This window comes from Gordionus sp. m RMFG-2023, chromosome 4 (assembly GCF_954871325.1).
Source record: "Gordionus sp. m RMFG-2023 chromosome 4, tfGorSpeb1-WG-v2, whole genome shotgun sequence".
Lineage (NCBI taxonomy): Eukaryota > Metazoa > Nematomorpha > Gordioida > Chordodea > Parachordodidae > Gordionus > Gordionus sp. m RMFG-2023.
Genome location: NC_088778.1, coordinates 32,631,324 through 32,775,502, shown reverse-complemented (window position 1 = coordinate 32,775,502; position 144,179 = coordinate 32,631,324). Strand labels below are relative to the sequence as shown.

The window sequence follows — 144,179 nt, the reverse complement described above, 5'->3', positions numbered from 1 at the left end:
CTCAATATTTTATCCTGAAAAATATTATGCAAGTCTAAACATTTTGCTCATAGATGGCACATAGGATTGAACATCTAGCGGCGAAATCTCGACGATTAGGCAATATTTTCCTGGCTATAATGTTAAGTTAGCCGTTTTAAAAAATCGGCTTAAATCGAGCCGTTTAACAACACTACTTCTCCCTGTCCAAAATCACAATTATACGTTTTGTACTCTTCCCCTGTCCTTCCCACATGTGCATTTAGATCACGGCCTATTATTTGGGGTTTTACAGAGCTTCATCCAGAATATCTCTAAAATTTCTTCGTCTTTGAAGCTACTTTTAGGAGCAACTTCTACCAATATCTAGGTTGGATCTGGCTGAGGATGATGATACCATTTGATTTGTTCACATTGTAGTAAAGTTTTCAGCCATCTTCATCTCCTTAAAACATATAATATTAATCTTTCTTTTAACTAACATAGCTGCTAATTCTCTTGTCTTACCCTTTAGAGTACCAATATTTAGATTTGTGACCTTTTTTGTTCTGAGATTTGTTTTACTTTCACATGATGGAGGACCATCATCTGTCATTTGGAGGGAGCACCCTAGCATTCATATTCATCCAAAATATTGTATATTATTTTTATTGATCTGAAAAATATTCTAGCACCCAGCTGAAAAAAATTCTTAATTCATTTGAATGAAAAAATTAGGGATCCAAAGCATTGAACCGATATTATTTACAAAATCTGAAAAAAAATTTCGTCTCTTTTATAATATTATATACATTCAAATATAATTTCTTTTCTCAAACATATATAAAATACTTGAATATATAACAAATAATATCATATAATATTCATTGAATTTATTATATTATCTTATAAATTTACTTATATCCAAATTGTATTTTTTAAATTCTTATATATTTATTTATAATCGTGGTGTGTGATCTCTATTCTTATAAGACAGCTCTGTAATATAGGTAAAAAATAAAAAAATCATAAAAATAAGATATTTGCAAGCAATATTTATACACTCTAAATATAAACTTTATATATATAATTTGGAAGAAAAAAAAATATATAAAAATATGTTAGCATAGATTACCTCATAAAAATATATGGTTAGGGTACCTTTTCAGGGGCAATAATTTTTGTTATTTTTTAATGTTATTTTTTGTTATTTTTTTATGTAATTTTTTTATGAAAACTATTGTTTTTATGTTGTTAGGGTACCTTTTCAGGGGCAATTATTTTTGTTATTTTTTGTTATTTTTTTATGCGATTTTTTTTATGTAATTTTTTTATGAAAACTATTGTTTTTATGTTATTTTTTTATGATTGGTTCATTTTCTTATTGGTTAATTTTTTATTTAAGATATTTTTAAATTAATATATCTTTTTTTATTTAAGATATTTTAAAATAATTTTTTCTAAAATTTAAAATTCGTACATTTATTTAAAGGAAGTGATGGGAGCAAATAAGGGGGAAGGCTAGGGGTAAGGGGTAAAATTATTAGATTATGTACAATGCGGGTAGGTTTGGAGTTAAATTTTTGATAGATGAAACTTCGCTATTTAAAATTTATTTGGTTGATTCTTTCTATACAAACTTAATATGATTTCTTCTAAACAAACTTAATACGATTCCTTCTATACAAACTTAATATGATTCCCTCTATACAAACTTAATATGATTCCTTCTATACAAACTTAATATGATTCCTTCTATAAAAACTTAATATGATTCCTTCTATTTTTCTAAAATTTGTATAAAGAATTTAATTTTTTTTAGTGATAACACTATAATTAAAGGAAGATTCCAAAAATAAATAAAATTTAAGCATAACAATCGAAATAATTTATTCATTAAATTGAAATATACTATTAAAATTTATAAAATCATTAATAAAATGAATAAAAACATCAAAACGATTTAATAATCTATATTTTCGAAAATATCTATATTCAAGAAGATATTCATGAATATTATCCCGATCCCCATGTCTAATTAAAAATGGAAAGTTTCGTCTACCAAAAATCTTACCCCTAGCCTTCCCCCTTATTTGCCCCCATCACTTCCTTAAAATAATTGTACGAATTTTAAATTTTAGAAAAAATTATTTTAAAATATCTTAAATAAAAAAAGATATATTAATTTAAAAATGTCTTAAATAAAAAATTAACCAATAAGAAAATGAACCAATCATAAAAAAATAACATAAAAACAATAGATTTCATAAAAAAATTACATAAAAAAAAATCGCATAAAAAAATAACAAAAAATCGCATAAAAAAATAACATTAAAAAATAACAAAAATAATTGCCCCTGAAAAGGTACCCTAACCAAATATATTATATAAATAAATAAAAATGATGAAATCAGGATTCATCTATCTGTTTTAGGAGAGTTGTAATTATTATGATTAGAGCTTGAGTTATTTCATCAACTGAATATTTTTTATTTATAACTGGAATATGTATGAAGAGTACTCTTGCTGGATTTATCGATAGTGAGCAAAAATATGAATACCCACACAAGTATCTAGTTAAATTAAATACTATTTTTTTAAAATATATTACTTTCCAGGATTATTTGAAATGGAAATTTGATTTAGGATATTTGAATCGTTTTCTAGCTTAATGGTCTCACATAATAAATTTAAATTTATCTCCGTTTCAAATTGTGCATCCAGACTATAATCAGTTAGACAGCAATATGACTTTGGAGTTTTACCATTAATATCACATTTAGTGTATGGCCCATTAAAGGCACATTTTTCCAAGGTAATTTCATCAACTAACCCTGACATGCCTAAATGAGCTATAAGCTATCTTCACAAAATTAATATGAGATTATAACTTTATAATACTTTTGGCTTATACTTGTTCCATAACTGCTCTATTATTTCATTAGTACCTTCATATATAACAGGGATCTCATAGGTTATCAGAATAACGCCAAAGGTATTTACATTCCAAATCGATTTTATTTCATTTAAACATACTGTACTCAATGATATTGACTGTACTGCTATTGATTTTGTGTTCGCCAAATGGACCAAATGCTTAAAAATAATATCTAATGTAAACATATTTTTTGAGTTACCTGTTATTATTAAATTATCCATATTAAAGTTTAATAAGAGGGCTTATAAAAGTACCATATTTTTTGTTTTAATATATTATTCAATTATCAGATCACATTTATTAATTAAATTAGAATGTACCATTCTTTTTGATAAATATATAATAAATAAAAATTTATTACATTTATATAATAAATTCAAATTTATCAAGTGATTGAACAAAAAATTTATATGACAATCATTCATTTATTTTTATTTATTGCTAATACTAATCCACAATGTCATATTAAATTTTCATATTTTAATTATTTTCGTTATATTATTTTGTATTATATTCTCTTAAATTTTTATTTTTTCCCATATAACCAATATAAATTATTTTATTAGTCACTATTATAACCACTTTTCTAATAATAATTGAATTAATATAGGGGAGACTGGGGCTAGTCGAACCAATTTTTACAAAATTGGCTATAGCTCTTGTTGTTTTATAGATAATATAAAAAATAATATATGATTGGATACCTAAAACTATACTCTATAAAAATGCCGTATTAAAAATCTTAAGAATATAATCATTTTTTTTAAATTTTATTTTTTGTAAAAGTGAAAATTTTGTTCAACAAGCCCCAATAGCGGGGTGAGGCAAACCACTTCAAAGGGCTTCTTAAACCATTGGTTTTTTAGGCCATAATAAATTGAAATACATTTTTAATTATTAATAATGATATGTATAGAATAATTTTATTGTTTTATTGTTCAAAATATCATAATACTTATAAATTTGAAGCTAATTATATATAAAAATTGAAACTTAATTTTGGCTAATTTAATAAACATTTTGGACATAAAAAAAATATGAATTTTAAGGAGAGATTAAGATTTCTTAGCATAAATCCTAAATACCAATCATAAACAGCCATGAAATTGCCTTTTCAAGATTTTAAAATTTTTTTCTATATTAATTGACCTAATTGACGTGTATGGTTTACCAAACCCCGCTAGCTCTAAATTGACAAATCATGATTAAAATAATTCTAGATTTGATAAATGCTCATAAAACTTACCCAAATTATAGAAGAATGTTTAAACTTTGTAATAAAATTTAATTTACATATAAATGATTATATATTTTAATAAAAATTAAAATTCTGTCATGTAAAAATATTTTGAAAATTTCATCAAAATTTTATTTCTTAAATAAAATTTTTAGTAATTAATTATTTCAAAATATAATTTATCCATAGATGTATACTAATGAAAACTATATTAGGATAAAATTTTAACCTTTTTGTGTATTTAATTTTAAAATGAAATTAAATGGTTTGCCTAACTCCAGGGTTTACCTAAACCCAGTCTCCCCTATGAGTAGTTTAATTAATTTATTTTAAAATCCAAGAAAAATAATAATGAACATATTTCATTTGGTCGTGATTGGGTCATGAAGAATGTTTAGAAGAGATTTTTACACAATTATATTCTTGATGCACTATATTAAAACCATGAAATTTAATAAGACACACTATGAAGAATATTCTTGAACACCATAAGTTTATTGGTCAAACAAAAATATAAATTGAAATGATCAAAATGATAAAATAATACAGAAAAAGTTTACTACAAAATAAAAATAATTTAATTAGAATAAAATATTTAGATTTAGATTGCTTTTTGAAGGTAAAATAAAAAAAAACAAACTTCAATTTAGAATAATCTTATAAAATAAAATGAAACATGAATACTTTAACAATTGTTTTTTGATAATTTTTAACAGTTTGAACTAATAGTTACCCCGAATTCATAGTGGCGCGATTACGATTTACCCGCGATAAATACAAAATACAGTAATAATATCTCATTCATAGTTATCGATCGAGCTCGGATCGCCGCGATTTTTTAAAAATACAAATCATTTTGTTTTTATCTCGTGATTTTGAAATATTGCTTCGTTAAATACGGATTTTGGTGAATTTAGCTCAAAATTTTAGATTTAGCGTTAATTTTAAATTATTTGAAATGAATTCAATGGCTACATTTTTTGATGATATTATACCAAAGAATCAAGTTAAAATTATGATTTAAGTTAAAAAAAATTTTTAAAAAAATAGATAAAATTGCTTTTATTCTATCAGGATATGCTATTCCAGGTAGATACTGTAACACCAAGGTTACAGAAGTCCTCTTTAGATAAAGAGGAATGTACTCTACAGATGTTAATGAGATATTAAATGAAATAACGGGCCAATTGAATTGGTAATATATTTATTATTTAGCTAATCTCATAGATAAAAACTATATTGGATAATGTAATGGTTCTTAAAGGTCCTAAATTTATTAAGCCTATTACTGAGTCTGGTAATTAATAATATCTAAATAAAAATATTATTTATATTGAAGAAACTATGTATAAAAATTGCTGCGATCGATCCAGCTGATCGGTCGCTGCGATATCACGGCTAAATCGCAATCGCTCTTCACTATAAATTCACCGTTAAAGAGATAACTATTTTGAACTTTTAAAATCAAAACTACACATTTAGAATAAAAATTTGAAAACTAAATTTATAAATAGCTGACAAAATTTTGACTTATTAGCAATCACAATTTCTATATTTACATTTTATATAAAAAAATGTTTTTGATTGACAAGTTAATAAAATATGAAATTATATCAACAATCTGCAATATAACCACCATTAACGGGCCAAGGACATGCGCCGTCGAACTATATGCTATTATTTTAATAAAATTTTAAATGATTACTTATATTCTAATTGAAATTTATTATCAACATTAATTACATATGTTAACCTCTATACTTTTAGAAAATTAACAAATAAAATAAATATTAATATTTACGTGTGAAATTGTAAAATATTATGATAGAAAAATTAATAAGAAGGCTTAAAATTTAAAAAGAAAAAATCGATAGTTTTTTTATTATTTGTTAATAGACAGATGAATCGTATCAATTATTGAATTTAAAAAGTATATAATTCAAGTCAAAAACTGCCTTTAAAAAATCAATACCTACCCCCAAATATTAATGCCTAATCTACCTTAAAAAATCTATACCTACGCCCAAAAATGTCAATATATTTTGGAAACATTTGCCTACTATCTACCTTGGCCATATAGACACTGGATCAGATTGACACATATGATTAGCTTGGTTCATTTTTTCTATCAAAAAACAGGGTGGTAGTCTTGTAAAACCAGCCATCCACACTTACAAGTAGATAATATTTTAATTAGCTATTATTTGATACTCATATTGAATTTTAATGTTAAAAAAATAATAATTTCTGACCAGAGAAAATCTAGATCCACTTTCCTGGACTGATGAATAACATTTTAGACATAAAATCCTTTACCTACTTTTATCTGATACTCTAAACAATTGTTTATATTTAAACTTCGCCCAAATACTACCTGATCAAAAAAACTCTTATTACAGTCATAAGATATTTTAATTAGCCTTCATTAGACACCTCAATTTATTTTTTATATCATAACCACAAGATCTAGATTCACTCACTTAATGTAATAATTGGCATTGCTAAAAAAGATTCTTATTATATTTCAAAGGATCAACAAGGTGAGATCCGATAAGAATTCACCTCTTCTAATTGAGTTAACTGGACAACCCGTTAAATTTTGCTCGATTGTTAGAATTTACCAAAATGTTTGAAATGCTTATACAAAGTCTAATAGTAATAGCTATTCCAAATTGTCTTAACAATCTTCAGCAACTGAACGCCAGATTTAGACGCTATTCAATTAAATACCTTTTGATTTTTGTTTGATTGGCTATATAAACTATACTATGTCAAAAGCTTTATAGCAATTAACGCTGAAGCACTTTTTACTCATCTGATCCTGCTAATAAACGGTGATTTAATTAATTCCAGGGTATGATCGTTGAATATTCGTTTTTAAGAAACAATTAAAATAGGATAGGGTCAGTTTTTGAAAAATACCAATTTGTATAATAATTTATCATGCTTATTTTGTGAAAAAATATTAATAATAGGCTAAATGCTATTATAAAATACAATTCAAATAAGATGATCGCCGTGCCCCCCCCCCTGTTTTTTGTTGAAAATTTCTGGCGTCGACTTGCTAAATTTTTCGGTAATAGCTTTACGTGCCTTACCCCCCCCCCCCCCACCCCCTTCAACTATGGCTGATAAGACAATTAATATTTTTATTGTATATAATATCTTATCTTCTGATAACTTGTAGATATTAAATTCATCTAAAAATGAAGATTAGTACTCTTAATTTTCTCGTTTTCAATTAGCATCTACATGACGAAATATTTTCTAGAAGCAAATTTTTTCTTTTAAAACCAATACACACCCCCAAAATCTTTGTTCGATTTATTTGTTTATAGTATTATTAAAAAAATATTTAATAAAAGATAAAATTAAACAATCATTGTATCAACATCAGGTTTTAAGAATTTTATTTGGTAGGATTTGCTAACTTGATTATTTTAAATAAGACAATTATTTATTAATTAAAAACTTTACACAAAATAGTCTAGTATTTACAGACATTTTTTTTGTGATGATTTCTAAAGGAGCTATATGCATTTATCACATTTTTCAAATTTTCAATTTTTGCTACAAAAGTAAAAATTATCCTTCTTTCGTAAAATAGAGGTATATTAATTATGTTATCTATATTTTAGATATTTTTAAAAGTATTTAAGATAATAAGAAATATCTTGATAAATTTATTTTAACATTTCTTTAAAGATATTACAAATAATATAGATTAAAATTATATTAATTCTTATATAAACTATTATGATAATAATACTAACCTTATTTGTTTTGTCAAATTTAATATCTTCCTATAAAATCCTAGGAGACTGATGAAATTTTTTAGAATTATTTTTTTATTGACATCTTATCTATTAATTTATTAAATGTGTCATTTGCTATTTTTTTCTAAAAAAAAACAAATAATTCTATCTTCACATCAAAACTACCTATCAATGATTTTATTAATTTTAATATGTTCAATTTTTATGATTTATGATTCTTATATTTATTTTATAATTATTATAATTGTTATATATAAATAATTATAGTATTTATCATTAGCCCATCCATGTTTTTTGTATGGAGGGGAAGGCTTTTGGATGACTTCAGGGTTGCCAGATTCCCCCCCCCCCATCAGCAGAAGACTCAATTTTTTAGTCAACACGAGATCTTCCTTCCATAATTGGAAATCCCCACAATTTTAAACCCATATTAAAATGTTAACGTTTTTTTCATTCATAAATAATTTTGAGAAACACTTAGAAAATAAAGAGAATTTGTTTTTATAAAAAAAATTTACTATATAGAGATGTTATTTTATATAATTTTATCTTGTTTATACAAAGTATTTACTTTAATATAATAAATCAAGTTAATCCAATACAAAGAAATAGAAATTAAATCTAAATATTACATCCAAAATTTTTTTTTAACTTTATCATGTAATTTGGAAATTTTGATCGTTACTATCCCCTTTATAAATTTTATTGGAAAGGATTATTTTTAAAAGTAATACTTATCTTTTCAAAAAATTATTTTGTTTATTTTGGGGGAAGTTGATGATAAGGGGACTGTCTGAGTTAATTTTTGGGTGCTCTAGGATGCCAATTTTTAATGATGGAATTTTTCACCCCCACCTATTCCCATTTTATTATCCATTCTAGTGATCTGCATTGGGCCTAATTTTTCAAGCCCAGCATGGCCCTTTTTTTTAAAAAAGTTTTGCCAGCTTGTCCCGAACGAAATTTTTTTAAAAAGTTTTGCCGGCCTGGTCCTAATTTGAAATTTATTTTAAAAAATTTACGGGCCCGGCCAGGCCCAAATTTATTTAAATATAGAAATAAATTTTTATAATTACTTAAAATAAAAGACATGTTATATAGCGTTTAGTTTCAATAAATTTAATCAAAAATTTTTTAATTTACATAAAAAATTCAATATAAAATTTATTCAATAAATTTCCAAGACCCGACCTGAAATTTTTTTAAAAATATTAGGCCTGGCCCTTCCCGAACCCGATTATTTTAAATAGAATTAGGCCCGAGCCCAGCCCAAAGCCTGTTCGGGCCTGGCCAGACTTGGGCTGGGTATGGGCCGGGCCTAACTTTGCAGATCTCTAATCCATTCTTTAGTCTTGTTAAATACCATTAATATATTTAAAATACATTGACAATTTATTAATGAAAATTTAAAGATATGGCTTAATTTATAAAACATGTTTATTTTAAGAGCCCTGAACTATTGCATAGTGATGTTCTGGTCTCATTTTAAGTTTAGGAATGTTGCAGAAGGTGTGTTCATCAGAAAAAAAAATCAAATTTATATTTTATTATACAAATTTTATTCTATTTTATAAAAATATTTTACATGATGCTTTTATTATAAATTTGTGTGGCAAGAACCCATTTTAACTCTAATTGTAATGGTAACAGAATGGTTCATTGAAATTTAAAACTTTTATAATTATAGGGTTTGCCATTGTTTTCAAACAAAAACTATGATGTGAGCACTGAATATGTAAACCTGTTTATATTTTGTTCCCATTCAATTTGAACATTATAGAAAAAAATATTACGAAAAATAAACAAATTCCCAATTAAAACAAACATTTTATTAAAAAATATATAATTTTTTATACTTTAAATTTGTAAGTTATTTAAATAAAAAATTGGGTGAATATGAAATTATTTTAAAAATGCATCAATGGTATTATTGCCATAAAAAAATATATATAAAATAATCAAAATATGGTATGTTTTTTGAGTATCTTATAAATTTATTTTTGAAATGTTGTGATTTTTATATAGAAAAAAAAAACTTAGATATCCTTATTTATTTTTTTTCATGAGGATAAATTTGCTTTATCGATTTGAAAAAGTGATATGGAATGGAAGCATTCTTTTAATGAATTGAGTTTAAAAGAAATGGCATCAAGTAATTTTTTTCTAAAAAGACCATCATCGTATTATCCCTGAAGATACTTAAAAAAAATTTGTTCGTTGATATAAAAAAATATTAATTAAAAAAATGCAGATTTCATTTGCATAATTAGTTGGATCTTTGAAGGAACATATTTTATTTGATGAATATTTATAAAAAAAATTAAATTGAAGGAATATATAAATCCTTGCTTAGCCAAAACATCCATTAATTATTAAAACAATAAAAAAAAAATTTCTTTTATATTGTATTAAATATTTAACCATTTAGTTTTAAATTAATTTTTTTTAAAGATTATTTGATTATTTTATATTAAATTTTTTATGGCAATACAAATTGATGCAAAAAAATTATTTAAATCAAATGAATTTATTATTCTATTCGAATGATTCTTTATCTAAATTAATGTGGATCGTTTGTTTAGTGCAGGGAAAGCTAATATCTAGATTAGTGTTGTTAAACAATTATCTTTATAACAATGATTTCCCAAATGTATACTTTATTAAATATAAAGTCTAGCACATACATAAAGCGTTCCTGTGGAACGTTTGTTTAGTGCAGGGATAATATCTAGATTAGTGTTGTTAAACGGCTCGTTTTGAGCCGATTTTTCAAAAAAAGGCTTACTCAATATTTCATCTAGAATAATAATACGCAGCAAGCCTGAAGATTTTGTTTGTAGAAGGAACAAAAATTTGGACATCTATTAACGAAATCTCGAGGATTAGGCAATATTTTTCTGGCTAAAATGTTGAGTTAGCCATTTTTAAAAATCGGCTCAAAACGGGCCGTTTAACAACACTAATCTAGATATTAGCTATCCCTGCACTAAACAAACGTTCCACAGGAACGCTTTATGTATGTGCTAGACTTTATATTAAATAAAGTATGCATTTGGGAAATCATCGTTATAAAGATAATAAGATGAAAATATCTATTATGTGACATATTTAAAAAAAAGTAACTTGTTATTTTTACAGTTTCATTTAAAAAAATATTGCTCGTTGCCAAGTAACTAGTTTTTTTTTTATACAATGCTACTAAATAATTATTTTTTGATGCTTATATAAATTTAAACTTATGGTACATGTTATTTTTTGAAATTTGCAAAGAGGCGGCAAATAAATTCTTGCCTAGATTGCTTATGGAATCACGTGGGAAAAGCGGGTGAACCCCAGGAATTTAAAATATTTTGGTTGGGCATTTTGAAACCGCAGACCAAGCAGAGACCGATTTAAGGACAACTCATTAAATCCGGGGTAATATGGACCTGGGTGGGGAGTTGGTCCCCTCATAGGAAATCGGTTTCGAATAAGTTCATGCTATCGTAATTTCCACTAAATGAAATTTAAAATTCTTGAACCCATGTTCGGGTTTAACACTCCCTGGGAAAAAATACCGAATGCCCAAAAAAAGATAAAAAATTAACGAAAAAATGCTACAATATTTTTATATTTTTTTTTTTAAAAAAAAGCTGAAAATTTTATAAACGCTCTAGGAAAATACGATTTTTTCTTCTTCTTTCTTTCTCGGGAAGGTTCTAGCATATTTTTCTCTTTTTTTTAAACCCCCGCCCTAACTCATACAATGCTAAAATAATTAGAAATTTTAATTTGAAGAATAAAATTTTTTTTACTATAACTTTGGATAATGCAAACTAATAATAAAGAATTAATGTCATTTAATCTAATTTGGTTACTAATTTTAACAAATTTGATAACATTTAATTCCCTAAATTCGGAAAATTCCCAGTTAATTTTTGAATGGCTAAAACGTGGTACACGCAAAAACCGATTTTTTTTGAAATAGCTTAGAGATTTTTCACCTTTCTTTTTTTTGTTAAGAAAAAAAGATACGACACATGGATGACAAACACTTAAAAATCTTTTTTTATATGTAAAAATGTAGTAATTTTTAAATTGTAACTATAATATTTATTGTTTAGCCCTTTTGTTGTTAGAATAAATATATATCGTAACGTTTCGCATATGTTTGATAACAGATATCCGGCGCCAATTTTAATGTGGAGGACATAGGGAGTACATTTTATATATATAAAATTATTTTATAATCGTTGTTAATTTATTGTAGTATTACAATGTGTAATTTACCATTTTTTTTAAAATAATATTATGTATATTAAAAAAATAATAATATAAATTATAATCATTAATCGCTTCATAATTTACATTTATATATTAAGATAAAATAAAATATTTTCACTTATATTTATTCGCTCATACTGATTGAAAGTAAGAATTATTTACCTTTTTTTCCATTCCTTCATCTCTTCTTCTTCTCCATTCCTTCTTTTTTCTCTTCATTTTTTTCTTCTCCCCAATATATGTTTTCCTAGTGTTGTTAAACGGCTCGATTTATGCCGATTTTTTTAAAAAACGGCTGACTCGATGTTTTATTCAGAAAAGAATATTACGCGAGCCCTAAAAGATATTTTCGCTCATAGATGACATTACACGAAGGTTTGGACATCTATTAGCCAAATCTTGTTAGGTTTAGGCAATTATTTTTTTCTGGCTTTAAATATTGAGTCAGCCGTTCCGTTTAGTAATAACACTATGCTCCTTTGCGCATTCTCCGAATTCGTAAGACGGTCTTAAAACAAAAAATTATTTTTTATTATTTAACAGAGTTGTTAAAAGATAGTTTTTAAATGGATCTAGATACAGATACAACGTCTAAAATAATATCTAGATACAGATTATTTAATCAAAAATCTATCTAGATACAGATACAGATACCACATTTTTATATCGATCCTTTAACAACTCTGTTATTTAATAAGCATTTAAGAAAAATTAAATCGAACTCTTAGATTTTAATGAACCTAATTTCAAACATAATTAACCCGAAAATATAAATGGGGTTAAAGATAAAACATTTATGCATATAATTTAATTGTTGTATGTGCCATAAATAAAATTTTAAGTTAAAATGAATATATGATATATCATTTTATCAGCCGGTTATAACCCGGGTTCGAATTTAGAATCCGGAGCCCTCTTCTAAAATTTTATCAGGGACCGGAAGCAAAGCGCATTTTGGAATAATCAGGAAACCGGCTTCAACAAAAGTGCAGTCGGAATATATAGTACAAAGGTTAAGCAAATTCTTGGATCTCCCGCATGTTTTTTTTAGCAAATTTTATTTATCTTAAGGCAATGACGCAAAGCTCCCTCCCCCTATTACTAAAAATATAAAATGAATGCCTGATATGTATGTTAACAAAAAGGATGTCCGTCACCTGATTTGTATGACCCAATTGTTCCCCCCCCCCCGACCTTCCCATTCTTTGCTAAACACGTGATTCCTTATATTATTTATAGAATTTGCTAATTTTTATTTTAGTAGGATGCTATTAAGATACACTTGCTATAATCCCAAATTTGTGTGATTTTAAAACGATATCCTAATTAGTCCTTCAAATGTGCGAATATCAAATAATTCGATTTTTGGTATTATTGTTATTCGAAGTCGTACGAGTCGAATAATTCTTTTACGTTTACGAATAATAAAATCATTATTCGATTCGAAAATTTATTTGTTCCATTATGTAACTTTTAGGGGGAACAAAATGGATTATTTTGTAAAGAAATGAAATATTATTTCTAGATAAACAAATTTTTACTTAGGTAGATATTTATATATATATACAGAAGCAAAACGGTATTTTACAAAAATGTATATAGAAAAATTAATATGCTGATTTAGATAAAATCAACTTTAAAAATATTAATTATGCGTTACTTATATTTAGAAAAAAAAATCAATTAAAAAAAAACATTACCCAAATTTTGTTTCCCCATATCTCCACTCCGATCCAATCAAAACACAGTTATATGAGGCTAATCACTTTTTCCCTCAATAAAGGTTGAAGAGATGGAACGTATAAATAAAAATAAAGTAGTTCCTCCCTCCACTAAGGATCATTATTTAAATAGGATAGTGCTGCTCGATTTTGAGCCGATTTTAAAAACGGCTAACTCAATATTTTATCCAGAAAAATATAACTCAAGCCTGAAGATTTTGCTCGTAGAAGGCACGAAGGTCCAGACACCTAATAGCTAAATCTGGAGCTTTAGGCAATATCGCTTTGGCTAAAATATTGAGTTAGCCGTTTTTAAAAACCGGCTCAACATCACCAAAATAGGAACAGTTTCGGATATTCCATAAATATCGATTACATCTTATTTTATATAAGGATATCATGAAATGATTCAAATACGAATAATTTCGAACAACTCGACCCGATAATTTTAGCGAGTTGGACGGCGGGTAATTTGTTTAGGGTAGTATGTTCCTAATATACGAATAGCGCATCGACACCGACACTAAAGATCGACCTTTTTTTGCATCTATCCCCTATTGTCTTAATTTTTTAAAACCCGGCGGTTTATTTAATAATTTTTTTTTGTGAGTTTCGTTGATTGCCGGCTCCGAATAAATATTTTAACAGTTACCCGACTCAGCCCGAAAAGATCGGGGCGGTGCGCACCTCCGAATCGAAAAGCTCATCCGCCCAATCGCTTCCGGAAATCGGAAAATGATTAATTAATTTTATGATTTTTTTTTTTTTAAAAAAAATCGATTTAAAAATTTTGCCTTTCAAAAAATACTTTTTTTTAAAAAAAAATATGCAAATTTTTTTTAAGAAGCTGTCACAAATCCTTGCCCATTTTTTTTTAAAAAAAAAAAAATTATTTTGATTTATCAGTAAATCAGAGAAAAAAAGGATAAGATAAAAAAATCTCTGAAAAAATGTCCGGCATATTTGTTATCGTAATTTAAGATGTGCCTCCAATTCCTACCTATCTCTGAGAGGGGAAGACGCGGGGTGGAAGTTGAAGGCGACCCGACCCGTACCTGCCCGCCGAAATCTATAAAAAGATTTTTCGGTCCGGATAATGTAGTCGCGCCGAACCTCTATGCGGAGTTTGGCATAGCCGTAAACCGAAGAAATGGAATGCAAGAGACAAGAACAGACGAGAACGAAAGTGTCCTTCGAGTCATATACGATATTTTCTGACATTCATTTTTTTTATAATGAACTACAGAAGAATCTGAGAATCGGATTCAAAAAAGACATGTAATATTTAAAAAAAACAAATATTCTTTTACCCCCCCCCCCCCCCCCCTTAACGAAAAATGGCGCTAAATTGATATAAATAAGCGCGGCAAATTTTTCCTTAAACATAAATGTATTTGATTATGTGACAATGACATAAGGCATGTTCATACCTAGTATTTAACACCTCCTTACCTCTTTCTACAATTTCTTTATATAATTTTATCTATAAGATTTTTTTTGAAAGTTCTTTTTTAAAAAAAAAATAAAGAGTAGTTTATTAATTGTATATTATATTACATATAATATAAATAAATCATTATTATATCATCACCATCATCTTCATTATCCTTATCTTATATTTATTATCATTTTACATTACATACATGATATAAATATTTTATTATTAAAAATATAAAATCTTCTATATAACAAACAAACCCTTGATTTTAGAGAAGTGTTACATGTGGAGTTTAAAGTTTATTATTATATAAGTGAAAATATGATTTTAAAGCGTAACTATAAAATAAAATAAAAATAATTTTACATAAATTAAAAGAAATTTTATTTTTCTATCATTTTTTTAATATTTTTTACCGTTAAAAAAAATCATTTAACAAAGATAAATTAAATGTTTTTATAAAAATATACTCTCCAAGTGGCGTTATTTATTTACAATTCATTTACAATTCATTTATGATAATTTTTTTTTGTTTTGTAATTTACTAATTTTTTTTGTGTTTTTTTAAAAAAAATGTTTATTTTTTTAATGCATTAATAACATCTCTAATAATTATTGATTGTCTGTAAATTACAAAATCAAATATAGTAATGTGATGGAAAATTATAATAAATTTCCCCCCTCTCTCCCCCCTATTAAGTCGCGTCTCAATGTCGCCAAACATCCCCATGTTGTACACTACTTCTATATTTTTTGTGTAAATAAATATAACATTTTTTTTTAAACTTACGTTTTGGATTGCACTTATATTGGATTTCGTGTCAATTTTTTTTTAAAAAAAAGTTCTTATTTTGATTTGTATGAGGGTGATAAAAAAAAATAATAATTGGGGGATTATATGATTGAATTAGATTAGTGAAAATAGTTGATTTTATTGATCTACCTTTTAAATTAATTTTGATTGGTGGAGAGGAACTGTGCTCTGTTAAATTGTATATAATTCAGCAAAATGGATATCTTCCTTTTTAAAATTAATTTTGTTTTTGATTAGAGGGGAAGAATTGTTTTGTTAAATTGTGTATAATCAGCAAAATGGATACCTTCCTTTTAAAATTAATTTGATTGGTGGAGAGGAACTGTGCTCTGTTAAATTCTATATAATTCAGCAAAATGATACTTTCCTTTTAAAATTAATTTGATTGGTGGAGAGGAACTGTGCTCTGTTAAATTCTATATAATTCAGCAAAATGATACCTTCCTTTTAAAATTAATTTGATTGGTGGAGAGGAACTGTGCTCTGTTAAATTCTATATAATTCAGCAAAATGATACTTTCCTTTTAAAATTAATTTGATTGGTGGAGAGGAACTGTGCTCTGTTAAAATGTATATAATTCAGCAAAATGATACCTCCCTTTTTAAAATTAATTTTGATTGGAGGAGAAAAACTGCTCTTGTTAAATTGTAATAATTCAGCAAAATGAAAGAATTTAACATGGTGCTTTTTTATCTTTTAAAATTTTTAATTTTGATAAGAAATCAAAAGTTTAAGACATCTAAGTGGTAATTAGAAAATTTTGCTATTATCTATATCGAGTTGCTTTCCAGTTAAAACAGAGAGGAGGTAATATTCAGGACTAGTAGTTTTCAATTAGTTAACTTCTCGACTAAAAACTTTAGCGACTTAATTTGGTAGACTAATTTCGGGGATTTGCTAAGAATTTTATTTCTTTCATATACTTTAATTTGTTTTTATTTATAGCTTCCCTGGCTGCTGACACCAAATTCTAATATTTTGTAATATTTTTATTAAAATTATTATTAATAGAAAAAAATATAAGGTAGAAGATTTTTTTTTGTTAAACTTTAATAAAATTAATTTATTCGATTAACAACCACTAATGCGGGACTAATATATAAAGTAACGCTATTCCTGTTAAGTATCACGTTACTAATTATTTTAAGGTAAGATAAAATTTTAAAAAATATTTGAACTAATTTTTTTTTAAAAAATAAATATATTTTACAAAATTTAAGTGATAAAAAAATAATATAATAATTGTTTTCTTTATCTTTAAAACAAACACAGTTTAAAAAGAAAATTAATTTACCAAATTAAATCTTTGACACACCTGAATTAAATTATATTTTTTTTTATAAAATCAGGGTAGGGGGGGGGGTGAAAGAGCTTAAATTACTATTTTTATTTATTTTATTAGTTATTATTATATTTAAATATATTTTTACACATTCCGTGGAGAGGAAAATGGAATGCTCAAACGATGGGCCGCGGTTTTTTTTAAAAATAATTTGGCGGGACAAATTTTTATCGCGGATTGAATAATTTTTATAAATTAGCCGGGAAATCGTTATTCGGGTAAAAGTCGGGTTGGAATGGAGTGATTAAACCCTGATAGTTTACGATAGATCGAATAAAATATATAACCGATTATTTACGATTCAAGAATTTGAAGAAAACCGGATTCTCCCAATTTTAATGAGGGGCCCCGCTGGTAGTATGGAAGCCAAAGATGAAAAATACAGGAAGCTTACTAGGAAGGCTACCCTCAACCTCTTAAAATTGTCAGATACCCTTAAGTCCGATCATGTGGATTAGTTTTGAGGGTTGAGGTTATAATGAAAGTAAAAGGCAAGCATTATTGCCATTTTAACCTTTAATAAAAATTTTGGAGAATTTTTTTTTCCCTAGCCGATTCCTTCAAAAAAAAAGATAATATTCCTATTCTCAGATTCGTTTATTCACCACCTCCCATTGGGGGGGGGGAATCGCTTGGGCAGTTCGTTATCGATAATATCTTTATTTTTAATATGATTATTATGCAAAAAAAACAAAAAAAAAAATATTTTTGAACAATTTCCATAAATATTGATGTAATTTTTTTTTAAAAACTTTTACTTTTTAATCCTAATTTTATATATATATATATTTTTTAAAAGATTTTCATGAATAATTCATGTTATCATCTCCCCCCTTATAATACATAAAATTTTATACTCGCGATAATTTTTCCTCTAAAAGATTATAATCATGTTTAGATTTTGGGAAGAATTTTTCGAATATATTTTTTTTTTCTATTTTATAAAATTATATATATATTTTAGGCAAAAATTAATTTTTAACATGGAAACTTAAGTAATGCAAAATCTTTAAAAACAGCTATCTAAGCAGAGTTGTTAAAAGATACTTTTTAAATGGACCTAGATACAGATACATCGTCTAAAATAATATCTAGATACAGATATTTTAATCAAAAATCTATCTAGATACAGATAGGATACCACATTTTTTATATCTAGATAAAGTATCTAGATACTTGTATTTAGATCCTTTAACAACTCTTTATCTAAGTATTCAATCAAGAAAAAAAAAACGTAAGTCTGTGTAGAGATGGCACAAAGATTTGGACATCTTATCAGTTAAATCTCCTAAAATATTAAGTTATATACCCGTTTTTAATCGTGCTCAAAATGGGAACTATTTTGGCATCACTTACATGGAACCATCATCGTTAAAAATAACATATACAGTTGATATCAGATACCCGCTGAGGTACCTTTTGTACGGCCCGGCCAGGATTTTTATAAAATATTTTTTTTTTATAGCTAATAATGACGATTTTAAATATTTGGTTTTAGCCCGTGTACCCCGACCAGGTCTCTGTTATTTATAAAATATTATTTAATTTTCTTCAGCTTAAAAAAAATAAATGAAATCATATAAACTTTCCTTTTTTTCTTTTATAGAAATTTTTTTTTTTTATCAAACTTTTCGTGATAAGATAGGATGAGGATTTTTTTTTTTTATTACGTTTTTTTCTTTCTTTCTTTTGTCGGTACAATTTAAACCAATCAAATTAAATCTCCCAAAAAAATTTTTTTATCCCATCATAAACTCTTTTTTTGAGTTTTTTTGGGGAAATAAAAGACCAAAATTACTTGGTGAATTACAACTTTTTAATATGGTAGGAAAAAAAACCTTAAAATTAAATCAACACGAAAAGTAAAACCGAAATGATATTTTTTTGATATTTTTTAAATAATTGGATTAACTATTATAAAAATGTACTATATTTATTATATAATTAAATTTTTTTTTTTAAAAAAAAAGATAAAACCATATTTTATTTTTTCTTAATTTATATATAATATTTATATAATTTATAAATTTTTTAAACAAACAAACTGAGGTAGAAAATAAAGAGAAAATTTAGTTATTACATATAATATAATCAAATTATCGTGAAAATGTTAAAAAAAAACAACTAAAATAAATTTTTATATAAGAAGAAAGGGATATTTTTTTTTAGCTTTGTCATAAATTTTTTATCAGAGACCTTACCTTGGCCGGGTCGAAACTTTTTAAAAAAAATATCCGACCGGTCTCTGCAATTGGTATTTCTGCTGGTCTCCGATTTTTATATTTACAAAAAGGAAGAAGGGATAATCCTCCTATATATTTTTTAGTTTAATCAAAGCAGGAATGTCGAACTCGATGGGAGTTACGGTTCGGTTCCCTTCCGGTTATTTTTAATCGAATTTATTTCGGGTTTTCCTGTATATGAATCCGTATCGGTGTTTTGGATATCGAAAAATGGATTATCGATTATGTATGTTTTGTTTGGCTCCCTTTTAATATTCTAATTTACCCTCAAAAAAAACTAACAAAAATTAATGAAAATAAAGTTGAATATTTAAACTAAATAACAAATTAAAGTTACATTCGACCGACATATTAATATATAGATAAATAAATATAATTTCAAAAAACCGTTATGGACCGGGTTAAACCCGGTCCGAAAAATTATTAACAATTTATTTCGACTTCGTAGGGTTCGGTTCGACTAATTTAAAAATATTCGATTATTTGAATTAAATTTGTCATTTCATCTGACAAATCTAAATGGGCAAATCTCGAAGATAATAACAAGCGTTATAGAAGATTGTGATTGATAGAATTTCTTATAATACGCACCTCATGGAGATGATGAGAAGAATGGCAGGTGTTGGATATAAAAATTTTTTTTAATTATCTTTAATGGGTCTAAGATTTAATACGTTTTAATGGGCCTAAGAACTTGTTGTGATTCCTAACTAATGCCGAAAGATAATAATGATTGATGGCTATTATATACAAAAAGATTTAAGAAGAAACCGATTCAGGTGATAAACAAAGGTGGGGTAGGGGGGGCGGGTAGTGTTATTAAAAAGCCGGTTTCGGATCGATTTTTCAAAACGGCTCGATTAAGATTTTAGCTATAATAATATAATGTAAGCAACCAGATTTGACGAAACAGATGTTCAAGCTTTTCAGCCAGCTATGCGCAAAATCTCTAGGCCTACATAATTGGTAATCGGGCGTTTTAACAACACTAGATGGGGGGGGGAGGAGGGTTATTTAAATATCGGAAATCGAAGGCGAGTATGAAATTGCCCATATTCATAACAACCCAAAAAGGTCACAAATAAAATAAAATCAAATTTAAAAATTAAAATTCGCGATTTAACCCCGGCATCCCATTTTTATTGCCCTCGTGGATCAATTCACATCCTCTGGGGAAATTCCCTTATTTCCAAAAATAAAATAGGAAAATCGTAAGTAATAAATATTAGTATATATATTTATACTCTTCTTCTCATACGAATGATGATTTTGGTTATAAATTATAAAATAATAATATATTCTGTTTTTTTCACCCCGCAATTTTTGTAATGTGTCCATAATTTTTGATGATTTTGGATTGTCTTCTTTACCATTTCAAAATAATAAATTTTATATAATTATCAGTTATTAATAATTATAAAAAATATAATATTTATAAGACACTCAAAAAAAAAAATAATTTACAAATTTTTAATGAATTATTAATTTAGTTTACGTGTAAATATCGTCGGCCGAGAATTGGAGTGCTTCACTCGACATTTTCAAAAATTTTTTGAAGTTAGAAGTGGATAAATAAACCTATATTCCCAATGTGTATAAAAATTAAAAACTAGATTTTAAAAAAAAATATTAATTTTTGCCAAAGTTATACCTCTGTCAAAAATTTTATCAATAAGCATTTCTCCTATATTTGATTTTAAAACTTTAATGTTGATTTTTTCTTATTTTTATAAACATTCGCGCCAGTGGAAGATTCCAATTTTAGGCCGACGAGATATATATATATAAATATTAAAATAATTTTATTTCCCCCCCCCCCCCTCCGCAATTTTGTAATATGTCCAGAAACTTTTGATGATTTTTAGATTGGCTCCTTCTCATCTCTTTTACGATTTCAAAATAATACATTTTATATAATTATTAATAATTAAATTATAAAAATATAATATAATATTTATAATACGTAATAATAACAAAGCGACACTCAAAATTTTTTTTTTTACAAATTTAATGAATTATTAATTTAGTTTACACACACATATATATATATATGTAATTAAATTTAATATAATAATTACATATATATATAAATTATTAAAATATAAATCTATATTTATTAGTTCGTTAAAGTTAGTTAAGTTAGTGACATAATAATTATAAAAAAAAATGTGATCAAAGAGACACAAAATGGAAGAAACCTTATCATATGTGGTATATAGATACATAATTAAAAAGACGAGAAATTTTTACAAATTAAAAAAAAGAAAAATTACTTTCCTTTTTTTTTCCTGTCCATTTTTCAAAACAACGAAAACGGACATAAAATTTTTTACAAATTTTTGACAATTTTTTTTGTGACAAAAAATTTGAGAAATCAATTATTATTGGTTTGGTAAAAAATAAAAAAAAAATATTTATATTAAGAGGGGGATTTTTTATTTTTATCGAATTTATTCATTTCATATAAAAAAAAAAATTTGCGAAAAAAAGAAAAAAAAATTGCGAATTGGAACGATTCCCTAGCCCGATAAAACTTAACTTATTTTTTAACCCACATCTTAAAATTTTGACAAAAGGTCGATTTTTTACCATTTAGAGATAGGAAATTATGTTGAGGGATATATAACCGAATATAGATTTGCCAGAATAATTTGAATACATTTATAAATAGCAAAATGCCTGTGATATGGAATCCATCATGGTTATTCAGAATCTCGATTTTAAATAATTTTTACCGAGGGCTATTTTATGACCTTTAAAGTCTGATTTTACGGGGAAAATGTATCTTAGCTTGTGTAGAATAATACTTATCTTACATTTCAATCAATTTATGGAAAATTTAATATTGCTAAATTAACTAGCTGGATTTGATAAATACTACTTAAAATTTTTGCAATGTAACTGTGCTAAAAGTAACAAGTTACTTTGGAAAAATAAATAAATAGTATATACATATTATTATAAATATATATTCAAATAATTTTATTCCTCGCTTTATGATTTGGGAAATTAATTTCGAATCGAATTTATCCATCCAAGATGCTTAATTTAGAATTAGTATAAAACTTATGTGCGCTTAAATAACATATAAATTCGGCGAGAAATTCATACTAGGACTTTATTTGGTCCTTTTCGAATTCCAAGGATCCTTCGCTCTAATAGGGTATAAAAAGACATTCCTACTAATAAAGATCATTGGGTCAGCACAAATTCGAATTTCATAGATCTAAGACGGGGAATTAGGAACCAGGGTCACTTTAACTATTTTTTTTTATAGAATTGGAACCAGACACTATTTTAGTCGCAAGAATCTAGACACGTGTTGGCTAAACTAAATATTATATTTATTTGGAAAAGCATCAATATAAAATATATTTTGTAAATACACATGAAAGAAGAAAAAAAAAGAAAGAACAATTACAAATGTAAAATAAAATAAGAAAAATATAAATAATAAAATTGTAATATTAAAAAAAAATGAACTGAAATATTGTGAAGAAAGAAAATAAAATTGGAATAATTAATTTTTTAGGAGGGGGGGGTGGTAGGAATTATTTAAAAAAATAATAAATTACTGATGTGATAAATATTCGGATTATTAATAAATTGTCACTGTAAAGAATTTTTTTCCCCCTTTCTATTTAATGTCTTAGTTTTGTATATCGATCCATATGGATTTATGTCCATATTCATAATACATTACGAGAAAACACAAAACCGAACTGAAAAGTAAACAATTTGGAGGAACGAATGAGAAACTTTAAAAAAGATTTTGTCCGATTCAGCCCGCCAAAAAAATAATTTTTAAAAATTAAAATCCGAATTGACCCAATCAAAACAATTTTAAAACATTGGGCAAGAGCATGGGTTAGACAAATTTTTTTGGTAAGGGGGTACTGGCGGGCAAGTGGAAGTTCGGGTTAAACCCCCGCTTGTAGCGTAGTCGCCACTTTGTTTATCATTATTTTGATATATTCGTTTCTCCCGAAAAATATTCGAAATAAACCAAGCCAGCCTTTCCCACTGTTTTAAAAATATGTTTAAACCGCACAATATTTAAGATCTTAAAGGAATTCAACTTATTCCTTTAAGGAATTTTTTTAAAATATTTATTTTCACAATTTCATTTTTTTTTGTTAAAGAAAAAAAATATTAAGAATTCTTTGCATTATCGGATACTTATATTCGAAAATTCGGGTTGAAAACGATTATTGCAATTATTAGATTTGTATTTTTTGTAGGGGAGTCTTTTAAACCGTTTCCTAATGATAATTTTTTTTAAAAAAATGTTCATCGCAAATTACTCAATTATAGTGCGCAAGCGTTTCAAACGTTGCGTTTAAATTGCGTATACATTTACGTTTTCCAATTTGCGCCAATTTAAAAAAATACGCAATTTGGTTTGCTTTTTTTTTGAAACCTTTTTTTCTATAAAATAGAGATTTTGATACTCTCAAAAATGTTAGAAATATTTAAAAAATATGATATATTTTTAAATATTTATATATATTTATATTTTTAGGGCATGGGATGACGCTATATTTACCAAAAAAATTTCTAAGCTATTTAGAAATGGAGGAGATGATCTGGTATCAAGGACATCCACATCACAAAAAGACCATGATTTTAATGGAACATTTGACTAATATAGGATCTAAGTATAAATGTAAATGAGTAAGCTTACATTTATTTAAGGTTAGAAGAAGAATTCCCGGGGTATGATTACATAATGCCTATGTTTAAAAAAAAAAATCAAGAATTTTAATAAAATTAAGTTGGGGAAAAAAAGTGGATCCGAAGCATCAAAAACATCATACAAATGGCTGGAGTATATTAAATTTATAGAGCCTATCATTGCTGATAGGCCCACCACAAGCAATTTTGATACTAGTGAGAGTATTAAGAAAGTTATTTCATCCCTAATCCAAAAATTGGATGAAAGATTATTGGATCTTAAAATAAGAAACCATTTGCTAACAAGTAAAATTTATAATTATCTTTAAAAGCTTATATTTTATCAAGGTTGTTTCTACAATCATTGGAAGGAGGGCTTGATGATCTTAGTATACATGGCCAGTATATTTTTAAATCTGAGGTAATGAAACTCATGTATTTCCTAAGCATAATTTAATACCAATGGAACAAACAGTAGAAAATGGTAAAACTGCCCTTGAAATATTTAATAGCATTATTGAATTAATTATTTATATATATATATATATATTATTTGTAAATATTATGATTTTATTGTATTTTTATTCTTAAAAAATTTTCTAATGTCCAAATTTGTTATTAGATATCTTTTAGTAAATTTTTGAATTTTAAATTTTAAGGTGATCAGGATAAAGATTTAAAAATTTAATCACAATTCTATTTTATTATATTTATTTATTAGATAATATTCTAAATAATAACAACAATCATTTACATATTTGATACAATTTATTATTTATAACAATGATATATAAAAAAATAAAAGACTTTAAAAATTTTTTAAATTTGTCTCTTAAAATTTTAGATTCGATTGTTGAAGAATTGTTTTGTCTGTCTTTGCTGATTAGGAATGGTCTTGTGGTCAGATTAGGCATTGTATCTTTTAAATATAAAGAAAATATAATACTATAATATTTGTTGTACCTATGTCATCAACTTCAGCACCTATTCCTTCATTGCTTATTATTATATTATGCACAAGGCATATAGTCTTGACAATGATTTATATATGCTCTAAACTAACTTCTATAGGTTTGCTGAGAATTTCAAATTTTTTTACAATGCCTCCAAAGCTTCGATCAACACTTACACGAGCATGTGATAATCTCATATTATATTCTCTTTCCTCTATACATAGACCTTTTTTAGGATAGGGTTTCATTAAATAAGGTGACAGTAAAAAAGCATCATCAGCCACCATTACATTAGGCATAAAAAATTTTAAAGTCTTTTATTTTTTTATATATCATTGTTATAAATAATGAATTGTATCAAATATGTAATTGATTATTGTTAATATTTAGAATATTACTCTATAAAATAAATTTATTAATAAAATAGAATTGTGATTGAATTTTTAAATTTTATTCTGATCACCTTATAATTAAAATCCCAAAATTTATTTGACATAAAATTTAATAAAAAAAACTGAAGTTTTATTTATTAATGATATTATAATTTCTATATTATTAGAAGCACTTAAATATTATTTTTATTAGAATTAAGTATTTATATTTTAATAAATCTAATTTTTCAATCTTTATTAATAAATTTGGACACTATTTTAATAAATAAAAATTTTATGAATATTTATTTTAAATACTAAAAGATATCTAATAACAAATTTGGACATTAGAATTAATTTTATTTAGGAATAATAATACAATAATATCATATTATTTATAAATAATATATATACACAAATAATTCAATCTATGATGCTATAAAAATATAAAGGGCAGTTTCATTATTGTCCACCATTGGTTCCAATGGTTTTAAATAATTTGTATGTAAGGAATACATGAATTTCATAACCTCAGATTTAAAAAGATACTGCCTATGTATATCTAGAGCATCAAGATCTGCTTCCAATGGTTGTAGATACAACCTAGATAAAATATAAGCTTTTAAAGATAATAATAAATTTTACCTATTTGAAGAAGGTTTCTTATCTAATAGCTCCAACAACCTATCTTCCAATTTTTGACTAGGAAATGATATCTTTTTGATACTCTCACTAGTATCAAAATTACGGGTTGTTGGCCTGTCAGCAATGGTTGGCTCCAATTTAATATGCTCCAACCATTTATATAAAGACTTGGAAGCTTCTGACCCACTTTTTTTTGCCAGCTTAATTTTATTAAGCTGATCTTTATAATTCTTTATCTTCTTCTTTAAACAGAGACATGACGTATCATATTCAGGAAAATCTTCTTCTAACCTTAAATAAATGTAGGCATACATATTGATATTTATTATTTATACCTAGACCCGACTATAGTTAAATTCTCCATCACCAGCATGGTCTTTTTATGATCTGGATGTTGTTGGTTCCAGATAATCTATTCCATTTCTAAATAGCTAAGAAATTTTTTGGTTATATTGTCATCCCATGCTCTATATTTATATTATTAATTAAGATTATATTGAATTTCATTTTTAAAATATAAATTTATATATTAATATTTAAAAATATATCATATTTTTTACATTTTAGAAGGAATATCCATATTTTATCGAATCAAAATGTTTGTTTTATAAAAAAAAGTTATAAAAAAAGCAAACCAGATTGCGTTTTTTAAAATTGGCGCGATTGAAAAAAGTAAAAGTGCTCAATTTAAACGAATGCATTCGAAATGCATTAGTTACGTTTGCAACGCAGCGTTTGAAACGCTCAATTTGTGCGCACTGTATGGCCCGGAAATGGTTTGGAGTCTGGTTAACAATTTCTGCAATTTATTTTTAAATATAATTGATTTTATGAGTTTAAAATAATTTTAATCTGACCTCTATCCAAGGAGCTATTGAGATCCACTATTGGGAGGACATTTTATATGGATATGTTTTTTATCCAAGGTACCTAAACAATTGGGGAACCCCGAATGAAGCAGGGACTCTTGTGAAATCTAAATAATTATATATTAAATTATTAGAATATATAAATTTAGTGTACTCTTTCCCGATTCTTTCTTGAAGGTTTTGGCATGTAAATATCTTGTTGCATTCTTGCCCTGCATACTGATTTAACTATATACGCAACACATGATTTTGATAGCCTTGAATTGTATGATAGTTATGAAAAACGACATACCAGTTATTAAATATTTTTTATGAATAAATATAGGATAAATCAAATAATTATTACCTTAAGCTCTGTATCTACTTGCTTATTGCAGTTAGTAGCTTTAGGATTGATGTCATTATATATCAAGCTAAGAATATGATTGAATGTTGTTCTCTTCATTCTTGTGTAATTAAAGAACTGAGATGTTGTTAGGTCACCTTTCAGTGTAACATACTCAGAGAATAATTGTCTTTTAAATAAATATTTGCGATGCTTTTCCTCCTTTTTTTAAAAAATGTTTTAACAATAAATATAATGCTACCATCTTTTCCTGATCCTTGTCAATAAATTCCATTTTTTTAAAATGAATAATTTTTAAAACGCTGCCTCAATTTAAACAGAGCAAGCGTTACGTTTTTTTTATTAAAAAATAAGTACGGCAAAACGCAAACGCTCAATTTGTGCGCTTTATTATACACTTATACATTTGAGTATCGTTAAAAAAAATCCGATTTGGATCGATTTTTTAAAAACCGGTCCGATTAAGATTTTTAACCGGAAATAACATTATGCGAAGCGTCGAGATTTGGCTAAATAGATTCCCAAACTTTTCTGCCCATCTATCTCAATCATTCGTTACATTAACCCTTCACGTAGTTTTGCCATCGAAATTCTTAATGTACATTGTACATTATATTAGTGATCTGCTTCGAGCCTATTTTTTCAAACCCGACCCGACCCGGCTTGATCCGACCCGGCCCGATCCGAATTTATTTAAATGTAGAAATTAATCTTTTATAATTACTCAAAATAAACGATATACGTTATATATGGCGTCTACTTTCTATAAATAAAATCACATATTTTTTATTTTACATAAAAAAAATTCAACATAAAATTGATAAATTTAAGATATATTTTAAAAAAATTTCGAAGGCCCGACTCGACCCGAATTTTCTTAAAAACTATTAGGCCACCGACCCTTGCAGATCTCTACGTTACGTGGCCGGATTATAGACTGAGCTTATTTAATTGTCACATATACTATTACATTATATTATTGATTATAATTGTCACATCGATACACATTACAAATACCATCATTATTTTACTCGCGTAATTAATTCTTATCTCGTTTCCGGCAAAAAAAAAAATTAAATAAATTTAAAACAAACCTCTCTTTATTTTTACACATTTTTTGCTTTTGACGCGACAATTAATTTTAATTAATCAAAAAAATAAAATAAATATCACATAATGATTAAAAGAAAAAAAATCCGAACCCGAACCGAACCTGAACCCCATTTATAAAATTTTCAAAATCGCGAATCAAACCCGGCAATTTTATTTGAACCCGGGTTCAACCTAGTGTATTGTACAGAATCACACATTGATTTAAATCAAAATGTATTTAAATCACGATTTAAATAATATTTTTTTAAAAAATTTTGTTTAAATTTTAGTACTTGTCAAAAAATTTAAAACGTTTTATTAATTAGTGCGATCATAATAGACCGTTTTTTGCAAAATAAAAACAAACAAACCAGTTTACGTTTTTTTGTTAATGTCTTATAAATTGTAATTGCATTTGCACTATATACCTTTTGAAATGTATTGTTTGCGTTTTGCATTGACAAAACGAAAACGTTCAATTAGATCGCACTATTTTACTATTTTACAATATTTTGAGTTTAAGTTCTACTAAAAATGATTTTTGACATAATTTTATTTAAAAAAAAATCTTTAAAATCAAATCATTTCGATTGCTCCTTTTATTTAAAATGAAAATTGATATATTCAATATTTTGATGCTTAAAAAAATAATTCTTGCATATATGCCAGAGATCTCCATTTGCCGGCCCTCGGCCCGGGTCTAATATAATATCTTCTAGTAGACCTGTGCCGGGGGGGGGGCTTAGATCTAAAAACAAATTTAAATTTAGCGCATTTTTTTAAAAACAAGTCGCTAACTTTTAAAAATATTATGTAATTTTTTTTCTCTTCTTTCTAAATAATAAATAACTTTCAATTATCGCAAAAACAAAACGAATACTTAAATACACCCGAAAGATTGTATTATTTCCATTTGCGTGCATTATTTTAAATTTTTTGATATTGGGGTTTTGTTGTAGATGGAATCAGAATAATTAATTATGTATAGTGCATGTGAGTTTTAGAGGGTAATATTAAATATGAACCAGGAGCTATAAAATTTTTTTTACTGTGTGTCTGGGTCGGGACCTGATCAAAAAATCCAAGCCCATGAAGTTCTCTGATACAAAGTTAGATGTCTACAAAACTTGGCCCGATTCGGCCCGTTAACTGCACAAAAAATTCAAGCCCACGAAGGTCTCTGATATAAAGTTAGATGTCTGCAAAACTCGGGCTCACTTCGGCCCGCTAAAAATTTTTGAAAAGTTGTCCGGCCCGGACCGGGATTTTCCAAGCCCGGCCCTTTATAATGTTTTTAGTTAAATATTTTTATAAAAAAATTTTCTGGCCATATCTAATTTTTTTTTCCCCTCCAATGATCAATTAAGTCTCTTATAAAGCTAATATTTTTCACAACTTGCCATTTTATAAAATCAATTGTATTTTATATACTGTAATCGTATACCTGTAATTATATCAAATCATATCATAAATAAAATCGTTTAATTTTTTTTTTTTTTTTGCGAATTAGTATTTTATTTACGGAAAACTCTTAAAATAACAAAGAAATAAATTTATTGTAATTTGTTATCAAATTTTTCAAATCTCAAAATTATTAATATTTCATAATGCTAGTTTATATAAAAATATTTGTTAAATGATCAAACATTTCTTAACACTAAAGATTGTGTATGGATGGACAAAATATAAATAATTGATAGTTTTTACAATAGTAGTCAATTCAATATTGTTTTTACAAATATAGTTTATTCATAGATTTCGTAGGAAAAACTAGTGTTGTTAAACGGCTCGGTTTGAGCCGATTTTTAAAAACGGTTAACTCAATATTTTAGCCCGAAAAATATTGCCTAAACCTCAAGATTTCGATAATATTATGTCTAGAACCTTGTTCCTTCTATGAGCAAAATCTCCAGGCTTGCTCAATATTTTTCTGGATGAAGTATAGAGTTAGCCGTTTTTAAAAATCGGCTCAAAACGAGCCGTTTAACAACACCAGGAAAAACTAAATGTAATAAAAATGAACGCATTTAATTGATAAAAATTTTCCTGCGGTTATTTTACTATAGGGCTCATATTTAAAAAATGATTAGATTATAAAATCGTTAAAATCGATTTTTTTGATTTTTATAATTATTTTAAAAAAATCCATGATTTTTTTTTTACCCACCCCTAATCTTAAAAAAATTAAATTAAATTATCATATATTTATAATTAAATTTTTTGTATAAATTATCTTTTTTTATTAATGAAACGTTCAAAATATACTGATTTTAAAAATTATTTTATCATTTCATTATTATTATTATGATGATGATTACAAATAAATAGCCTAATAAAAAAAATAAAAGAAATAAAAGAAAACGAAAAAGTTTTATTAGTGTTGTCGTTAAAAAACTAACCTAACTTTAGCCAACTATAAAACAGCGTAACTATACGTTTTTATCCAAAAATATTCGAATCAATCTTCAAGTTGAGATTCAACTTAGAGTCTTAATTCAATTTTTTTTTAGGCTAAAAAGCTTGACTAAAGTCACAATAGAGATGGTCAAAGTGAGGTAATTTTAACAACATAAGTTTTTATTATGATAATTTATTTATAAATTTGGTACAAAAATACTTTTGTATTTAATGTATTATTATTGTTATGTCAATAACCCTCCTTTCATTTCTTCCCTTTCTATATTTATTTAACATTAAATAATAATCTAAACTATCCTATTAAAAAAAAATGCTTGTAATCCCCTCATCCTTAAAAATATTATATATTCCTTCATATAATTTATATCGTTGTTCCCTTTCCTTCATGCTTATATGCCATAATATTCATAAATTACACATTTATTAAATATAAACATTTTTATATATATATAAAATATCCATTATTATAAAATGGTTTTTTTGTGGTTGTGTGAAAAGAAAGGTTATCAATAAGTAAATCAGCTGGAGATTCGTTATTTTATCATTTTTTTTTATTCCTCGAAAAATACCGGAATTTAATTTAAAAAAATAATATATATATTAATTTTAAAATATTTACTCTACTAATGTAAATTAAAAAAATAAAATAATTATACTTTTAATTAATTTTGAGTTCGTTAATTTTAATTTAGCGAATATAGTCAATTTTCCTTTTATTATGATTAATTATTTTATTTGCTTTTACCTTCTTTAATGAACCAAAAAATCTGATTAATTGACCCCAGCCTACTATCATTATAATAATTATAAGTGTACCTCCTCCACTACGCATACTTTCATTATATTGTTATAGAAAAAACCGGTATTTGAGTAACGACTAGGTCTACTCAAATACGAATTGAATAACGAATTATTCGTATCCGATTTATTTAACGGATGAATCATATTTACTATTCGTAATTTTTCTAATCGAATACGAATAGTAAACTATTTGATCCGTACAGAACCTTTTTTTAAAATTAATTGTTTTTAGTTCCTCGCTACCCACACATAACCGAAAAAAAACTTTGACCGAATATGCGAAAGTTTTGCGAACACAAAAAAGATAATATCTCTGACATTTTGGTAAACTCGAATCGAACACATGATTTATCCATAAATAGGTTTAGTAAATCGAGTTTAAAACAAATTTTAACTTATTTTGATATTTTGCTGGGGTAAATTTAAAAAAAAAAATTAAATGATCACGTAACATTTATTTTATATATTCCACATGATTTTAAAATGTTTTGATTGACATGTCTCAACCCGAACCAAAAATTATCTCCTAAGAGAATCCCTCATCTACAAGAGTTTAAAATGATATTAATTATCTAATCATTTGACATCTAAATCAATGGCAAAACTAAGGATTTTTTTTCTTTTATATGACATTACTTATAGGAATTTAATTACAATCACTGATTACTTTCTATTTTTTTATTTGTGAAGCCTTATATGGTTTGTAGACATTTTTGAAATTATCAAATTTATGATGTTCCACTAGGGAAAACGAAATTAATTGATTCACGAATCGCAAGATAAAAAAAAAAGATTTCAATTAATATTATCATTTATAAAATCATCTATCCAAAAATCATTTTAAAACGATTTCGGCATTTAAAATTCTTCTTTATTTGCCAAAAGACAATAATAATTGTCATATAAAATTTTATGAAAAATATTAATTGAATTCACTATCGCCTCACGTCACGGCAATTGCTATTGCATTTCATTTTCATTTGTCAAGTGATATGTCTTTTAGAAATGGAACTATAATTTTTTGACCGAACTTGGATCTGTCGCACTCTGGCAGACATTTTCTCTGACACGGTTCGGATTGAAAAACCCTTATTTTAAATTTTTCGGATTAGAACTTTGAGAATATTTTCACATTATCTCGTTTTCGTGCAAGAAAATTTTTTTATTTTCCTCTGGCACTATCTTCTTTTTTTTTCCTTCTAGAAATTTCTTTTCCAGAGCGGATCTCAGATCTCAATCCTGGGATTATTTTTTAAAGATAATAAATCCGATATTATGATTTTAAAAATAAACTAATCGGTTGATTCCTTAAAAAACAGGTATACAGGGCTTTCGTATATCCACAAACGTAACGCAAAACTCTTGGGAACCCCCCCCCCCTCCCCACTGCCTTCCCCCGCTTAAAAAACAGGGAATCTTATTGGACTTGGGACTCTCCTCATAAATTGAGGCTTTTGTATCTGTAAAAATTTTACTTTGGACCTTCCCCGCCCTACGAGGGTTTCTGTTTCGCCTTTGAGTATGATACTATAATTAATAAATTACTCATTTCTTTTACTGAACTGATTAATTAATATATTTTTCTTAGGTAAATGTAAGGATGGGAGGAGTGGGAGAAGGATACAAAATTGGACTAAATATTTAAACGTTAAATGGGATTATTTTTGCAATTCAAAAGATTTTTAAGTACTATTTAAAAGTCTTTTTTTTTTGAATCGATATATTAAGTTAAATATTTTATATATAATTAAATATAGACGCCCATAAAATTCATGAATGATTATATTGAACACGAATTACATGATTTATATTTTGAAATATTTGAAGGAAAAAAAAAAAAATTAAAGCATTTTTATATTATCGATTTCATCCACCTTATAGACACATGCCTTTAATAATAGGGGTGTCCGAAAAAAATGACCCCCCCCCTCCTCTTCATCCCCTTTTATCCATTAATTTGATTATAATATGCAAATATTAATTTATTATATTATATTATTTCCGGCCTGATGGGCCAGTATTTTTAATGTTAATGACCCCCCCCCCCCCGTTAAGAGGCAGAATAAAATATAATCATCCTAATTTACTGTTCCATTATTTAGGATCGCGCTTTGGAGTTCTGTATGCTAGTTGTCATTATAGCATTGCTAGGAAATCTTGGCTTACCTAATAATGCATTGATTAAAGGATAAATTTAGTTCGAGAAGAATCTAGATTTTTAAAAGGGACAATTTTTCCACGATGGAATTAACTTTTTTTAGAATGAATTAGCAATTAAAATAGTAAATTTAAAAAGAGGGTTCTCCTAAACCATCATGCGGTTTTCTCATTTTTAAAAGTATTAGTTTTATCCGGATCGAATAAAACCGGGGCGGATCGGGCAAAAACTACGGTCCGGTTCTTACTTAATAATTATATTTCGATTTCTGTAAAAAAATATACTCTATTAAATGTTTTGGGTTATATTCAAATATAATTTATGCAAAAATAATTATTTTTAAAGCATGACAACTTCCTTCTTTAAAGTTAAAAAACTTATATTTAATTTTGATATGTATTTTAAAAAAGTTTTACCTTATTATCCAAAAATATATTATATATATTTTTTTGTAATTACGAAAATCGAAGTGGTTTTTCCAAACCATACGATACTTATAACAGAGAATCAGACGATAAAATAAAAATTAAGTGGTTTTTTTGTTGTAAGAAAAAAAAATATATTAATAAAAGTTGATCTTTTACTTCACAAAGGAAAATAAACCGAATTATATATATTACTACATTTATCACTCAAAAATTATATAAATATCAATCTTACTGTATATTATATGTATATATAAACTAAACTATAAAGATAAGAGTCTAATGCCACATATTGAATCCATTAAATATGCTTTTTCCTTCTAACTACCAAAAATTTTTTTTTAAAGTTATTTAATATAATTTTTTATGAATAATAAAAAAAATTTTAAAGGATAAAAAGTTTCTGTACCAAAAAAAAATAACCGAACGTGTTAAACATTAACTATATTATATAGTATTTTATTGTTTTTCTTTTAACATACATTCATTATAACATATCAATTAAATTTTTTTATTTTTTACTTAGGTTTATTATTTTTAATAATTTCTTCCTTCTTTTTTTATCCAAAAAATATTTATAGAATATTAATTTTTGGCCATTCCAATAATCCGAAAAAGTAAAAAAAAATTGGCGCGAAAATAACTCTATTCGCGGAATTCTTTATTCAATATGCCGAAATCAATGGATGACACATTATCTTTGACCACAAATAACTTTAAACGATTTACTTTTTGATACTATTGGTTTAATGATTAATTTTATCTTAGCTTATACACAAATGTTACATAATAACTCCTCGAAAAAAAATATAAATTTGTTTTTTTTACATAAAATATAACAATTTAATTTTATCTCTCAAAAATAAAAAGTTTTTCTTTTTTTTCTCGTCCCATTTTAAGATACGTACAAACAAAAAAAAATATCGATTCACATAATTTGTTATAAACTTTCTATTAAAAGAAAACTGTGTTAAACTTAAAAAAACAAATGTAATGTAAGAATATTAGTAAGAAATATCATGTACCTAATTAGGACTTCTATAAACCTCTGTGCGCGGATATTATAGTTAGTAAACTGAACCTTTAATTAACCCCCCTCTAACCATTTACTCGGACAACTATGACAGGCAGGATTAACGACATTTTAGATTCTTCTATGTGAAGTGGTGAGGAAATCGCATAATTAATGGAATATTTCTTAGCCTTGTATTACACTACGTATTACGCGTTACTATTACAAACGTTAATCGGTTTAGGGCAGTTATCTTCGATCCGCACGCTAAACGCTTCGACGACGCCTTCTCTAAGTATAAAATCAAAATTTAATTACCATTATTTTTTTTAAATTCCTTCCCGTTTTTGTTTACCTCATCAAATATTGTGAATAAAATGCATTTTGAGTTTGATTGATAAACTTATTTATTGTTTTATTAAAATTAAATCCATTTTCACTTCTAAGAAGATGATCTGTGATTGATTGATTGATTAATTCCGCTAATTTTAAAATGCTAAAATAAAATTTTTATTTATCGTGTCAATCGAATTCAATTTGTCATTTAAATATTAGTCTCTGGAAATCCATTAAAAAAATTTTTTTTTTAAATAAGTGATATTTATTCTTCCCAATTCTTCGCATCTTCCATCCACTAGACGACTATTGGAAAAAAAATGATAATTCACTATTAGAAATCAATCACAAATGATTATCCTGAATATTGATTTGAAGGTTTGATCATCGATAGATAATTGTTCTGGCTTATATAATATATTTCGTCTGCTAAGCATCTGGGTTTTTTTAAATATTGTTTTTGATATAATAATATTTAACTTTTTGAGAGATATGTTGAAGTTGATTGATCGATATGAGGATTATTGATCCCGTAAGGTAAACGCAAAACATTGGCCGCGATTATAATCATATTTTTCTTCCACTTATAACGGTGTTGCAATGAAAATATTATGGTCCAAATAAAAAAAAAGAAAACCATTGTCACATGTCACATCATCCTCTTTTATAATTGCCCTTACCCTCCTTTTCAAATCCCACTATATTGTCATAGGCATTCGTTAGGGATTATTATAGAATGTTTTAGTTGTTTGGTGCCGAGTCGAGGCCAATGACATATAATAATGCGTAGACTGACGATGCATTCATAAAAATGCACTTGAAAGCGTCGCTGAACGCAAATCAGCTGGATCCGCCATTTTGGTAAACCATACAGTAATTATTCTCTTTGTTAAAAAACTACTATTAAATTTGATAATTTGCTTCCTTATTATCTCGATGATCAGGCAATTCTTTAATAAAGTTTGCGTCAGACTTAGGAATAAATTGGCCTCTCGTTTAAAATTAATAATAATGATATGGGTAATCAAAATGGCGTCCTCAGCTGTTTTCATTTATGTACACTTTTAATGGATGCATCGTTAGTCTAGGTATTATTATATGTCATTGGTCGATACCCAATTTTTAATTTCCTTCTAGGGTGAAAAGGGGGGTGGAGGTTATCATATAATTAGATTATAAGATCACGTGCTAAGTTTTTTCGTTCTCGACTTAAATCGAAAGTAAGGAAGGAGACCATATCGATACGTGTAGCCAACGTATTTACGCGATTCTGTATTCTCTCGTCGCTACGTATAATTATAACGCTTTACGATAAATTGCTATTACGCCCCTTACTCTATACCCCTTCCTTTGCTCACTATTCCCCCCCCCCTCCCCATCCTCGTTAATTTATTAATTAGAAAGATATTTAATATAAATGGAAACTACTATCATTTTATTAATAATCATGTTGTCTAATATTTTAATTTATATAATTATTATAATAACCATTTAACAGTTGCCTACATATGGTAGTTTTATTTTTTATCATGCTTATATTTACACCGAGATATAATTTACCCACCCACTATCTACTTACTATTTCTAATTAAAAATAATGATTCTAATTAAATTAAAACCACGATTTGTATCTTATAAAATTAAGATAAACAACCTAAATATTTAGGGATAAAAAAAAAACGCGAACTAAATTTTATTAATGAGTATGGTAAAAATCAATGACATTATAATAATAATAATTAGAGATCTGCAAAGATAGGCCCGGCCCGGTCCTAACGGGTTCGGGCCGGGATCGGACCTATTTCTATTTAAAATAATCGGGTTCGGGCCGGGATCGGACCTAATTCTATTTAAACTAATCGGGCCGGGCCAGGCCTAATATTTTTAAAAAAATTTCGGGCCGGGTCGGGTCGGATCTTGTAAATTTTATTAAATATATCTAAATTTATCAATTTTATATTGAATTTTTTTTATGTAAAATAAAAAATTTTTGATTTAATTTATTGAAACTAAACGCTATCTGGGGACGCCATTTTGGTTGCCCGTATCGTTATTAAAAATTTTAAACGAGAGGCCAATTCATTCCCACGTCTGACGCAAACTTTATTAAAGAATCGCCTGATCACCGAGTATTATTTTAATAGTAGTTTTTAACGTGAGAATAATTACTTTCATGGGTTACCAAAATGGCGGGTCCAGCTGATTTGCATTCAACGACGCTTTTCGAATGCATTATTATGAATGCATCGCCAGTCTAGGTGTTATTGTATATCATCGGGTAAAATATAATAGTAATAGAATCTTTAACTGTGCCTGTCACTCCAAAAATCTTTTCGCTCATATTTTATTTTTTGAGTATTGATAGACTGGAGATGTTTTTTTTAGCCCTCTTGAAAAAAAGAGGGTATATTTTTTTATTATTCCCTAACTAATATAGACGAGTCTAATTTATGAAAATCGGTTCATTTGGGTCAGAAAATCCGCTGAGCAATGAGGTCTCGAGTTAATTTATTTACGTTTTCTAACAAAAGTTTAAGATCTATTTTCAACAACCATAAACCGAACGCGGGTGATTAAAACTAGGTCTAGCCATTTTTGTTTAGCTTGCTATAAACGGTCAAAAAAGTTATCGAACTATATACATTTATGACTTGTCTAATTTAGGCTCCTTAAATAATTCGGGCAACTCCCTAATTTGACCAAATTTTTGAATCCCACAATAAAATTCCTGCTAATCAATTATGTATTTGGTCGGAAATTTTGGTCCCAATGGTACCCAAATTAGACAAGTTCTATTTGGTGGTTTGGGAATTGTATCAATAAAATGGCGTCGCAACGATGTAAATATTATTCTTCCCCCATTTTTTTTTATCGTTCGAAATTGAATTACAAAAATTAAAACCATTCCAGAAATTATTTCCGGTCAATTTAACTTTTTCATTAAAAAAAAAATAATTTTAAAAAAAAAGAAAAAATTATTTGTAAAAAAATGAATTTAATTTTTATATCGCAATTTACTAATTAGATTATTCAACCAAAAAGGATAAGAGAAATGCCGCCATTTTAATTTTAAGTAATGGGCACTTCCTATAAAAAAAAACTTGATTCACTCTAACCTCCATCTCCGATGATCCTGTTATTCTATTTTAACTCAGGCACTCGGGAAAACTTTATATCGTCTCGTTTCTTTCTCCGCCATCACGTCTCTCTTGTTCTAAGGTGGCCAAATATTCGGTCGCGTGGTTCTTCACTAATAGGATTGCCATTTAAACATATTTTTTTGTTTGAGTTCCAATTCCCCCCCCCCCCTTGAAAATAAGAATTTTTTACAGTCATCGTTAACCAACCATTTTATTAAGTGTGGGAACACGGTGCAATCTGGAATATAGAAGATTAGAAAATCTCCCCTAAGATGATACGGTTATATCTTCTCCCCTATCTTCGGTTCTTCACAGCCACTGATTTCTCACCACGTAATCGTGTTCTTTATAAGAGTGTAAAAAAAAAGAAGGGAAATTTACTATAAACACCACCATAACACAAAATTAGTTAAATTGAGCGGAAAAGGGGAATAAATTTTAAAAATTAAATTTACGCATATATAACTTGATATTTTGGTTCATTTGAGAAACGAAAAATTTTCCCACAAAAATTTGTATTTTAAATGACAATAAATTATATTAATAGCAATTACATTACGTTTACGTCTTACAATAATTAATAGTACATAGTTGGCTAAAAATATTTTTTCGTAATTAAATTTAAAAAAAATAATTCCCGATAAATAACTCAAGAAAGTGTTTTCAAAACTCCGGTCCAGTCTTCCCCGGCCCGAAGATCTTATTTTTTACCCGCGAGCCTGGTTACGCCGACCTTTAACCGTAAATATTGGTATTGGATCATCTCTAATCTTCGCCAGGGCTGAATCATATTTTTCATAAGCAATAATGCAATAAAATATAACTGTCCATGTCCTGTCCAACTAAAAAGCTTGGCACCACTCGAGTCCTTCCTAATGCTTATCGCTTACGAAAAATTTTCGGAAATAGCGAATTACGTGAAAATTATATCTATGACCTAAAATCGACACTGCCCGGACCGGTTTTACCCCGGCCAGTGAAATATTAAGTTGCCTAGGTCTTTTTCGGTCCGCTGTGCGACAATTTATGACCGAACATGAATACAAATGATCAGAAAATTCAAATTTATACTTATAAGATTTGAAAATTACAGATACCTACAAGCTACAAAAGGTTTTATTGATGTTTTAAGATATTGGTATGCATTTAAATAAAAGTATATTATCAATTTCTCAATAAATCATATGTTTATAAAGTTAGGACATTTTTCATTTGGTGTTTTAAATATAAAAAAATATATTTAATGCGATGAAAATAAATCAATTACAAATAATTTTATTTTTTACAAATCTAAAATGGCCGCCAATATATTTGAAGTGATAAATATTAAAACGAATTTTATTTTTACAAATTTAATGCCATCAATATATTTTGAAGCGTCGAATTTTTTTTAATACAAATTATATTTATCGGGTCTAATTTTTCAAGCCCGACCCGGCCCGAAATATTTTGAAAAAGTTTTACCGGCCCGGCTCGAACCCGAAATTCTTTTAATAACCGGGCCTACTTTTACAGATTTCTAATATGTGTATTGTACTAAGAATTTCATTAAAATGTAACATGAAATAGAAGAAGAAAAAAAACGATTGTAAGAATTATATTTAAAAAAAAAATTACAAAATTAAAATATCGCTCCAAGGAGTCATTCTACAATGGGTAGTTATTTCCCAGTCCAACCCCGCCACGCGCCGATCTCCGATCTATACTCACTAACCTTAAACATCACAATTATTAACAAAGCCATACCTCTTTGATAACCAGCTCGTTATTCTGTTTTATATTATATTAGCAGAGCACATAGCATATAAAAATAAAAATACCATTTTTGTTTTTTGATTTTTTTTAATTATGAGAATTTATTTTATTATTTTTTATCTTTATCTTTTTTTTCCTAATAAATTTTAAAATAATTTTTTTATTTTGTCTAATTACAAAAACGATTTATAATATAATTTAATATTTTTTAAGAAATTATAATTTTTTTTTTTTAAAAAATAAAAAACATATGTTTAATGTTAAATTTAGTAATTGTTTATTTTAAAAAAAAAAAATTTTTGCATTTATTCTTTAATCTCTATATTGCTTTTTTCCCCATTTTCTAGCCACCAAACCCAAGCAGGAGCATTAACTCTCTCATGGCGCATGCGTTGCTCTGAGAATAATCGTTATTGTTAGAGAATTGAACTCGCTTTTTTTATTTCTCCTTCCTCGCGCAACTATAAAGTAGAGGTCTTCCTCCCACGTCCGCCAATCTAAGTGGGCGGTCGGGCGGGTTAAGAAAAATATTTAAACTATGGACGGGGTTAAAAAAATTTACAACTTGTTATTTGTTATTTTAAAAATCATTTATTGGCTCCATTGAAATTTCGAAATTTTTATTAACCAATCGATATCTGAGGGATATGTTGATATAAGAAAACATGTGTTTGCATAGCAGAATATAACATCGAACGTGGGTGAAAATCTGATTTTACCCGTTTTCTCCAAAGGCAAAGAGAATTAATTCAATTAAAAGAATTTATAAATGCCATGTTTTGAAATAGATAGTATCCGGCGGGAAAATGTGGTTGTTACGGATAGTGTTGTTAAAACGGCTCGTTTTGTGCCGATTCTTCAAAACGGCTAACTCAACATTTTAGGCGGAAAAATATTGTCTAAGCCTCGAGATTTCGCCAATATATGTCTAGACCTTTGTTCCTTCTATGAGCAAAATCATCAGGCTCGCGCAACATTTTTCTGGATGAAGTATTGAGTTAGGCGTTTCTAGAAATCGGCTCAAAACGAGAAGGTTTAACAACACTAGGTCGTTACAGAGGAGCGCACCTTACCTAATAACATAACAAAATATTTAGGATCTTTAAAATAGCCAGTTTTTGTATAATTCGGCAACATTTTTCTTTCTTAGCGTCTATTCTATAGTCATCTCTTCGTCTTCTATCTATACGTTCTTCTCTTCTTCTCTTCTACTTAATCGTATCTAATCTTCAATTCTCTTCTTCTCTTCTCTTCTTCTTCTCTTATCTTCTCTTCTTCTCTTCTTCTTCTTATATTTCTTTCAAAAAAAATTATTATTAATGGTTTCACTTTCCAGAAAATGTGGATTCATTAAATTATTTTTGCATTATAATTATTAGTAATAAATATCAAATAAATATTTAATTTTTAATATTTATCAATATATTTTTTTTAATCATAATCAAATCAATTTTATTATGTAAATCAAGTAAATTTAAATTAGATTATTTTTTATTTTGCTTAATATTATAGCAATTTACTTGAAAAGAATGATAAACATAGGATGGAATATCCTATGAGGTTGGGAAATAGGGATTTCAGGATTTCTATCTGCAATATTTGTCGAGGGAGTATAGAATTTTTTTTTCTAGAAGTGTAGCGCTGAAACTGAATCATTTTTTTTTATAAAAAATTAGATTATTTAAAAATTATGGGCAGCATAGCTCTCCCCCATATTCGATGCCTCGCTTAAGCCTTCAACTCTCCGTACCCTTATAATGTTGTCAGCATTCTCGGCTGCAAAATATCCGGTCGGGTCGAGTCGTAAATATCGAATTCACTAACTCGGGATTCACTCTTTTAAAATTATATTATTCGGTTTTCTTTATCCTAAATGCGATAAGTAATATCCCATTTTGTCCAAATTCTCCAACGTTTTAATAAACACTAATATCAAAAAATAAGAAATTTGAATAAATAATTATGTATTATTATTTTTTTTAAAAAAAGTGTAAAATAAATGAATGAATTAATTTACCGGGTATATTAAAAGAAAATAAAGTCGAAGATATTAATTTTTTTTTTGTATTAAAAGGGGAGATTTTAAATATTGATTTTCAATATCTCTTTCTGGCCACGTTTTTCCTTTTCTTTCGAAATTGATTTATTTGTTTCCCCGAGGAAATGGACCGGGGCACGATGGTGTCGTCAGTGAGCGAGGGGGGGGGCTAAACGATTTTTTTGGAATTCGAGGTTGTAGGTTTTCTCCTTTTTTTTGGTGGAAAGAAAGGATTACGATTCGTAGTAATTCTCTAATTAAGAATCGCGAAAGTGGGCCACAAAGTAACGGCGTTACTTTGTGGAGAGGGGGGGGAGATTTCCTTTTCCGACCATCTATCCCACATACCATTCCATTAAATTGTCTAAAATATCTGTTAATTTTTATTTTTGTCCGGCTAGCGCCCAATATATCCTTCGATTTGACCGAGAAGGACGTCATCTTATTCGATCGCGATAACCCGATTACGGAAAATACCGTTATAACCTTTAACGGCCAGTCGGTTATTTTAAACTGTTCGGTTCACAAGAACGATTCCGTCAAGATCAGGTATGATTGGCTCAAGGACGGACATCTGCTGCCTCCATTTACGTCGCCTTATAGAAGGTGGTAATTAATAATTCCATAGTCTTAATAACTAGGTTTTTAAGAACAAACCCCTTGAAAAATAGCTTTGGCGGGAAAATTTTGCGGGATGTACAATAAAAACTTTCTAAAAAATAATAATAGAAAGTTCTAGTTCCAATTTTTATATTAGGCCCGGTTCTATGGGTTTTGCTTCTTGTTCCGATCCTTAAACACAACCCGGTTCGTTTCTTTGCGGTTTTTAAATTTGACTCGGTTCTGCGGTTTCTTATACCGGTTCTTAAATATGACCCGGTTCGTTTCTTTGCGGTTTTTAAATTTGACTCGGTTCCGCGGTTTCTTGTTCCGGCTCTTAAATATGACCCGGTTCGTTTATTTGCGGTTTTTAAATTTGACTCGGTTCTGCAGTTTTCTTTTTCCGGTTCCAAAATCCAGTAAAGCACAAACTTTGTCTAGGTTAGAATAATTGCTAATATTAGACCAAACCCATCATACTTTATTATATTTATCGTTTAAAATAAATTGGAAAAAAAAAATATATATAACGCTCTCGCGACTCAGGTCGATAAACGTTCGAACGGGGCAATTGACGATTAAAGATGTGCGGGCGGATAATAAGGATTCCGCCTACTACGATTCCGGGACTTATCAATGCATGGTAACCGTAGATCGACCCGGCGCCCATCTATGTCTGCTGAGTTCTCATATCAAGCTAGTCGTTGCCAGTAAAATATGATGAATAAATTATTTTTTTTTCTCCCGTTTTCCCTAGTGGATTCGTTAAAAATTTTGTTACCTCCTTAACTATTATAAAAACACTTTTTTTTGCGTTACATCGGGGAGGGGGCGGGCTAGGGGGGTGGGACAGAACATTAATATTTTATTTTTTTTAGAAAAACATAAATTAAAATTATTAATTCAAGGAGCATACATTTTAGTTTTATGATCATATTTTTTTATTAATATTTTTTTTTTCAATTATTAATTTTCACGTCGCCTTGTCCAAAACATTATTAAAGAAATTTCTATTTTCAAAAGTTATTTATTACCAAAATTAATATTTTTTTTTTAATTAAAAAAAAAACACAACAAAATTATGTCCATTTTTAAACTTTGCGACCAAGCATTGACCCTATATAGCAGAGACCTGCAAAGGCACCATTTTGTATGACCCGACCCAGATTTTAAAAAAAATTTCGGCCCGAGTTTTATATTTTTTAGGTCCGGACCGGATTTATTTTTATAGCTAATAATGTCGTTTTAAAAAAGAGGAACCCGACCCGGTTTTTTTAAAAAATTTTATTTAGCCCCGGCCAGGCCCGGGGTATATTTAAAAACATTAGAATAAGGCCAGGCCCATGTACCTGGGTTTAGGGCCGGGCCTGCAGGTCTCTGTTATATAGGATTAAAAATTAACATCTGTCATTTGACTCCTTTTGACCAATTTCCATTTTAGCTACGGCGAATGACCACTCTAACTTAAAATGAGCAATTACAGGAGATTTCCTTTTGTCCTGTTAATAATCACGTGATAATTATTGCTTCGTAGCAAGGGCGTTGCTAAGGGGGTAGGTGACAAAATCGTGATCAACACGCTTAAGTGATAAATATCCCACCAATGCCGCTCTTGTTTTAGGGCATCTTAAAAACGAGTCCGCCATTTATTATTATGTCCCTACATTTAATAAATTTTTTCCGTTGGCTTACAGATAAATTATATATAAAAAAATTCTCCTCTTTCGCCAGGCTTAGGCCCTCTCATTCCATCTCCTAGCCCTTTCTCGCTCTTCTCCCCTTCTCCGTCGTCCAAATTTTCAACGCCCATCCACCCGTTAATCATTCCAATTTTCTGCCGAACGAAACAAATCCAGGGCCCGACGATAGCCCCACTTCAAGTCACGTGGTTAAAGGATGGTGCCGTCTTGAAGATAACGCCAAATGTTTACGGTGTTATTCCTTTAGCCGGGAACGAGGAAGGCTACGCCGGAGAAATATTGCTAGTTATTCATGACGGAAAAACGCGTAAAGAGGGAAATAACCCGAATGGGAAATATAGGTATTATCGAATATCGACTTTAGTTAACCCCCTCTGAGTGTTGTTAAACGGTTTTGAACCGTGGTTAACTCAATATTTTAGCGCATACACCTCGAGATTCGTCTAATAGATGTCCAAACCATCGTGACATTATTTTTCGGGACAAACCGTTGAGTTAGCCGGTTTTAAAAATCGGCTCAAATCCAGCTGTTTAACAACTATACCCCATTCCCTAGAAGTTTAAGCTGGTTTATAGTAATATAGTTAGAATGATAACGTAAAAAGGAAGGAGAGGGGTGAAGCTGCACACGAATATTGCTAAAATGAATTGCATACCATGGTGAATACAATGACGTATAATAATACCTAGACCGACGATGCATTCACTGAAAGTGTACATCAATAAAAACAGCTGGGGACGCCATTTTGGTTGCCCATATCGTTATTAAAAAATTTTGAACGAGTGGCCATTTATTTCTATGTCTGACGCAAACTCTATTCAAGAATATGCCTGATCATCGAGATAATAAGGAAGCAAGTTATCAATTTAATACCAGTTTTTAACATGAGAATAATTACTATATGGATTACCAAAATGGCGGATCCATCTGATTTGCATTCAATGGTGCTTTCAAATGCATTATTATGAATGCATCGTCAGTCTAGGTATTATTATATGTCATTGGGATGGGTATACTATAATTTTGTTCCTCTACCAATCTATCAATCAATTAATTCTAAGGTTTTACAAAAAAAAATTTTTTTAAATGGATTTAGACCAATCACTGGGAATGAACGCGGTTAATATTTTATACCTAATCCAGATACCACTCACTCACCGGTGGGGAGACGAATACCGCGGCCAAATAAATACGGTATTCATCTCATCGCGGTGCGTTGGTCTCGCTTTTATCTTTTGCCAACGGCATGAGTGAGAAGAGTTAGGTTCTAATCCCTAAAACAAAAATTTCTAAAAATTCGTAATCTCGTTTATACTCCTAGAAAGATTTTGAAATTAATTTTAATATGGTAGAGAAGTAAACACTTATATTTACGTCGAGTTTTTATAAAAATAATTACTAAAAAAATGGATGGTTGCTTCTAATTTGATTACCAACTTGGGAATCGAATTGGGAATATGGATGACATTTCCTCCATTTTTAGTAATTAGTGTGTTTACTTCTCCATCAATATTAATGTTAGAGTAGCAAAAACGCCCCCGCTTTTACCTTTATTGTCCCTCAACCTCAAAGTATTATCACGATCGGAATTAATGATATCTGATAACTTGAGAGGTTGAAATGCAGGAACAATATTTCTCATTATCTTAGCCTTTCTAGTAAAATTTCCTATCTATATTAAGGATCCCTATTAAAATTAGTAGTATAATTTTTATTTTAGCTATTAAGAACGGGAACCGAGTGAGAATAGTAATCGGGTTAAAGATCATTTTTTTTTAAAAAAAACACCAATTTATTTATCACTTTAAAAAAAATTAATAGGTGCAAGATTGAAATTCCGCTCGAGGCAGAGTACAGTCCCGAAGTCGTAGTGGATTTCAAAAAAAACGTTATGGACACGAGTAAGCGTTTTTGTTTTTTTATTGATAATTATTTAAATGGGTAATAATTTAACCAACCAGTATTTTTTTTTATTATTAGGACTCAGTGGCGTAGCTAGAAATTTTTCTTAGAGGGAGTCTATACATATAAAATCCTGGGGGTTTCGCCCCCAGACCCCCTTTAAGGGGCCTTCTGCCGGGTGTTTATCTTAAAAATCATAACCACATCTTCGACAATATATAATAAATATTTTTTTTTAAATGCATGAATAATATGTTATTATAATTTAGTAGATTATTCTCAATGATTTTATAATAATACTACCCAGAATAATTTCAATAGTAATATAATATCTTTCCACAAACATCAAAACCAGAAAAATATAAATATTATTGGTAAAGTCACTTCTAAGTCTTTTGAACGTATAATCTAAAAAAAAAATTCAGGGAGGGGTCCAAACCCGAAAACCACCCCAGTAGCTACGCCACTGTTAGGACTTACAAGTTGAGCAGAAGCGGTTTAGAATTTTGCATTTTTTTTTCTCAGGCGAGTTTTTTTTTTTAAAAATGTGAAAAACGCAAATAATTTTGCTTTTTTTTTTAAACGCAAATACAAACGATTTCCGATTTGCATATTGCCATTTAAAAGAGCTTAATTTGAATAACGCGAATCGAAAAAGGGCTTTAAATTTGTGAGGACTTATTATACTAAAATGGCCAGTTTTTTTTTTGCATTTTTTATAAAATATTCATTTTTATATAGCCCTGGCAGAACCCTTCTTTTTGGTCAAGCCTTGGGACATCACTTACACTCTTTCTCGGTCGTCTAGCCAACCTTTGTCAGATTTCATGGATAATTCCCAAAACATACCGATTCCAAATGAGGATTTACATCCTCCCCATGGGATACGAATTCCCTGCGTCGTTTCCGGCTTTCCCGTACCCGACATAGTTTGGCTTAAAAACGGGTTGGAATTGTCGCGGAACCATTCTAACAAGTTATTTAAAAAAATAATTGTTTTGACATTTTTGATAGAAATTAGCAGAGTTGTTAAAGGATCTAGATACAAGTATCTAGATATAAAAATGTGGTATCTGTATCTGTATCTAATAGATTTTTGATTAAAATATCTGTATCTAGATATTATTTTAGACGATGTATCTGTATCTAGATCCATTTAAAAAGTATCTTTTAACAACTCTGGAAATTAGGATTAAGGGATTTTACTAGAGGAATCAAAAAATAAAATCGATACGCTAATGGCACGTTATTTTATTTTGATTTAAAATTAGCTAAATAAATTCTCTCCCCCCCCCCACCCCCACTTTCTTACTAATAACAGAGTAACCATTATGTTTTAAAATTAGTCGCAAGACGTAAATATTTATATATGTATATAATATTAAAAAAATATTTTTCTCATTTTTTTAAAAATTTATTAAATAAAATTTAAAAAATATATAAATAAATAAGATATATTTTTAATAAATGTGAGAAAAGAAAAATACCAGAATTGTAATTTTTTTTTAAAAAAAAAACGTTCGAAATTAGCTCTTCAAAATATCGAATCGTAAAAGCTTACGCCTCCGCTTCCTTTCTCCACATAATGGAACCCACGGTTCACGACGCGGGTATCTACACCTGTAGAACTTTTAATACCGAAGACTCTGTCGACGCATCTATCCATGTCAAAATTTTAGGTTTTTTTTTTATTATTTGCTTGATATAACTAACCATTTTAATATATATTATATAATAAACCTACTCGGATTTTAAGAACAATTTTTTAATGTTCAAACCTGCCCCGGCATTTTTGAATTTATGTTATTTTAATGGCCTTAGCCTGTTTGAATAATTTCGCAAATTACTTTAAAGAAGAATTGAAAAATATGAGCAGTTAAAATGAATATTAACCGTTTCATTTATAAGATTTTCCGATTGATCGAATAATATAATTTATTTTTTTACTAATCGGGTCTGGGCTGATTTTAAAATTATATTCGACCCGTTCTAAGTTGGGAATGCAATTTTATAATAAGTCAATAATAATATTCTTTCACCCTTCCCCCACCCCCTGTATGTTTACAATCCTCTCTCTCTCTCTTCCCCAATACAGTGCCACCCTCTTTACTCCTAACACCGGTCCATTTCAAACACCTGAAAGCTGACAGCGATCTTTCCCTGACTTGCTTAGCCCTCGGTCACCCCAAACCCGTTATAACTTGGTTCAAAGACGGGGTTTTGATCGACTCGGACTCCGATTACATCCGCATAGACTCGAGGAACAATCAACCATTCTTGTCCCGTTTTTTCCGTTTCTCCCAACTGAACTGGGAAAATTTGAGGGAATATCTAACCGTGAGTCGCCTTCACATCTTGGGCACCGTGGCCTCCGATTCGGGCTTTTACCAATGTTTCGCGGGTCACCAAAATTTGGACAAAAAGCCTTTTTACACTGTCACGAGCGAAGTTTTGTTGTCCTGCGATGGTACAGCCGACAGGGAAACCGTGGCAGAAGAGCTCACAAGAACGACGAACAGCAACGCCCTTCTAGAAAGTTCGGCCACTGAGATAAACAATAAATTGGTGGAGAATAAATGTGAGTTGATTCCACTTTTTTTATTTACTTTCTATTATTTTTGAGTTATAAAACCTAACGTATTGAAAGAATGCCAAAAATGGCTAACTTGAACCATTTAAGATCTATGAATCATTCAAAGAAGCCCAAAATGCTGCGTGCCTGGGATCAGATCCCATTCCTTGGACGCCAAAGGCGCCATATCTGCGATCGGAAATTGTCTCTGTCAGTCTCGCTCTAAATTTTTAAAATTAATATTGCACTGTATAATAAAATACCTATTTAACCCTTTTAAAATACGGTCATATCTTCTTAGAATTTCTAAATAGCTTCCCAAAACCTGAATAAAATGCGATCAGTGTGTCCTAGTTATTTTCCAGAATGCCCTATTTAGAAATAAGCAACAAAAAAATAATAATATGGACTAAGTTAGGAGATACATTTTTTCTAAAAAAAAATATAAATAATTTAGTCGCGTCCCCGTCGCTCAAATTGATTCGCAAGACTAACCAAACCGTAATGCTGGAATGGTCGTTGCCCGCCAACGCGCTTTACGGGGAGTATCACATTCAATACGGACCTGTCAATTCTAAAAGGTTTTTTTTCTAGGAAATTTTCTCATTTTCATTTCTTTTATATAAATACAATCTCTTTTATACTTCTCGAAGGAGGCGAAAAATAGAGATAAATTATCCGTCGACCACCGAGTCCCCTTCCTCGCCCGTTCTTGGAGGACAAATATCGATGACCGGGCTTACCCCAGATACCGAATACCGGTTCGAGTTGCTTAATCGCCGTTCGGATAAGGCGAACTTTAACGTGTTATTGGTTCGAACTCTGGGCACACCTAAGTTAGCGGGTAAACGCAAATATACATTTTTTCAAAAAAATCGATGATTCAGTCCGTCCTATTTTTTTCTATGGGGCTCTGCCGGTCTGAAAAAGTTTTCAATCTTTCGAGATTTGTCCGATCCCAAAAATTAAATCCTAGCCCTCCTACCCTCGAGTTTGATTAGATATATATCAGGGACATGGAACGGAATGTTTCGGGAATGGAACTTGGGGAAAACTAGGGAAGTCTAAAGGAAACGGGAACAGTGATCCTGGGAGCATTTCCTGAACATTTTATGCATATATAAAATTTTATATTTTACTAATTTATTACTGAATCATAAATGCGATATTTATTTAATTCCTGTTCACTTCCACGTAACAATATTATTTAATGGTAAAATTTAAAGAATTAAATAAACTTGTTTATACAAAATTAACGTTATAATAATAATAGTAAAAAGTTTTAAATTTCAGTATACATAATTTCAGGCCCGTAGTCTGGAATTTACTGTTAAGGGGGGAATAGTTAAATTTTTTTTTAGAATTATTCTAGGTAGTCTTGTTAACGGCGAACTCAATATATGCCAGAAAAATATCGCCCTAAGCCTCGAGATTTCTAGAATATGTGGTGCATTAGACCTTTGTTCCTTCTATGAGCAAAATCTTCAGGCTTGCGTAATATTTTTTTCTGGATGAAGTATTGAGTTAGCTGTTCTTAAAAAATCAGCCGTTTAACAATATTACTCGTGGCATGATTCTACCCCACGCCCTTCCACCCTTCCCCCATCCTCGAAATGCAATTATTTAGTTTTAGAGTTGATTTCCCATATGGGCTAAATAGGATATTTAGCACACAAACGAATTCTCGGGCAACATTAAATTCCAGAGATCTGCGGAGGTAACATTTGCGCGGCCCGGCCTGAATTTTTTCTTCAACACGGACCGGGCTTAGGGCCGGGCCTGCACATCTCTGTTAAATCCAAAATAACGAGATAAATTTTTTAATATTCTTTTTGTTTGTTGGAATGGAATAGGAGTTATATTGTGACTTATAAAATCCATTCTGAAGATTGTTCACCTTGTCCTTTTAAATAAAAAAAAACAAAGTGAATCACGTGACTTCGGAGCCTGGACCTCCCACCAATTTAAAGGCTTGGCCAACTTCGTCCACCTCCATCAAGATCACGTGGGAGCCTCCCGTTTTCCCCGATAAAAGGACGTTCGTTTTTACGGTTCACATCAAGAGGCTGGGTAGCGCTCTGGCCTATTTTTATTACCTTTCATCCCGACGGTACGCCGAAAGGCCTAAAGCATGGCGGACCGGTGAATCTAGATTCTCGGATCCCTTCGATTACGATTCCGATAATAATAATAGGAGACGTATCTTCGAGACGTTGGAGAGTACTAGGCGGAAAAGAGGTATATTATACATTCATTCATCTTTTTTTAAAAAAAACGCATTTTTTAAAAAATAAAATGATTAGATTACTTAGATGACTTCCACCTAAATGAACAATACCTCAGCGATGTTCTAGTACTACACGATTATGCCGTTACTAATGCGTCACTTAAGACCCCTATCAAGCGAAGCCCCGTCTCACCACAATGGCCCCTGTACGAACAAAGTTACGACTTCCGGCCGGAAAGCGATCTCCATATGCCAGAAGCTGAAAACGGGGAAACTGAGGGCAGCGAAGAGGCGGTGAATGTGCGTGGACTATGGTACCACGCGTCCCATCTGATTCCATTTTCTTACTATTCCGTGCGTGTATCGGCACTGCTCGTAACGGACGATGATAAACCTGGTGCGGAAAAAAGTTTTATCACTTCCCCCACGCCCCGCCTTATTGTCCGCACGCTCTCTGACGTGCCCTCCGCTCCACCACTTAACGTTACTTTGGCTCCACTTTCTTCATCCGCCATTATTGCTCGATGGCAGCCACCACTTATTGCCACCTTGAACGGTATTTTGACTGGTTACAAGGTCCGTTTTCGCGGTCCAACGCCCGACGACCGGGGAGTCATAACTGTGGATGCTCGAGAAACTCGCGCAGCTATAAGCGGCTTAAAAGAAGGTAAATGATGATATAATTTTTTTTTTGACAATTAAAATGATTGTGTGAATATTTTGATCATTTGTTACATTTAACGATTAAGACGTACGCGTTCATAGCTCAAGCTATACGACACGCGTCGTAGGATATTTTCCAAAAACAAGCAAATAATAAAAATTTATTATAATGACTGCGCGATGCGATGAAATGAATTAAATACATCGTTATAGCTTATATATTTTACCTATTATTTGCTTGCTTGAAAAAAATAGCCTAGATTTCGCTAATGGTTGTCCGAACCTCTGTGAAATCTATGACCAAAATCTTCAGGTTTGAGTAATATTGTTCTGGATAAAATAATGAGTTAGCCCTTTTTTAAAGTCGGCATTTAACAACATTACTTGTATTGTCCTCTAGATTATACAAGGTTCATCCATTATGTGTAGCTAGTTTCGATCTGTCAACATGTCCGACAGACATTTTGATAGTCATTTAAAATCTGTTTTTCAAAATAAGGCATTTGAAAATAATATATTTTTCCAATTATAAGACGCATTCATTTTTTTTAAAAACAAATGTTCGGAATCTCTAGGAGTCCGATACGCCGTCCGCGTGTCCGCTATAACTGTCAATGGATCGGGTGTACCTTCAGAGTGGGTCAGTTTTACTCTTCCTCCCGTGTATTTCGCCCGACACCTAGACGAGTCCCGTGTACCAGACTCTCCTGGTTCCTTGAAGTAAGCGAAATATGCTTGCATCGAATTATTGTTTTACCGATATTCTTATCACCAACCGCATTGCTCTCTCTATTACCATAGTATTTTTATACATTCTGAAATTGTAGTGACGATTCTGAAGCCCCATTACTTTAAAACGACCAGGGGAGACCGGGGCGAAGTGTTTGTGTAACCATACCAACCCCACTCCATGTACCATTTGCAAGGCTCGACCCGGATTTAAAAAAAAATTGGACCGAACCCATCCTTGGTTTAAAACCCGGCCCGCTCCCGTTGTGGACCTCTGCTACTTAATACATACATGCTAACTTACATTTTCGATCAATTAATGTATTTTCCCCAAATTTAAAAATGGCTATCGTTAAATTCGATTCCTAGTCCCCATGGATTCCATATCCCAATACGACATATACATATGTAACTTAAACCGGCGGAAGTCGAATTTATTTTAAAAATTTTGATCATTTCCGGTTCCGGTCAGGAATATGAAAATGGATGTTAAATTGATCCACTATACATATTTCCATTGCTTTTTTTTGATTTTTAATCGGCCCTCCCTCAGGTTTTACAAAAATTTTTTTTTTAGGCCAGGCTGTATTACTGTAATCTTTTTTATATATTATAAGCATCGCCCTCTACATGAAACGAGAGTTAGAAGCAAATTCCTTCCATATATTTTTTAAGGGGAATAAATTTTTATATATTGGCCTTTATTTTTTCTAACGAAGACGCTGTATGAATGCTATATTTCATTGGCGAGTTATTAAGATTCTTATTTATTTTTTTCGCGTTATAAAGAGTATTACCTTTGCGAGGCGGGGCGAAAATATTCGTCCGTTGGACTGCTCCCGCCAATCACAATGACATCCTGGTACGCGGGTATACCTTAGGTTACGGCATAGGCGTTCCCGACATTTTTTCGCGCGTGCTCTCTCCGGCGGTCACTTCTTACACCCTAGTGGACCTAGTTCCGGGGTCGGAGTACGTTATAAGCCTTCGAGCCTTTAACAATAGGGGAAATGGGAGGGAAAGGCTGGAGACCGTGAAGACATTGCCTAAATACGGTTCGTTGAGGGATAACGACGAAGGCGACGGGAGGGAGGAAGGTATATCTCCATGATACGCTTTATATGCATACCATGTTATTTTGTTTACGCGCTTAGTTAGCGATATTAGGGAAGTAATAAGCTTAAAAAAATATATATAATCAATCATTTGATTGGTCCGTGGTTGCCCAATATATTAGCGGGCTTTGTTGTAGTAGTGCCACGAGATAATTCGAACAAGAAAAAAAAAGAAGTTTAAATACCATCATTTTATTTTTAATATCATTTGTCCACCCCCCCCCCCCCTCAAAAAAAAGAATCCGTTTTGCTACCTCCCATAGGTCTGGAAGCATTGACCATGTCGGAAAGCGTCATCTCACTCTCGTGGTCCGACACCGCCGATCTTTCTATGTTGACCTTCTCTGATTTGCGTAGTCTGAACAGGCTCGAAACTCGCCTCTACACCGTCAGGTAATCCTAATGGCACAGTGTTCATTCATTTCTTTTAAATCAACGTTTAGTTTTTTTTAATACCGATTAACTCAAAACGAAAAGCTTATCCAAGCTGTTACACTATTATAATTATAAAAGGTACAATCCTTCTTCCGCGTCTCTTCCCTTCATGTCTTCCGACGACTTACATTCTACGAGTAGCAGCATATACAAGTACATCAACGTGACGCGACAGACGAAATCCGTCATTCAAGGGTTAAAGCCCAACACTCAATACGAATTCGTCGTTAAAGTAGCAGTGATTCAATCTCTCCCCAATATTCCGTCCGTTCAAAATAGGTGACTAATAATACAATTATCATTATTACAAAGCTGAGAAATCTTAGGATTAACATTTTTCCCCACCCTCATTTTGTAATTGTATGAGCAAATCGGATCCTTTCCCTTTGATCACATGATAAGAATGAGAGATTTTTAATTACTTGATCAAAATAAAATTTGTTCACATATATTTGCGGGAACAACACGTACCCTCAAATAGCGATAAGAATACCGACGCGTTGGGAATAATTATCACTGTCAAAAGTAGCACATGGAGCCTTTCGGCCTTCAACACCACGGGCGAGGCCCCTCCCGGCTCGCCTCCGAGGGATTTGACCGTATTCGGGCTCGAACCCGAGCCACCGCTCCTGTCCAAGTCATCGACGTTGACATCTCCGCCGAGGAGGACGAGCGACAAAGGGGGAGATGGCCGTAGCTGTTGCTCGGTCTTCGTTAACTGGCAGCCCCCAAAGCAAGCCAACGGCAAAATAATGGGTTACCTCGTTTTCTACACCACCCAAGCCCAGAGACCGGATAGGGAATGGATCGTGGAGACCGTTAAGGGTCATCAGCTGACTACACTAGTCAGGGAATTAACGCCCGATACCTCTTACCATTTCAAGATACAAGCCCGCAACTCTAAAGGGTTTAGAAAAAATAAAAAAATAGTTTTTTTAAAATTTCCTTTACCCTCAAATAATTAATTCATAGTTATGGCGGGGTCGATTGGCAAATCATTTCACCCATCTGAGCCAATATTCATTCCAAACCGATCCGACAAAATATTTTTATGGTCATGATAAGTGGAAAAAAAAAGGGAAATATTTCATTTTATTCGTTAAAAATTCCGTAACAAATAATTATTTAACAAAAATGGGGTAAAAATAAAATTATTACATTTAAAAATCTATGATATAAATTTTAATTTTGTGATATTTTGAAATGTATACGATAATAATGAAAAAAATTGGATTTTTAATACGAAATTATACTATAAATAAAAAAAATAATTAATGTATCTTTTGATCATCGGTCTTTTTTTTTCTCATCATCTATTCCTACTCATTCCACAGCAACCATTTGACCATTGCTCATTTTCGCTTACCATCTCAAACCAAATATCCTTATTTCATCATCCGGGGTTCCCTTGATCCCCTAATTTACAAAAATATATTTTTTTTTAAAAAAAATTATCATTAAATTTGAGGAATAGTATACAATATTAATTATTATGCTCTTAAAATTATTTATAAGAAGAATGAAAAATACATAACTCATAAGAACCGGCGAGGGCCCTAAGTGGTAAGCAGCTGTGGCAAATATTTAGTCACGAGTTCGATTCAACCTCGTGACAATATTTTTGTGACGCGAATTTTTTATTATTATAGTATTTATGCATTGATTATCGATCGAATGGAATTTCGTTTTATGTAGAAGTAATGGAAGGTTAAGAAAACAGTGTTTACTTTTTTTTTAAAAAAATATAAATATTAGCTACTCTTTCTCTTAAAAGAGATTCGATTTTTCTTTTTAAGTAAATTGGCCCTATCCGACTTTTAAACTGTGAACATGCCCCCCCTTCCGTTATTTCATATCGGTTTTCAGATACCTTTATTACCCGGACCGGTTTGCGGCCCATGGAATATTATATTTTAAGGTCTCTGATGGACACCCTTATAATGATAACTGTAGTTACTAATTTTATTTTATCGACTATTTTCACCTGATTAATGGTCAAAATATTAATTGCGCAACAACGAACACGTGATTCTTGCGCGACTAAAATTATCTTTGTCGACTATGGGATGAGTGGAATAAGAGGCATTATCCCCCAAAATATTGGGGCCCTAAAAAATATTCTTAATGGCAGCTCTGTCGAGGGTTAACTAAAAAAAAATAATATTTTTAAAACAACGTTTAAAGGTTCGGTCCTCTCTCCCCCGTCGTATATTTCAAGACGCCCTCCGTTCCCAACACTATGCTCGGTCAATTTAAACAGATGGATCAAGTCATGATCTCCAACGAAAATTCTGAAGCTGGACTAATATTAGAAGATCCGGAGAACCATCCCTCGAAAAGAGGTTTGATTGACAGTTTACGATGACATCTTGTATTTTAGCTTTTTTAAGAATCATGCCAAGCTATATCGTATTTTAATCATTTTTCTGTCCCGATAAATATATTTTTATATAGATGAGAATTCCGCCAGCGGCAGTTCTTCGTCCAAGCGCGTACTTTATATGGCATCAGCGGGGGCCGCCGTGTGCCTACTCTTTCTACTTTCTTTGGCAGCCTTTCTCTTGACTCTTGCCAGACGTCGCCGTCGCAATATTTATAAAGACAACGTGGCACCTCGCCGCGAATCCGCTTCTAAAAGCCCGCGCCCATGGCACAAGGATCGCTCAGAAGAGCTGGCCATCGATTACGACGAACGAGGAAAATACGACGTGGAGGCGGAATACGGAGTAGCTTCTTCGTGCGACCCTCGCGATTACGAGTTGCGAAGCGAATTTTCGGATTTTAGCAATCAACCGCGAGGTCAAACATCGAGGTTTTTATTATGACGTCATCTATTATTATTTTTTTAAATATGACTTTTTCTAAGTTTCAATAATTAAATCACATGATATATCGATTAACAGATTAAAAAAATTTTAAAAAATATTATAACACGTTTAGCAAACAGCACCAAAACTCGCTCCTCAACAAAATGTCTACGGGAGGCGTGGCCCCTTCGCCATCACCCCTCACTCCTTCCTCCCTTTTCCTTCATCTCCATTCCTGTCAATCGCATCATTCTCGTGACACTTCTTATACCGTCGTGGATTCTACCCCTTGCGGTCACCACCATAGCCAAAATCATTGTGCCAACAATCGCCTTAATAATCATTCGATGAATCATTCCCAGCGCTTCCTCAAATCTTTAAATAATGGAACTAGTAATTATTTATTGATTTAAAATGCAAGAATATTTTCCCCTAATTTTCAATATAACAAAAAAAATAATTAATACGAAAAAACAGGTAGTTTGCGCCTCCCTCACCATGAACAATCTCCGCCTTATCTCCTAGAGGATCAAGAAGAAACGCAACAACAAGAAAGAAGGGAAAGGGAAAACATGGCTACTTGTATTCTCAACCCTAACTCAAATAATTACAATTATTGTTCCACGTGCCGTCACCGCGCGCTTCAGGATGGCGCGTCGAGCGGCACCGTACAGAGTCATTCCGATTACGCGAGCGGAACCGAGTCGTGGAGCATAATGGGCGGGGGTGGAGCCGATAAGTGCTGCTGCACATGCGCTGGCGTCAATCAGTACCCCAGATCTGATCACGTCCATCACGGTGGCAATCAAGATGCATGGGTTGGACAGGTTTGAATTTTTTTTTCTCATATTGTAGTAAGTACTAACTAACTATCAAATAACCTGGTTTAGTGATTACAATATTTTAAATTTAGGCAATATCAATAACAAATTTAATTAAACTATCACTTTTGATATCTCCCCAGATACAAACTCCCAAACCATCTCATTGTGGGTTCGATACTAATACCTTAGAATTGAAATCGTTAGTTTCGGCCACTTCTTATCAAAGATGCCGTTGTGAAATTAACCTGAACCGGGGTAATATGGACTCGTGCTGTGGCAGACCTAATATTGTCGTGTCTCGTGAGTATTATTTTTTTTTTAAAGTTTATCTTAGAGCCCAGTCGGCCCCGGGCTTGTTTGAAAAAAAAGTAATGTTTTATCATCTCTCTCTCTCTTTTTTTTTTTTACAATTCCTCCTCCACAAAATCAATAAGTGATTTTTTATATTTTAAAATTAGCAAATATTTGTTAATTTTTTTTTAATTAAAAATTTCGAGCCCGACCTGAATAAGTTACTAAAAACTTTAAACCTGATTCGACCCTAATAAAAACTTTGGGTTTACCCGGGCCGAAATAAAAAATAATTTGCTGGGTTTCATTTAATACGCAATTCATTGTATTTTTAGAGGATTCATATGGTCATTAAGTTTACGGCGAAAAAGGACTATTTTCTATAAAGCCTTTTTATCGATGATATGAATATGTACAAACCATGATATAACAATATTTTCTTGACATCAAAGGCGAAGAACATCATCTCAACGATTGCTTACCCGCGTGTCATCCGCGTTCGCTGCCCACCGAGTCAATAATGGACGACGCGGAAAGCAGCGTGATGCTTTTACCCCCTTATTTGCCACCGCCGCCTTCTCTCCTCACCCCTCTCATGTTTCAAAAGGGTAATGATCATCCTTCCTTTAACATTTTAAAAATTAGTATTTACTTAATTGAACCGTTTTCGTTAAATTTTTGTGGTATATTTTAAATAACGCATTCCAAATGTCATCTATCCTTCTAAGGGCATAATTATGAAAAAAAAACAGGCCGGTTTTTTGAGCGCGTTTTTTTTTTAAATTTCAAAATCTGATTTTGGCGGGAATGTATTCCAGCAATGTTTAGAATATCTATTCCTATGAATTTGTAGATTAATTTTGTCGTTATCTTTTGAGTAATTTATAAAGATAAATCGATGGAAGATATAAATTATGTTCTTGGCAAAATTATCTGATATTCATAGGGTAGGTATTCCAAACGGGACGGAATGCGTTTCCGCTAAAATTTGAAAAGAAATTTAATATTTGAAATATTTCAAAAAAATTTTTTTTTAAAAGATCCCTATTAACAAACAGGCTTTGAATATAAATCTGTTATGATTAAGGGGGGAGATAAAGGGAAGTAAAAAGATGATAGGAGAGGAAGAAGAAGGTAATGCAAGTGGAATAGGCATGGGAGATCAGGAAGAGATAAAGGCTGGAGGGTAAGTTTAGAAGCGAAATTAAATTTATATTTTTAAACAATGTTAAAAAAAACACTAAGACGAAATTTTTTCCCGGTATTCTCCCAACACAGGAATAACGAATAACTCCTCGAGCAACATCAATCCTAATCAAGTCATTAATAGGAATTCTCCCTTAAGAAGTATTTTCTTTTTTGTTTTATTTTGATGTATTTTTTTTTCGAGAACTTTTAAAAGATTGGCATCATACGTCGTCGGTCTAGAATTGGAGTGCTCCACTCGACATTTTAAAAAAAATTTTTGAGATCTATCCCCAATATATATAAAAAAAATTAAAAACTAGATTTAAAGAACAACTAATTTTTGCCAAAAAGTTATAGCTCTGTCCAAAGTTGATCAATAAAAGCTTTTCCTATATTTGGTTTTAAACTTTAATGTTGATCTTTCTCATTTTTAAACATTTGCGGAAAGTGGAGCAATCCAATTCTAGCCCCGACATCGTTTATATTTATTTTCATTATAAAATAATTTTTCACACGAATTTTCATTTTAATTTTCAACCAATTGCGTATTATTAATCTATCGACAGATTTTATATGTTTGTTATTGAACTTAATCGGGTTTTGACGATCTGTCTCGCTCTCCTCTAATTTTCTAGATATAGCATATAAGCACTATTTTAGTATATATCATAAGAGATCGTTTAGTTTGAATTCGAATTTAAGATAGTAGCGCAAAAAAAAAAAATTGAAAATTTATCCAAAAATTTTACGTAATAGTTGAACCTCAGAGAAATATCGTGGACAACAGTAAATGCCGTCATATTTTACTATTTTTGTTATCCTCTATAAGGAAGTTTAAAATGTTCTTGTTGAAATTAGTATCGAATAAAGTGCAAGAAATTTAGAAAAAAAATAATGAACTTTGGAAACTCAAAATATTTTTTTTTTTTATTCTAAGAACCGACAACTCATTTAACAGATTCGCTAAAAATTAATTATGAGTTAAGATGATAAATAGCAATTTTTAAATGGAGTTTTATTTCCCAACACATCTATAGATAAAATCGAAATGTCAATCATTTTAGCGCAAGGTTAGATCGTTTAAACCCAGAATAGGTTAATAATTTTTTTTTGTTCTATACCTTATAACATGATAAGGCCGTGACTCCTACTAACGCCCGCGATATTTAGTGAGTGAAAAAACTAAATATCGCACCCACGTTTATTAAATATCAAGACTGATGTATCGTGCATCGCTATATTTATATGATCCATTCTTTCCTGATTTAGTGCCAATTTAGGGCAAATCTAATTCAATAAGTTTTGAGTAAACATCATTATAAATATTCCTTCTTGCTTTTTACTATATCCAATACTTATTTTAACCTCAGATGATGTGATATCTCTTTTTTATCGACCGTAATTTCTCTTTTAAATATTCTTAGAAGCACGAAAAATAGGAATGGCGCGAAGGTTAACATTCGGACCCTAAGAAATTTGAATTTGATCGAGGACTTTTGTCTAAAGAAATTCGATTAAAATTTTTTTTTATCAATTGCGTTATAAAAGTTTCTTAAATTTCTCATTTTTTGCACGCTTTTAGACAAGAACAAACAATATCATCCGCTAAAAAGCTTTCGAATACCAGCGCCTCCGAAAGAAAACCCGGCCCACAAAAGCAATCACTCGAAAGGTTACCCGCGATATTTTATTATTAGTGAACTAATTTATTATATTATATTTTGTTACTTGAGAATCAATCTAAGTACATCAATTGATCATCATACACAAAATTAACAATATATTTGACAATTAATCATCAATTTGCTTTTAAAGGTCAATCGATTCTATTACAATTACTTAACCGCTCAATTTTAAAAAAAAAAAAAATTCTGACGAAGTTATAATTGCGTCGGTTATAGCGCAAGACATATTTTACTTTATTTTTAAAAAATAAAAATTAAAAACAAACATCTCATAGCTCCCGATCTATTGTACCAAGCTTGCAAAAAGGATCAAGAAATTTTATCGCTATTGAAGGTATTAAAAAATAATGATTATAATCTATGCTTTTTCATCAGAATTGAATTCTTGAAAGGCTTTTTATGCCTTTGAAAATTTTGACGAGATTTGACATTTTTAAGTAAAATTTGATCTTTATTCTAGGAAAGATTTATTTGTTTTCTAGAATAACTTCAATCAAACATAATCTCATCTTTTTTTAGAAAAATACTAAGAGTACAGAGGACCTAAATACAGAAATGCAGAATCTAGAGGGTCTAATACAAGACATGAACACGATCACGTCCCATAATATTAATAAGGTTAACGCCGGTAAAATTAAATAGAAAGGGAAAAAAAAGAGACATCATAGCAGTTCACTCTAAAACATGATAATAACCCTTGCTCAAATATTTAAAGATGAACGAGAAGAAAAAAAAATACTTTAATTTATAATATTTTCTTAGTCAATAAAATAAAAATCGCCAAATTCCAGCGCTACCACCGTCTTTTCATATTTGCTAAAATGTACCATCATGTAACCCTACTCCCCACTATCTTATTTATTTGTCTTAAAAAAAAAGTCTTATTCTATTATATTTCGAATTATCGATCTCTTACTACTTAAAAACAAAAAAGCCAATTCTCTTTTTATCTTGTCACACACCTATAATAGAATCTTATCACATCACCCCTTTAAAAAGATGTTACACACCTATACATGTCAGAGGCGGATCCAGAAAATTTTCTAGAGGATAGTCCCTCCATTCCTTAAATCCGCCAACTGATGGTTTTTATGAACCTGTTAATTCAAAGCAGCTCTTATTTATTACCAAAGATTTACTCTGATCCTGCCAAGGAATTTACCGGGGAAAACAACACTTAAAACATTTTGTGCAATCATTTTTTATTTATTTGTAAAATACTGCCCAAAGATCATTTAAATTTTTTTTCTTAATGGCGTATAATATTTCACTTATATATATATATTAGAATTTACATTGCCCTACTCGTTTTTTTTAATGAGAAAGATAGAAAAATATTTATATTCATACCTAAAAATATTTAATCTGATTTCAAATTCATGATTTTAATATCAAAAAGTATCCTTTTTAATTCGTTCGCGAAATTTATTTTTGTTATATAAATTAAATATATTTTTTTTTATATTTACATTTATAATTTTATAAAAATAATTTATACGATTTTTTGATATGTATGTACCTTTTTTTTTTATATAAATATTAATTTGGTAATTTATTCAAATTGTTTCATCGAAATAAATTATTATTATTTTTATAATAAAAAAAAAAGAAGTTTGTTTATTTGGGATGTAGAGGGAGCTAATTTAAGAGCCATCGAATTCAACCAATCACGGGATTTCTTTGACGCCCTATCCCCTGAGAGTCAGATCAACTAATATTCCAACCCGATCCAAAATTTTATTTTTAGAAATAGGTGGTTCTCGCCTATCCGTTTTTTTATTGGTCCGTACGATTCTGATATAATGCGATAAAATACGGCCCGGATTTGTGATTATACCATTTTGCGTCCAGTTCTGGGGCGGGCCTGCAGGTCTCTGGCGGTTTTAAATTATTTTAACTATAATCACTTGAAAAGCTTTATAAAACTCACTTTTTTTCAATTATTAAAAAAAATTTTTTTTTTCTTCCCCTTTAATAATATATATATTTTTGATTTCTCTCTCATATATAAATAAAAGCTTTAAAAATAATTTTTGTTAAACGGCTCGATTTTAGCCGATTTTTAAAAACGGCCCGGTTTTAGCCGATTTTTAAAAACGGCTAACTCAATATTTTATCTAGAAAAATAATACCAAGCCTGAAGATTAAGCTCAGAGATGGTACAGATGTCTAGACATCTGTTAGAGAAATCTCAAGTCTTAGGCAATATTTTGGCGAAAATATTAGGCTAGCCGGTTTTGAAAATCGGCTCAAATCGAACCGTTTAACGACACTACTAAAATTATTAAAATTAGAAAATTATTTTCAAAATGCGTTTTTTTTCGCGTCAAAATTTTTCAACAATTGCGATTTTAAAATTTATGAAAAGTTTTGCATAAAAAAAAATCATATAAAAGGACTAATAATCCCTTTTTATTTCGTACGAATTTACTAATTTTTATATTTTATAAATCTTGTGAGGATAAGTTTCTAGTTTGGTAGAGTTGGCGGTCACAGTCTCATTCCATAATATATAGGAATATACTTCAAAAATGAAATTTACCTATATTGAAAATATTGATTCCTTCTTCCTCAAACGATAAATATAATTTTATAAAAATGATTTTTTTTTTAATGATTTCTAAAGTTTTTAAAATTTTAGGTAAAATTTGATCAAATAAATCATCATTTTGAAGCCTTACCTAAAATCTTTTGAGAGCCAAACTATTGTTAAAAATTATTTTGATAAATCTCCTTATAGAATTTTTTTTTATTATTATCAATAAGTGACAAAAACAGATGAGAAAATAGGTATAGAAATTGACACTTGTAATTCTACCTACCGAGAAAGGTTTAAAACTGTGTTAGCAATTTTATTAGAACTTTGTTCCTTCTATTAGCAAAATCTTCAAACTTGCGTAATATTTTTCTGGGTGAAATATTGAGTTAGCGGTTTGGAAAAATCGGCTCAAAACGAGCCTTTTAACAACACTATGTGGAATGATGGATTAAAATGAATTTTTTTTTAGAAAGTCGGAGATTTTGCTAATTTAACCTACAAGTATTTTGTAGTTCTAAAAATTTTGGCCTTCAAATCAACTGTACTGGTTTATAATTTTTATTCGTAGTTTAAATCGATGATTAAAGTTGTCCGTTTTTTTTTAAAAAACAAAAAAGAAGATACAATAAATAATACAAATGTAACATGATTTTGTATCGCGCGTCCCTTCGCGCGACGTCGGGAGTTATTGGAGCCTCCCGCTGAATTATCGCCATTCAAAAAAAGGGTCACATGTCTTTCAAATTCTTATAATAATAATAATAATAATAAACATTTCTAAGAAATAGAAAATTCTCATAAAAAGTGTTTAAAATATGGGTAATAGAAAAAAAAAATAATGAATCCGGAATTCCTACACTCCGAGTGATGTGATATTTAGCGCGAATTCTGGCAAATGTAACCAAAAAAATAATTATAAGAAATTATCGCGGTAATCGATATACGCGTCTCATTCCTATCAAAAGTTAAACGTGGTATCGGAGACGGGGGTGGCGTCTGTTTGAAAACTGAAGTCTTTGGTCGACAAACTCGTATCTTCTTCGTTTGACTTATAATAATAATTTATATATATAAATTGTTTAATTCACATCTTATAAATAATTGTATTTTTTTAACTCCCCTTGTGTCAGGTTTTGATGGATAATAGATCTACAATATACCCCCCCCCCATCCAGGGATCCAAACCGAACAGTTAAACCGCTAAACACCTGTATTTTTTATCGAACCTAAACCACTAAAATAATTTCTAGCCGAACCGAACCGCTAAAATGTCTCTGAACCGGTTCGAGTCTCATAATTTTATGCTTATAAAATAATGTGTAAGTTATTACTAGTAGTATATTGCAAAAATTTTAATTATATTCAAATTGTTTTAAATATTATTATCAATAACATTTGATTGATAAACGTCAGTCATAATTTTTATAAACTTTAGTATATTGATATTGCCATTTTACAACATTTTTTAAATATTTTAAGCTTATAAATTATAATGCCTAGAAAAAAATCAAATCTAATATATAAATTATTTACATATAGTATTATAAATGACACATCAAATGTGATATCATACTGGCAATGCCAGCTACCCAAGTTAGTGTGGAAAGATGTTTTTCAACAATTAAATTTATATTATTTCCTTATAGATGTAATTTGAGTGAGACGAATTTTGAAAAGTGCAGCTTAATAAAAAAAATTTAAGTAATTGTTCATATTAAAATTATTCATTGATATATTTATTTGTTATATTTATAAATTAAATATTATTTTATAATGTGCAATTAACAAAAATGAAGGTTTTTATTTTAATTATGAAATAAAAATAAAAATTTCCTTATACATAAACCTAAAGAAGGTTTGAATACAAAAGTGTTTAAACCGGTTTTTAGAGGTTCGAACCGAACCAATATTTTTATTTTTTGCGAACCGAACCTGAACCGTTATTTTTATCCGAACCTGAACCGAACCGATATTCGTTTCGGTTTGGATCCCTATTATTTTATAATCTGCAATTAATAAAAATGAAGGTTTTATATATGTTTTTTTTATTTTAATGATGAAATAAAAAAAACTATACCTCTCCTATACATAATTCGAATGTAGATTTGAATACAAAAATGTTCAAACCGGTTTTTAGAGGTTCGAACCGAACCTTGAACCGTTATTTTTATCCGAACCTGAACCTAACCGGTATTTGTTTAGGTTTAGATCCCTGCCCCCCCCCCCAGAGATTTTTAAAAAAATTTTTGATCATAGTTTTTTTTTCCACTCTCGTTTTAGAATATTTAATAAAGGTTTTTTTTTGGAGGCATTTTAAAACAGGTTTATATACCAAATATTTTAATAATATCGATTAAAATTTATGATTTAAATAGCAACGTTTTTAAAAAATAGATTTTTTTTCTTATAGAAAAAAATAATTTAATTGTAAGGGTAACATTTTTCCGTTTTATTTTTTGACACTTATATAAAAAAAATTTTTATTATATATATATTAATTTATAATCAATTAAAATCTTCAAACATTGATTTGAATATAAATATTCGAAAAATATGAAAACTTGATATGGAATAATAATGAAATGAGGATGTTACAAGTATAAAAAATTGCCAAACTATTTGAGAGCCGATATTTTTAAATACGGCTAACTCAAGATTTTAGCTAGATGCCAAACCATTGTGCTCGTTATGAGCAATCTCTTCTTCCGCGTTGCATAATATTTTTCTCGGAATAAAGTCCCTGGGGCGATTTTTCTCAACCACCCCACATACTCATTGGTCATATTTAATTTGGAGACAGAACAACCTATTTTAAAATTTATAGAAACCCGTCCCCCGTATTTTAAAAGAAGAAAATAAATTCCCAAGAACCGGTTTTATTGTTTAAAAAATATGTGGATAATTTCCTTACGAATGCTTAGCATAGGCTAGGAACTCGGAAATAAGGCCTTATTTTAGAAAGAAAAAAAAAATTTCAGAACTGCAAAATCCTTAGGTTACAAACTTTGGTTATAAATTTTTTTCCCCTCTGATTATGGGTTCGATTCAAAGAAATTGCATTGCCTTTATACCACCTGATTTATTTGATTATAGATCTGATAAGGTTATTAATATAAAACAAATTTTATTATATCTCAAACCTTTAATTAACCCTATTCTAGCCCATAACTTCCCGACCTTTAAATCCTTCTCCTCACTTCAGGTGCACTCGTTAAATTATATATATTTTATTTTAATTAAAAATTCTTCTATAGTTGAAGTTTCATTGGATTGATTTATTGTCATTTTTTAAATGTATTTAAAAAAATAAAAATAAAGTTAATAAAAAAACCTGATGGGAAAAATATATGTCAACGATGGAATTGGATACGGCGTAAATTTCGGCGTTTTCGTGTCTTTGCAGGGATTCTATTTTATCCAATCCTTTTAAATTAAACAGATGTTTTCTTTATATAATATATATAAACAATCATTTTTACAAACAATTAACATAAATTAGGGTCTTTAATCTGGAACTTGTGTTCACTATACACACCTCGAGGAATAAATGGTAAAAATACAAAAGGAGATATAATGATTAACAATGTTTTACGAACTGATAATGTTCGGAGTTGTATACAAATTATAAACCTTAACATTTCGTATAGAAACTAATCTCCGCCAACGCCAGCCAAATAATGATAACCAGTTGCCTCTATATTTAAACTAGGGCGTCAAACTGAACCACGAAAACGTTATGAAAAAAAATTTTGAAAGGAGAGAAAACAGAACAAGTTATAAAAACCTTGGAATCTAGTTATAACGGGTTTGGAGATTTATTTATTTTTAATGATTGACATAAGTATATGCACTGGTAATCACGTTACCTTCCCCATTACATCTTCTCATTGGTCAATGAATTAAAAATTAATAATGATTATGTAATGCTACATAATTTTGTTATTTTTTTATGCATTTTCTATAATACAATTAAGAAATTATATTTAATTGGTTCGATATACCGAGATAAATCCATTCTCAGAAAATTTGCTAGAAATATTCATCGCTAAATATTATATTTTAGGATGCATCACGATACGCCCAACAGAAATGACAAGAAAAATAAAATTGAAAAATTACCTCCACATTGTTCTATCTGCTGAACCAGGATGTTCAATGTAACGTTATCGCGTGATTCCAGTGATTGAGACGAGCGGGCCGCGTATTTGAGAACGCAACTGAGACTTTGCAATATTATTTTGAGTAGTTGGGGGTCTTTAATGGTGAGGCGATCGCATAGCGATGGGATAGCCTCAGTTTGGAGAACGAGCAATATCACCTATTTAATTTTTACAAAAAAAAGAAGTTGTTCATAATCGTGAATTTTGAGATCATACAATGATATATTAGTCGGTTAGTAGGGGTTAGGAGGTTAGAATCATTGGCGCGATTAAGAGTGACTAACTGTCAAGTTTAACTTTCCTGGGCCATTATAGGGTATTACGTCTATATTTATATTTATTATTTTACTATTCGTAATTATATTATATAAATCGTGAATTTTGAATACAAGGATCATACAGTGATATATTAGTCGGTTAGTAGGGGTTGGGAGGTTAGAATCATCGGCGCGATTAAGAGTGACTAACTGTCAAGTTTAACTTTCTTGGGGCATTATAGGGTATTACGTCTATATTTTATTTTATTTTTACTATTCATTTATTCGTGATCGGGTCGATAGAATCGAAGATAAAAAAAAATTATAGCAATTAAATATATTATAGGGCGGTACACGACTCGTAACAAAAAATAAAAAATAAGATTATATATACGCGGGTAAAATTTAGGGGGCAACTGTGAGCTTCTCGCAAAAAAAAAAAAATATGTATGCCTATAAGAGGAATTAGGTAGATTTTTTCTCTACCTATCTATCAGCTTATGGTTCAAAAAAGTGTGTCTTTTTTTTGGTGCAGCGCTTGAAAGTAAAGCCATGATATACATGAAAAGTTATTGGTAACTTTATCGGGGGGGGGGGCTGAGGGGATTCCTTTAATTCTTTATAGATAGTGTGACAAACACGATTGCAGCCATGAGGGCGAGAAAAAAAAATCATCATCAACTCCTTTCCCGGCCAGAGTCGGCTCTTCCGCTGTGGCAAAAGTGTCCGCTAAACTGACGATGACGGGTAAAGTAGGGACCTAACTTAATGATGCCACGAGAAAACCGAAAAACCAATTCAATGTTTTTTTTTAAAAAAAAAAAAATTTTCATTTAATATTATAATTCTGATAAAAAAAAAAAATGTATAATAAATGAAAATAAATAAACAAATGGATGCCGAAATGGCGCTCATCTCTGCTCGGATCGCGCCCCTGTAAGTAAGACGTGATTTAACAGCTGATCTAGTTTAATTTTATAAATTACCATCAGCCGTTAAATCATCTCAGCGAGTTCAGCCTTACCCAAAAACATAGGTCTCTTACGCAAGTCAGCTGGCCTGCACAAATCTTTACAACACAATTTGAAAAAAAAAAAATCCCCTTTCTTTGAAGAAGAACAATTTTCGTGCAAATTTTACCTTAAAAATGCCAAAATCTTATAAAAATTAAATTTTTTTTTGCAATTTTGCATTGTATAAAAAAAATCTTTTAAAAGTTGATATCAAAACATTCTCTAAAAAAAATTTTTCTTTCAAAACACTCCATTTTTACAAAAGCCAAGTGAAAATAGAATTCAACATAAAAATTTATAAAATTTGGGAGCTACAAAATACGATTTTTTTAAAATATTATTATAATCATTTTATCCGAATAATTAATTATTCGCTATTCGTATTCGAATAATTAAGCAAATACGAGGTGTTGTTTTAAAACTACCCAACTTTAATCAACTCTAAAACAGCGTAATCATGTTTTTAGCCAAAAAAAATTCCAATCATATCTCCAAGTTGAGACCTCTCGACTAAGAGTGCTCGATTCTATTTTACCTTTTAGGCTAAAAGCTTGACTTAGCCACAAGTCAGGTCATTTAACTAGTGTCGTTAAACGGCTCGTTTTGAGCCGATTTAAAAACGGCTAACTCAAAATTTTAACCGGGAAAATATTTGCTAAGCCTCGAGATTTCGAGAGTATATGTCTAGACCTTTGTTCCTTCTATGAACAAAATCTTCAGACTTGCTAAATCAATATTTCATCCAGAATAATCATTATGCAAGCCTGAAGATTTTGTTCATAGAAGGAACAAAGGTCTAGACATATACTCTCGAAATCTCGAGGCTTAGCAAATATTTTCTCGGTTAAAATATTGAGTTAGCCGTTTTTATAAATCGGCTCAAAACGAGCCGTTTAACAACACTACATTTAACCAAACACTAGCAAATATTATTGTGTAAAAAAAAGAATATTGTACTTGTTCGGGAGTGCCGCCTAATATAAAATTAGCCACTGTCCAAATCGATTCTTTTTGAATGTAGAATTGCGGCTTAAGTTGACCGGAACATAAATTCGCAAAATTTAATAAATATTTAAATAATAAATAATATTTTTTAAAAATAAATAAACATAAAAAATTATTGCTACAAAAAAAAATAAAAAAAAATTGTCGACTTTTTTTCCCAACACAAGAACTTTGAAAAGAAAAGGTTCGCGCGATTTTCTTTCGCAAGACAAAATATTCGAAAACGAATAATTGAATATTCGAAAACGAATAATTGAATATTCGAAAACGAATAATTGAATATTCGAAAACGAATGAAATTCTTTTTTATAGCCCGCCTTTTCTTTTATAAATAATAATTTTGTATATTCAACGCCCGAGAATAAGATTATCCTATCTCCACTTTTTTTTTTGTAATTATAAGGGAGAGCAATTTAAATATCTAACACCTGTTGTTGAAAGGCTCGATTTAAGCAGATTTTTAAAAACGGCTAACTCAACATTACGACCAGGAAGTCGAGATTTTGCCAACAGATGTTTAATCCTATGTGCCATCTAAGAGCAAAGTCTTTAGGCGTTATAATAATTTTCTGGGAAAAAAAATATCGAGTTAGCCGTTTTCAAAAATCGGCTCAAATTAAGCCGATTAGCAGCACTAGCTGTAATCTAACTTATTTTCGTTGCGATTGAAGATTGGAGTGTTGAGAGCTGTCAATCAAGCATTATTATTATTATTATATCTTTACTATATAAAATTGGGGAAAAAAATATAAGTTTTCATACATTCGTTTTCGTTTATAATTGTAATATTGTCATATTGGGTATTCTATTCTATAATATCACGATATTGTATTCATTGGTTGAAGGATTAATATACAATAAATAATCAAATAAGTACAGATTGCAACAATTATATATATCCCAAATTTTTTTTTGTGCGTAGTAAATACAATAGTATAATTATATAAAAAAAAAATTGATTTATCAAATAATCGGATATAGAACAATTTAATCCCTCAGGCGACATATTGATAAACACAAACATATATATATATGTCGAATCTGTCGATTTGTAATTGACATTTATGGACGTTTTTCGATATTTCCTAGAAATCAATAATTATAGATTTTAATTCTCCCCCCCCCCCTAATTCATTTTAAAAAGAAGGTGGATTTTAATGACATATAATAATACCTAGACTGACGATGCATTCATAATAGCGCGTGCGAACGTTTGAATGCGAATCAGCTGGACCCGCCATTTTGGTAACCCTTATAAGTAAATTATTCTCGTGTTAAAAACTACTATTTAAATTGATAATTTGTTTCATTGTCATCTCGACGATCAGGCAATCCTTTAATTAATAGTTTGCGTCAGGAGATAGGAATAAATTGGCCTCTCGTTTTAAAATTTTTTTTTTAAAAATAATGATACGGGTAACCAAAATGGCGTCTCCAGCTGTTTTCGTTGATGTACACTTTTGATGAATGTAATCGTCAGTCTAAGTATCATTATACTATATGTCATTGTAAAAGTCATGGGTCGTATGCGCATTCATTATAACGGAGTAGTGATGTTAAACGCCTCGAATTTTATAAACGGCCAATCCAATATTTAAGCCCAAAAAAAATTAAGCAAACTTCCAAATTTCGTTGATAGACGAATACAGTCATTCCTACTATATCTATGAGCAAAATCTCCAGGTTTGCGCAATATTTTTGACTAATAATATCGGTTGTTCAGCCGTTTAACAACGTTAATTTAAATAAGAGATTTATTATTTTTTATAACAAAACGCATCGTCTCCGTTATGGTCGTCGTAATCTAAGGATGGATCGATAACGGTGTCCGATCACGATTTAACGCCGGACAATTTTTATCTTTATTAAAATCGATATAATTAATAAAGAAGAATTGAATCTAGTAAATACCGATTTTTTTTTAAAAAAAAAAGAAAAATTGATCAGCTGTTAAAATCGTGTAGGATCGGATCCCACTAGGAATCCAGGATAAGAGTACAAATTATAAATTAATCGTATTGATTGGCACGTATTAGCTAGCTTTTTACAAACTTAAGGGAGCCCATTTTTTTTTTTAAAAAAAAGAAGAAGTTTACCCTTTTAGAGCATTGGATGATAGCTGGCATAAGTCCCGATTGGTACAGCGTTTGAATTTGATCCTTATTACCAGCAGCGATGTTGGAAAGAAACCAAAGAGATTCCTAAGGTGATATGTGATCATTTTCAAGTTATAAATTAGGAGAAAATCTCTCAAATTGTTGAAAGAATTGGGTTAAAAGGGGCCATCACTTGTTGTCATCTATTATGGCATTTTTAACAAAACAATTACGACTGAGAAACCCCCCCAACCTCCTCCATCAAAGTGGGTCGACTTATAGAACAATCTGGGGAAAAGAATTGTTTAAATATTATGGGAGTTTTGCTGGAAAATCGCCTGCTCATAATCTCTGGCCTCGTTTATAGCAAAGGCACAATAAACCACAATGTGGCTCCAGCGATGCTGCGTAATTCATTGCTAAGCGATAGCATAAGAATTTTGGGGCGTTTTTTTTACAATCAGATGTTGTCCCTTCCTGGCATCAGAGACTTTAGGTGACTTTTAAACCCGGTTGAGGGAAAAGGTGATAATATTTTATCCCAGAACAGCAGGGAGCCTTTCACACCTCCATTAGCCGCACGAAGACATTGCCACTCCGCTGCCACGTTGATGGAATACCGCAATATTTCGCGGGTTACTATAAACGAGGCCTTAATTCAAAAATTATTGCAGGTCTTAAAAAAAAATTAATATATATATTTCCCACTTTAATCAATTTTTCGTCATCTGTCTGTTGCAGCATATCGTGAAAGTAAGGCAATATTCCCGAATCTATCACTAGTTGAGTTTGGGTGTCAGTTCCGGTCACTATATTACCCAGGGCTCTCAGTGCAGAGGTCTTAAAATACAAAAAAAATTACGTTTACTTTATTTTTTCAGAAAAAAAATAATTTCGATTATTGAAATGTATATGTCTCATATTTAGGGGGAATTGAGGGTGTGAGTGATCTTTAAAATTTGAAAAATCCGTTTTTGACAGCAAATGTATTCCAGCTATGTATACCAGTAACCGCACTTGAGAATTTCAGACAATTAGGCCGTGAACTTTTTAAGCTACTCTTTAATATATATTTATTTATTTTTAATCACTGGAGATTCTAAAGAAAATCTTTCTTTCTTTTCTTTCTTTCTTATCTTTCTTTCTTTCTTTCTCTTTCGTTTCTTTCTTTCTTTCTACCTTAGACAAAGAATATCTATCAAGATAGGTAGATATAATTTATCTTCATCCTCGGCTCTATGCCTGACAATATATCTTTTTAAATTCCTTCCATTATTTTTTTTAATATTTTAAAGATTATATAAGTATTTAATCTATATATATATTTTTAAAATTTTTGAAATTTGATAATTTAAAATTTTTGAAATTTGATAATTTAAAATAAATTCTAAAAAATTGTTAAAACCTACTCTGATTAAACGTATCGATTTGAGCCGATTTTAAAAAACGGCCCGATTTTAGCCGATTTTTAAAAACGGCTAACTCAATATTTTATTCAGAATATAAATTACTCCAGCCTGAAGATTCTGCTCATAGATGGTACAGATGTCTAGACATCTATTAGCGAAATCTCGAGCCTTAGCCAATATTTTTTTTCTGGCGGAAATATCGAGTTAACCGTCTTTAAAAATCGGCTGAAAACGAGCCGTTTAACAACACTGGTTAAACCCTATGCGGCACCCCTAACGTTTTTTTAAATCAGAAGTTGTTTTAAAGGATCTAGATCTTGTATCTAGATAAAAAAATGTGGTATCTGTGTCTGTATCTAGATAGATTGTTGATTAAAATATCGGTATCTAGATATTATTTTTAGACGATGTATCTGTATCTAGATTCATTTAAAAAGTATCTTTAAACAACTCTGATATTAACATACGATTCTGGTATTCTTGAATAAAATTCACGATTTAAACACCTCAACAAATGTTAACAAATTTGGTACTTCCGGTAGATAACGTGATTAGATATTTTTTTTTAAAAAAAAACAAAATTTAAAAATCGTTAAATCCGATGTGGTATGTTAGTGTTGTTAAACGGCTCGTTTTAAGTTGATTTTTTAAAAAAGGGCTGACTCAATACTTCATCCAGGAAAATATGACTCAAGCCTGAAGATTTTGCTAATAGAAGGAACAAAGTTCTAGACACATATTATCGAAATCGCGAGGCTTAGGCAATATTTTTCTGGCTAAAATATTGAAAACACTAAGTGGCATGTCTAAAGTATTTTTTTTATTAACATACGAATCTGGTATTCTTGATTAAAATTCACGATTTAAACACCTCAAAAAATGTTAACAAATTTAGTTTTTTCCGATAGATAACGTGAAAACTTAACAATAAATCATTTTATTTCTTTTAAGAATAATTGCAAAAAAAAACAACCTTACTTTTTTGATAAAGCGTAAATGTGTTAAGATGGGACATGTCCTACGTTTTTTCGTGGGAGAATCTCATTATAAGTTTAATTTAAAAATGAAATGCCAAATAAATTAAAACTAATAATTTTAAGGATAAAATTTGCTTTTTTTTCCAATTACTTCAATTTACAAAATAAAAACAAGAGAAAAATAATGATAATTTTATAACATTTCTTATTCTTTTTGTATAAACTCAAAAATTTGAAATATATATTATATAAAAAATATTAACTAAACATAACCTTCGCGGAATATAAACATTAACATTTTTATCAATATTCAAAAACACTCTTTTCTTTAATTTTTTTTTCTTTTGCTTTATTCAAATCTACTACACCCCCTCTCCTTAGATCTCTTCCCCTAAGGCAAAAGTCTAGATTCATTCTCTACTCCCCTATGCGTCTCTTCCGGCATTGTTAATGCTTCGTTAATTGATAGTCACGATTTGATTATTACAATACCGCATCAAGTGATCGCCTCCACATAGCCAACACTGTCCGGTTCTTGGGTCTATTGTAAGGATGAGACGGCAAAAGGAAGGCCGCCAGCGGAAATATTTTTAGGGAAGAAAAAATAAGACCGGAATTAGATTTTTTGACGGAAAAAGAGAAAAGTAGAGAACAAATAGAGATTGAGAAATGTCCAGTAGGTAGTTTTGTATGGGTATTATTGTTCGATGGTCCTATTAAATGGGGGAAGGGTGTAATAAGGAAAAACATAGTAAAAAAAAGAAAGTGGAAATAGAAATTGAAGGACAACTAGGTATTAGGGCATAGACATATAAAGCAAATACGGCAGAGAATAGAAGTTATAATATAAAGGAAAATTTTGGGAAGGAAGCAAAATTTGTTGTAGAAAAAGAAAATTTTGGGATTGAAAACCAAAATTTTATGTAGAAAAAGAAAATTTTGGGAAGTAAACAAAATTTATGGCTAAAAAGAAGATGGAATAAAAATTGTTGGAAGAAGCAAAATTTGGTCATAGAACATAAGTTGTGGAATAGAAGAATATTTGATGCATAGTAATTTTATTTGTAGATGTCCACACATTATATTAGAGTAGGAAATCATATCCTAATAATAGAAATCAGGATGATAGACGGATAGATAATATTATGGAATTGGTTAAGAACTGGCGAGAGAAGAAGCTGCCAGAGTGTATGGGGAAATGATTAATGAAGTAAGAGAACATCCAGTTGCAAGAGCCGAAATTAGAAAACAGAAATCATCCTTACAATAGACCCAAGAACCTGACAGTGTTGACTATGTGGAGGCGATCACTTGATGCGGTATCGTAATAATCAAATCGTGACTATCAATAACGAAGCATTAACAATGCCGGAAGAGACGCATAGAGGAGTAGAGAAGGAATCGAGACTTTTGCCTTAGGGGAAGAGATCTAAGGAGAGGGGGTGTAGTAGATTTGAATAAAGCAAAAGAAAAAAAAATTAAAGAAAAGAAAAGAAAAGAGTGTTTTTGAATATTGATAAAAATGTTAATGTTTATATTCCGAGAAGGTTATGTTATATAATATATATTTCTAATTTTTTGTGTTTATATAAAAGAAGAAGAAATGTTATATTATTTTTTTCTCTCGTTTTTATTTTGTTGTACGTATATACATTTTAAAGTTTAATAAAAATTATAAATTAAAGTAATTGAATAGAACAAATATTTATCCTTAAATTTATTAGTTTTAATTTATTCGGCATTTCATTTTTAAATTATACTTATAATATCTTTTGTTTTTGAGTAAACCATTTTAAAAAAAAAAAATTCAGATTTGAACGAAGGGCATTATGGCGGCTGTGTCAAAATGTCAATAAGGGGGGGGGGGAGTGGAATATTACCTTGACTTTATAGTTCACGTGGCTTAGAAACGGCACGATGATGTTTATGAGACCGATATCTATAACGAACTATATGATACGAAATAAAAGGATTATTATTATTATTATTATTATTATTAGTTAGTTATTTCAGGGACCCGAACCGTTATTTATAACGGTTCAGTTTGGTTACGGCAAAGTATGTAAAAAATTATAATGGTTACGTTTTGAATACGGTTCTTAAGAAGAAATTTTATAAAGGTTCAGTTCGGTTCAGCTAATTGTAAAGGTTTGTAATGGTTCATTACGGTTTAAAAAAAAATTTTTTTTTTATTGAAGCAACACCATCGATGAGACCGATATCTATAACGAACTATATGATACGAAATAAAAGGATTATTATTATTATTATTATTATTATTATTATTATTAGTTAGTTAGTTATTTCAGGGACCCGAACCGTTATTTATAACGGTTCGGGTTGGTTACGGCAAAGTGTGTAAAAAATTATAATGGTTACGTTTTGAATACGGTTCTTAAGAAGAAATTTTATAAAGGTTCAGTTCGGTTCAGCTAATTGTAAAGGCTTATAATTGTTCATTACGGTTTAAAAAAAAATTTTTTTTTATTGAAGCAACACCATCGTCTAATTTATTTTTATTATATGCATCAACGAATTATATATATAAAAAAAAATATATAAGATTCAAAATAATACATCTTTAAATATATTGTTTGGACGCATAAGTAATATATTTTCTAAATATAAATGTATTCATATATGTTTTGTGAGAGGATAACGCAAATTTTAGCCCCAAAAAGGCCCTTTCTACAGAAACTTTTGTTTGCGGGAACCATCAGTACTATAAGAGCAAGTGTATATAATTCTGGATATTCAAATTATTTCCATTTTCTAAAATATAAAAACTAAACCGGTTTGAACCGGTTTAACTTTTTTTATAAAGGTTCTTTTTATTCCTTCAAAAAATTATTATATCCGTTCGGTTACGGTTATGGTTCGGATATTATAACGGTTTATAATGGTTGAGCGGTTCGTTACGGTTCAATCCGGGTCCCTGAGTTATTTATCAAATAATTATCGTAAAAATGGTATATGCAAAAAGGGGTAAATATAAAATAAAAATGGTAATGAAAAGAATGAATGGAATATAATATTGAATGCAGCGTAATAAAATAATAAAAAATTGGGATAAATAAATTCGAGAGAAATGGATATTAATGAATAAATGAAACGTAATAAATAAATGAAATATAATGAATGTAATGATTTTATACGAAAATAATCTACCTGAATATGGTCGTTACCGATGTCCGTGACATAGCATATGGCCCATAGAGAATCAATTAAAATCTTTATATAAAATAATTTAATTTTATCGTATTCATTTTTAGGGTAAGGAGAGATTTATCGATATCATATTTATGCCTGTACCATTCCATGTCAAATAGAAGTTGATTTTATTCTAATAAGAGAATAAAGGGTAGGGACTAGCATACCTTCATGGGTCGGGCGGTCTGGCCCGCAGACCCATGGGCCGAGTATCATATTTTCTAGCGGGACCGAGTTTTTTAAATTTATTTTAACGAGGTTGGGGGCCCTAAAATTATTAAATTTAAACTTAGATTGTTTATAAAACAGTTGTCAATTTAAAGAAGTATGGCCATTTTTTTTCTTTCTTTCTTTCTTATAATAATAATAAGAAATTTCAGTATTGTAAGACAAAATGATGGCCTAAATACACTTAAATATTGTTTATTATTATTTTTTATTAAATATAATACATTAAATTTTTGGGAAATGGATTTTATGCCGAGCTTGAGAAATTTTTTTGAAACTTGTTATGGGCTTGGAAATTTTTTTTTTGATATTAAATATGGGACGGGCCTGGGCTTGAGAAATTTTTTACGCGGGTCTGGGCAGGGCTTGGTCAAAAAATTAAGGCCCATGAAGGTCTCTGAGGACAAGGGGGCTACCATTGCGTTAGTGTCTAAGTTAAATGAACTTTAATTTGCATATACAAATTTTATCAAAAATCTTAGGTGGGAATGAAACACTCATAACCCTAACATTTCTGCATTTATACCATATCATTTGCAAACTAAAGACTTCAAGAAGTCGTGGATAGAAAGAAGAAGCATGTTGTTCTCTTAACATAACTCTTTTTTTTTTCCTACCTCCATTTTAAAAACGAAATAATATTTGAAATTTTATGGTCCACAAGGAAAGAGAAGGAAAAAAAAATTCATTATCGGAATTACCTGCGAGTCATTGCAGACTTGCAATATCTTGACTATCGCGATTAAGAGCAAGGCTATAGCGTCGGTACCCACGGGCGAGTTTTTATTTCTACAAAGGTTGGTTATAACCCAGGCTAGGTTTCGGACCAACGAGAGTTCCTTATTCTTATCTGTGAGTTTTATTTTTTTTAAGTTTACACAACAGCTGTTTTTTTTAAAATGTGTGTAAGAAAATAGAAATAAATTTCCTTCTTTCTTTATTTACTTTCTTTCTACCTCAAATAAAGTTCCCGGGAAAAATATTTTTTAACGATATCTCTATTTTTTACTTTTATCGTTTTCCTTGTAATCGTCCCCTTTGCTGGGCTCGGTTGTTGGGCATGAGGTTCCTTGGTCCGCCAGCGCGATTAAGGCCCGGTCTAAGAGTGTTAGGAAGGGTGGGAGCAAACCGGAAGAGAGGACGGAATCTCTAGGTCCCGGACCGTCACCTTATTGATTATTCGGTTGTAAATAAACGCGAATAAATATAACAGTAATATTTACAAATGGGTATGGGGCCATAAGGCCTGACCTTAAACTGGTCCATAAATATTTTCTAGTCTTTCTTCGATACCGCTATATTATCTCGCATTCTTGGTTAGTGCGAATTCGAGGCGTATAAAAAAATCGCGTGGGGAAGAATACCAACGCGCCAACTGTGAATGCAAGGTTAGCCAGTCATTTACTGAAGGCAAACTTTAAAATTCTGATCTAACCGAAAAATTTATTTCGGCATGTATAGAGGAATCGACAAGTGAATTTCAAAACAATTTTGTCTAAATTTGTATATCAATTTTTAAACATATTTTTCATATAAATAAATTTTTTAAAAAAAAATTTGTTTATGACAAAAAGGAGCCCCCGATAAATAATTTAAAATTTAGATCGAATGCCAATCTCAATTCCATGACCCAATCAGAGACATTCACGAATCTTAATTTCTAGATCTCGCCCGGTCCATGCCAACAGTCAAAAAAATTCCTATATCCAGGTCCGATCTGCTAGAAAATATAATAATAGGGCCATATCCGGTGAGCCTATCGGTCACGGGCGCCGCCCATGTAGGTTTCTGATCCTAACAAGAAGATACGCGTAAATAGATGTAATTGTAAATCATATATGATAAAAATTTACGAACCTATAATGTTGCCCAAAGCCCACGTGGCCTGTTCGCATACCTTGATATGTGGGGAAGACAGCAGGTTAACTAGCCAATGTAAGGCACCTAAAAACGCAATATTTTCAATTATATATATATATTATTGCGCTTAAATTTTAAGGTTTCGTTTCATTTTTTTATGCCACAAAAAAAAACTGCAACTTTTTCAAGTATATTTCAATTAATGACATATATAATAATAACTAGACTGACGATTCGTTCATTAAAAGTGTTACATCAATGCAAATCAGCTGGAGACGCCATCTTGGTTACACTAATCATTATTAAAATTTTAAAACGAGAGCCTAATTTATTCCTATATCTGAATGCAAACTTTATTGAAGAATTACGGGATCGTCGAGATAATAAGGAAGCAAGTTATCAGTTTAATAGTAGTTTTTAACATGAGAATAATTACTACATGTGTTACCAAAATGGCGGGTCCAGCTGATTTGCGTTTAACGACGCTTAAAAAATGCATTTTAATGAATGAATCGTCAGTCTAGATATTATATACGTCATTGATTTCAACATTGTTAAGACGGTTCTTCTTAACTTTATGGTTTTTTAAAGAGTAAATAAATCGATTTTTTGAATTATGATAACGTCCGATGTTAAGTCAGGTATCAATTTTCAAAATTTAAAGTATTATGCTAATGAAGTGTTTTCATTTATTTAACTATCTATTTCCTCTCTTTTCTTTTCTTTTCTTTTCTTTTCTTTCTTCTCTTTTTTTTTATTCCTTTCTTTTGGTTACGAGTCAATGGCGTCGTTAAGATCTCGCGGGTGAGAGGGGGGGGGTACCTCTTAATAATCAACACACAGCTCGTATATAGTTTATCATTTGTCTATCGTAATATGGTTGGAGAGGGGGGGTTCAGCATCATTGGCTTAGAGGAGTCTAGAGCGCATCGTGATCAATTACATATAAAAAATAATAATATGTAAAACTGACGATTCATATATTTATATTCAGTGGAAATCAGCTGGTGTCACGCCATTTTGGTTTCCCCGTAATAAACAATTTAAACATTAAATTGGAAATTAATTTTTAATGAATGAATACTCAGACAGTTTAAATATTCTGTTTCTTTAATTTTGGTTACGATATACTTCATTTACAATAATAGTGAAGTGAGTGACAGTTTTCAAAAATTGATTTCAAAGACCTTGCCAGATGGCGCCCTTTGACAAGAATTATTCATAATTTTTATGTTCGTCATATTTCGTAAACCGGTATCAAAGATGGAGTAGAAAAAAAAATTACTAAATAAACGAATGCGTGGGATTTTTTTTCAAATAGGTAAACAGACGAATGTTTTTTAAATTTAATATTTTTCAGGGAATCCTGGCCACTTTATTTTTTTTAAATAACCGGTCCGGGTTCGCTAGTTTTCGGGTTTCCGGAATTTTTTTTTATTCAGAACTTTTGAGACCCGCAAAATATCTTTCGCTTAAAATAAAAAATTTTTTAAGCAAAATAAAGGAAATGGAAATATAAATTATGTCACTCACCAGAATTTATGAGAGCCTTGGTTTGTTCGCTCGTACCAGAGGCTATGTTTGTGAGTGCCCAGCACGCTTCGAACTGTGTTTCGGGCCTAAATTTTTATTGATAGTGGAAAAAGAGATCCAATATATTCGTAAATGTATCTATTGTTTTCAATATGATATGCCAATATTTTTATAATTAGCCAAACAACAAACAGACATCGTAAATGTATCTATTGTTTTCAATATATGCCAATATTATTATAATTAGCCAAACAACAAACAGATATCGTAAATGTATCTATTGTTTTCAATATATGCCAATATTATTATAATTGGCCAAATACAAACAGATAATATCTAGGGAGGTAAAAAAACAAAAAATGAGAGAAAAAAACAGGAAAAAAAACTGCCTAGAGAGATATTAGTTTTTTTTTTATAAAAAAAAAATCATTTTTAATGAAATATTATCTTTAAAAAAATTTAAGCCACTTTTTTTTATATAAAATAAGCGCAATTTAAACAAAAATGAGTAAATTATAAAAATCAGTGTGGCAATGAAATTCGCGACAAAATATTGGCATGTAATATATTTATCGCCATATTGATTGTATGTAGTAGCAACTGGATTTGGCGTCTTTTTTTCATCTCTAGATATATCAATATGGAATGAGGGTGCATAAAATTAATTTTACTTATGGCCAGAGTTTAAAACCGGATATCAGCAGCTAATTTTTTATAAAATTTTTCAGAATTCTACTAACATAATGGTGCACACAAATTGAGCGTTTACGTTTTGCCGTAAATTTTTAATTAAAAAAAACGTAGAGCAGTTTAGTCGATTCAAAATCTTAAATAAGTTCTAAAAAAAAATAATTTGTCATTGAAAATTATATTATCGTCTGCGTTCTTATTTCTTTAATTTCAAAATATTATATGACATTTTTATATAATATTACAAAGCGAAGAATAAAAAAAAAGTAATGAGAAAGCAAAACTATTTCCGATTTTTTAAATGGTTGCTAACGCCAAACGGTAATTTTACCAATTTGCATGAGGCCATTTGAAATGCATTATTTGCGCTTGCAACTCAGCGTTTGAAACGCTCAATTTGTGTGCACCATAAATGTATGTAATACAAATTATATTGTTTAAAAAATTTTTGATTGCTTTAACAGATGTTCGGAAGTAGAGAATCTGTGCCAAATTTAGGAACTGAAATCAGAAAATTCAAGCTCAGCTCTTGCCCTTACAAACTCTGCTTATTGCTAATGCTCATATCTGATAATAGATTTTTTGTACCAAAATTTACTAATTAATTACCATTAAAACAGATCATTCAAGGGTAATTGTAATGTTAATTTTAAAAAAATATGCATTATAAGGATGATTAATATATACTTATGGGCAACCACAATATGTTTCCTATTGTTCACCATTAATATACATCAAATCTAAATATGAATGCTAATTTGTGTTTAATATTATCAATTTAAACTTAAAATAGAAAGCATTTAAGCATATATTAAACTTTAATAATTCCTTTATCTGGAACGATTATATTTATTAAATTTATATGAGTGGAGCTTTAATTTCCTTATTTTTTATTTTTCTGAGCCTTAACAGGCTCCTTTATTATCAAATATTATATCTCTGTGCACTAATCCTAATGTGTTCAATCATTTTTAACTATAATTGACTAAATAAAAATATTAATATAGTTAAATTTTGTATTTTAAGAAGTTATTTTAGCTTGCTATAAACAGGAGATAGAAGTATTGGTTATTTTTTAAAATATAGCTCAAATTTGAATAAAGTAGAAATCAATTAACTGGTACCACAATGATAAGCAGATTTTCTCCTATATGTGCCTAAATAATATAATATTTATTGATATATATGTATAATTTTAAATTTTTCAAAAAATTACTGGTCATATTTCTGCAAACATTCTATAAGCTTTGGCAATATATTCAAGTTGATAAGCTTGTCTATCGGAGGTTTGTGACTTGATGCCAAAAGTTTTCTATTTTTATTTTTAAGCATATTTATAATTATATTTATGTAACATAATTTTTTAATAAAGCATTAAGACTTAATATGGCCTTATAATATTTTTGAAAAAAGCAAATTAATTTATTTATAAACTTTCAAAAAGAAATGTGGATTACATAACATATAGAATATCTTTAAATCTTAACATTAAATAACCTATCAAGAATTTAATATATAGATTTATAAATAAATAAGAATAACAAATATCAGAAATAATATTAATATAATGTGCCAAATAAGTTCATTCAAATTATTTTTGAAAATATATGAAATGAAGTTAGGCAAAACAAGCTGGCCTGAACCAACAAGTGAAAGTTTTCTATTGGGGTATTTTGGTCTGTAATAATTTTTACCCCACTTGGCTCATAAAATATATTTTCCACAAGTTGTCTTGTCTGGCTAGCAATAATTTTTTATCAAGGAAAACAATATAAATTTTCATAAAAGTATCAAAATTGATTATAAATTCTTTAAATATATTTTTTTAATGAACACAAATAAATCTACAAAATGTTTTAATTAATTTAAAAATAAAAATATATATTATAATCAACCTAATTTTTTGAATTCCTTTAAAAGAATTTATAGAATCATTATCGTAAGCCATTTCTACATATTTTCTAATCTTCTCTGTTTGAGTTTGAGTTGAACTGGCTTCCTCATCATCTATATCTATGTCATTGTCATCTTTAAAGCTTTCAATATTCCTTCGCTTCTGAAAAATCTCTTCTTTCTTAGATTTTCTCAATTCTATACTAATTTCACTTCTCCTTCTTCTCAAATCCTTAAAATTTTAAAATAAAATATATATTTAGAAGATCATAAATAAATATAAATATTTTACTTCAACATCGCCAATTTTTTTTTTGTATAAATGAGAATGTTTACTCATATCATATCATATGATTAATATTATTTGCCCAAAAATAATATGATTGGCATATAATATTTATCTAGACAGGCAATGGTGATTTGTTCGTTATAATGCATTTTGAAGTGCCGTCGAATATAAATTAGTTCGTGACATTCCATTTTAATCCCTGTAAAATTCTCTAAAATAAAAATATAATTCAAATTTTTTATGAAATTAGGTTATAAAATTTGAATGTAAATTATATTCTTGTATAGTTGTGCATTTAAATGAATGAATTGTCAACGAGGTATTATAAAAAGAAACACGAGACACACAACAAACAAAAGCACCAAAAACACAAAAAGAATATAATATTTATTTGTTTCTTACTGGTTAAAAGCCAATATCAACAGTACAACTATTTCCAGAAGGGAAATGATTTTATTTGATTTTATATTATAAAACAACTAATTCTGTAATATTAAAAATGATAAAAATTATAATTTCCAAATTATATAATTTAAGAATATAATTTTAATTTCATAATTTTTAACAAAATATATTATTAATGTTTATATTTTTTTTTATATCTTGCACATTTTGACAAATAAATATAAATTTATTAATAATCTTCTCCAAAAAAAAATTACATGAAGAAATCATATATATGACACGCCCCCATTAATCAAAAACCAAACGTCGCACTTCAACCTCACCCTCAGCATAAATATTGTCCTTTCATGGTGTTTTCATAATAGTTACCTTGAGTATCCTCCCTTTGTTCGCCGGTAATTGCTGATCCACTTTTCATTATTATTATCTATCGCATATATGTCGAGTCAAACCCTCTCCATATCCTATCGTTGCTATAGTTGCCCCTAAATTTCGATCAATTAAATGCTCCTATTCATATTCCTGATCGTAATCTCCCAGGTTTCACACCCCTTTTTAATTCATCCAGATGCCGTATTCCCTCTCTTTCTTATAAATTTTACTCGATTTAATATGTGTCTAATGTTTTCCATCTTCACCCCGGATTCCCATTTTCTTTACCACCATATATTCTGACCCACACGGTGTGTCCCATTACGAATTCAGACGTCTTACTTATATCTTCTACCTATTGATTCAGTTTCTGCTTTAAAAACTATTATATTAGGGTTCCCCTCCCTAAATACTTCTCAGCCGTGCATTGTTCTTCTCCCTTTTCGACTGTTGTAATATACCACTGCCATCCAAAATATCCCCTCCTCCATACTTTGTATTTCATAACCATTTTTTGACAACCGCTACCATCCTCTCCGCCTGACATCGAACTCGGGTGATACGGTGGCGCCAAAATGTGTCTCGCCCCGATATCAGCACAAAATAACTTGAACTATGCACTTATGAAGGTGGGACCTTTATCCGATACCATTATCTTCGCAACACGGGACCGAGCCCAAAGATTTTTTATTGTCTTTACCACTATCTGAGTTGTCAATCCCCATTTCTTCGTACTCTACCCATTTGGAATAGACGTCCACGACGAGTATATATTTTGTTTTCAAAGTCAAAGAAATCAACATGTATGCGCTCCCATGGTGTGTAGCCTTCGGTCATATACTTTTCTTAACAAGGCATACTCGCCCATGAATTACATCAAACAATTCCGGCTCATATCTTCACTCTCTTTATTCATCCAGGCTACCACAACATATTCACGATTCACTAACTCCTTGATGTCCCACATGAATCATTGCCTTTACCGCCTACCTTAATTTGAACTACTCTCGATTTCCTCGTGCCACGCGTTCGCTATCGTTAACTCTTTCTCTAGATAATTAAATTTTTTCTCTCCATCTTTCTATTGTTTTTGACCCAGTATACTTCGCGTTAATTAGCGATCTTTTAGCGTAGCCTTTTTGAGTTCCTCCACTTTATGTCCTCCTCTGGATATTCCTGTCACTATAAGAATCAATGTCTGCTCGTTTTCTCATCAGATTCCTTTTGTCTCTCCTCTTCCAAATTATCTCCAGCTCCACATCGGGACTATTGGGTAAATAGTTTTCTCTTCCTCGTCTATATTTCAGCTGTATATCAAAACTGCTCAATTTAAAAATAAGCCCAAATCATTTTTTTCCCCATAAATAAATTACATAAGTCACGAGATTTGGTAAAGAGGGCTAAATCTTTTTTCAATTTATATGCCTCTTCTAGAGGCTTAGATGCCATTCTTTTTATAGCTAAAATCTTGATTTCGCTGTTTTTTTTAAAGGCGCGTAAATCGAGGTTTTTGACAACTCTAATAATAATTGAAATTCTAGTTTTTTTTAAAAAAAAAAATTTTTTTTTTATGATAAGACTCGAATCAGAGAAATTTGAGTGCTAAGATGGAATAAATTAATACTAACCTAGAGTGACTATTCATTCGTTATAATGCATTTAAGTCCCCAATTTAAAGGCACTTTAAAAAAATGGCGTCTGATAGTCAATGACATTGACTACAGCTGACCTCAATATATGTAAACTTTTAATAACTAAATCGTTGGTCTAGGCTAATTGTCGTTTATAAAGGGGGGGGGGCAATCAAATTCTTTTTTTGAATTCACTAAATCTGCGAATGAGTATTTTTGATAAATGTTTCGTGTTTAAAAAATATATTTATAAAATTAAATACCCCATTACCTTACCTAGGCCCACTGTTGAGTGATTATTTTAGGTTTAAATTGTACTTGGTGATGGCTGATTCACCAAAAAAAAATTTAATTACTCCCAAAAAAATCAATACTAACCACTTTCCCAGAATATATTGGAGGCATTTTTATGCTATCCCCCCCCCCCTCCGGTTAATTAGATGCTGCTTATAGGTCTCTGAGATATTTTTTCCCAAAAGCATTTTATTCTATGCTTAACTATATAGGTAGACTTAGTTGTTTTTTGTTCTAATATCTATTTCCTATTTTTGCTAATTTTGATTTGGTAGGAGTGAGTAGAGGAAACTCGAGGATATGCTGCAGATAAAGTAAAAAGTGCAAGCCTCTTAGCTCTTTTATCTTTAGGGTAATTGTTTCAAATTTGCTTATAAGACGTATTTATATGCCCAACTATCATATGTTCATTAAATAGTTCAAAAAAATAATTAATCAGAAACAATTTATTAGCTTTTTTCGTCAGCTTTTTTATTTGGATATTTTTTTTTATTTTGAGGTTAAAGCTTACTCTTTATTTTATGAGATATACAGGATATTATCACCTCCAATGTCTTGTCTAATGAAACAATCTGAGTTTCTAGTCTACTTGGAAACATTGATAGAACGATTTATCTAACTCTAACTCGAATAAAATGTCAAATTCTTCAGTAAAAAAGTCAGAAGATTTGATATAACGGCACTAATTTTACTGAATTGACAAATACCTTTTTGTTACAGGAATTATCTATTTTTTATAAGTATATCTTTATTGTGAAGAAAGACTAATTATTTTTTTCCAAAATTTTAATAATTTACTATTTATAACTATTATTAGTTCAACAAAGTTAGCCAATTGAGAAGAAGTAATTTTATATTAAATAATATATTTAAAATAAAAATATTAACACTCAGTATTTAAAAAAAGAGATAATGAGTAAGGAAAGATTAGAGAAGAATATTATATATCATATCTAATCTATTATAATAAAAACATGACAACAATATCAAAAAAAAGAAATAACTTTTTTCCAATTTCATATTTAATACGAAAACATTACCAGGCCTTATTATAATTACAAAAACTATATTCATAATTTCATCCCTGAATATATCCAAAAAATAGAATTATTTATCCAATATATGAGTCAAAACAAAAATATTTATAATCACATAATTTAAATCTCCAAAAAAATTGTCAAATCGCGACAATAACAATTAAAACAATTAAAATGAATTATCTGCATATTTATCGTTGAAATTCGAAACTTGTCACCATACCCAAGGTCGCTGGCAAAACTAATAAAAATGGGAAACTTTTACTAAAGTCTGCTAAAAAAATTTAGTCTAATGATGAGGCTATCCAATGATATAACATAAAAATAAAACATCTGTTATATAACCCAGTTCTCCATTTATTAATTTTTTGTACGTGTGAAGAGTGGGGGGAGGTGGAAGTTTAAATCTTGATTGTCTTATGAAAGTTGTAGAAGGTATCTTGTTCACCCTTAGACCTATCTCTAACAACCAATCTCTTAACACATCATCTTCGACTAACTTTATTTAATCATCCTTGATTATATGTGATACATTTAGCGTTGATGAATATAATGATGCATCTCATGACTAAAAGCTAGACTATTAAATAAAGGTACTTAAAAAAAAAGATTAGGAAGATTAGCCAAGAATTTTTTTTTCAGGATGATATCGTCACTGAAAATTGAAAACTGCCAATTATAGGAATCATTTAAAAGTAAATAATATAGGATAGAATATCTTATCTTAAATTTTCCTACCCTGTTTTATAATAGCAAAAATATATTTGTAGATATAAATTTTAATTTCAAAACAAATAATTTTCCCTTTAAATTATTCAAGCCCGTCAATGAGTTTTATATTGATAGCAGTAAAAAATTGACTCCAGTTCTTTAACATAATAATTCAAATATAAATTAAGATTCATGGACTGTGGGACAAAAAAGTAATTGTAATTTTATATTCAATAATTCTACTATGAAATGCTAAATTATCATATGTTATAAAATTTGTTAATTAGATTCTACCCTTAAAAGATTTTTGAAAAAAAGATATAAAATTTTAGATCCAATTAAATATTTTGTTTTCATTTATAAATATCAAAAATAATATAATTATAAATAAAGATTTTTTCTTTTTTTGAAATATTAAAACTTCACTCTTATCTCGATTCAATGTTCTTCCAAATGTTTTTATAAGAATAATCATCTTTAATGTGTGTTGAAAACATGTATTTCTCGGATTTTTCCTTCAATGTATAGCTATCCATATTAGAAAAATATTCCCCCATATCAATTAAGGAAATATTGAGCAATTCGGAGAGCATCCCTGTCACATAAACGTCCTCGTTAGCTATATACTTGGTAAATCGTGACGTGTTGCACATATTTTCAAGTGTCTTTAAATCGTAACTCATAAGGTACGCCGCGCCAGGACAAAATGGCATAAGTTTTTCGGGCGGGTAATCAGAGCGGGACAAAAAGTTTTTATGCTCAGGAGATCTTATGGGTGACCAATTGTGCGCGACTTTGCATATAAAAACTGGAAAAGAAACTGACGGCTGTCTAGATACAGAATTTTTATTAATCATTAGATTTTCATGATAATTTACGAGGGTTTTCATCAAATATTTAAGATTTGGCAAAGTATCATCATCAATTTTCAGCAAATATTTTTTAAAGCAAGATGATTCGAACAGAGGGGAATTTTTGTTTCGGTGGCCTTCCATTAAAGCGAACGCGATACCTGACATCGTTTTGTAAGTTAGATTGCCATAAGTGTCGATAAAATTAGCACTCACGATATCTTGAAATGACACGATTTCCGATTCCAATTTGTTTTGCGATATAAGAATTTTCTGTTTGGATAAGGTAGAGTTGTAAGAAGGGGCCTGACCCACAAGAAAAACGTGCCTAATATAATGAGTTCTGTTAGCTTCGGATATACTACCGCTGAAGGCCCAGGTTTCTCTGACACGTTGGCGAGCGTGGAAATTGGTCCACGAGGAAATTATTAATGCTAAAATATATATAGATGTCTCATCACTTCCATATGAATTTTTGATTCATTTATTAGAAATAAATCGATTGAAGGTAGAGCGATAAATTTCAAGGGTGACACCTTGAATAAAGAAAAATTGTGCCAGAATTTATTCCATGCCTTCTGTTCAGGATAATCTTCGGTAGTGTTGAATTTGGTTACTAAGGAGTTGGAATAGTTGCCAGAATAAATTATCGTATAAATAAAGGTAAAGATATAGATAACGGCGTACATAGCATTGCTCCATTTCTTAGATTTAATTAACAAAAAGTCATTCATCAAATTATTTATATATATGTACAAAATACAAATATTGCCTAAAATTTATATAAAAACAAAGTTTTATATTATTAATTATTATAAAAAACAAAGTTTTATATTAATTAATTATTATAAAAACAGATCAGCATAATTTATATTATTTCTTCTATTAATTTGTTGTTAAAAAACAAATTATTTGGTATATTCACCTCAAAAGATAAGCGATACACAATATCAATAAGTTAATTTTTAATATTTTATTTTATTACTAGATAATAACCCGTCAATATTCAATGATTTTTTTTTTGGAAAAACCCTCAGATGGCAGATTTAAGTCAAGAATTGCTGTCATAAGGGTATTTGAGGATTATTAATAAAAGATAGATTGAGCACATAAATATAATTTTTACAAATTTTTGATAGCCCGTCAAGAATGACGGTAATTCGAATTTTCCTCGTTAGTCAATGAAGGATGAATAATAAATTTTTACCTTTATTTGATGATGATGAATGAATCAAAAATTTTCCTATCTTGTGAGGTTCTAGCAAGAATATATATTTTACATTATAAATAACAAATACAAATTAATAAATAGTTTAAAAGATCTTTTTATTGTGCATATTTTAATTAAAATTACTAACCATATACTTTCAAAAACATATTTCATAAAATATAATGAAAAATTTCAGAATAACCCCTCATCTAAATAAATAAAAATTATCACACCTCATAGAATAAGAAAATTTCTGATTCATTCATCATCAAATATAGGTAAAATTTATTATTCGTCCAGAATTCAATAAAGAGGAAAATTCTTATACCCCGTCATTCTTGACGGGCTATCAGCTTGTAACTTGTATTTTGGATAACGGGTTCTTAAAAAAAATCCCTATGTAAATTTAAGGCAAGGTCATAAACAGGCATTATTTTTATTTGTTATTTATGCTAAAAAATAGATTAATTCCTCCATATATACACTTCACAATGGCTTTCTTTATTTCCTTGTGTCCAACAATTCCTTGAATCCAGCAATTATCAGAATTTTTTTTTTCTGTGGTTTGCCCATTCCATTAAGTTCAGTTAAAATTATATGGAAAATGAAATAATTCAGTTATTAAAATTAGAGGCCTTCAAGGGCTTTGATTTATTCATCAGCCTCCAGCCCAGGTCTGCAGTAAAAAGGATATGCAGGCCCATTCCAAATTTAATATAAAAAAAAAATTAAAACCCAAGTCTATCATAAGTTTTAAATATTCCCATATCCAAAATTTTAATTTAATGCTTTAAATGAAAATAAAACAATATTTAAATGTATTTAGGCAATCACTATTTTTTGTAATACTGGAATTTATTATCATTAGAAGAAGAAAAATGCAACATATTTTTAAGTTATTCACAGTTTAATAGGCTAAATTTAAATGTAAATTTTTTAGGGTTTTTCATCAAAAACTCAGTCCTGACCCAGGCAAATTAGTAAATATATTATTTAAGCTAAAAAAAAATGGATTAATTTCCTCCATATATAACTTCACAATGGCTTTCTTTATTTCCTTGTGTCCAATTATTTCTTGAATCCAGCAATTATCAGAAATTTTTCATCTATATATATAAATTTGCAATTGTTATCAGCTAAACCAAGCATTTGATTCAAAATATATATAAATTGTAAAAAGGCAGGACTTTTTATTTTTTATGTGCTTACCATCTAATGAGCCAAGGCAGTTTGGAAATCAATGTTTCTCAAAATATTATTGTGCAATCTTAAATGTTTGATTTCCTAACTCTAAAAAAATTAAAAATTATTTATTAATATTAAAAATTTACTTTGTGAAATATTAGCATAGAATCCTTTATTGTATATTATTACCATGATGTATTTAGACAGAATTTTCTTATATATATTTTGGAATAAATCATAATTTTATTATTATTTTTTTTATAAATTACATTTTATCATTCTTTTAAACCAAAAAAAAACTCCTTTTATATCTTTTTATGACAATAAAAAAAATAACCAATTATGTGAAATACCACTTGATATTTAAAAAAAATGCAACGTTAAAATGATATTAAAAAAAATGTTAATATAAAATTTTCACAGAAAGGTATAATCTCTAATAATTAACATTCCACCCTGCAAATTCGGCTTAATTTCCTTGGATAAATTGAGTGGTAACGCATTGACGTTCATGATCCCCACTCAATATGCCACCCATGTTCATGGTTCAGTCTTATTGTCAAATCGAACGATGGCTTGGTAACAGTGTCTACATGAGCGGGGGGGGGGGGTAGGAACAGTTTGCATCCTAATATCTATAAAGGGGTAGGGGGTAGGCATTTTGGGGGGTAGGCTATAATAATCTAGAAAATTTTCCCTTACATTTTTAAATTATCTATGGATAACATTTTGGTATTTTTAGGGAGGTAGATATATATTTTTGAGGGGGGTTTGCATCCAGTGAATATACTGTCATGTAGACGCTGCTTGGTAAGGTAAAGGCAGCCTATAGCTAACTTCCCAATCGGATCGCTTGCTCATGGTAGGACATCTAGATTCCTTTCGAGCAAGGCTTATGCTATCCTACAGTCAGCCATCCAATTTCTGAGTCGTTGCATCGATCTTGGCAATCAGAACTCTCCTTGAAGGTATGATCTTAGGCACGGCATCGGGCTTCAAGTGAACTTTCTCTTGTTTGACCATTTTGGGTTTGTAGGATTAAGTTTTGATTCGAGGTCTTTTTTTGTTGTCGAGATTATCTTTTCGAGATCATTCTCTACATTGCCCACTAAGAACGTTTTTAAAATGTTGTTGAAGGCGTGGAGCCACATACGCCCTATTTTTGTACTGGTTGGGCCTCGACGAATATTTCGAAAAACCATTAATATTTTGAGGGTTGTGTCTGTGCTGACCACGACGGGAATAGTTGGTTCGGTTATCACCTCTATAGCAGTCATCCCGTCGACAGAGCTTTGATGATGGTTACAATGATAGTCGTGGCGATTGCCATGGACGTTTTACCTGCTATTGTTGTATCTATCGTCGTAGTTGTTATCGTTGCGATTGTCGAAACGGTTGCGGCTATAGTGACAATTATCGTAGCTTTGATCAAAATGATTTTCGTAGAAGTTGTCGTGCCGTCCATCGAATCGTTTGTCGCGGCCGTTGTCGTAGCGTATCTTGTAACGTTCATCAAATCGTTTGTCGTGGCAATAGTCGCAGCGTACATCGTAACGTTCCTCGAAATGTTGTCCGTGGCGATTGTCATTGATGAACTGTGGTTGCTTGATAAGAAATTTACCATGTGCATGAGATTCCTGAATGGATTTTATGGTTACGTGGCTATTTTTGTCCCTGCCCATGTGATTAACCTCTTGTACTCCAGGTGATTCATTCAAATAAAACAATTTCATCACGCCCTTGATGTCACTTGGCTCCGCGGTATCTTCCTCTAGACCTAGATTGTAAATATCATATAAAGTCAGCTCCTGACCGCTCCTGACATCTTTGGAATTCGAAGCAACTCTCATTTCCTTAATAATGCGCTGAATGTCATTGAATTTGCATTATTTATTGAGTCGTGCTACGCGTGTGACCCAAGCCGAGAACTCTCATCCTTGCCTTGAGTGGCAGCATAAAATAATAAGAGTTTGGCGTTCTCAGTCTTTGACGGATGTTGTAGCTTTAATTTGCCAAGCAGAGCGATTGGGTCCTGGAAGTCTACCTCCTTGCAAATTGCTCCAATGTTATTGAATTCGTCATCTGGAAGACTTCGGAGAAACAACGCGGCCTTTTCTCTGTTGGAGATCTTGCTGGTGTCGAAGAAATTCTGCAATTTCCCTATGTAAGCGCTGTCATAGTTATTAAATTTAGGGAAACCAGATTAACAAATTCAGTCATATATGTGGAATTATTCAATCCATCGCGAAGTTCGGACGTAATTTGGCCTCCATGTAATATTACCATAGAATCCTCTATTATATATTATTACCTTGATGTATTTAGACAGTTTTCTTATATATATGTTGGAATAAATCACAATTTTCTTTCTTTTTTATATAAATTACATTTTACCATTCTTTTAAACCAAAAAAAAACTCCTTTTATATCTTTTTATGACAATAAAAAAAAATAACCAATTATGTGAAATACAAATTGATATTAAAAAAAAAAATGTAACGTTAAAATGGTATAAAAAAAATGTTAATATAAAATTTTCACCGAAAGGTAATCTCTATTATTTAACACTTTGATATAAACTTCTATTTCTGAATGTCACCATCACATTTATTTATATAAATTTGTAATTGCTATCAGCTAAACCAATCAATTGATTTAAAAGAATTGTAAAATGTCTTCTAGATTTTGCAGAACTTTTTATTTTTATGTGCTTACCATCTAATAAGCCAAGGCAGTTTGGAAATGTTTCTCAAAATATCCTTGGGCAATTTGCGATTGCCATTACCAAGGTTATATATGGTCCCCAATACAAAAATTGCAAACCTTATGTCACGGGGAAGATATGAACTCTAGCGCAAATAATGTTTCTCCTAGCAATATTCACAAGTCCATAAAAGTAGAAATAACAATTCAGGGAACTGAATGGTACTGGGATAATATTAGTCGAGAATTTACTGATGAACTACTTACAAGGTAAACCGTATGGCACCTTTTTAGATAGAGATTCAATTAACAATGACAAATGAGGAGTTAACTTTAAAGAGCTCATTTTCCAAATAGTGATTTAATTGCCTCCTGTATAATCTATTAATTAAATTTGCGAACAAATATAAATCCTCAAAGGATAAACTGATCCTAATTGCAGCTTAGATAAGTTTTATTCTGTATATCAAGAATCTTTCAATATAAAAACATGCAATCCCATATTGAATATTGTCTATGGTTTATTATGAAGTCAGCCGCTTGAAAGAACCTATTAACGAATGTAATAAAAAATGGTACTGCCAATAAAATAGTTATAAACTACAACAATAGTATCTTATAATTTAACAATATCATAATTTCATACATTCAGATAACCCAACTTCATCATAAAACTAGAACATGAGCAATAGAAAAACTTGCTAATATTGCTTTAGAATTATTAACATAAAAAAGTAACAATTTAATAACCATCCATGGACCACTCACTTCAAGATGCTTAGGTAGTAATAAACCTCCAGCCTCCCAGCTTGAACCTTCATCACTTAGCATCTCACCAAATATTCCATCACCACCTTTAATATCAACCGCAAATGACTATCAATTATTTAATCCACCAAATGAAAATCCAACACAGGAAAAGACCTTTATAAAAAATTATCAAATTCCTGATTTGGAATACCCAAAATTTTTTACAAGCTATTTTAGCCCTACCATATCACGAATCCCAAAAGCAGCCCTAAAATTAATTTATCCTTTTTATATCATTCATTAATAATATTTTACGAAACCCATTAGGATCTAAATTGGAGAAAAATGATATATTTCTCAACATTAATATTATCAAATCCACCAAAAGATAATCCAACCCCACTATGCCAAACCATCAAAGAAAGAATTGAAAACTTTGATATGACCTCCACAGACCATTTAAATAAACTACAATCGGTGAACTATTTAAACCTCTTCTAATTATTTTGAATACTCCAGCAATTTTGAAAAATTAACACCAAATAGCAACGATCCTGCTAATAAACCTTTATGTAACCCCTCACACAAACTAATATATAATAAGATTAATAATTATCAATCTAAAAGGAGCTCTCCGAGCTCTTGCTAACGCAAACACTTTGGCACCCGATAATATCAGCATAAGAAATCAACTTTTAGAAAAACATCCGACCCTTAAATACACTCCTCAAATACTGCCTATGATAAATTCATAGATAAATATCACTCCAGGAGAAGCCTTAACCGCTATTAAATCTTTTCCAAACGATTCTGCTCCAGGACTGGATTACCTTCGACCCTCATTTATTCTCGATCTCATGGGTTTAGACAGTTCCAAATTTCTACTTAATTCTTTAACCAAAATTTTTGATGTTATTATCAACAAGAAATTACAACATAAACTAGCACCAATAATCTTTGATGCTCGACTAATTGGACTTGAAAAAGCTAAAAATCAAGTGCGCCCATTAGCTATTGGAATTTTCTACCGACGAACCATTTCAAAAATTACTAATCGACTCAAATCTACAATAACCTTAGCTCCTTACCAAGTGGGATTTGGAGTAAAAGGAGGCTGTGAAACCGCAATTTATTGCAGTCGAATAGTTTTATCCAACCTCAAACCTGAAGATTATATAGCAAAACTAGATATATTCAATGCCTTTAATTCAATTAATAGGAATAAAATGATCGATACTTTCTTGGAATCCATCTTAGCTATAGCATTCCTTCCTTACTCAAATGTAATGATTATATTATTAATTCTGCAGAAGGCCTCCAACAGGGTGACCCATTAGGACCACTACTTTTTTTGCTATACCCTTAAACACCTAATAAGTAATATTGCTCTCAATCTACACGTTTGGTACCTTGACGATTGTACTATATCGGGGACCATTTCTTCAATCCAGAATTGTCTAGATATAATTAACAAACACTTTGATGAACTTAATTTATCCTTAAATATAAATAAATGCGATATTTATCCTTCTCCGCCTCCAACAGACACCATATTAGATAACTTTAGACGGACACCCTTACAAGATTTCAGTATATTAGGAGCCCCATTGGGAGGTGCAGAGGGAGTTTTTAATTTTTTAAATAATCACCTTCAATCACTATTCCCCAAACTATCCATCTTAAAAAAAATACCCATCCATAAAGCATATTTCATTCTCAAAAACGCCCTTTTATTACCACAAATCCAGTATTGTTTAAAAACTTCTGGTGCCTTCTCTTTTGAAATTCTTTTAAAAGAATATGAACAAAAGATACTACAAATGAAGAGTTAATAAACATCAAACTAGATTCTAACTCATGGCTTCAAGCAACTCTCCCTTGTAAATCTGGGGGGACTAGGCCTAAGATCGGCATTAAAGTATAGCCCTTGTTTCCTTCATCTCAACAACCTTATCAGTAAAAAATATTACCTCGCAAATTATTACCATCGATAAAGAAAATTTATTAGATGAAACCTAACGTTGTTGGAATATTAATGTCTTACCAAACACAACCCCACCAGATTCAACGAAACAAAAAGATTGGGATCAAGGATTGGTATCTCGTTCCTTAGCTTACTTCAACTTGAGAGATGATCACCAATAATAATCTCTCCTAAGATCACTTAATTTCAACAACTCTAGCTATGAAAGATTAGAATATCCCAGCATTTTAAATAAGCTAATAGATAACGACGCATTTCGTTATGCAATCAATTTACGCTTGGGCGTACCTTTCCTAAACCAATATATTTGCATTAAATGCAATCAATCGGCAGATGCGTATGGGAGACACGCTTTCCATTGTAAATTTCTATCAAAAATCAGCCAACATTGCAATAATTTAGCTTCCTTTTTTTGAATAAAGCCAATTTTCCCTGTATTTTAGAACCGACATCTTTTTTAGTTAAAAAACGCCCTGGCGGCAAAACAATCGTACCTTTTTTAACGGGAAAGCCTTTAATGTGAGATTTTACCTGCATTGATCCCATGGCTCCATCTAATAATTCGCATGATCCCCATAACAGAGCCGAATGTCTAAAAAATACAAAATACTCACACCTAATGCGTGACAACCACTTTGTTCCCATAGCAGCTACGTTAACCTGCTCTTTTGGACAAGCGGCATTAGATCTCTTCAAAATAATATCCAAATCAATAAAAAAAATTATCATTTTATAAACTCAATCAGAAAATCGCCGTATCTATAATTTAGATCTAATTATCAAATATTTAAATGATATTTTTTTAAAAAATGTTTTTATTCTTTTTATAAAAATATACACATGTATCATATCAATTTCTTCTTTTTTTTAACTTAAACTTATATATGACATATTTTATTATATTCTTTATATAAGGATTATAATATCATTTTGACCAAAATATATTTAAATTAGGATATCATTAGATACCAAAATTCAATTTTTATTTTCTGATTTTTTTTATTATTTGATTCTAAACCTCGCAAGGCTTAACCCGACCACTTAATGTGGAGAAGCCGCTAACAAAGTTTAACACTTCTCGGAAGATAGAATTACAGTGTCAATTTTCTATATGTATTTTCTCATCTGTTTTTGTCACATAATAAATAACCATGCTGATACGACAAAACAGACGAGAAAATACATATAGAAATTGACACTGTGTAGAGATCAAAAATAGGAAAATAAATTTATTATCATCTATGAGTGTTACCTTAGTTCAAATAGAAAGAAGAATCAAAATTAATATTTTGATACTCATAATGATGTTTTGGCTTTGATAGACATATACAGGACTCTCAAAGGTCTATGCTCGCTCATTAGGAGTTAGGAGGCTGATTCCCCAATTAGCTAGATAGAGCTATCGATTGATACCTTATATTTGAACACGCACACATATATATATATGCTTAAGGCCAGGAAAAAAAACAACAACTTCCGAAGAAAAAAATAATGATAAAATTCAAAATAGATAAAGGAAAAAGCGCGCCTATATTAGTATTCCCTATTATCCCGGTTAAAGTGGAGATCTTTAAATCTTGGAAAATTTCTGTCTGATATCTTTAAAAATTACGAAATTCATATCTAATAAGATAGAAAAAAAATATATATAAATATAATCGAATATAAGTCATTACTAATCAGAAGAGTAGGATCTAGATACAAGTATCTAGATCCTGTATCTAGATATAAAAATGTGGTATCTGTATCTAGATAGATATTTGATTAAAATATCTGTATCTATATATTATTTTAGACGATGTATCTGTATCTAGATCCATTTAAAAAGTATCTTTTATCAACTCTGCTAATCGGAATAATCTTAGAGACCTGCAGAGGTACCATTTATTTGATAATTAGATCTAAATTATAGATACGGCGATTTTCTGCTTGAGTTTATAAAATGGAGAAAACGATTTTTTTTTATTGATTTGAGTATTATTTTGAAGATCTAATGCCGCTTGTCCAAAAGAGCAGGTTGATGGTTGATGAAGCTGTTATGGGAACAAAGTGGGTGTCACACATTATGTGTGAATATTTTATATTTTTTTAAAAAATAATATTTTTCCCACCAGAACCCATTAATTTTATTTTCAGGCCCGGCCCGGATTTCCGGATTTCTTTTAAATATATTACATTTAGAGCTAATAATAAAACTATTAGTAATATTTGGTTTTAAAATTATAGCGGCCGGCCCGGCCCAACCCGACCCGACCCGACTCGACCAGACCCGACCCGGCCCGGCTAGGCCCGGGTACTTAAAAAAAATATTTTAGACCCGGCCCGGGTATATTAAACAAAATTAAAATATGGCCCGGCCCGCAGGTCTCTGAGAATAATTGTCCGATTATCTGGAGGGTCACATTGGCAAAAATAAAATCATTATTCACATGCTTCATAAGTCATAAAATAATAAAATAAAATTTTAAGGTGAATATATATATATTTAAAATTCAACAAATAATTGTTTTTTTTTTTTAAACAAAGATAAATTAGAAGAAATAATAGAAATTATGCTGATCTGTTTTTTATAATAATAAATAATATAAAACTTTGGTTTTTTTTAAAAAAATTTAGGCAATTATTTGTATTTTGTACATATATATAATATAATATAATTTGATGAATGGCTTTTTGTTTATTAAATCTAAGAAATGGAGCAATGCTATATACGCCGTAATCTTTATCCATACCTTTATTTATACGATAATTTATTCTGGCAACTATTCCAACTCCTTAGTAACCAAATTCAACACTACCGAAGATTATCCTGAACAGAAGGCATGGAATAAATTCTGGCACAATTTTTCTTTATTCAAGGTGTCACCCTTGAAATTTACCGCTCTACCTTCAACCGATTTATTTCTAATAAACGAATCGAAAATTCATAAAAGATATTGCCATGGTGGAAGTGATAAGGCATCTATATATATTTTAGCGTTAATAATTTCCTCGTGGACCAATTTCCACGCTCGCCAACGTGTCAGAGAAACCTGGGCCTTCAGCGGTAGTATATCCGAAGCTAACAGAACTCATTATATTAGGCACGTTTTTCTTGTGGGCCAAGCCCCTTCTTACAACTCTACCTTATCCAAACAGGAAATTCTTATATCGCAAAACAAATTGGAATCGGAAATCGAGTCATTTCAAGATATCGTGGGTGCTAATTTTATCGACAATTACGCCAATCTAACTTACAAAACGATGACAGGTATCGCGTTCGCTTTAATGGAAGGCCACCGAAACAAAAATTCCCCTCTGTTCGAATCATCTTGCTTTAAAAAATATTTGCTGAAAATTGATGATGATACTTTGCCAAATCTTAAATATTTGATGAAAACCCTAGTAAATTATCATAAAAATCCAATGATTAATAAAAATTCTGTATCTAGACAGCCGTCGGTTTCTTTTCCAGTTTTTATATGCAAAGTCGCGCACAATTGGTTGCCCATAAGATCTCCTGAGCATAAAAACTTTTTGTCCCCCTCTGATTACCCGCCAGAAAAACTTATGCCATTTTGTCCTGGCGCGGCGTACCTTGTGAGTTACGATTTAAAGACTCTTGAAAATATGTGCAACACGTCACGATTTACCAAGTATATAGCTAACGAGGACGTTTATGTGACAGGGATGCTCTCCGAATTGCTCAATATTTCCTTGATTGATATGGGGGAATATTATTCTAATATGGATAGCTATACATTGAAGGAAAAATCCGAGAAATACATGTTTTCAACACACATTAAAGATGATTATTCTTATAAAAACATTTGGAAGAACATTGAATCGAGATAAGCGGAAAGTTTCAATTTCAAAAAAATAAAATCCATTTTCGATATTTATACGTGAAAAACAAAATATTTAATTAGATCTAAAATTTGTACAATTATTTATTTTTTTAAATATCTTTTAAGGGGTAGAAACTAATAAAAACAAATTTTATAAACATATGATAATTTAGCATTTCATAGTAGAACTATCGAAAATAAAATTACAATTACTTTTTTTTCCCCACTGTTCATGAATCTTAATTTATATTTGAATCATTATGTTAAAGAACTGGAGCCAATATTTCACTGGGTATCGTGATAAGATAAGATATTCTATGCTATTTTATTTATTTTAATTTATTCCTATATATGGCATTTCTTAATTTTCGGCGAAGATTTATCCTGAAAAATAAAATCTTGGCTAATCCTCCTTTATTTTTTTAAAAATACAGTTATTTATTTAATCTAACTTTTAGTAAAAAAAAAATTTTTTTTACCCATTATTAATAAAATAATTATATATAATAATAAAGGTGAAAACAAAAATATTTTATATAACATTTTATATTAGTGTTAATAATTAAATAGATTATTTATGTTAACGTTTATTATGTTTACAATAATATTCTTTGGCGATTAGTATTTAACTTTTTAAGGCAATAATTTGTACATTGTTATATGTGAATTGCATTTTTTGTTTTATATATTCAATTATGTTAAAAAAAAGAAATTAAATCTAAACGAATATATATATATATGTTTATTTATTGGAAATAATATATATAATATAAAATTTAAATTTTCACAAATGAAGACTTTGGTTGAATCATCATAAATTCTAAACCGTTCTCACATTGATTATATCGACCAAATCTCGGTGCGAGAACCACCCCACTTGCATTATATGGGTTTAATCAATTAATTTTGCGACAGAATTTAAACTGTTTTTAATTAGATTTTTTTGTTGAGTCCATTATAATGTAAATCACGCAAACAAATATGCGGGGTTTATTACTAGATAACATATGGACAGTGGCGTAGCTACGGGGGTGGTTTTCGGGTTTGGACCCCTCCCAGAGCAAATATTTTTTTAGATTATACGTTCAAAAGACTTAAAAGTGACTTTGTATCAAATAAATACCATTAATATTTATATTTTTCTGGTTTTGATGTTTGTGGAAGGATATTATGTTACCATTAAAATTATTCTGTGTAGTATTATTATAAAGTCATTGAGAATAATTTGCTAAATTATAATAACATATTATTCATGCATTTAAAAAAAATATTTATTATATATTGTCGAAGATGTGGTTATGATTTTTAAGATAAACCCGGCTGAAGGCCGGCCAAAAGGGGGTCTAGCTGGCGAAGCCCTCAAGATTTTATATGTATGGACCCCCTCTAAGGAAAATTCCTAGCTACGCCACTGCATATGGATGCTATTGCTTTCGTTGATACATTTAAATATGCTGGGTTTATCACTAGATAACATATGGATACTATTGGCTTTAGTTGATACATTTAAATATGCGGGGTTTATTACTAGATAACATATGGATGCTATAGGCTTTCGTTGTACATTTAAGTTTTTGTATTAAGGAATAACAATAGGCTGAGATAGAAAATTAGAAAAAAAATTAAAAGGAGAAAATAAGATAAGAACAGAATTACAGATCGATTAGATGTTATAGATGTGGCCAACTAGGATACATCTCGCGACAATGCGAGTTAACAGGGGATCTTGAGTTCGCGAAATGTGGACTTGAAGGTCGCGTAGCTACGAATTGTAAAGGATTTTTTTTGACAATAGTTTGAGATGTTAAAAATGCTTAACAAGGAGGGAATTCACAAGAGAAAAATGCAATAAATGACTATATGAGAATGAGAATAATGTTATGAATAATAAAATTAATGGTATGTCTGATTTTTTTAAAATTATAATAAGAATTTAGGTATAAATGGAACAGATATAATTTATTTAAAATATGTAAATTAAAGATAATTTTTAATGGGAAAATGATTGGAAGAGAAATTGAAACAGAAAATGTGTGTAAAATTGAATTAGAAAAGTTAATAAAGAAGAAAAATAAAATGACCGAAGATTGAGATAAGAATAGGAAAAAGTGAAACATTCTTTTTTTATACTAGATACAGGAACCGAGATCAGTTTAATGAGTGTAAAAGATTTTAATAAATGTTTTCCAGAAGAAAATTTCATAGCAAGAAGAATAAGAGAGCTGACCATTAGACGGTAGTATTGTTATGATTTTAAGTTTTTATGTGATAAAAAATTGTTAGATATAAATAAGGAGGTATCTTTATCGATTGCATTATTAAAGATAGAGCTTATCTTAGGTTGGAAGGAAATTAAGTATATAGATCCTGATTATAATTTTGAAACTGTCTTTGAGAACAACAATGTTACTGAAGAAATAATACAAAGCGAGAACGAGTTTAGAAAATTAAACATGATTTAGTTCTCGGTAAATTGAGAATTGAACACCAGAATTTTTGATTAGATATAGAAGTGTAACATAGAAGAGAATAATTAAATTCAATAGAGGTAACTTCAGTTGAAGTCAAACAACAAGAAATCGAGATTAAGGTAGAATTTGATGTTGTTGAGGACAAGTCAGCAATGATATAAAGGATATATTGAATAGGTATAATGTAAAAGATTTTGAGGTTAAGATTAGAGAAAAATTACTTGCCTAAATTCTCTGGCATGAGAAAATTACGTTTTTCTTGGATGGAGGAAATAGATAAAGAATTAGACAAATGGCTGAAGGAAGGTATAATAAGACCAATAGTTCATACGGTATGGGCGACACCACTGGTCCCTATAAGAAAACAGGATAGCAGTTTAAAACTATGCATAGATTATAGGATATCTGTAAACCAGTGAATAATCACAACAGTGAAATATCTTTTATCAAGAATAGAGCAATTATGGGCTAATTTATAAAGAACTATATTTTTTTTGAAAATAGATTTTTCTAATGCTTATTTACAGATTAAGGTGAATGAGAAAACAAGTATAATATAAAATATTAACAATTACAACATATAAAGAGTTGTTTGCATTCTATCGATTGCCTTTTGGGTTGAAAGTCCAATAATTCAAAGAACTATGGTTGCTTTGTTCCAAGGATTAAGTTGAATCATGGATTATTTAGATGATGTTTTAATATCAGGTAGAACAGGAGCATAATACGAGATTAATTAAAGTGTTAGACATAATTTTAGAAAATGGGTTAAGGGCTAATATTAAAAATTTTGGAGTAAAGGAAATAACGTACTTAGAACATATAATTAAGGGAAATTAAATTTTTCCGATTTCAAAGAATATTGATAAGATTACGAGCATGTTTTTTTTGGAGGTACCAATTATTATCATCGTTTCATACAGAATTTTGCGGAGACAGCTACATCGTTGATAAGAAGTTATTGAAGAAAAATATAAAATTTGAATGGGAAATATAATGTAAGTTTAGAAAATTAAAGATAAAGATGGTAGAAAAACCTATTCTGAAAAATGTTTTAATCGAGACATTAGATATTGTATTAGCAATAGTAGATGCATCTAATGAAGGTATAGGAGGGAGCTTCGATACAAATGATTGATAATGTGGAGAAGCAGATTTTTTTATTTCCAGACAATTTAATAGTAATGAAAAAAAAAATTAGTCAACAATAGAAAAAGATTAGAATTCAAATTTGGTTTATTGGGTCGAAAGTTTTTACTATATAAGAATCACAAGCACTTTTGTAGATTTATTCAAAAAGGACAATAAAGAAAGGATGTGCACCGAGGTTACAAAAATGGTTGATTTTGGTTGGTAATTTCGATTACGAAATAAGATTCAGAGCTGGTATACAATTTTTTTTTACTAGATATGTTTGCTAAAGAAATCACAAACATTATAGAGCCCATAATTAAAATAGTTTAGAGTATATTAACAAAGAGGATGAATTTAAATATAAATATTATAAGAGCTTTGAAGGTTGATACAATAGTAAAAGCCTGTAACAATAGAGCTGGTAGCATAGGCGTAGCCAGGATTTTCCTAAGGGGGGGGGGAATTAAAAAATTTTTGGGAACTTCGCCCCCAGACCCCATTTTGGTCTGGCCTTTGGCCTGCTTTTGCCGGCCTTACCTTACTCTATATAGTCATAAAATATTTTTACAAGATAGGAGGTTAATTTTAATAAAAAAATAAGCCTGGAATAAATATGAAATATATTTTTATTAGTTTATATAAAATATAATAAATTACTTGTTACATTAATATAAAAGCATGATAATAATTAATTCCAAACAAGTATAAGAAATTTATTTATAAAAAGTAAGTAGACATATATTTGATATTCCTCTATTATATAGAATTGGTTATAAAATACTAGGTAAAATTCTACTTTTACAGACATATTTGTCAGTTACAAAATATATTACAGTTAATATTTAAACAAATTTCCTAATCAATGCTCTTGAAAATAAATATAATCATTTAACGCCATCTATTTATTTTAAATAAAATTAGATAATAATAATTCTTCATATTATTCATCCCACAATGTCTTTAAAAGATATTTTCTGATGTCCTTAACAATATTTTAGAGTTTTCTGTAAAATATATAATTCGCTATATTGTTATAAATTAGTTGATTGCCATATGATAATTGATAAAATTAGATATACTGTAAATCTACCACATATAATATTCAACTGTTTGTATTGTGCTTTAATTTTTTTTATTTAATTTATGATTTAATTTTATCAATAGTTTTATAATTATATTTTACTTTTATTAAGATAAATAAATTAAAATTACTCACTTTATAAAAATTATATTTGATATATTATATTATTTAGCAATTTTATGGATCTAATTAATAATTATATTACATTTCACTTTTGTCTTAAGACTTATATTTTATTTCTTAAAAAACATTTTTGGTTCACTTTTTTTATATAAACGCTTTTTTCGAAAAATTTATAAATTATGATGAATAGTTTTAGTTTAAAAACATATCAACAACTTTTACATTATTTCTTTCAAATTACTGTTTAAGATATATGCATACATTTTGGGGGGTCAGGGAGTGGGGAGAGGACTAAGGGGGGTATTTTTTATTAGCTTAAAATGAAATTCACAAAAAATGATAAATTTTTGAAAAGGGTGAGGGAATTTCTCCGTGCCCCCTCCCTGGCTACGCCTATGGCTGGTAGATAAAGTATCTAGGCAAAATGAAGAATCAAGGAGAATTAGACTTCTGGAGATATAGAATGGAAAAATGACGACAAAGCGTTTAGAAACATAAAAGTGAATTAATTATAGAAGACAGCTGTTTAATGAGAGGATATCGCTTAGTGATACCGAATATATTAAGAAAGAATATTTTAGCAACGGTGCATGCTGGATATCAAGGCAAGAGAGAACGAAGAATAAAGCACGAGAGTATATTTAGTGGCCCAAAATGTATTACGAGATAAAAGAAGTAGCTAATAGTTCTGATAAATGTAACATGGGGGCTAATGTACCGGCAAGAAACAAAGAAGATAAATGGCCAGAGACAAACATTCCTAGAATATGAGAAGAAAAAATATTTTATCATGATAGATGCCGGCAACGTTTCAAATGAATTCCTGTTTTAAATAAATTCTAATTTAGTGATATTGACATTTATGAATGACATGTTAAGATTTAATATTTTTTTTAGTGATATTGACATTTATGACTGGCGCGCATATAATAAATATAATATTTTTAGTGATACTGACATTAATGACTCACGTGTAAAGATTAAGTATTGTATTTTCTATTGTTATAGATATTTAAGTGAATCAACGTAAAAAAATACATCTAAGCGGTTCTGGATAGAGAATTAAATTCTGAGTTCAATGATATAATTGTATCTAAAATTACGTTTAAGATGTTAGCCTTTCCCCTCTAAAATGCTTTCGCGACAAAAAAAATATTTTTTGAACCGGAAACTTAAAAAAATACATCTAAGCGGTTTTGGATAGAGAATTAAATTCTGAGTTCAATGATATAATTATATGTAAAATTGTGTTTAAGATGTTAGCCTTCCCCTATAAAATGCTTTCGCGACAAAAAAATTATTTTTTGAACCGGAAACGTAAAAAATATATCTAAGAGGTTTTGGATAGAGAATTAAATTCTGAGTTCAATGATATAATAATATTCAAAATTACGTTTAAGATGTTAGCCTTTCCCCTCTTAAATGCTTTCTCAAATTAAAAATATCCTTAAAAAATTTATATTTCTCATTTACTTCTTTATCAAATATAAAATCATAACCTAATATTAATTTAATTAAAAATATTAAATTAATTTTTAAAAACCGTTAATTATTTTAAAGTATTTTTAAAAAAATTGAAAAGATCTTAAAATTTCCATATTTTTATTATTATAATGTAATGTTATTATTATAATATTTTTTCTCTAACAATAAATCAATCAAATATCTCATTAAACATTTTCTTTGTTATTTTTATTTTCAATATTATTTTTTAGCCTTTCGTATTACCATGCCTTTCGACTTATGGACCTACCCAAAAAATGCGATTTTATTTTTTAAAATTAATAAATATTATTTGCTAAAAAAAACATTCGATTTTGTAATAAGTTGGATGATATGATATTATTAAGCCAGTAATTTACGCAAAGGGTATTGAAATGTTATATTATATATTTTTATTCTTTTAATTTTTGATGTTTCAAACCTTTTGTATAAGACCATCAATTATTATATAAGGGAGTAATGCGGTATTTTCTTAATGCAATCTACAACTCATCATTTAAACAAAACTATTTAACTAGTCTAGGAAAAGAGTGTTTTTTCATTATTTTCGCCTTAAAATTTAAAGATAAATTATGTCTTAGATTTTTGGAAGATAAGAGCGTTGGATCTTCCTAAACTTTCAATATTAGCTTAGAAAGGTCCTATGCTTTCCAGCTACGAGCACACCCAGCAATCGTGTATTTTCCATAGCTGGGCTCCCTCTGAACTCTAAAACATCATCATTATGTCCTATAAATCTAAATAAAATAATATTTGTGCATGATAATTATAACTCGATAAAATCGTTAAATTATAGTTATAAACATAATGCAGCATAAATTTCATTTTTAAAAGGCCTATGCTTATCGCCCTGAAAATGTTCATGGTTTTGATATTAATTTGCCTACATACATACTAAGTATTTTAGGATTTTTTTTGTGAAATATATTTAACGCATATTCCTTACAGTTTTAGCCAAAAGTTAGTGGAAAATTTATAGACTAAAAAATGATGCAAATAAAGAATAATATATTATATTATCATCTTGGGATAAAACGGCTAAAAATGTTTGGTCCGATAAAATAAGTTTAAAAAAAAAACAATAATTCTGCGATACTAACGCTTGCGCCGGCATACAAAAAGAAATTTTGAGCAAAAACGGTAGATTTTTGAAAATAACCGCAAAGTGAAGAATGGTTAGAATATCCCAATTCTCGTTCCGAAAAAATGGGCGCATTCAGCATGTCTCACGTGCCTTTAATTTTACTGTTGTGGTTCAATTTTGTCTCAAACACTTTGGTTCCTATATTTTTTTTTCCGAATAAATGCTTTGCGACTGCGTGGTTTTGCTAATTTAATATTTTATTTTACAAGTTCTTGCCAATCGATAATAAAGAAAAAGATATTAAACAAATAAATTTATTTTTAATAAAAAGGTGAATAAATAGAAGAGAAATTATTTATATATATATATTTGTTTTATAACCCCCTAACCCCCTTATAACAAAATTATATTATAAATTAGAAAAAAATTATCTTTTAAAGGGCTATTAGATTATATATTATATTTCAGGAAGAATTAGATAGGAATCTGTCTAATAAAAAAAAAATATCAACAAGAATTTATAATAATATCGTATAAGGGAGAGGCATTCCCTCTTAAGAATTATTGCAATATGTTTCTTCAAATCGAGAAGCTATGGTTGATATTTTTGATTTGTCTAGCCTTGCTTTTTTATTCGTTTAGTAACTATTGCAGTCATCTATTGACATTCACGAAATTGAAAATGCCATTCGTTAAAATTGAGGATTCCGAGCTGTTATATACTTATATATTAGACTCTTCAGGTGGTCATAACTCGAATATATTGTCCAATAATATATCATCGTACGCTCATTATATCGAAAACCGATCTATGGTGCCAGTTGCAAATGATGTGAAAGACATAAATGGAACTATAATAAATTGCGCTACAAATAACAGATACATTGGATGGGAGGCATTAGGACGATTAGGTAATATGATGTTTCAATATGCCGTGATATATAGTTTGGCCAAGGACACGGGTAAAATTCCAACCTTATTAGTATCTACTGGAAAATTGTCCTATTTTTTTAAGTTAAGTTATCAAGAAATGCTCAAATTACCAAGGAATTGTGATTATAGTGATCCTGCCTCCACTGGATCGAATGAGATTAAAGTTAAAAGATTCAGCCTTTTAGCATTTGATGCCTTACTAATAGATAAAGTAAAAAATGATGGGTATAAAATATTCAGAGGACACCCTAATTCATATAAATATTTTGAAAAATATCAAAAGGACATCAAAAGAGAGTTTACTTTCAAGGAGAAAATCAAATCTAGAGCCGACAAATTTTTGAACAAAATAAAAGCGAGTTATTTTGAGTCTATTATCAAGTCTGAAGTCCAGGATCTGGTATTCGTATCCATTCACATTCGAAGAACGGACATGTTCCAACATATGAAAGTTAACCAAGGGACCGTTTCGGGATTAGCTTACATTAAAAAAGCTATGAATTGGTTCAAGGGTTATTTTGGCATTAAAAATGCATACTCGAATGACGACAGATCCAATAAATCTTTAAACCATCATTTCGCGTTTATAGCGTGCAGCGATGATTTAGAGTGGTCCCGCGAAAATTTGGGGAATATCGACAATATATATTTTTGCCCGGGAAATTCGCCGATCGACGATTTAGCCATACTCGCATCTTGTAATCATACGATTCTAACACAAGGAACTTATGGGTGGTGGGGAGCCTACTTGAGAGACTTGGGAGATGGTAGCTTAACAATTTACCCTTCAAACTTTTTAGCAAACACATCAGTTCAATTTATCCTTAGAAAATTTACATACAATCGTTATTATCCCAAAAATTGGATAGGTCTGCCGATATAAATACAATTATTTTTTGAGTAGTAACAAATAACAAAATATAAAATAAATTTATTCTTTAACGATAGATTATATTATTTATATATTCTAAGTATAACTTCATTAATTGTATATCGAAATTTTTTTTATAAATTAAAGACTTCCATATTTTCATGGTACACATAGTAAAAAAAATAATTTGGCTCTTTATCCTATTACATTTATTTTTATATATATATAAGAAGTATGTTTTTAAAGTTCAATTGGGTTTTTTAAATTTCTAATTGCGGTTATTTTGAGAAAAAAACATGTTTCCAATTATTTTGCAACCTTACAACGGACGTTGATTTAAGATCTGGCAGCTTGGAAGATATAAGTTGAGGTCCTTAACATGAATCCCACAGCACAACATGTAACAATTCATCCCCTTAGGTTATGCATATAGGAATATTTTTTTAAATCTAGATACCAGTGACGTAGCTAGGAATTCTCCTTATGGAGGTCCACACCTATAAAATCCTGGGGGCCTCGCTTTTCAGAACCACCGTTAATGGGCCTTAGGTCTTTTGCCCGCCATTAGATCGGGTTTATCTTAAGAATCATATTACCATCTATTATCTATATATCCAATTCTAATAATATCAGATCAATTTTAATTAAAATATCACTGAATCCGGCATTATAAATATTTCTTATTAAATTACAAAATTATTATATTATTTAATCAATAATTTTTAAAAAAGGGGTAAAAGTAATTTTCTCTTGGTTCTATAGGGAAGAATTCTCTTACTAACGCAAATATATTGGTACATTTATATATTTCTCCAATTTTTTTCTTTGGCGGTTTCAGAAATAAATATTATTTTACTTTATTTTTATGCAAAATATGTGATTGTTTGATTTTAAATAAGAAATCAATATTTATTTTTAATATATATTAAATATTGCCTTAATTTATTAACTGATATATTATAATAATCATTAAGTATTTCACATCATATAAATTCATAGTTTGATCATTATCTGAAGTCTTTAATGATAATTTGTGAGACTGATGATAGTAATTTGGTAGTCGTGGTAGTATTTCTATAACTCAAACAACAGCATATAAGAAGTGGATGAATGTGCATCACGTAATGTATTATAATAATTCACATCATTCGAAGCGTCAAAAAAAAAGATTATATAAAAATGAATCTAAAAAAATCAATGCAAAAATTAATGTCCTATTACAAAATTGTTATCTATTATATATATAATTGTAAATCAATACCAATCAATAATCAAGTTAGGTAAAATGTTTTTTTTTTAAATATAAATAAAGCTAAAATATTGTAAGGTATAAATTTATATATAACAGAGTTTGATGAGAATCAAAAAAATCTTAAAAGAAGAAAAATCTTTGATCAAATGTTACCTAGAAATTCTATATAAATATATATTTTGTAATTTCCAAACATACAAAATCAATTCCAAATGAAATTCCTTAATTTTAAGGAAAAATCAATATTTCTAACCCTAATATAAATTGTAATTAAGGAGATATTATTTTATCACAATAAATCTGAGGTAGGATTATACAAGTTTTATTAATAACTATCAAAAATACAAATTATGTTTGCTATAAATAAAAATGACTTTAAGAAATAATCAAAAAATTTTTTTTTTTGATGTTTAAAATTTATTTTTAAATTTAACTAAAAGTGTCTAAAGTTATTATTGGTTCTTAGATTTTAATGCATATTCAAATAATTTTCATGTAAATTGAAATCATTTTTTTAAGGCATCAATAAAATTATTAAGAGATTAGAGGGATACTGCTTAGATAATCATATTAAGTTCCGGAAAAGGACTTATTTTTTTTTATACAAATTCAAAAACAAATATTATTGGTGCCAGTCAAACTGTTGTCAGGAAAATAATGAGAGCTATAACTATTTTGAATTATAATTTGTTTTAATATAGGTCAACCCTTTGATTCTAAAGAGGAATTGGTGATAGTTTATTAAAACTTTAATATTTAGTTTATAACATTCAAAGTGTAGTAATATTATATATTCTACTTTATACTTTCATGGTCTTTTATTTATAATATTATCTGTTTTATATATTGTTTTGCGGCTATAATTCAAATATTTAAAGTTTCGATATAATTGTGAAATTTAATTTATTTTCTTGTAAATAATATTCAAATGTTTTTTATATACAATTAACTTTTACCGAAAGTTATATATATATACTGATAAATTGTTTTACGACCACTTAATCTAACTCATTCCCTAACCCCTACACCAACTTAAAAAATTATTAGAGTTGACCTGGAAAATGTCTAAGACATTAGCCTCAGCTTAATCAAATAATCTAAGAAGTCTTTTGACGTCATCCATTATTTTAAGAATATTTAGATTTCGTTGAGATATCTATTAAGATTAATGAATAGTTTTTAAAATAAATATAATTTATTTCAAAAGATTGAAATAATAAATGTAGATAAGAATGTACAAAAATATGTGGCATTATAAAGCATTTTTATTAATCCACCTACTTCTGCTAGATGTAATTCATTCCTTTCAGTTAAAATAGACGCAGTGTTTTCAACTATACCATCAAGTGCTTTAGGAAAGCCATTAAACTATCCTTAATTCATATTTTTGGTAGCATACTAATTTAAATAATTCATATAAATCAATGATAATATTTTTTCCCCAAAAAAATATTAATTGTATCAGAAAACTTATGTTCATGTTTAACAAACTTAAATGTTAAAATATTATTTTATTGGGATATTTATCCGATCCTAAATCTTAGAGCTTTACCCTGAATTCATAGTGAGGTGAATTGCGATTTAACAGCTGATCAGTTTTGTTTTTTTTTAAATTAATAATAATTTTATCTTTTAATATCAATTTCATAATAATAATCAAAGAAATAATTATTTTAATAAAGAAAAATTGATCTAATAAACAGATTAATCGCACCATAATTAATTCAAGTTTAAACGTATAATCTGCATGTTTTTTGGCGTGGTTTAAACTTCAAAATTACTCCCATTTCTACGCCGCTGCCAGACACTAATAAAAACTTGACCTTAGTCCAAACCTGACTTTTGTTAAATAAAAATAAACTATATTTGTCTTGGATAATATTTAATAGCTTAACAATTTTAAACAATATGAATTTATAACAAAATTTGAAGCAAATAATGTTATAGTTATTAATTAATATAAATGAAAATATTATATAATTTGATATTTTGTTGCATAAGAATATGTAATGTTAAGTTATTTCTTTTCATTAAAACTGATTGCATAAGAATGATATTTAAAATAATTAAATAATTTTGATATTTTGCTGTTAAACAATATTTCCATCAAAATATTATGTAACTTGTTATATAAATTTAAAATGAAATAATTTTTCTCACATAAAATTCTATATTAAGTTGGTTTCATTTAAATTATAAATATGGTAATTATATAATTACATATGTAGTTGCATAAGAATGCAATGTTAGGCAAATTTTTTCATTAATATTGAATGTAAGTTGTTGGAATTTACAAATTCAAAATGATATAATTAAATATTTTCTCAAATTCTATATTAAGTTAGGGTGCATTCACAGTAGAGAACGACAGCGACATGACAAAGACAACACGGCATTAAACGACAGAGCAGCTGATGTGTCGTAAGCGACATAGCATTCATAGTAGTTGCGACAAGCATATTTTTATTTTTTTTAAAAATGCTCTGTTGTATATTCAACGTTAGAGGGCGAATGCGCTATATATCACGTATCACGTAAAAAGGTATCTATACAACTTTAAAATTATTCCTATTAAAACCTTTTATTATATTTTAAGCCAAATTAAATCAAAACTAATGGTAAAAAAAACTAATTTTATTATAAATCATCAGTAGAAGAAAAATTGATAAGTTTATTTTATATAATCAAAATTGCTTAGATATTTGGGAACAGGATGTAACTATTCATCGCCTTTCAAGGGCCAGAAGAATGGTGGAATGCACCTTTGGCATCTAAATGGTGTATTCTTAATAGAGCCTTGGATACCAACGTCACCAATAGCAAAACAAGTATAAAAACCTATGCACTAATACACAATTTAGTTATTGATAAAGAAAACAGATCTCCACCCCAAGGATACTCAAGATCCTAATCAAAATAATTATTTATGGAATCCTCAATCTATAAAAAAACTCCTCAAAGGTTTCTAAAGATATTAGAGATGCCTTTTCTGAATATTTTTATAGAAATAAATTATCATGGCAATTATAGCTTTATAATTTAATAAATTTTAAAAATATTACTCTATTTTTTATATTGATTTGTAATTATTTAATAAAAAGAAAGTATTTATTATATGTGCTTAAATATGAATAAAATAATATAAAAGCTCTTCAAGGAAATAATAACAATGCAATATAATATTTTTTATTCATTATCACTTTCATAATAACAAAATATCAAAAAAAATTTAATAAGTTTTTTCTTTCCACTTTCAAATCTTTTTGATAACATTGATCCAAGAGTTTGTTGATAATGTATTTTCTTTTATTTTTTATATTTCAAGAATTTTCTCAAATAGATCTAGTTAAATATTACAAATATATTTACAAAGGATGCAAATTACCTTGATCAATATCCCTCTTTTTAATTAATTTTTTGCAAGATAAATTTGATCCTATACTAGTTGATAATGCTAAATATATATAATATTATTTATATAAAATATGATTACAATCATTCCTTAAAATTGGATTTTTCCACACTAATTTGGCCATCTTTACTGCAAAAGAAAAATATTTCAAATTAATATACTCTTTAATTACCTGTCTCAATATTGTTTTCAGCTGATGGTATCTGATTGAGTTGATGAAATCTTTATTGATTTTCTATAAAAAATTTATTAACATAATATTTATTTATATTCTAATATAACATTTATTATCTTTAATAGCATTTCAAAAATTTACTTGCAAATTTTCTTTTTCGGGCCATATTGTTGTTATGTCGCATGGAAAACAAAATGATTTGTAACTTGATTTTTATGTTTAATGCGAACAAATGTGGCGGGATTGTCGTGTCGCGTCGCAAAAGCTCACTATGAATAGTCATTGGTAGTTACATATATTTAGACCTGTGCGCCGACGAAATATTGGCGGCCGGCGCAATTAAAAAATCTAATCAACGGCCGGCGGTGCGCCGATTTTAGCCGCCGTCAATAAAATTGGCACATTTATAAATTTTTATAAGATAAATTTTTTTAATTGTTTATTAATTTAAAAAAAAAAAATATACACTATTCTACAGATATCTCGGCATATTTTTGAATATTCATTAATAGAAAACTTATTATATTCAAAATCGATTTCATGTTATAAAAATTATTTTATTAAAATTTTTGGAACATAATGATAGTCTCCTTGAATTTAACGTCAATTCAGCGGTAGAGTAAACTCTTTCACTAGGTGTGCTAGTCGCCGTAATGCAAATAATTTTTTGGCGAGCCTGGAAAGATTGGGAAGTTCACTCTTCTTTTATCTCCAAAAATTGAGAACGTACATATCTTGTGAATGTCGTTTTCCAAGAAAACTGTGGCATTCTTGTTCTAAGTCACCTAACTTGGAATCATAATTTATATTTGTTGAATGTTTATTTGCCAATTTTGTCAAATGACTTGAATTTAATAATTCATCTTCATCCTCATTAGCTATGTTTACTACCTGATTATCATCATTCTCTATAAGTTTAAGATGTTTTATTATAAATTCTGTAGAGCTGAGCAATTTTGCTCTATTAAATACTTTGACACAATTGTCAATTTTTAAAATTTTGGATCTAAAAGAGAAGCCAATACCTAGATAATTTTAAATAAAAAATGAAAGAATATACTTATATAAAATTACTTGCAGATTACAAACCGGAAATCGTAACGCAAGTTTTTTTAGCATATTTTCCTTAAGTGAAATAATTTCAGAACTATCACTATCATTTACTATTAAATGTGTTTCAATTTCACTTCTAAAAAGTAACGCCAAGTTTATAGTACGCCATTTTTGTACTGAAAGAAATTCGACAGTTACTTTAAATTTTGAAAGAAATGCTAATAGTTCTTCTACCAGATCAGATTCATAATTAGATAATTTGAGAAAGTGCTTCTCAATTCTTTTCAAAACATTATTAATTAAATTCTTATTTAATCCAGATATGCTAGCATAATTAATATACTATGCCAACATGTTGGGATATTTAATTTTAAGGTTATCATATGCGTGTGTTATTATTATAATTGGAATTGCCAATTTGAAAACGGGTATCCGAGTATGGATCAATGCTGTCAAGATCTAACATGTCTGATGTTAAATCTATTGTACTTAGACATTTTCTTTGATATTCCTCGAATTCAAATTCAACCTCTGCAGTTTAATATCTTAGAGCAATAATAATTTCTCTAATTCTTTTGCAAAAAATTTCCAGACTATGGATTTTTTATTATCCAGAGTTAGGATACTAAAATATTTAAATTTTTAAAATAGATGCATCCATTTTAAAAATATGTAAAATTATGGTAACTTTTGGAATTTTCGATTGATTGAATTCTATAATGACGTCAATATAATTAAGATTTTAAAATAGTAGAAAATAAAAATTAATCAAAATCCTGATTGACATTAAAAAATTAAAAGAGTGATGTTGACCAATTATTAGAATAAAAAGGTAGAAAGAAATTTTTGCGCCGGCGTGATTGGCCGGCCGGCGCACAGGTCTACATATATTTGTATTTTGTCGTGTCGCTGTCGCTCTCTACTTATTGGATCTAAACCCTTTAGTGTTGGCATGCAACAGAGCTACGCTAGGTTTTCCTCATAATCCATAAAATTGGATATTTAATTTAGGGGTAGAGAAAGAATGAAGAGCCCTTCATACATTTGCAAACCTGAAGTACTTATACGCACAATAGTCCGAGAACTGTTATTTAAACGCCACATAGGCTAAGAAGTGAAGAGTTGTATAAAATAAAAGCCCATACCCGAGAACTTCAGTTATAATTTAATTACTTTAAGGGGTGGGAGGTGGCTGATTTTAAGTTTAAATTCCCTAGTGTAACATCTTAAATGATCACTATCGATATTGAAGAGATTTGTACGTTTATCATATCAAATAGAATTTACGAATCGAATTGATCCTAAAAAGAAAAACAAAATTTAATATATACATTATTTAACTTTCTGGTGAAATAAAAATGTTCGAATTTAATATTCTAGTTCGATTTATATGGCTCAAAATGTTCGGCTGCGATAAAATTTGTAATCATTCACTGATCAATTTATGACGAGAAAGCCCAAGATGTAATGGATAACAAAGATATAAATCATCAAGAAAATAAGATTCGGTTGGGGAAGGGCGGATTTAAATTTTAAACGTCCATGTTAAATGGGTATGACTAAATACTGTTTTGCTAAACTTTCTTGCTAAACTGTATGTTCCTTACAAACTTTCTACTATTTTTCGCTTCTAAACCTACTCATTAATTAAATCTCAAAGAAACCTCTATTTTTTAAATTTTTTTTAGGTTGTTCACATTTTACACCCAATTACAAAAAAATCGCTATCCAATATTTATTCTGGTTTCCTAAAAATATATTTTCATATTTATGTATAAAACGCCCTCCTATGGATATAAATTTGTTAAATTTTGTAATTGAAAAATAAAATATAAGTTGTAATAAGCTAGTAAATATATTTTTTTTCTCCAATTATATTAAGTAAAAATAGAATTTTAAATTATTTGATATAAATAAAAAAAATGTTTTTGAAAAATTTTTTTTTAAAAGATATTATATCATCAAATTATGATTGATAATCATTAATTGCTTTTTAGCAAGACAGTTTAGCAAGACAGTATTTAGTCATACCACATGTCAAATACATAAGTTCTAGTTGTGATGTTAATATTACAAATAAATTGAAAGTCTTGTTGATGTTGGCCCCCTCTAAAACATATATAATTAAATAAATAATTGATAAAATTTTAATCCTGATATTCTATTATTTGCATTTGCAGCATCCACTTGCACCGGTAGGACCGAACCATCACCATAAATTCATAAAATCCCTTAAATAATTGATCCTAACAATTACTCTTGAAGGTTAGTAATTCCCTGGTGTCATAATCGATAAACATATTTTTTTTTTTGAAAATAGACATATATCAATCAATATTATGTAGTATAATTGTCATTCCACTGTCAAATATTTTCCTAAAATTTTAAAATCTTATATAAAATAATATAAAATTTTTGAGAAATAATTTATTTCAAAAATATTTTTTTGTGCACAGATTTCAAATTACTGGCATCTAAAAGGGCAAGATTATAATATTCTAGTATTTTAAATATAAATGGTTTGAATCTTCTTACTTCAATTAGCCCCCCCCTGTCTCTTCTTCTACTATCCCCTTCTATTTTTGTATCGTTAATTTGTAAATTATATTATGCTATTAAAAAATGGACGGTATTCCTTCACGAGAGTTATTAACAGTTCTTCTTACCAAACACTTTATCTATATTTTTACCTATCGAGGCGACGTGATGAGTCGAATCATGTGGCCTATTGGGTCATGTGATCCATGACGGCCAAGCCAATTCGACCCTGAAAATTAGCAACACTAGTCATTTACAGAAGTCTATGATCATTTAGCCATAATTTCTAGGATAGCATAGCATCCACATGGAGAGGGGTTTAAATTTTTTTTATATGGACGGATAAGTGAAAAGACTGATTGGTCTACTAATTGAAATCTTTTTTTTCTACGATAGGTGTGCTACTACAATTGTTTACTTTAAGATGAGTTAATTACCTATTTTATTATTTTCGTAAATATTATATCTATAAATGTTTGTTTGCATGTAATATGATATATAAATTTCAAAAATAAACTTTAAAAAATAATTATGCGGAAATCATATAGTTTCAAAAATGCTATAAATTATATATTTTATTAAAAAACAACTTTTTTAAGTATATTATGCTGAAATTTTTGTTTTTAAGGGATGAAAACGATAACTAAATTCAAAGCAAAACTTGAAAAACGTATTTTATTTAATGTTTTTTTAAGTTTAAATATATTTCAAAATAAAAATATTTATACAAAGAAGATAAAAATCTTAGAAAACAATATAAAAAAAAAATTTTTAAAACACATATTTAGAAAAATATGAATCTTGGCATGAATTGTATTAATTAATGTAGTTTATATGGAATGTTTCCAAAATTTTAAAATTAAAATTTATTTAACACATATATATTTTGAGTTTCTATCTCTTAATTTTATATTTATAACATTTTAAGATACAATAAAATAAATATCAGATGACACTTTTGCTTAAGTTTCGTTATCTTATCTTGAATTTGCTTTTTAATTCTAAATTAAGTTTCTAACACACTAAAAATACTTAAATTTGGTGAATATAATTAAAACCTCAAAAGCATTTTTATAGAAATTTTTTGTATTATTTTACTCAGTATATATATATATATTTTACCCCATTTTTATCAATTAAGATTAATATTTAATTGGTATATACTGCAATGCAAACTATACAATTTAAGTATTAAATACAGTATTGATTCAGTATTTTTTTTTAATTAGAAATTAACCAGCATAAAAAAAAACGTTTTCTTTTAATCGTGAAATTGGATTTGATAGTGAAAAAAAAATATTCTCACTGAATTTTTCCCATGTTAATGTTCAGAATAAATAATTATTTATGAAATTTGGAAAATTTAAGTGAGCCAAGAAAAGCGAGAAAGCTAAGAATGTCACTGAGGATATTAGTGAGATATAAAACCCTGGCGTTAGAAAAATTATAACAAAACTGAAATTTACGCCGCAGAAATTATTTTTTTTAAAATTAGTTTATCTTACGAGATCCGATTCATAGTCTGAAAAATTTTTTCCGATAATATTTTCCAAATTAAGGCAACAATAAATTTGCGGTAAGATTTGGTTGGGGCCAATGACATATAATAATACCTAGACTGACGATTCATTCATTAAAATGCATTTTTAAGCGTCGTTAAAAGCAAATCAGCTGGACCCGCCATTTTGGTAACCTTTATAATAATTATTTTCATGTTAAAAACTAATATTAAATTGATAACTTACTTTCTTATTATCTCGATGAACAGGCAATTCTTTAATAAAGTTTGCATCAGATATAATATAAAATTAGGCTCTCGTTTAAAATTTTAATATTTATTACAGTAACCAAGATGGCGTCTCTAGCTGATTTGTATTGATGTACACTTTTAATGAATGAATCGTCAGTCTAGGTATTATTATATGTCATTGGTTGGGGCATTTTCATATGAGTGACATTATTGTTAATTTTTTTGATATTTGATCAATCATTAGAATAAAAATGTATAAAATTGATTTTTTTTTAAAAAAAAAAATTTAGGTCCCGGCGGTGCGCTGCCGTTATAAATATCGACGGCGCGCAGGCGTGGTTTTCATAAATGGCGGAGTTTTTGGCGGGATTAAAAGTCTTACATATGCTCATCTTTCGAAATATGGCCCTAGTTTGATATAATTTGCCAAGGAACAGTTTTTTAAACATAAATGATAAAAACTACCCATTAGTTATGAAATATATAATTAACACATGTTCTTTAAAGTTTTAGCTAAATTTTACAGGAAGTTTATGAATTCGGTACGAAAGAGCGAAAAGCAAAAGAGCGAAAAAAAAATATGATAAAAATGTTCCCATAATTTATAACTCCACTAAAAAAAAGTCATGAATTCTATTAATAAATATTATTATTTTGATTGTTATATATGGTAAATATTAAGTATTTTTTTTTAAATATATGATAAAAATAATTTCTTAAAATTATTCTTAATGCCATTTTGTTCTATATATTTTTAATCTAATCTATATCTTTTATCACTGGCCTAAACATTCAATAAAGCAAGGTGTTGTTTTAGTTTTTCAAATATTTCATTCTATTATGTTGAGAAAAATCTAGAATTAAAAAGACAGTATTAAATATATCTTTACATTCACTTTTTTGATAAGTGTCCCTATCAAAATAATAGGCCTTCGATTTTTTATTTTTAGTGTTAAAGCCTTCTATATATATTAATAAATTATTTATCTTCTTAAGTATTTATACATTGGAAAGAAGGATTAATCATTTACTTGACAATCATTAAAAGATCCTAACTTGTCTTCGAAAATTATTTCATATCTCTTCATTAAAAGCGATATATCTTCAAGCATTTTATGTAATTCATCACTATCAATAGCAACCATTGGGTTTTCATCAATTGCTAATATTGTTTTCAACCATTAATTCCGTGGAATTTACATACCTATCAGATTAAGGGTTGAATTATCTTGTTTTACGGTTAAATCCGTCCCTTCTATCTCATGAATTTTTTTTCGAGCATTATTAGCAATATTTTTGTTTTTAGTCTCATTTAGGGCCGAACCATTATGTATGGCAAAAATATTCCAATAATTATTGAAAGGACCTAACTGAATAATCTAATCCCACCCCATCATGGTCTCCACATCTCTCTTCACTACCCATAAATCTAGGGAAAATGTGGTATCATGGAGAATTACTCCCAACTTAGTTTTCCCCAAAACTACAATTTCAGACCCATTAAATTGTCTGACACACATAGATCCTTTTTCAAGTTTACCCCCAGGCCAATACTTTTAATAATTTCTTCTAGACATTATGGAAATGCTAGCCCCTGTGTCGAACAACATGTCGATGTCCCTCGAGTCAACTCTTACAGTAACTCTCGGACAAGGACAAGGTTCGATTAATCTCTCAGTCATTAAAATCTCATATGTTTTAATTGACTGATCAATATTTATCTCATTTGAAACATCAGTTTCATGAGAATTCCCATTTGAACATAAATTCAACTCATAATTTAGTGGTTCATTAACAATATTCATATATTTTTTTTCAATATAACTGGGATATTTTTCCCATCTGAAAGTATTAACATCCCTTTTATCGGAATATTTAACAATACCCTTAGGATATTTCTCCCATTTAAAATTATTAGAATCTTCATTATTTTTATTTTTCTCATCAGGATAAAAAAAAAGTTCTGTTAAAACCACGGCTTTTACGAGAATCATATCTCATTTCAGCTTGGTTATTTACTTTATTACTATTTCTACCTCCCGATCTCCTACTTACTATATGATTACACTTGCAATCATATAGTCAATTTTGGATACAATTTATGGCTACATGTCCCGGTTTGTTACATTTAAAACACAAACGCGATTTACCATAATTCGATTGTGGAACCTCACCTTTATTCGTGTTGGTACGAAATTTTTCTAACATTAGAATTTTCTAGTGTCGATTTCCTTAACGGAAAACCCTCACGATTGACTACACAGGTCCCTACCTTATGGCCCTTATACCCACAGCGGGTATATTTCAAATCTTCAAAGATTTTCTTATTACCAGAAAAACCATTTTTTCCATTTAACCCCGTCGGACCACATATTTGGCCTTTATTACCATTACTATTCGCAATAACCAATTTATTTATATCTTGATATATAATGGTAATCACTTCTTTTATTTCTTTCAATTCTCGGAGGATAACTACAGATCTCTCCACAATATCCAAACGATCATCGTTATTACATTCCAAAGTTTCTACCATTTCTGGTCTGCCGTTCCTGATTTCATTTAAAACCACATTTAAATTACTTTCCAAGACCGAATTTTTTTTCCAACAATCAGCGGACGCTATAGCGTCTCTTTTCCAATTACCATATACTTTGGTCGCAACCAGAGTACATTTTACAAACAAAAATTTTATTATAATAGATAACCCACATATTATGATCAATAATAAAATTGTCACTAATGCATTATTTACATCAAATTTATCAACCATAAGATGCAAATTTTGATAAGTAATACCTGGATACTCCGAAATTTTATTAAATAAGCTAGGCTCAATATCAAAATTAAACATAAAGCCCATCTCATTATATGGAAAATTTATATTACTTTAAATCGGCCGTGGTAAATAAGTGATTTTAGAATATTTAAAAATACCTTCTTTTTTTTTTTTAAAAAAACTATTTTTTTAAATTAATTAAATTTCTAAAAAAAATTTAAACAAAAATGTGATTTGCGTTATGTCCTGAGGAGAAATACAAAATATAAAATAAAAATATTGTTTTTACCTTATAATAACGAATAACCTTGGTATCAAGACTATCCTGTAGTCACGGTCAACAACTGTCAAAAATTAATAAAAAAGAAAACAGACAATGACAAAAAAAGAAAATTAAATAAAAATAACTATCAAAATTAAGCAGAAAACGCTAACAAAATACGCAGAATATTCCATTCGCTATTATTTTACAGATATATATTTTATATGATTTTTTTTAATAAATTATTTATTTTGTTATATTACATTATATATAATGGCTATATTACTATTGGCATAATTTTATATATATTTAATTTTAATATGCAATATGAATTATGTCTATTCGATTTTTATATTTTATGATTCGCATATTATATCATGATTGAGTTATTAATATTATATATTATTCATTTGCAAATATAAATGATTAATGCTTCTTTCCAATGTATAAAATAAATACTTAAGAAGATAAATAATTTATTAATATATATAGAAGGCTTTAACACTAAAAATAAAAAGAGGCCTATTATTTTGATAGGAACACTTATCAAAAAAGTGAATGTAGAGATATATTTAATACTGCCTTTTTAATTCTAGATTTTTCTCAACCTAATAGAATGAAATATTTGAAATACTAAAACATCACTTGCTTTATTGAATGTTTAGGCTAGTGATAAATGATATAGATTAGATTAAAAATATATAGAACAAAATGAAAAAATTAATATTAAACATTGAAAAATACTTAATATTTACCATATATAACAATCAAAATAATAATATTTATTAATAGAATTCATGACTTTTTTAGTGGAGTTATAAATTATGGGAACATTTTTATATTTTTTTTTTCGCTCTTTCGTACAGAATTCTTTAAAAATTATCAATAATTAATAAATTTATTTATTTATTTTATTTTTTTTTAAGACTTCCTAAAAATTTATTAAATTATTAAAATAAGAAAAAATTACATTTGAAATAAAATGGATAATATATTGTATAATATATATTTTAGGAATTCTATAGGCGCCTGTCTAATAAAAAATATCCACAAGATTATATCATAATTCACAAACAGAGGAATTCTCCCTTACGGTTATCGTCGTAACGTGATTCTTCGAATGGATAAGCTATGGTTAATATTTTTGATTTGTCTAGTCTTGTTCTTTTATTCATTTAGTAACTACCGGAGTCGTCTATGGATACCTACGAGATTGAATATTTCATTAGACAAATCTGAGGATTCCAAGGCAGAACTGTTAAATACTTATTTATTAGGCTCTTCAAGTGTTCATAATTCGAATATATTATCGAAAAATAAATCATCATCGTATACTCAGTATGCTGAAAGCCAATCTATGGTGCCCGTTGCAAATGATGTGGTGGAAGACATAAATAAAACTATAATAATTTGCTCTATAAATAACAGATACATTGGATGGGAAGCATTAGGGCGATTGGGTAACATGATGTTTCAATATGCTGCGATATATAGTTTGGCGAAGGACACGGGAAAAATTCCAACTTTATTGGTATCAACTGAATATTTAGAAGGAGCAAAAATGTCCGATTATTTTAAATTAAGTTATCGAGAAATGCCTGAATTACCAATGAATTGTTATAGTAGAGCTTCTGCCTTAATTGGATCTAATGGGAGTTTAGAAAAAAGATTTGACCTTCTAGCATATAATACCTTACTAATCGATAAAGTAAAAAATGATGGATATAATGTATTCGAAGGGTACCCTAATTCATACAAATATTTTGAAAAATATAAAGAAGAAATCAGGAGGGAGTTTACTTTCAGGAAGAAAATCAAATCTAAAGCTGACAGATTTTTGGGAAAAATAAAAGCGAGCTATTTTGAGTCTATTAACCGCCATGCCGAGTCTAAAAACCGACAGCTGATATTCGTATCCATTCACATTCGAAGAACGGACATGATCAGATGGATGGTATATAACCAAGGCACAATTTCGGGATTAGCTTACATCAAAAAAGCTATGAATTGGTTTAAGGGTTATTTTACCAATTTAAATGTTTACTTGAATGATAACAGATCCAATAAATCTCTAAACTATCATTTCGCGTTTATAGCGTGCAGCGATGATTTAGAGTGGTCCCGCGAAAATTTGGGAAATATCGACAATATATATTTTTGCCCGGGAATTTCACCGATCGACGATTTAGCCATACTCGCATCTTGTAATCATACGATTCTAACGCAAGGCACATATGGGTGGTGGGGAGCCTACTTGAGAGGAGACTTGGGAGATGGTAGCATAACAATTTACCCTTCAAACTTTTTAGCAAACACATCCATTCAATTTATCAAAAAAAATTTTACGTATGCTAATTATTATCCCCAAAATTGGATAGGTCTGCCTATATAAACGAGTTATTTTTGTGTTGGGGTACAAATCATAAAAAATATACAATAAATTTATTCCCTAATGAAAGATTATATTATGTTTTATATACATTAAATAAATTTATTTATAGTATATTATATGTATAATAAATTATATACATCCACATTTTTATGGTACATATAGTAAAATAAAATAACCTAGTTCGTATTTTATTGCAATTAGTTTTATATATAAGTTAAGTTGTTTTAAAAGCGCAATTAGGTTTTTAAAATAAATTAATGGTTATCTTGAGGGAAAAACTCTAAATCTCATATTCCAGTAACCTAGTTCGTATTTTATTGCAATTAGTTTTATATATAAGTTAAGTTGTTTTAAAAGCGCAATTAGGTTTTTAAAATAAATTAATGGTTATCTTGAGGGAAAAACTCTAAATCTCATATTCCAGTAACCTAGTTCGTATTTTATTGCAATTAGTTTTATATATAAGTTAAGTTGTTTTAAAAGCGCAATTAGGTTTTTAAAATAAATTAATGGTTATCTTGAGGGAAAAACTCTAAATCTCATATTCCAGTAACCTAGTTCGTATTTTATTGCAATTAGTTTTATATATAAGTTAAGTTGTTTTAAAAGCGCAATTGGGTTTTTAAAATAAATTAATGGTTATCTTGAGGGAAAAACTCTAAATCTCATATTCCAGTAACCTAGTTCGTATTTTATTGCAATTAGTTTTATATATAAGTTAAGTTGTTTTAAAAGCGCAATTAGGTTTTTAAAATAAATTAATGGTTATCTTGAGGGAAAAACTCTAAATCTCATATTCCAGTATTATTTAGAACTGTTCAACGGACAGAGAGTTCGGATCTGACTTATTGACAAATATTCATTGGAATATGGTTATATTTTAAATTAAGGGGAGCATGCATGCTAATTTTTTCAATCATATTAAAAGACACCTGCTTACCTAAGTAGATGCTAAAAAAAAGATTTATATATAAGTATGGCAACTTTAATATTTCTCCAAATAGCAAAATCCCTTCATTTACACTAAAAAAAAATATTTAGCGCATAAAAGTAAATTATAAAAGCGTGAACCCAGATGGTATTTTAGGAACAAAATACAATTAAAAATATAGAAATAAAATGATTGCTCTTTTTCAAGGACTCAATAATGTTTTATTATTTTTTTTAATTTTGATCTTATTTTATTCAATGACATATAGTAATACCTAGACTGACGATTCATTCATTAAAATGCATTTTTAAACATGTTTGAATGAAAATCAGCTGAGGCCGCCATTAATACCATGTCGATTACCCCGATGATAATTTGTCTTACAAACAATTAAATAAGATTAATTTTACTTGGTCTGGCCATACCCTAGCATTCTGCATGGCAGCAACATAAGAATCACAAATAGTGATGGATTACAAATAGTAAAAGGATTTAAGAAATAAAAAAAGGGATATAATAAGGGTTTGGGGCTGCAGATTGGTAAATTATAAAAATATATAAATATGACATGTGTCATGTGTCATGTATCATGAGATAAGCTAATATATGTTAGGAAGTTAGATGGCTATTCAAAATAAAGAAAAAGAAAAATGAGAATAAAAAAATAATATATATATTTCCATACTAACAATATGCAAATAAATCAGTAATAAATCACTAATATTGTTTTGGAAGACTGATTGGCAAGCTTCAATCAAATTAGGATACCTTATATTTAAACAAAAAAAATTGATTGATTTGAATTTTCTTTTCAAATTGCCCTTAATTATAATTGAATTGAAACAAAATTTAAAATAATATACAGCACTTATTGTGTAATTACAAATTGCATAGCATTTTTAGAGGTACTATTATAAATCATGAATATAGACAGCGTCTATAACTTCTAATATTATGCAATTACATTGACCTCCATAATATAATATTAAATATAGGAAAGTTATAATAATATAGTATTCAAATAACCTATCCTTTAAAATATATAAGATATTAAAATATAACATATCTTCTTTCCCACAAAGTTAAGATCTTCTACCAATCTTTATATTTACCATAAGTTCATCTATTAATTTCTACTGTTTCCTAACAGTATAATGTCATTTGTTTTTATTGATTTGGTTTTTCTATCTTCATTCATAGTTGGTCGGGATGTTTTAATACGGTTTTGTACATTTTTTTCTTCTTTCCTTTTTCAGGATTGTGATGATGGCTGATTCCTCTAGTACACGACAACTCCTGGCAATGGCCCCTACACTTTTTGAGCGAATGAAGTAAAATACCCCCATGAAAAGTACCCCCTGAAAAGTATCCCCCCTCCCTTGAAAAAAGATAATTATGACACCCATAAATTTCAAAAATAATTTTTATTGCATCAATTTTACATATATAATATAAATAAAATGCAAAAAATATATACTTTATAAATATTATTTTTAAATTAATAATTTAGATAAATTAAGGGAAGAGAAAGCGAAAGAATTTATAAATTCCTCAGTTAATTGTTTAAATTTTTTTCCATTGATAATATGGTTAAATTATTGAGAAAAGAATCTTTCATGTGCGAAGTCTTGTTTTAATTAATTTAATGTTGTGGGAATGGTTAATAAATATTTATTTAAAATTCTTAAATTAGGGAAAGTAGATAAATTTTAAACGATAAAATAAATCAATAGTTTTTCCAATCTGAATCGTAAGTCCCTGAATTATCATCATCATTAGAAAAAGCTAAATAATGTATTAGTAAAAATATTTTTAAATAAATTTACAATTCTCAGAATCTGACAAATCTTTAGATTCTTGAACCTCTAGGTCATGAGTAATAATTACATTCCCAATTTTGGTCATCTTATAAATATTTCAAAAATATTTCTTCGAAAATTTGACTTGAATTTAAATTGTAAAATTCACAGATATCCTCGATATTCTTCAATAATTGATTTTTCTGCCATTCCCTTTGGCGTAAAAAATGATGTTTGATGTAAAAATTTTATGGAATCATCATTAAATCTTTCGTTAAACTGCATAATAATTAAATTGAGTGAAGCATAAAACACACCTATTTTAAAGCTAAAAAAATTTCTATATATAATGATGAAAGTATATATACCTCTCCTTTTTGGATTGTAATGTTTGAAGTCTAGAACTTTAAAATCAAAAGGTAGATTTCTCTCCTTCATAAAATCTTGCGCCTTTGAAAAAACATCCAAAAATTCAGTGTTATTATCTCTTAGATTAAAAAATAATTAAGACAATAATTTATATTATACTTCTTAAATTAATCAACCAATCTTTTGCCAATTGAATTTGATTTATTGCATACCCTATATCCTTCAAAATATTTTGCAATTTTGTACAAGCCAAACTTGTTATCAACAATATTTTATCCAAACACAAATTGATAAGAAAATCAAATTTTTCTAATCTAAAGACTATAGCACTATGGAAGTGGCAGGATCTTCAGAATCCTTTAAATTTGTTAAAGCTGCCATCAAGGCATCATTTGGAAAAAATTAATGACGATAGCCAACTTCTAAATAAAAAAAAACATTTAAAATCTAAATAAATAAGGAACTATTACCGAGTGTTATTCTTGACGCGTAGAAATCTTTGCGATTTTTTTCAGATCATTACACTGAAATTTTTTGAGTACCTCATATCTTTTTACACAATTAAAATAGACATAAATCTCATCTAGTATTCCCTAGAACATTTCGAAATTCTTTAATTAATTGGCAAATTGAACAACGATTAAATTTAATCGATAAGAATAACACCAAATAAAGGCTGCCTTTGGCGCCTCTGCTCTAATCAAGGCTTGAGCACCATTAATTTTTTCACTCATGTTTGAGGCGCCATCATAACTTTGCCCAACTAGATGTTCAAGGAGTAAATTCATCGAGACAAGTTTGGATATTATATTATGCTTTATATCGAGACCTGTGGTATTTCCCGTACAATATATGTCAATTAGTCTTTCAACAGGCTTCGACGTCTCACTATTTTCAAAATATCTTATTATCAAAGCTATTGTTTCTGATTTCAAAACATCGTATGTGCCATCAACTATGATTAAAAAGCACCTGTTAATTGTAATCTCATTTTGAATTTTTTTTATAACCATATTTTTCATGGTTTCAATGAGAATGTTTATGTTATTTTATGATACTAGGTTAGAATATAATTTCGTTTTTAATCCCTTATTTTTTTATCCTTTTTTCTTTCTTTATTTTGCTGTATATACATTTTTAGTATAGGTTCAGAATCTGCAATAAGCTTAATAAGGGCCATCATATTGCCTTCTTGTTGCCTGTTCCCCCAGAAGGCTTGGTTACGAGATATTAAATAATCTAAACATCTTATTATAATTCTTATAATAGAATGGTTATTATCTACATATTCTTTCTGGGGTGTTATAAATTTTAATATCGAATTTTTATTACGAGAAAACCTTTCATAATCGGCCATCATATGTGCCTGTGATTGGGGGAGGGGGATTATTACATTTATAAACCAGAAATCACATGATCATGATGGATGTAAAAAAAATACCCCAACTCAAATTTACTGAAGCAGTTGCTTCGGACCCCCCCCCCCCTTCCTCTTCCGTTGCAAGGGCCCCTGACTAAATGTCACGATTTAGCCGTGATTCTCACGTTTTCATACCTAATTTTTTACTTATCCACGTTTTGTCACATTTCACGCTTTTCTCACGTTTTTTTAGCAAATTAAAATAGTCACACTTAGTCTCACACTTGTTCTCAAGTTTTTATAAAATTTTTAATTAATTTTATTTAAAAATATTTTGTATTTGTTAATAGTCCAACTAACCAATCATATTCATTGATCATTACCCACAACACAAATTCAATTTTTAGAAAGTTTATCAAGTATAATTATAATATGAATTTAAATAACTATATATTTCTTTTATGGATTTTATAAATCCTATATTAAAACTCGTAAAATTTTAAATGAAATAAATTAATTGTTCATACACTCACAAATTATAATTAGTTTAATTTAACTTAGATATTGCTAAATTTACAATCAAATTAAGAAATATCTAAAAACATTAAATGCTAGAGTTGATTAATTAGATTCACGATCATTTTTATAAATAATTAAGTAAAATTAATTTATAATAGAGATAATATATATTCAGTAGATCAGATTATTATTTGTAAAAAAATGCTAATTTATAATTTGATGCCATCTGTATCTTCTTAAAATTCATATAATCTAAAAATTTATTAATATATCTGCAACAAAATATTTCAGGAAGCACATCCTCAAGTTACAATTCTCAAGATAAAAAATTGAATATAAACAAACAAATATGTGGAAAATATATAAGGTAAGTTATAATAAAAGTTGAGAACAAAAATATGAATGGTTAAAGCAGCATTCAGGGTCGACTGTAAAATGTGGTATATGTGCATCACTCTTTTCAATAATTCATAGTGGAGAGTATGGTATAATCAGACATGAAATCTAACAAATATAAGCTGGCAAATGAACAATCAAGAACAAATACTTCTATATCATCATACGTAACGAAATATTTAAGAATGAAACCTTGTCTGTTATTGCTGAAACAACATTCATATATCATTTCATAAAACATTCCCATTGCTATATTTCGGTTGATTGTTCAAGCAAGCTATTTTACACACTTTTTCCTGACTCTTAAATTGCATTGTGGCAGAACAAAAGGCTCTAAAATAATATTAAATATTTCGGACCCAAGAACAAAGGCAAATATTATAAAAGATCTAAAAAACAACCGTTTTTAATATTAACGGATGCATCGAATAAAGGTATTATAAAAACATTTCCCTTATTACTTAGATACTTCTACAAAAAGAATGTAAATGTTAAATTACTTAAAATTTTTCGTCTGACAGTGAAACCTCTAAAGACATGTCTAGATGCTGCTAGAAAATTTAAAAATCGTTGGACTTGATATTGCTAATGTAAAGGCCTATTGTGCAGATAACACATTTGTAAACTTGGGAAAAATCAAAGTATTTGGACAGAATTGAAAAGCCATATTAATAATATTAAACCAATAGGTTGTATATGCCACATTCTTCACAATTCGTTTAAAAAGGCCATAATTTTTCTCAAATATGCTTCTCTTCTCTTCTCTTCTCTTCTCTTCTCTTCTCTTCTCTTCTCTTCTCTTCTCTTCTCTTCTCTTCTCTTTCTCTTCTCTTCTCTTCTCTTTCTTTCTTTCTTTCTTTCTTTCTTTCTTTCTTTCTTTCTTTCTTTCTTTCTTTCTTTCTTTCTTTCTTTCTTTCTTTCTTTCTTTCTTTCTTTCTTTCTTTCTTTCTTTCTTTCTTTCTTTCTTTCTTTCTTTCTTTCTTTCTGTCAGAATTACTTCACCATGTTCCAACACCCTGGCTTACATTAATCCCAGCGATTGAGCGGATGCTTAAGTATTTCAACCCTTTAAAAAATATTTTTTTATCATTATCAGCAACCCTACCAATTTTGAAAATAATTTTTGAAGATGATTTTGCAGAGGCATATTAAGGTGTTGTCCTTAACATTGGCACTTTATTAAATAACATAAATTAATTGCAATCTGAAGATGTATTAGCAATATATATGCATGATCTTATCCTACAAAAATTTATTAAATTTAAAAATTCAACAAAATTTTTATGGGAGAATTTCTAAAAATGTTTTACAATATAATAATGATAAAAAAGGCAATAAATTTCCAAAATGAATCAAAGATATTTATAAAAATATTATAGAATATGCAGAAAAACGTTAAGATATTACAGATAATATAGGGAAATATATTATCCTGACATTAGAAAAAATCCAGAATTTGAACAATTACAAAAAATATTAATTATATAATACCAAACATAGATACAGATATTCTCTTTGAGAAATATTTACAATTTTATTCCTGTTACGAAGAAAAATTATCAAAAAAAAATCACATGAATACCCAAGAAAAATGGATGGATTTTTTTTCTAATAAAAACTCACCATTGTTAGGAAAATATGCAATTTTATTTTTATATTCCGCATTCAAATGCTTCATCAGAAAGATAGATTACAGTTACCATCATTGGAAGCTGAACTTATAGTTAAACAAAAAACTATTTATGTAAAGTGTTTTCAGCCGATCTCCACAGTGCTGATGGCAAATCTTTATTACCTCTTTTAAAATCATCCATAAAATATAATAATTAATATTATGATATATTTATACACATGGGAAAATTACACATCATAATTGTTATTAATAAATCAAAAAAGAATTTTCACTGTCTTAGAAATTTTGTTAGATAAAATTTAACATTAACCTAGATGAGTATACTAAATTACCACGGCCGAAGGCCGAGCAAAAGCGAGCCGAAGTCCCGTAAATTGGGGGGTATGGGGGGGGCGAAGCCCACATTAATATTATAAAAGAAAAACTCACGTTTTCAAGTGAAGAATATCTAGCAACCCTGCTCTGTGGCCTAGTCGGCAAGAGCTTCGCTTACTTATCCCATATTCATGGGTTCGAATCCCGGGAATGGTCATGTTCTTTTCTTAATCTAACTTGGTGGTTCTATCCTTGGGGGGATGATATATAGGAGGCCGGACTCCACCACGTGATTCTATTATAATATATTAAATAATAAGGATCTTATTACATTTTTTGGTCGGTGTTTAGCAAATTAGGTTGGTATTTAGAATATTACCATACATTCGCTTGGTAGTAAGCATCATTAACCTAATTATATATGTATTCAATTTAATAATTTGGAAAACACATTAGATCATGGAATATACCCTTTTTTTTACTAAGGCAAAAAAATCCTGGACAAGTGGAACCAGGGCAAAAGTATTTTTAGAAAATTCCATTGTTGATAACAAGTTTGGCTTGCACAAAATTGCAAACCATTTCGAAGGATATAGGGTATGCAATATATTAAATTCAATTGGCAAAAGATTGCTTGATTAATTTGAGAAGTATAATATAAATTATTGTCTTAATTATTTTTTAATCTAATAGATAATAACACTGAATTTTTGGATGTTTTTTCAAAGGAGCAAGATTTTATGAAGGAGAGAAATCTACCTTTTGATTTTGAAAGTTCTAGACTTCAAACATTACAATCTAAAAAGGAGAGGTATATATATTTTCATCATTAAATATAGGAATTTTTAGCTTTAAAATAGGTGTGTCTTATGCTTCACTCAATTTAATTATTATGCAGTTTAACGAAAGATTTAATGATGATTCCATGAAATTTTTACATCATTTTTTTACGCCAATGGGAATGGCAGAAAAACTAATTATTAAAGAAGATATCGAGGATATCTGTGAATTTTATAATTTAAATTCAAGTCAAATTTTCGAAGAAATGTTGAAGTTTTTAAATATTTATAAGATGGCCAAAATGGGGAATGTAATTATTACTCATGACCTAGAGGTTCAAGAATCTAAATATTTGTCAGATTCTGAGAATTGTAAATTTATTTTAACTTAAAATATTTTTACTATTATATTATTCAGCTTCTTCTGATGATGATGATAATTCAGGGACTTACGATTCAGATTGGAAAAACTATTCATTTTACCTTATCGTTTACTTTACTTTAAAATTTTTCTACTTTCCCTAATTTAAGAATTTTAAATATTTATTAACCATTCCCACAACCTCATGTACTGCCGAAAAAGTCATGAGTAAAATTAAATTAATTAAAACAAGACTTCGCAGTACCATGAAAGATTCATTTCTCAATAATTTAACCATATTATCAATGGAAAAAAATTTATTTAAACAATTAAATACTGATTTCGCTTTCTCTTCCCCTAATTTATCTGAATTATTAATTTAAAAATAATATTTATAAAGTATATATATTTAGCATTTTATTTATATTATATATTAAAAATTGATGCAATAAAAATTATTTTTGAAATTTATGGGTGTCATAATTATCATTTTTTCAAGGGGGGGATCCTTTTCAAGGGGGTACTTTTCATGGGAGTATTCTGCTTCATTCGCTCAAAAAGTGTAGGGGCCACTGCATCTGGCAATCTTGTCACAGAGGCTTTTCAAAAACCACGATTTTTCAAATATATATTATAAATATATTTGGTAGGGCCTATCCAAATGAAAAATTAACAAAATACAAATTTGATAGGTAGTACTTTAAGGTAGTAAGCATCATTAATCTATAATTAAATACCTAATATTTGCAACAACTGCATACATAAATATATACTTCGTAAATATTTGAGTGAAATAAATAATATCATTAATTCCTTAATACAAATTCGTAACTTGAAACCCATTTTTAGAATTAAATTGATCATTTTTAAAATTTATAAGAAATCAGAAAGTAGCTGATTACGTAACTAATTACTTTTGAAATATAACTAATAACTAGTAATGTTTCAAAACTATCTTTTAACAACACTTAAAGATATCTCATTTGGAGAAGAAGAGGAAAAAACACCCATTGTTAAATCTTATGATTTTAAAAGAATATAAATGTTTAAAATAATTAATATCGTTATTAAATGTATGTTTTCTAATATACTTTCTAGGAGTAAAAAGGAAATATTGAGTATGAGAAAAATTTAACTTTATTTTCGATATAGTGCATATATATAAATTTATATTTTAAAAAGTAAAACACTCTTGTTTTTGACAAAAATTAAGCGAGATGTTTAAATTTAGGTTTAAATTTAATAGATTAGTTTTTTTTAGCGAGTTATTTCATCCCACATTGGCCCTTTATATAAGTTCCGATGAACAAGATATGTCCATTTGTAAGATCTTGTACAAAATAGAGGAAGGGTCTATCAGCCTTAAAACTTTTAGTGATAGGTAAAGATAACTTTATCATAACCACACCAGTGGCAGCTGCTGCCTCTGTTCCTTTTTCGTTAACTTCAATAACCGCCTTGTGAAATATTTCGCTAATGCACAATCCGGAAGAGTTATGGGGTCCTGTTAAGCCGAAAAAATCTGACGATCCTCTAATTATCATAAAATAAATAAATTAAAATAACAATTTTATCATTATAGGAAAAAAAAGGTGTGATGCATTTAATATTATCGATTATCATCAATTAAATCTTATATTCTAATTTATAAATATTTACTCGAATATATTTCTAAGACCGAGATTTTTTAGCGTCTCTGACAGAGTGACATATAAGCTTGTTTTAAATACTGGCAAAGTAATATGCATCAAGGTATCCTTTACAGTTTAAATTAGTTAAGTTAAGGATTCAAAGGATAGCACTTTGATCAAATTTGGCAATCCTTTTTGTTCAGGAAGTACAAAGAACATAGCTAAATTCGGGTTGGCATATTGAATACTGATAATTTTGATCTTTTGATCTGGAGCGAAGCTTGGCTTGTCTTCTATTTTCTTAAGTTGTGTTTCGCCATATTGAACTTTATTAGTACTATGCATCATCTTTACCTTTTCGAGTTCTCCGTCATCTCTCGTGAAAACTTTTTCAAAAGTGAGTCTATATAAGAAAATTAGTATATATTTGCCAAGAAATAAAGTATTATAATAATATTAATGATAGATGGTCAGACTATTCTTAACTATGAATAATCTTAAGTACAATAACACTAACTCCGTGAACTTCATCAAAAATACTATGTAAAGTTTTATATAACACATACATCGTGTTCACAATTGAACTTTTACCATTTTTTTGTTTTAGCAATTAAATCTGTCAATTCTAAAATATAATTCAATGCAGTTTTAAAGACTGTGAGAGAAATAAATTCTTCCAAATTATTTGAGATTATATCTACCAGAGTTATGCATATTCAAATGTGAGCAAACAAAATTCCAACTATCCAAACATATGAACATAAAGGTTTTTATGGGTTTTAATGGTTTTCAATAAAGATGAAAATGATTTGAACAGAGTTGCTATAAATGGGTAACTCAATATTTTAGCTAGAAGAATATTATCTAATCGTAGAGATTTCGTTAATAGATGTTCAAAACCTTTACGCCGTCTGTTAGCAAAATCGTATAGTTTGCACAATATATTTCCTAATATAATATAATTTCGAAGTTAGCCACGGCGCTCTAAATTAACCCTTTTAACAACACTAGACTTGAGTTCTATCGAAATTTACTCCATATGTTAATCTAACAAAAATGATAGAGTGTGCAATAATTCAATGAGAGAAAAAGAAGTTTATAAGCCGATCATTTACTATTACAACATTTAAAGTCAAATTAAAATAAAATGTTGATATTTTCATTGTTTTTATCGAATTGCCCATAATTTGTGTTCTATGATAGTTCTTTATCCAACTTTGAATATGCTTAAATTTTGTAACTCCTCATTTGATGAAATATTTGCAGAAAATATTGATAAATTTATCCCTCACATTTTCCTTAAAAAATTTTTTTTTGAATTAGTTTTTAGGGAATTGATTGATTTATTTTCTAAACAAAAAGGATGTGCATAGAACTCACTCTGGTTTAGAATTCACCAATTACTTTTAAAGTAGATAGTATCCACCAAAACAATTTTCGTGGCTGAACTTAAAATTTTTCATCCAGGTATATTCCATTAGATATCTCTATGGTTATGTTTTGATAGTTTTTCAGAGTTTGAGTAAATTTTTGAACAGCGGAATTTAGATGTTATTTCATAGGATCCCTTAAGTATGTCTCCATAATGTAGAGTGTTAAACAACTCCTTAAACGTTTAACCTCCAACCGCCAACATTCAAAGTGTCAATGCACGACCAATGTTAAAGGGCGAAAATATCATATTCTTTTGCTTCGTTATAAGAATATCATTTTTGTGGCCAGCATTAATGTCTTGTAGAGAATTTAACAATTGAAAAGTTAATTTTTGGTTAATCTCTCCTAGATGTGTCGTTTCCAAATTACTATTTAGGGCGGGAATAGAAGTACAAAGTAGGTACACGTTAAGGATAGCAAAAGATGCTATTAACATATTTTATAATAATGAAAATAGTTATATATTTTTTTTTATCTTCCTTTACCATATTGATTCGTATTTTTTAGTGGATTTTTACCTTTATAAAATTATTTAAAACATGATTTTGTAAAAATATGCTTTTTTTTAGAAAAAAAAATATTTTGTAAAATACATTTATAATATGCTTAAATTTATTTGTAAATTATTTGTCATATATCTGACCTTCATAGTTAAACATTACCAAAACATGTTTTTATTTATTTATCTTAAGTTCCATCTCTTAGATTCTTTTGCACTGGAATTGTAATGTAAAAATAGTTTAAAAGATTTGTTTTTTTCGGCGAAATAATCTTTTTATACTATAAATCTAATCACATGAAATCTTGAAAGTTATAATAATATATATAATATAAAAATACCAGAGAATCCAGTATCTAGATATAAAAATGTGGTATTGTATCTGTATCCAGATAATTTTTGATTAAAATATCGATATCTAGATATTATTTTGACGATGTATCTGTATCTAGATCCATTTAAAAATATCTTTTAAATAATCTACCCCGTTACGATGGTATGACTAATGATGGATAGATAAAAGCAATTTTAAGAAAATTTTAAATTTTTTAGCACTGGTTCTCTTTTAATGTATGTTTAATTTTCATTTTGATAATGTCTGATTATCATTATCATTATACTGTGTCGATTATCTTTATCATTTTGATTTACTCGTTTATTATTATCATTATATTTTGGTCGTCTCTTCGATTTTATAAACTATCTCATTAGTATTATTTATTTCTAAGTCGGTCCGGTTCCATCTAAAGCGATTTCTACAACTTTGTTTAAGCTTAACCAAGTCCTTAGGGTATCTTAAACGTAGTTCTTTATCTAATTATGACATCTTTAGTCTAGCGATTAATTGATCACGAGTTCCTAGTTCTACATTATCTCCAAATTCGCATCTTCAGGCTATCTTTTATAGTTTATAAATAACTCAAAACGGATTTTTTTAGACAGGCGACTTAATCTAATTAATTCTAAGATTGAACAGTTCTTTCATCTTTATAAAGTTGTTTTGCAATTTTTTGTATATATCTGCCCATACTACATCATCAATTTTTCTTGGAAAGAGTAAATTTTTTTTTATATCAGTTATAATATTTATTCCTCCATAAGCTATAAATAATTTTTACAAAATGGCGTCAGTTTGAGGGATATTTTTAACAATTCATTATGTTTCTATAGTCAATATAATATCGTCAATGGAACATTCATCTTTTAATTCCTGTAATATTATTTAATCCATAATTTCTAAACAGATCTATTATTATCTTTTATAAACAGAATTTTTTTTTTATAATTCTATATATAATATTTAACTTGACCAAAGATCGAAAACCGCGCGACTTTTTTTAACCTCGTCGCCATTTTTTATATATATAGTATTTTATAATTATGTAATTTAACTTCAAATATTATGCAATTACATTGACCTCCATAATATAATATTAAATGTAGGAAAGTTATAATAATATACTATTAAAATAACTTACCTTTAAAATATATAACGTAACCTTTAAAATATATAACGTAACCTTTAAAATATATAACGTAACCTTTAAAATATATAACGTACACTTTAAAATATATAAGATATTAAAATATAACAGGAGTTATGGGTCTGCTTCTTATATTTTAAGGGGGAGGGTATAGGCATCTGATAGGGGTAGGCTAGAGGGGTAAAGTAAATTTATTGAGTAATTATCAATTATATTTTTAGAAAAAATAGAGTAAAGTATATTTCTGTTTGTATTGCTTAAACACAGGCAACTTATATATTACATGCAAATACTACTAGATATGATTTTCCAAATAAAAATTATTTCTGGATAACTTTCTATTATATTTTTAAATGCAATTCAAAAGGGTTTTACAATTTACAACGTTTAATAATGGCAAATATTTTAATTATTATTTATAATGTTTCATTCATAAAAAAATAATTTTTTATTGTATTAATTTTATTATTTCTTAACATGTGCATTATAGAATATTACATGGCGCTTAGACAACAAGGTGGGGGGGGGGATCTCCCTTAAGCTAAAATTGCGTATTTTTAAAGAAATATAAAAGGTTTGCTAAATAAATTTATTTTCTATTTTTAATTAATATCCTTTTTTGATTATTCTTAGCCTGAACCAAATTACTAGATTCAATAGGATAGCCATTGATTTTTATATTATAATAAATGAATACAATATTTTGTAGATTTGATGGAAAACATTTCCATATTTAATATTAATTTGCAAATAAAATTGTTTAACTTGCAAAAACGGTTAAACTAGCATATATATATTCTTAATTTTTATATATTAAATAATTTTATTCTCAAATAAATTTAAAAATATGAAAATATTTTCCATCAAATATGCATAACACGGTAAATAATATGGTTACCCAATAATCTACAGTATTTTTCAAAAAATGATATTGATTTAGCAGAAATGTTTCATTATCTTTGTTGAGAAATTGAAACGCGCACGCAGCTTGGAGGAGGGTGGATTGGGGAAGGCAGGGAGAAAAATATCTTCCAAATCCAAAAAATTCAAATGTCGTGTAAAATTTTTCAAAATAATATTGATTTCTGCCTATTATCATATATATATATTTCAATTTAATTATGTGTCACATCCACATCAGATAAGAAATATATATTCTATGAATTATTAAATTTTAATCGGACTTATATTTATCTCCCATTTTAAAATTTACCAAAAAAACATTTAAAACTTTTCACTGTAAAAAGCAAAATATTTTAAATAAATGACATAGATTTGATTAAGAATTAAAACTTGAGAAAATTAGGAAAATGTAGATAATCAAAAGTACAGCTTTATAAATTTAAAATTTGTCACTCTACTGGAGCAAGACAAGCCTATCATTACAATATTAAAATTGTATCAGTCAGAGAAAACTATAAAAAACAATATTTATCCCTTTCTTGCATACTTTTCTGATTCAAATAAATTAAAAGTTCTTGATTAATTAACTGCACATGCAAATCTGTCAATATTATTACCGCAGACTTTAGAATCTATTTCAATATTGATAGATAAAAAATTAAATATTTTGCAGATTTTTATTGTATAGGATGTTAAAGTGTGTCATGATGATGCATCATTAGCTAATTGCTAATTATCATATAAAAGTTAAACATGATTTATAATCAGAAGCGTTGCTTATAATAATAATCTTAAATTACATTGCCACACAAAGAATATATGCTTATTAATTTGCTGCCATAGCCATGACACTCACTATATTGACTTATATCAGAATTTATTATGCTAGATAAATTGATAAAACAAAAACACTAAAAATCTTTAGAAGAAATTATGCAAATGTATTGAAGCCTTAAATTTACAAGACAGGGATGCCATATTAGAAATGAAACATTTTGTAACTATAAAATATGAACCAGAGTAATATGATATGATAAAAGAGATCAATTAAGATTTTATATAATATTGTCGCACCACCTCTAGTTGGTATATTATATCTTAAAATATAGTAGTTTGTAATAATATCAAACAACTAGTATTAAAAATTTAACTCGAAACTGTTTTTCAAATAAGAAAAAAATAGCAGAGAAGAAGAGTTATCTAATTGATTACATCCATTCTGGGATAAATTATATGTTAAATTTTAAAAATTATTTTTAAATAAATAGATGGGGTTATATATTTTAAAGCAATTTATTACATATACATATTTATTATCAAAAGCATTTATTAATAAAATTTATTTAAATGTTAACTGTATTATATTATATAACTGTCAAATACGTCTGTAAAAATGGTATTTAACCTAATATTTTATAACCAATTATATCTAATAGAGGATTGTAAACTATATGTTTACTTACTTTTAATATATAAATCTATTATACTTATTTGGATTTGGACCTTAATAATTTTAAGAAGAGGCATGGTAATTTAAATTAAAGATTAATAATATAGTTGATTAGTGATTTTGAACTCGGCTAATTAGAATATTAAATTTGTTAATATTTAAATAATATTTATTTAATAGGGTTATATAATAATTTAAAAAATAAAAGTCAATAAAGCTTAAACTGTTATGCTAAATTAATATTTAGTCGGTGATATTAATAACAAAATTATGGTCCTTTCAAAAATATGCAAAAACTTACCAAAAAAATAAAAGAGATTACCAATAATATAAGACTTACAAAAATCAATATATAACTTCCTTAAACACATTATTATCAGAACAGTAATAATTTTTAACACTTGATCATTAAAAAAACTTGATGAAATAATCGTATAAAACTAATTTATTTTTTTTAGCATAAAATTAATAATGATGATAAAAATATTTTTCCACAAACGATAAAAAAAAATAATGATATAAAAAATCAAAGTTTTTTTATTAAAATGATTGATATTTTTACTAATTTTATATAAACAAAAGGAAAAATATTGCGAATTACCACAATTAATATTCTATTTTTAACACAGAATTTGATTGCAAGCTGACATAGTGAAAATATAATTTATAAGTATTTATCTAATCTAATAATTAAAATAGTATTCATAAATAATTTAGATATACTTTTTAATTTTTAAATGATAAAATTAAATCTATATATTACTCAATAGAATTATAAAAGAAATCATTCATTGGGCAATCAAAAAAATTTAAGTTTAAGAAAATATTAAAGAGCCATTAAAAAAAAATTTTTTTCTTCAGGGGCCTATTAAAATTTTTCAGGGGGCTCGAGCCCCTGCGCCCTCCCCCCTATGCCACTGTTCGTAATGTTCTTAAAATCAATAGATACTTCGCATAATTGCAAACACATTTTTAACGATTTACTTTACCTATATAAAAATTATTATATATTTTAGAAACCCCCATTAGTACTTCTACCAATGGATATGCTCTATACTATATATGTCATTTTATTTTTTTCCCATAATACGTGACTTGCTCGAACTTTCAAGCCTGCAAGATAACGTTATACGCTTAAGTTTATTAATAACATTAATTTATATTAGATACATATAAATGTTGATAAAAATAGTAAAATGTCGATTAACGTCATAATGATAATTTATTCGATTATTATAGCTTTTGATCAGCTATCTATGAAACACATGTGAATTTAAAAAAATTGATGAATTCTACTTTAGATCTGATATCTAAGAATTTATTTTATGTATGCACAAGTCCCGCATTATTTTATATATATAATCAAACATTTGGACAAAGTAAGCTAATGGGAATGGATCAGCATCCTTCTATTATAATTAAGGAGGAGGATAATAAATATCTCACTAAAGTTATAAATTTTTATATCTTATTGTTAATTTTTAAATAGTTGATAGGCCAAACATATTATCATAATGGGTATCATCCAGAAGCTAACATAAAATATTATGTTACATCCCAAAATAATATTATAACCACAGGTTGTTCTAAGCTCAGTTTCAAAGCCTATCTTGGGATTCCACCTTTTTACTTAGTAGGTTATATATATATTGTTAATTGAAGCGAATTTATTTGTATATATTTATAATAACTAATGGTTGCTTGATAATAAGTCAAATTAGTTAATTTATTAATATATCTTTTCAGATATTTTTATTGTTTAATCATCATTATATAATAATTTACCACTTAAAATTATTCCCTTCCCTGAGGGTATAAACCTCTTGATCACTTTTAGACATCACTTTTCAATAATTAATTTTTTTTTGACTAGTCTTTATA

At 28.9% G+C, this 144,179-nt stretch overlaps 7 protein-coding genes and 2 long non-coding RNA genes across 11 annotated transcripts in view; 6 read left to right on the top strand and 3 right to left on the bottom strand.

Annotated features, from left to right (window-relative positions):
- The first annotated feature begins 35,349 nt into the window (after positions 1 to 35,349).
- On the top strand, positions 35,350 to 62,865 carry LOC135929039 (neogenin-like). Its single transcript, XM_065465531.1, has 27 exons — positions 35,350 to 35,790; positions 43,166 to 43,370; positions 43,911 to 44,074; positions 45,096 to 45,405; positions 46,887 to 46,966; positions 47,709 to 47,943; positions 48,498 to 48,646; positions 49,063 to 49,545; positions 49,997 to 50,120; positions 50,193 to 50,383; positions 51,466 to 51,777; positions 51,843 to 52,433; positions 53,005 to 53,149; positions 53,948 to 54,255; positions 54,513 to 54,666; positions 54,787 to 54,987; positions 55,190 to 55,615; positions 56,893 to 57,050; positions 57,163 to 57,520; positions 57,649 to 57,908; positions 57,993 to 58,342; positions 58,480 to 58,639; positions 59,083 to 59,238; positions 59,876 to 59,977; positions 61,401 to 61,490; positions 61,779 to 61,837; positions 62,023 to 62,865. The coding sequence occupies exons 1-27, from the start codon at positions 35,670 to 35,672 to the stop codon at positions 62,143 to 62,145; spliced, it is 6,015 nt and encodes a 2,004-aa protein (XP_065321603.1). The 5' UTR covers positions 35,350 to 35,669; the 3' UTR covers positions 62,146 to 62,865.
- Positions 62,866 to 64,584: 1,719 nt separating this feature from the next.
- On the bottom strand, positions 64,585 to 84,811 carry LOC135929018 (importin subunit alpha-4-like). Of its 2 annotated transcripts, XM_065465508.1 has the most exons (15): positions 84,666 to 84,809; positions 84,376 to 84,605; positions 83,697 to 83,792; positions 81,791 to 81,876; positions 80,255 to 80,341; positions 79,407 to 79,565; positions 79,099 to 79,247; positions 78,128 to 78,190; positions 76,840 to 76,908; positions 73,282 to 73,413; positions 72,574 to 72,678; positions 70,430 to 70,501; positions 68,162 to 68,360; positions 67,374 to 67,465; positions 64,585 to 65,090 (listed from the first exon to the last, which is right to left on the bottom strand). In XM_065465508.1, the coding sequence occupies exons 1-15, from the start codon at positions 84,711 to 84,713 to the stop codon at positions 65,001 to 65,003; spliced, it is 1,677 nt and encodes a 558-aa protein (XP_065321580.1). In that variant the 5' UTR covers positions 84,714 to 84,809; the 3' UTR covers positions 64,585 to 65,000. The 2 variants fall into 2 exon arrangements, with proteins under 2 accessions (XP_065321580.1, XP_065321581.1); XM_065465509.1 differs by lacking the exon at positions 80,255 to 80,341 and having other exon boundaries at positions 84,666 to 84,811.
- Positions 84,812 to 100,456: 15,645 nt separating this feature from the next.
- Positions 100,457 to 101,629, top strand: LOC135928851 (beta-1,3-galactosyltransferase 5-like). Its single transcript, XM_065465314.1, has one exon. The coding sequence runs from the start codon at positions 100,457 to 100,459 to the stop codon at positions 101,627 to 101,629; it is 1,173 nt and encodes a 390-aa protein (XP_065321386.1).
- Positions 101,630 to 109,700: 8,071 nt separating this feature from the next.
- Positions 109,701 to 110,834, top strand: LOC135928850 (galactoside alpha-(1,2)-fucosyltransferase 2-like). The gene has a single exon (XM_065465313.1). The coding sequence runs from the start codon at positions 109,701 to 109,703 to the stop codon at positions 110,832 to 110,834; it is 1,134 nt and encodes a 377-aa protein (XP_065321385.1).
- A 3,776-nt stretch (positions 110,835 to 114,610) lies between these two features.
- On the top strand, positions 114,611 to 115,176 carry LOC135929145 (uncharacterized). Of its 2 annotated transcripts, none has more exons than XR_010572494.1 (3): positions 114,611 to 114,692; positions 114,773 to 114,902; positions 114,948 to 115,176. It is a non-coding gene; the product is annotated as an uncharacterized LOC135929145 (long non-coding RNA). The 2 variants fall into 2 exon arrangements; XR_010572493.1 differs by having other exon boundaries at positions 114,745 to 114,902; positions 114,948 to 115,174.
- Positions 115,177 to 115,244: 68 nt separating this feature from the next.
- LOC135929144 (uncharacterized) lies at positions 115,245 to 118,653 on the bottom strand. The gene is made up of 5 exons (XR_010572492.1): positions 115,803 to 118,653; positions 115,659 to 115,721; positions 115,568 to 115,615; positions 115,460 to 115,528; positions 115,245 to 115,416 (listed from the first exon to the last, which is right to left on the bottom strand). It is a non-coding gene; the product is annotated as an uncharacterized LOC135929144 (long non-coding RNA).
- A 6,510-nt stretch (positions 118,654 to 125,163) lies between these two features.
- On the top strand, positions 125,164 to 126,585 carry LOC135928849 (galactoside alpha-(1,2)-fucosyltransferase 2-like). Its single transcript, XM_065465312.1, has one exon. The coding sequence runs from the start codon at positions 125,164 to 125,166 to the stop codon at positions 126,433 to 126,435; it is 1,272 nt and encodes a 423-aa protein (XP_065321384.1). The 3' UTR covers positions 126,436 to 126,585.
- A 9,577-nt stretch (positions 126,586 to 136,162) lies between these two features.
- LOC135928847 (serpin B4-like) lies at positions 136,163 to 137,567 on the bottom strand. Its single transcript, XM_065465311.1, has 4 exons — positions 137,563 to 137,567; positions 136,700 to 136,931; positions 136,557 to 136,654; positions 136,163 to 136,430 (listed from the first exon to the last, which is right to left on the bottom strand). Exons 1-4 carry the CDS (start codon positions 137,565 to 137,567, stop codon positions 136,163 to 136,165), a joined length of 603 nt encoding a protein of 200 aa, XP_065321383.1.
- Positions 137,568 to 143,559: 5,992 nt separating this feature from the next.
- The window catches only part of LOC135928275 (uncharacterized), a 1,957-nt gene continuing 1,337 nt past the window's right edge, over positions 143,560 to 144,179 (top strand). Inside the window, exons 1-2 of the mRNA XM_065464692.1 lie at positions 143,560 to 143,748; positions 143,788 to 143,931. Of these exons, the coding sequence (XP_065320764.1) occupies positions 143,584 to 143,748; positions 143,788 to 143,931 (309 nt within the window). The 5' untranslated portion in view covers positions 143,560 to 143,583. The remainder of the gene's footprint in view (positions 143,749 to 143,787; positions 143,932 to 144,179) is intronic.

What these genes read in the sequence shown, in the direction of transcription:
- LOC135929039 (XM_065465531.1), top strand. Translation starts at nt 35,670, where the DNA reads ATGGAATATTTCTTAGCCTTGTATTACACTACGTATTACGCGTTACTA. An exon ending in ACTCGCCTCTACACCGTCAG is followed by an intron (nt 54,667 to 54,786) that starts GTAATCCTAATG and finishes TAATTATAAAAG; the next exon opens with GTACAATCCTTCTTCCGCGT. An exon ending in ATCTTTAAATAATGGAACTA is followed by an intron (nt 57,909 to 57,992) that starts GTAATTATTTAT and finishes ACGAAAAAACAG; the next exon opens with GTAGTTTGCGCCTCCCTCAC.
- LOC135928850 (XM_065465313.1), top strand. Translation starts at nt 109,701, where the DNA reads ATGCCATTCGTTAAAATTGAGGATTCCGAGCTGTTATATACTTATATA.
- LOC135928851 (XM_065465314.1), top strand. Translation starts at nt 100,457, where the DNA reads ATGAATGGCTTTTTGTTTATTAAATCTAAGAAATGGAGCAATGCTATA.
- LOC135929018 (XM_065465508.1), bottom strand. Translation starts at nt 84,713, where the DNA reads ATGAGTAAACATTCTCATTTATACAAAAAAAAAATTGGCGATGTTGAA. An exon ending in GGCTTTGGGCAACATTATAG is followed by an intron (nt 79,566 to 80,254) that starts GTTCGTAAATTT and finishes ATAATCAATAAG; the next exon opens with GTGACGGTCCGGGACCTAGA. An exon ending in ACGTGAACTATAAAGTCAAG is followed by an intron (nt 73,414 to 76,839) that starts GTAATATTCCAC and finishes TTGTATTTTAAG; the next exon opens with ACCTCTGCACTGAGAGCCCT.
- LOC135928847 (XM_065465311.1), bottom strand. An exon ending in GATTGCCAAATTTGATCAAA is followed by an intron (nt 136,655 to 136,699) that starts GTGCTATCCTTT and finishes TAAACTGTAAAG; the next exon opens with GATACCTTGATGCATATTAC. An exon ending in GGTCTTAGAAATATATTCGA is followed by an intron (nt 136,431 to 136,556) that starts GTAAATATTTAT and finishes TATGATAATTAG; the next exon opens with AGGATCGTCAGATTTTTTCG.
- LOC135928849 (XM_065465312.1), top strand. Translation starts at nt 125,164, where the DNA reads ATGGATAAGCTATGGTTAATATTTTTGATTTGTCTAGTCTTGTTCTTT.